Here is a 142,462-nt window from a genome sequence, read left to right on the forward strand (position 1 = left end):
TTGCCGTTTGTGGGAGGTGTGAAGAAAGGGTCGTCTGACAGGAGAACAAAGCAGGCATATTCTGGGTTCGAGCGCCATTTTGTGGCGAGCTCTTTAGCTGTTCCTCCGTTCTCAGGGCCGATCACTCTGATTCACTGGACGAACACTGCATGCGAATTGTATCTACCTATGTTTACACAAATATTTAAACACACATATATTTGACTAACTGGTGGATAACTCAAACTTCTTACCGATGTTATTCCCTGAAATAACACCGCCAACATTCACATCAACCAGAGGCATGCTGGGAGAAAGTTTGGGATGACGTCATCATGTGATTTTCTTGGAATGGAATTTTCTGCGGCAGACGACTTTGTAAGACCTGTAAGTACATTCTATTTATATGCTTTACAATTTGTGTTTCTATAATTAAACAAACATGGGTTTGGGTGTGGTTTCCGTGTTCCTTCAGCTTGTTTTCTCTTATCTCCAGCAGGAAAGAAGGATGTCTTTTGGCTGCTGTCTTCCTTCTGTTATTACCTTTGCCGTTCGTACATTCCCCTGTGTGCGTGCGTGTGGTTCATGGGCACATTATGCATGTCCCCACCAACAGCACCTGAGTCATAGAGACACAAAGACAGAAACAGAGAGAAAAAGAAAGGGAGGGAGAAGCAAAGAAAATTTAAATTGTGAAAAATTATCCGTCTCATCATAATCCTCCCAAACACACCGGCGCGCGCATCTACCCCCACACAACAACGACAGATGCAATTTATTTTCAGGAAGAGAACAGGTGGGGTCTGGTGGCTGTTTTAAACATGGAGAGAGAGAAGGGTGAGTACGGGGCAGTCTGCTCTAAATCACGGTCCTTCTGTAAACAAACACCGGCTGACCATGCTCGCTTGTTTTGGCGGTACATACACAAACAGATCGCTTATCCCAGGACGAGAACGAGGCGAAGCGTGGCTTTGGGAAAGGTCAGAAGGTCAGCTTGGACACATGCGTCTCAAGTATCCTTTGACAGAGAGCTTGCAGTCCACCAGACCATCCTTCTTTGTGGAATGGACGATCAATGTGTTGTGGGTTGGTGAGCACTGTGACTACAAATTATTTCTATGTGATTTCTGTTACATTTGCCTAACTGAACCAATACACCTATAAAATAAATATTCAAGCAAAAAAGACGCTCAGAAAAAATAATAAGAGAATAGAAAATAAAATGACCAATATCCCCCTCTCCCCAGTTTGTAAACATTTCCTTCGTTGTTGTCAGAAAGGTCACATTTTATTTATAAAATATTCTTTATGTAAGATTTTAGAAGTTTAAAGCTTGGTAACTAGAACTGATTTATATTTAGCAGTATGATGTCATCGTTGCAAAGAGAGGACTTTAGAGGAGAAAGAAACAATGGCAGAAAGAAAGAGAGAGAAAGAACGTTTGTCAAGTGATATGTGCTTAGGAAGAGATAAACACTAGCTTATTTTCTTCACTTCTGGCCTGACAAGTCGATCACCAGTGCTGTATCAGATCCTGACTAAAGTTCGGTGCTTCTGCTTCACTTGGTTATTTCGCTCGGCTGTCAGATTGTGTTGCGCCTTCTGCGCGGTTTTGTGCTGCGTGCACTTGGCGCTCCACTGAGGGAAGGCAGATTAGAGGTCCGGAGGTAGACACCACGCACCCCATCAACTTTGAATCTCAGTTTAGAGAACTTCCTCCGGCTTCCGGTCGTTTCTTGCAAAATGACATGATATGATTACATCGACACGGGCGACTTTGTACAAATAGTGGCCAGATTATTGTCATTCTTCTCGCCAGGAATCGTCAGCGTCATCGTGGACACGTCAGGCGGAGAAAATACGAGAGGTTTTGTTTTCTGTGAGCTGTAGGTGGCATGTGCAATAAATGGCAAACAGCATGCTTCACTGCGAGGTGAACAACTCCGACACTCACCGCGCAACGTTGCCAGCAAACAAAGCGACCACACAGACGCCACCTTGTTATTCTAACAGTTTTACTTCCACTTTTCAGATTTATTGCGCAAGATTTCAAGGCAGACAGTCATTCGAGCTGGAAGAAACAAGAAGCCTAATGAAAACCCTGAACTGACGGAACTTGTGTTCAACAAAAAAAACAAAGCAACAAACAAACCTCAAATTTTTTTAAGCTAACAAATAATAAAAAAAAATATTCCAATGAAACTGGTGCAATTGTTGCAGAGAGCATGGCCGCAGGCTAATCTGATGCAGGCCATGTTCTAATTCTCTATCCGGGGTGGCGAGGCAACTCCATGCGGCACGCGTCGCCAACCCTTGACGCCAGGAGTGACTCCGACATCCGGTTGGGTCCTGGCATGCGCGTGGAACAGTTCCGGCCACACGATACCCACCCTTCCCACGCTGCCTTTGCCCTATCTCACCCACCAACACATGAATAACAAGAGTATGGTAAGCTGTAACACACATACACACATATATAACTTATGTATGTCCTCGTGTGTGTGTGTCTGCTAGTGCTTCTCTCTTACATACACCCGCGCGTGCGTGTGTGCATGCGTCCTTAGAATATCGCCTATGGCCATAAAAATCATACACCATGAGCATGTCAGGGTTAGATTCTAGAGGTTTCTAAATCATGAAAGATTTTCTCTTCACTGTACCGCTCGTATAAAATGTCTGCTATTCTTCCGGTAATTTATGTTTCACGGATTCGGAAAAAACAAAACAAATAAAAATGCACGAACCTGACGACTCCCTGTCATTTCCATTGACGACTGATAAATATACGAATTTCATCATGAAACCCACCCAACTCTGTATTTTGAAATGAAAAAAAAAAAATTAAAAGCGATGAATTTCATTTGTTTGAAAGGAAATTACATGGTGGAGCAAGAAAGTCACGGTGAAATTTTAGAGCACCTCTTTCAAACTCCACCATTTTGTCTCCTCCATTGGTTCACAACATCAAAAACAAGCGGAGCAAGGCGATGGCGTAAGTGGTAGAGTTTAACAATGTGAATATTTCAGATAAAAAAAAAAATCATACATAACCAGCCATCAATGAGTGGGAAAAATTGGGGAAAGGGTTTGGGAATACGAAATCATTTCGACTACTGCTAACAAATCGTTATAGACAAGAGTCAAGAAGGAAAGAATACTTAGAAACAAACCCACTTAGGTGTTCGAGTATATTATTGTTTGTTTGTTTAATTTGCACACTTGTTGGTCGGCAAAATTCCTCATTTTTTTTCGTTTTCGTTCGACATATCTTGCCTTTCTTACATACTTCGTGTAAATGCAACGAAGGATGATGTCTTTGGCGCTTTACGGAAATATAAAACACAAGAAAATATTACAGTAGTAAAAAAACCTCTTATAATGATATTATAAGCTGAGATCACTTCATAAACAACAATAAACTTTTGCTTAACTATTTTTTTTTTTTTGGACTGGTTGTTTTGCCTATAAACACACCAACTCGTAGAAGTAAACAAAGGTGGGATTTTTTCGGAATGTGTTGTTTTGTTTTTTAGCGAATATGAATTTCGTCAGGTGCCCCGACAGCCTTCAGCTGCCCTCCTCGGGGCAGGTACTTGCAAAACAATTGTCTTGTATCCTGATTTAACCTTGCCACTGTCAACGGTGAATTTAAAGCGCGAGTTCTCACTTTGATGTTCTGGAAATCGGTCTGAAAGTAAATCTTGTCCTTTGTTCTCGAGAGCGCGTAGCCTTTTAACGGAAACAATTTCTGATGAAGTTCTTGTATCAAGGGGAAGCAATCGCACTTGAAGATACACAGTGGCGCAAAGGCCCACTAGAGGGCGTTAGCAACTGTTTATTATTTCAAAGGCGAGAAGCCCGGGGCTGATTTTCTAACAGATCTGCTGCCCAGCGAATGTACAACAAGAACTTAACCAAAAAAAAAAAAAAAAAAAAGACAGGAGGAAAAAAAATTGAACCAGGGAGATAAAAAAAAAAAAATGTTTCGTCTGGAAGACATGTAGCAGGATTATTACCGACAACATTATTTCGTTGTTATAATAGGTTTCGACGTGAATGTGTGTTAACCTCAACAACTTAACAAATCCATAACCACACACACAAACCTTTCAACGAATTATGACAGAATAAAATGAAAAAAAAAATACAACAAATAATTTTATAGTAATGAAAAATTTCTTAACTTCTTTTAAAGCAGTAACATCACGTAGGTCAGGGGTCAAGCACATGTATCAACAACAATGCCTAAGAGTACTTCTCCGCTTGTGTAATATGTATGTATGTGTATGCATGTGTCTGTGTGTTTGCATGTGTGTGTGTGCGCTCGCCTGCGCGGGTCCAATCGCAGCCGTTGATGTGTCGGGTGCCTTGACGTAGAATTTTACGTTCACGTGCATACAGTAGGGGGCACGTGCAAGAAATGTGAGTGCCGGTTTCAGGCTCGCACCCCAAGCTTTCCCATCAGATAGGCCGGGCACTTTTCCCCTTCCCCTCCCAAAGTCTCTCTGGTTCGAGCCGTCCCCCACATCCCAACCCTCCTCCCTTCTCTCTCTCCTTCCCCGCTGCCTACAGCCTAGGCATTCTTAGCTTAATTGAAAACTATTTCAGACGCGGTCGTCCCAGCAGGGAAATGACAACTAATTATTTACTGTGAAACCTATGCCGCTGCACGGTCTTCTAGTTGTCTCCCTTACTTTTCCTCCTGCCCCATTCCCTCCCCTCCCACCCTGTCTCTCCTGTGTGAAGAGCGGAGACTTGCAAGTGTACACTTTCTCTTCATTTTCTCTGTAATCTACACCTAAACAGCAAAGCGCGTGCAATATTTGCCGCCCGTTACAGGCAAAGCCAGCCGCAGTTTTTCTTCTCTTTTTTTTGAATATATGAGGTTGTGGTACGCCCTTATCTGTAGATTGGCGCCAAGCCTTCATTTCGTTGTCAATCACCTCGCACATCAGTCCCAGCCCAGACGTCAGGAAATCCTCCTGTACAAATTGAACGCATACCTGGGGTAGGCTATGACTCCCCCAGACGCCAGGCTTCGCTGACACCCGTCTCGTAAGAGCTGATGATTGGTCCAAGTCCCGACTGACAAAAATAGAAGTCAAGATTACATCATTCTTGTAAACAAACTCGTCAGCCCGACGAAATGTATGGATGCAAGACAAGGGTATGGGGGAGGGAAGGTTGGAAGGAGGGTGAAAGGATGACTATAGTTTGCACAGAATGTTTAACGGGACTACATGACCCCAGTAACGGGATAACACTAATATGTGCTTGTTGAAATTTGTATTACTGAGGTATTGGGTGCTGTTGGCGGGAAGACGTGGACCAGGCCAGAGGAGGACATTTTGGAAGTGGGAATGAGTCTTGTTGTTACCATTGTCAGATTATTATCTCGTTATTATTATGTGTATCTGTAAAAGAAACTATACATGATGTCATATTTATTATAAATATATTTGATGTGAATAAAAGCTGAAAGATATTTTCTCTCTATTCTCGATTACCTCAGTATATACATGTTTGCGTGCGCCTGTATTGGGTTAGCTCCTGTTTTATTATAAAGTCTGTATTTGTTTATCCATGCACGCGCGCTAAGAGAAAAAAACAAAACAAAACATAAAATAAGCTGGGTAAGGCTGACTGTTTTCGTGACATATTTTCGTTGAATCCTCACCAAAGATCCACATCCTGTCAGATTGCGCATGTTCGCTAATGGGACACCGACATTGACTAACGCTGTTTGTGAGATTGCGCGCAGCCTAACTGACGAACTCCAGAGACATTCTCACCGCCGAGCCAACTGATTGGTACATACTGACATGGACAGCTCATCACCACGATCCTCCACTGGTGGTGCATGTCTGCCTCACGCGCACCTCCATCCTCCCGTGCCCGACTGGGTGTTGGGTGGCACACATGCTTTTTGTATAAACGTCCCACTGGCCCCACCATCCCACCCTACCCCATCCCACCCCGCGTGCACCAGACTCGTCGGATAATGACGATTGTGACGAGTTGATGGACTGCTCCTGTTGCGACTACGAATGGTCATATAATGGTAATGAGTGAAAGTCACTGGTTCGTGTAGCGCCGCCTGCCGTCGTGTCGGGTGGCTGTTGTTTTATTCATACCCGTGCCCCCGAGTTGCTGAATTTCCAGAAGCCCGCGCCAGTGATGTCCCGAAAAGCATAATCTGCGAATTACTACACACGAAGTTGTTATTATTATCGCAGCTTGCATCGGAACGTGGCAGGTTTATATGGAAGAGGTCACGCATGCTCACAACACGAGGCCGGGGTATACTGGCTTCCGGTGGCAGGCATTACGTCACACATTCCTGTCTTGTAGCGCCGTGCGCATCCCTGCCGCCAGATGGCGACTAGCAAACAACATTGGAACACAACACTGATATTGAAACATGGCGCAGGCCCTGTTTATCAAAGACTTACTTATATATATAAAATCCACATGACAAACAGGTCAAGACAGTATGGCGCTGGACAAGAACTAAATCCCGATCAGACACAGGATAGACAGAAGGTAGGAAGAAAGTCTTGAAGGATAACTCTCTGGAGTCACAACTGAGAACACTAGAGTTGTTGTTCTTGTTCGAGGCGTCTTTAATGGAATGATGGACGACATGGCACCCACCACACCAACACTACAACAATGTCAAGGACGAGCCGGGGTCAGCTTTGACACGACACAGGTTGCACTGAATGTACAATTATGGAATAGGTGATGTTTGAAAATTTTAATATTTTTATTTGAGTGTATGTTTGAATGTGTGTGAGTGCACCCGTGAGCACGAATAAATCATGTGTGTGTTAGTGTTAGGATGAATAGAAGAGAGAGAAAGAACAAGACAATATTTCAGTTATCACTACTTCTGTAAAGAAATTGCTCTCACAAATGAAAGAACTCTGAGCACAGTCAGATTACTACAACATCAGCCGGCAGTGTATTGAGGCAAAAAGAAAAAAAAAAGTCATGCTTTTAATAATGATTGCTGTCATAAGTCATCCCCCAGTTCTCGTCTGGCTCCAGCGGGAGGCGGGTGTCACAGGTCGGGAATAAAAAAAAAAATCAGCGATCAGTTCGTAAATTCTGTAGTCATCAGATTCCTTTCAGAAGTCACCTTTGAAGACAGATACAATGTGCAACACAATATCGTTTTCTTGCTGAACACATTTCCCCTTTGCTGTGCTCAAAATATTAAAAACACTTTTTGTGTCGCCGTAAAAAATCTTAACCTTCAGCAGCCTCGTCCTACCTGCCGGGGTCACGAGTTCATGACCTTTTTTTCTCACGTCCTCGGAACTTAAAGTAGGGACTTTTTGTCTCAAACAACTGTTTCTCTCTCCAACGATGCCATTCTGCTATTATTTTTTATAACTAGTATTTTTCTTCTTTCGTCGAATTTTTTCTTTCAAGCATAGAAACTCAAACAATATTCAGACGATGACTTTCTGTAGAATATCGTCTGTCGGGGAAAAAGTTAGAAGACACTTAGGATTTCCTTTTATCATAATAAATTTTCGGCAGTAAGTGATTTTCTTAACACTCACAATAGTTTTTTTTCTGACAGTTAATTTGTCTTCTGTCGTTTCACGTGCAAGGTCTGTAGAGAGGGAAAGTCAATCCCTGGTTTTTAATTTTTCTTTCCAAACCACCTTCATGTGTTCTAAGCGCCTTTAATTCCTCGACAAAACTTTTTCTACAGTAAATTTCTATAAATGGATAATGAATTATCGATGCCTTTATTACACATAATATCCAGTAAGAGTTTCTATTAATTTTTTCAATGTTTCGTTTTTCTTCTATAATCATTTTAATAATTTAATTTTTTCCATGAAATTCAACTTTTTTTTTCTCTCTCTCTCTGTTTTTGTTTTGTTTTCCTTTGTTTCATTTTGCGCGCTCTAATTTTGTACCACCTAGAAGTTGTAATATCAAACCATGTGGACCACCTAGAGGTTGTAATTTTGAACTACCTGCATATTTTATCACCTGGTCGTTGTTTTTAAATAAACCTCTTTCAATTCTGATAAAGGTACTGAAGTTTGCACATGCGCGAAAACACATTTTGATGGCTTTGTTATCAAGTATGGTGGTAATCAAGATAATGATGATTAAAGGATGACATAATAACTGGTATCATGGTCATTATTATTGTCATAATGAGATTTGCTGTTGAATGTCCATTGTAATACTTTGTTGTAAACGCAAATGAATATACCCGACATTGCTCCGGACGCCGTGGGAAGACAATGAGAAGAATATTCCTGATGCCGAAGACCAAGAAATCGATATTTATTCTGTCGGTGGGTTTTATGGCAAAGAGAGAAGGAGAGAAAGAGGGAAAAAAAGCTCTTAAAAGTGCGCTTTGAGTGCGGCAGCAAATCGTCCTACAATAGTCGATTGTGACTGAACTTTATTGCTGAAGTACAGCCACCCATTAAAGTATCGCCTGTCACTCTAACACGAGTTGTGGTGCTGGGAGGTGATGGAGCCACAGGATGGGGGACAAGGCATCCCTTCCCTTCCTTCTCCCGCCCTCTGCTTGCCGCCCAGCACCGCCCGTAATCCACAGACTTGCAGCGCGGGGCCTGATGGGAGGTCAAGTGAGTGTCTACCCGACTCTGTAGTGGGTCTCGGCATTAGGCTTGGATTTAGAACAAGTTAGTTTTTTCTTTCAATTATATCCATACCCCCCTTCCCATAATAACAGCGATTACAGAGGGAATTATGTTATTTTTAATTAATTTTTTAAAGGGGTGAGTGGGAGAGATGTTGTCTCATGTTGCAAGGTGCACCCGGGAACGTTCAATGTTGTTTAGAAAGGTTCTTTGTTACAACAGGTATTTGTATATATAATGTTACATACGTAGATTGGAATGATCAGCGACAGAGGCATGACAGCCTGAAATAGAGAAAGGTTGCAATACTAAAACACTGAAAAAATAATTTGACACTATCCACTTTGTGATATACGTTTGTATTTAGGAATATAATATGTTGTCTCAGTAACATTTTTGTTTAAACAATTCAGTAATTTACTCTCCAATCAAGGTATAAGAAATATAAAATCAGAAACGGATGCTTTTTTATTTTACATTTACTGCAGTTACATCTTCAGAGCGAAGAAGAGATGAGAGAGAGAGGATACTAAAAAATCAGAAAGTGAAAGAAAGTTGGACGGACAAAAATACAATTTAAATTAGACATATCTAGCTTTATTTTTTTTAATTAACGATGTTGATTTTTCCCTTTTAAGCATAGTTTATCCACAATACAAGCAACACATATGTGCACGCACGAAAACACACTCACATAACGTATTCACGTGCAAAATGCAAGCTCGTGCACACACAACAGTAAGTGACACATAACAAGCCAACATAATGCACATACACCCAGCAACCAGCACCTTTGTCCTGACATATAATGTTTTCAGCAAAATGAAAACTCTATGACAAGAAACGAAATTAATATTTCTCATAATCCGAGAAAATGCAAAACTGTGATGAATAATGAAATGGCAGTAGCACATCAAAATAAATACGCGGACTACAAGTGAAGGAAGGAAGGAGCAGGAGGACCGTGTGGTGGGCCGTGTGGTGGGCCTGCACTGAGGTTTAGTGAATTAGTCCTCATTACATATGCTTAGCGCCAACAGCAGCTGTTGCCGACTGCAGAGAAAATTAAACGAGGAGACGACAGCACATACATCAGCGACGTGCACCACATATCACTGCAACCCTCGGAGTGGCTCGACAGCAACAGTTGTGATGGTCATTACCGTCAACTTTAAAAATAGCTACCTCCTGCTTCTGTGTTTGCTTGTCCGACTGCTGCTGCTGTTGCAGGGCATTCCTACACCACGACCACCCCACAACCACCCCACTGCCCTCTCTCAGTGTCATTCATCCTGAGAAAAACTCTCCCTCGTGTGATATGTCACAATCCATTCTGACCTCCCCAACCTGGGTTTTCAACTGGCAATAATCACCCCTTGGATAAACCTCGGTAACAGAAAACAACACACTTCTTAGTTTTGTTTGTGCGTGAAGTTAAGCACACACACATATAATAAATAAATAAAATTGTGTATTATTACTCTTTATTTTGTTTATAATATGTTTCTGAAATGCACAAACACGCCCAGACACTAAAGTCTGCAATAAACGAATTTAAAACAAATAATTAGGAAATAAAACAAATAACGACAATAAAGCATAAAAATGTATTTGGCTAATTAAAATACTACTAAAAATAAATAGATTTGATATACAATAGTTATCAAAATGTTATATGGAAAAAAAACAAGCGAACTATTTTTTTTACTACTTCTCAAATGTGCTTCTAAAAGTGTGCTCGTGCGTTTCGACCTTTTTTGTTGATAAATATAATCGCATATACTTTTCTTTATTTACCATATATCTACACATACACTTCAGTACCTTACTCCAGTGTTTTTCATAATGTCATCTAAAAGTTTATACAATTATTGATATCTGCATCTTAAAGAATATATATATATTAGTGTAGATGTCCATAACTTTTTATTTTGCAGACACTTCAGTGTTAGTTTACATCTACACTAACAATATCTAGAGTGATTTATGGTTTTTCTTTTTCTTTGAGATATATATATAATCTTACATGTGTTTTTTGAGTACTGATCATATATTTTCATACATTCTTCAGTCCGCTCACCCAGTGTTACTCTCTACCTATGTCCATTAATATAATGTGTTGTATAACATAGACATCGTATACATCTTCTAATTCTTTATAACCTAGAATTTTTTTTTCTTGAGAAGAAACAGCGTTGAGAAAATATTACAGTTTGAAATATTTTTTGAAAGTATTTCTCTTCTCTACCACTGTTGTTTCTAAACTATTTTCTGTCAGTGTCCATTTGCAAACAACAAAAATACTCCGCAGCTCGGAGGAGCATTCAGCCTTCAGACAGACAAAATATTTTATGTGGCAAACATATTTCCCAGCAGGATAGATATTCGTTTAGCGGGATGGACAAGTTCTTTGGTCTGGCGTAAAATGATCTGTTGTGCTAAGAAATGTGTTTTATTTGATTTACTAAAGGTGATGGGACCACATGTAAAAAGTCTTACTTATTTTTTTTTTACTAAATGCATTGTATCTATATTTAGAAGTATTAGCGGGATTGGTAAAAAAATGTCACGTGACTAGATAAAGAGGACACTAATTTTAGAGGGAATGTTTAGGGAGAAAAAAGAAGGGTTCTTCGACAGTGAAGTAGAAGGGATAGAGAGACAGATGAAGGATGGATGAGCTGGGCTAAACGATCCGTTTATAGCCACTAAGTTTTGGAGTGGATCCCCGACCTTTGCCGAGGCCTGGCGCGGTCCTCGAGTGCTTACAAGTTGAGATGCACAAATCCATTTAATTATAAATTTTGTTTTTGTGAAAGCTGTCTCCCACACGCCCACGGATCAGCAGGAAATAGGCCCAGCAAGTGGTGGGGCGGTAGACAAGGGTGGACATGATTCCGTCAGTCTGGTCACACAATCGGCAAACGCCACGTCATCGACCAGAAATAGTATGGAACACCCTCAGTGCCATGAATACCCATGGAATGCCAGGTGTGAGCAGCAACAGGAATTACAAATTGTAGCCAATGACAGCGGAAGGATCACATCACGTGGACATTCAAATACTCTAGAAGCAGCATCGTAATCAGTAACAAGCAGGCAGATAAAAAATGTTTGTGTCTGGAAAAAAAAACTTTTGTTGAAGGAAGTCCATCTCTTTTCACTTGCTGCTATGCATTTCTTTACTAAGCAGTTAGGTACCCAGATACCCATTGACCCAAAGGAATCATGTAAAATTACGAAGCGCCTCCCTGGTTTCGAACAGATGGTCTCAGACTCCGATTCTCTATGTCCATGGCTATCCCTTACATGATCTGACATGAAAGTTTCTGTGAAATCTCCATTTCTAACCGTCGTCTGCCACCGTACGTGCGGCCGCAGGACCACCATGGCGAATCACTGAGGCGCAGCGGCGAGACCGTTACTGACGTCACCCTAGAGAGCTGAAACTAAATTCCTTGATTGCAGGTGTGAATGTTAAACTGTTTTCGTTTAGCGGCTGGAGGACGGATGCGCCAGAGGCTGGTATGGTATGTGAACAGGAGTTTTGTTTCAAGCAAGCTTTTCAACTTACGGTGTGAAACATTTGGTCGCGGGACGTGTGATCACACCTTTAGTGCAGACCAACACTTTCGACACTGGATACGAATGAGATTCTATTGCAAGTCATCTGTCGTCTCAGCTCAAACATCATCACAGGTGATTGTCACCTTGTCACTCTGTGTGTGATGAGTATGTGCAGCGTTTAATATCACGTGTTGGTGGGAATGGAAATCATCAGATGACTCCCGTTGCAGTAAAATGGCCGACCAACCACCCATCCATCCGCAAACTAACACAAAAAAAGTCACAAAGACACAACCTTCATATATATTGGAAACTTACAGTAAATAATTCCACACACTCATTCTCTCTAAATTCTCCCCCCTCATCGGACTGAATTTTCTTCTTTCTTCAGTTCCACCCCACCTTAGTCCTCACTCAACCCCACCCTTCTTCCCGTCAGCCCCACATCAAGAAAACTCTCTCTTTCTCTCCCTTCAAAACTCCGTCTTCGATAACGGCAATCATCGGGACATTGGCAGATGACCTAGCTGGCGATATTAAAACCCTCGGAGCACGACACCCGCGAGCCGACCTTGCCGGCACCCGCTTCTTGATTGCCTGCCACTACTTTGGCGGCGTCGTTACGACGTCTCCGACTTCCCATCGCTCCCGCCGAGCTGCCGTCCCCTCCAGACGCGGGGAATCGCGAGACCCTCGGGTCCCGATGAGGTCTCGGCCACGGCGAGAGTCGCCGAGATTCCGGCTCAAAGGTGAGGAGAGTCAGTGTTAGCAAATAGTCATGCCGCCCATCGCTCCCTCCTCGCTCCAGCCAATATCTGCGACTGATTTTTCAATCACGTTTCCAGCGCCGGACCTGGGGGATAGGGGTGGGTCAGGACTGGGGCGAGGGGTGAACGCCAGGGTCTGTCTGAACATTTCGCTACAGCCAGCTCGGCCCAGAATGCTGTCTGCAAAGCACATATATTATCGGCATTAAAAGCCTCTCTTGAAGTCTGTGTTTGCTCACATTAAACACTTTCGTTATAATTGTCTTGTTCCCTTGCTGGACAAGTGCAGCTGGCAATATAGTCTCCACACCAAACGATGGACTATGCTACCCCACTGCATATTATACAATAACAAGAGTTCCTCTATAATGTTTCACAATAATCTGTTTCATTCAACAGTTTCGTTGTGAGAGAGAAAGAAAAAAAAAAAGGAAGAGATGGTATTCAAATATTTCTCGCCGCGTGACAGAAATTTAGTGTTAATATACTTTTCCTTTGTTATCAAACGGGTGTTCACTCGTGTACTAAATGTAAAATGTAAATGCATAACATGGACTGATAATAATATTCGATGTTTCACTTTGGTGCAGACAAATGTTGTTAAGGTTAAATTTGCTTGTAAACTCTAGAAATAGTTATTGTAAACTGTTTTTATCTTCTTCTCCCCCTATGTTGAAATCCCCAAAAGACAATACCGGATGTTGATGTCATGTGCACCAGGAGGACAATGGTGCTGCAACATCCGACTATAGAAGTCGGTGAGCCGAACATTTGGCGAAGGTTTCGCGAGTGGGTAAAGACGATGCATGCAGAATGAGGGAGAGAACAGGGTGGGGAGGGGTTGGGTGGAGTAACATGAGGGAGAGGGTGTGAAGAAAGGTCAGGGTAGCAGGGCTGGCGAGTATAAATGGCACTTCAATATTTGTCCAGGCAGTGCGAGGGGGCGCTGGTCCCGCTGGAAATGACGTAGTGAAATTGCCGCCGAGGCGAGGCCGAGCGCACTGCTGGCGCGCCGCTGCTTTCATTTGAGTATTCCTCGAGACGATCGCAGAAACAAATATTGTCCTGTCATTAATCTCCATCGCTTGCCATCAAGCAGCGTGTGCGTGAGCGCGCGCGTGTGTCTGTCCGTGTGCGAGTGTGTGTGTATATTCATCGGCAATGTGTGTCACAACTTTTTACATCTCTCTTCGCCATTTGTCTTCCTTCCTGTATATCTTACTCTTGATGCATGTTCCTTTCTGCGTTCATGTGCTTGTCTGTTAGTCCATTTATCCAACATTTGTATTTTTTTTTTCTTTTTTTCCTTCCATCCAACCCATCTTCCGTTTTTCCATCTTGAAATCGAAGAAGTGGCCACTAAGATGAGCTTTACTACAGAAGAGCGAGTATTTTAATTAGAAAGTATAAAACAAGGGTTAATGCGTTCATGGACAACAAATGCCACCAAAACAGGATACAGTGGAGGAGAGGTGTAATCAGCTTAGCAACACACGGCAACACAAAGCCAGTTGCACGAGAGTTACGCGACATGGGCAGACAATAAACATGGCCAAGGAAGGGGAACACACTCTTGGACAAATGAGCAGAAGTCGTACAAAGAACACTTCCGTAAATCAGTATCTCTGTTGATGTGTCTCTCTGTCCTCTGCAGCCGCTATTCCTCTCTCAGCTATCGCTTGTTCTCTCTTTCTCTCTCCTCTCAGTGTGTGTGCACGTGCGTTCATTATTGAGTAAAAAGTTCCTCAAACTTTCTGTTCAAGATTAAGTTATCATCCAACTCGAATGAAAGGTTTAAAATTTTAAATTTTGTGCCTGTGCGTTATCTAGCTTTTCAAATCTTTAAAAAAAATCGCAGATTATTATCTTTAACATCAAAGGTCGTGTCTGTCTTCACTTATCTTGCCGAGTTATTTTTTTCTCTCTTTCCTTTCGTGAAATGAAGGCTAGAATTAAAACATCAAAGAGACAAGTTTAGCGCCCTCTGATGTGCTGGCGCTTACCTTCTGTGTCTCAAGAAAAGAGAACTCCAATGAAGAGTGACAAATGTAGTTCATGACCGTCGGAGTATGTCTAACCAGCGAGCGCATGCTCGTTACTGACAAATGCCGAATGTTACATGATCTGCTGACAAATGGCGGACACGTGTGACATAATCAGTTGACAAATGTTCAGTGTTGCCACGTGATCAACTGACAAATGCGCGGTGTTGTGAGGTGCTGAGCTGACAAATGCCAAACATTTTATACGCGATCAGCGAACAAATAAAGATTGTCATCGGTGACCTGTTGACAGATGAGAACTGTGATCACACGATCTGACGACAAATGCGGAATGTTGTTACATGATCTGACAAATGTGGAATATCGTTACCTGATGCAGTCTCAGACTCACCATGCTCTCTCTCTCTCTGTCTCTCTCCCAAACATTCTTGTTGACAAAGCCGCAGTCCTTCTAACCTGCTGCACACAGTTCTCTGCGGAATACTGACCCTCAGGCTGAAATAGTTTTGACTAGTCAGTCTGCCATGTAACGGTGTAAGCATTGTGTTGACTAAGTCTGACCCTCGAGCTAATCACGTGGGTCAAGAAACAGTGTACAACTTGGTCAATGACTACTACTTCTCTATGTGGTAATGGAGGACAAGAAAACAGATAAGTAAAGAATGATGCAGACACAAAGACAGAAGTTTATACAGACAGAAAAACATGGGTATGTTAGAAAGGAGTTAATAGCAGAATAACAGGCTGGCTCCAGACCAGGCAAGATCGTCACCAGTCACATCCTGATAGAAAAACCACTACAACTACGAGATTTTCCACAACTTCATCGACTTTAAAAAGGCATTTGACAGAGTCTGGTCGGAGAGGCTATCACTCAAGTTGAATAAGCGTAGTAATACTGAATAGCCAAATGGAGTGCTCTGTCACACGACAGTGGATGTCAGTCAAGTGCGACCCGTATCGTCTGTCCTGTTTAACATCTTCCTGGAGAACATCATGAAAGAAACCTTTCACCATCACGTCTCCATTTCCATTAGTGACAGGCCTCATACACACCTTACTATTTCGGTCTGATGTTATGCACCAACAGCAAACTGCAAGAGCTACCAGCAGACAGAGAGATAACCCTGATTTATATAAGGAACATGCGGCTGCACGCCAGACATCCGCATCAGGATCGCAACAGTGACAGCAGCAGTGGACAGGATTTGGGGAGAGGCAGCATCTTGTTTGCTGGCAAGTACAGATTGTACAAATCTCTCGTTGTTCCCTTCTTATATACAGGTGTGAGACATGGACAGGACAGGAGATATGGACCTTGCTTGGCAGTACGGAAAGGAGAATCAAGGCATTCGAGACCAAGTGCATGAGGACTGCTCCGGATCTCTCACTTAAAACCAAAGACCGGGAGAACGTATGACAATTTCATATGACACCGAGAACCTTCTTCACATCTCTGACCGGTTTCGCCCACGTGACCCGTTTAAATCCACCATTCAGGAGACATTGGAGGAGGTCAACGCCAAGAAGAACATAAGAGGAACTGGTTGGGAAACGTGAAGAATGACTGGAACTGGTTTCCTTACTCCTGCTGACAGGCTTCAGTGTCGAGTCTTGTCAGTCGGTGCGTCCGTATTCAGTTGTTGTCCCCGACTACTAGCGCCACCACAATGTGTTCGTCAGTCGGTATCAGTAAAGGTCGTATGTGGGTGTGTACACACAGCCGCACAGACAGACGCAGGAAACTTTTACAGATAAACTCGGGTGCAAGAACCATTCACACGCTGAGAAAGAACGACTTCCCTCTGGTGGACAAATACAACGTTCCCGGGGGCAGATAACTGTGTTTGAGTTCTCTGCCCCTGCACAGCCTGATACGGCCCTAACCTGCAGGCCCTCTTCGTGGCACCCGGATACCAGCCGGTGGTGCGATAAGCCAAAGCTACCCGGCGATTATTGCCAATGTTTTGTTGGGGTCCAAAGGGCCGGCGATCGTTGGGAACCCCGCGCGCCTGGCCAGCAACGACTGAAGGCTTGTCTCCAGGTTAAACCTACCTGCGGGACAACTGCCGAGAGACAGGGATAACGAACTAACCAATGGCGCTCGATGTCCCGAGTGAAGGAGGGAAGGAGAAAATGTTAAAAGAGGGGTCAAAGAAATGTTGTCTGGTAGGCACAGGATGTTTGGTGATGTGGTTGCGAATGTACAGATGTGAGCAGTCGTCAAGGTGCCTCCATTTACTGCCAGGAATTCGCGATATTATAGATATCGTGCAATAACATGGAGTGGGGAGAGAGCGGGAGGATATTGCAGGACTGTGTACCCGAGTGATCATCGTCCCAGGCACACACAAGTAAATACACTTTTCATGTCTAGAGTGGGATTCGCAACAGAATCGCTCAAGGAATTGCACAATACACAGACAAAAAAAAAAAAAAAAACATACATAAAAATGTTGTTCTTTATTGAAGACACCGCAAAACAAATTCATACGCAAAAGAACAGACACCCTAATTAAGAAATCCTCGCTTCATGTGAGAAAAGAACTCTCACTCTTCCTGTCTTTCTTGTTTCCCCCATCCTTTCCTCCAGCCTCCTGCCCACCATCAGCTGTTGAAAGGTTGAAGCCAAAGTCGAGCTTTCACTTTGCTTAACGAGTCCAGGGGGACGAGCTGTGGCGAGAGTATGTTGGGGCTCCTCTGATGGATCCGAGGCGGTTGTTGCCGTCACTGCTGATGGTCAGAGTGTGGGATCCTCCCAAAGTTTTCTTCTCCCTCGTTAGCGCTCGTCATTACCGACACTCCGGGATGCGAACGAGCTCTTTTCTTTTTGAGGACTCAACAATCCTCAGCCTCAGAAGTCGAGGGGATCATGGTAGATGAAGGGGGAGCGCCAAGAATGAGACTAACATCTTGTGTGTGTTTGTCTGTATTATTATTTGTCTTTCTGCTCGCTTGTGCGTTTTTTCTGTAACTTTACTTGTCTTTCTGATTGTTTGCGCGTTTGTCTCTCTGACCATTTGTCATCTTGTTTGCTTATGTGTTTGCTGTCTGACTCTTTGTCTTCCTCAACGACTAACAAAATGTGCCTGTCTTAGAGAAAACTGATAATTAACGACAGTTGTTGTATTTCACCAAGTTCATGATTAAGATACAGGACTGTACATCCTGAACAAGTCTTCAAAGGAACAATAATTGTTTTGTTTGTTTTCCTTCTTCTATTTTCCCAAAGAAAAGCCCAGGTTTGCCGGTTTTCTTTTCTTCAAGTCCTGCATTTACTGCCTTTGTTGGCAAGAGTGATACGGGTCTTGATCCTCTCTGGTTACTAACCCCGGGCTAAGGCGATGAGGTGTTGTGCTCGGGGTAGAGGCTGTAGACTAACGAGGGAATTGAGTTCTGTGCTCATAAAGTTGGCGATGAGTTGAGCACTCAGGCTCTTTAATCCCCGGCGTCAGCAGTAACGACCTCCACACAACGGACAGACCTGGGGCCGGGTGCACGGAGGGTGAGGTAGATGCTACCCTCACTTGTCAACTAAAATCATTATAAAATATTACAGCTTTACCTTGTCTAAGGTTCTGCTTACTCGCTTTCTGGTCTTTAGTATTGTTAAAGATCTTGTTACTGATGTTTTCCCTTATCTGTGTTATCGGGAAATGCGACTTGCTGGCAGTGATGGCGATGGTGGACTGAATGTGATGACGACGCTAGCAGCACCAGCAGCAATTGTTGTAATTGTTGTCAAAAGTCCAGCAGTGAGCTGGAAGAAATTAATAAAGAAATATGTGTAAATTCGCGTGGATCATCGACGTTTACAGTTTCCGAGGGCGGTTGACAACTGTCCAGCTATCTCCACTGTCCTTGACCTCTTCCAACGTCCTTGACCTTCACAAAAAGTAGGCAGGAGTTTGATTCTAAGGTCATGTTTCAGCCGATAACGGCGCTAAGCTTAAAGCAAAGAATAATTATGGTCTGGGGAAGCTCTGGTGTTAGGCTTCTGCTAACATTGCGTTTCATTTAATGACCAAGCATAGAAAGGGAAGCGATAGTTAGACCCCACAAAAGAGAAAATACTTTTCACAAACTAAAAAAAAATGTATTCATAAAAATATCTTAGCTCTACTAACAGAAAGTATTTGAAATGAGAGCATATCATTTTGGCGCTCTGTGTGAAAAAAAAGCGAAAACTGTTAACAACTGGTAGTGACCATAAGAACCTTTCATTTTTGTAAAGTCAATCAGATGTGTGCTAAGACTCCATGGCAGTTCCTACCTCCGCAGAAAAATAGAGCTGAATGGACGCAATAATTTTTGTCTTCGTCCCCTGTTGTCTGTTATTTTTGGTCACTGTCCCCGATGGTCTGTAACCACAGCTATCGCTAATGTTTCTACTGGCAACCATTTTGAACTCGCAGCAATAAAGCACATTATTCTATCACGGGCAGGCCAGATAATTACAGCTTCGTAAGAAGATAATTTTCCTCCTCAGAAGGTGTTCGGACACTTGGTGGAGGCTCCGCTGCCATGGAAACATGAGTTGCGCCCGCCAGGAGACGCGTCCGTGCAATCAGCTGATGGCGCCATTATCTTGTCACACCACTGCATCCCTCCGCGTGTCCAGCCTATACAATTTAGCTGCCTGTGCGCATGCGCAAATTTTGTAGACACGTGATCTTGCACGTGCGGTGACAAGAGTCTTCCTGACCCTTGACAAGCTAGTTGACACTTTCGGCTCTTTGTTTCCATGTGATTCACCCAAGTGAACAACGGGCCGACACAGGGAGCAGGCCACAAACGGCACAGGAAGTGGACAAGGACACCTTTAAGGTCTCTGTTGAAATATTAAACAGGGGACTAACACTAACAACTTGCTCTTAACTTGATAAGACCTATAAAAGAATAGGGATGTGAAAGAACAATTATTCTTACTTTTCACAGCTTTCCTCGTTCCAGCTTTATTTATTATTATTTCTCGATTTATTTAAAAGAAGCGAAACAGATATCTAGTTTTTCTTGAAGAATGCCATTGGAATCAGATCTTCACTGCATATCTTTAGTGTTTGATCGCCGTTAAAAATTACTGAGTAAAGTAAATATTCAACGAAGAGAACCCAATTCATAAGAAAATTGAAAACTTTGAGGGTGAACTGATTAGTATAAAGTTTCAGTCCTGGTTTGAAAGAAGTACTGAAACTCCATGACTGTAGGTGTAGCATTCAGGATAAAATATGGTTTAGGCATATTTTGGTGAATAAATGTGGCATTCATGATAAAATACATATCCTACCTCTAAAACGTATTTCTCTGAGTAAATTATTACTGGACAGGTGTTGAGAGTTTTCATGGTAAGTAACTTAAAATCGTTTACCACCTCCAGCGTCAGGACAGATCCTTCTTGGGAGTTTCAAGTTTATAGTAAACACGAGTCCTTATCAAAACACTGACCTGCAGGCTATGATGTCCCATACATCATCACAGAGGACAGACGGTACTGTATATGTTTATCTACATTTTATTTCAACAGAACAGCTGAAAAAGAGAAACAAATGCGTTGATAAGATCTGTCAGCGACGCCAATAAGTGTCGTGCAATGCACAAAATGTGACAAAGGGAAACGAACGCTTAGCCTGGAGCTGCAGTTATTTTGATTTTGCATGGAGCTGCTTCTACTCGACAACTTGTTCACCAATGAGCCTGACAAACAAGTTGTTTATAGGAGTGAAGTGACCAAAGGGACATTTGTTATATCTCGACTTGGGATCATGGGGCGGGTGTAGCTGGATGCTTGAGCGCCTAGCCTCCATCTAAGCTGCTAGTATTTTATAATCAGTTACTGTTAAATAAGAACAAGTTATGAAGGAAGTAAAATATAAAGTAAAGCAGTGTTGGCATATGAGATGAAAGAGAGACTGGGAAAATACAGGGCGCTGATGTGTTGTTGTACTGGGTGCAGTACTATGTTTGTTATTTTTCTTGAAAGCCGATGGGGGCAACTGTGTTTGTAACATTCTCCAATAACAGTCAGCCTGGAAGATCACATGGGTTCAAAGGTTTGAAAGTTCAAATCGATTGGGGAAGGGTTCTTGACAAGACAATCTGACGAAACTTGACTTACGGTGCACGCTTGTCACAACAACGTCAGACATGGCCGCCGGTCTCGTGACTGCGATAAACCGATCACTTTGAAGGCGCTCTCCAGGGAAACAATTACCATATCCCGATATGCAAATTTGTCTTGTATCGGCATATCGCCCGACATCAGCAACGGAACACACATCTCTTCACTGAAATCGGGCAGAACATCAATGCTTTCCTTGCGCAATCCATCAGGTCTGAAAAGTAAATATTTGAAACCGTTACATCCGGTAGTTTCTTTTAGTTCTTCCTCGTTTGACTGGTACAAAATTGTTTCCCTTTAGTTCTCATCTGACAGTTTTTGCTGTTTGTTTGTTTTTGTACGGTTATTTCTGTTTATAATTGTTTTCTTTCAAAGGTGTCTTCAGAGAATGTTATTTTGGGTTCTTTTTTCAGTGCTGTATCGTGTTTTGGGGAATTGTCAACTGGCGTTGTTGATGTCCGTTAGCCTCTCAGCTTGCACATCCGAGTGTTGTTCCTGTTGTTCAGTTTGCACAGTCTTGAGTTTTATTTGTCCCGTCAATCTTATCGCATCCGCCTCTCGATTTCACTTGCCTAAACTGTCTGTCAGCTATATATCGATACTCGCTCCAGTATAAACGCAAATTAGTTTTCAGGGCCTGCCCCTCCCACGTGTGGCCAAACTTATTCTGACTTCATTGCGTGCGATTTCGTTAAATTGTGAGCCTTGCGGGAACAGCTTATCTCTTGTCCAGCTCCTTCTTATCCAGCAATCATATAGGGCTAGTGCATTGTGAAACATCTCCAACTGCAACAATTATTTAAAGGCGAGTTTGGCAATACTGTATGCTGTGATCAAATCTCTATATAATAATGTTTTCAGACAGTTCATGCTGAATTTTTTCGTGTATGGGTTTAGTTGAGAGATCAAATTAACATTTATATTTTGATGCAAAGAACAGGATATATAGCAAAAGACACAACAAAAATGTTCGGGTTCTGTAAAAGACTGAATTTGCTCACTGTTTCTCTTGTTTGTGGCCATCGGTCAGAACCAGGCCGGCAACAGCCTGTTGGCTCCCTAGACCTCAACGATTCTTCAATGCTGGCATGAGCTTGTTAAAATCAGCTTGTTTACATATAAACAAGATTATTTATATATAAGCTGTTTAGTTTACCGAGTGGCTGGGCGCAGACTTATTTGCTGGCCTCGTCTGTTTGTGCCAAACATATCTGTTGTTGTCAAGGTCCACTTGGTTTAGAGTTTCCATCTTGGGTTGGAGTGTGGGTGAGGGGAATGATTGAGGGTAATATGCTTTATGTTTCATTCTTTAATTTTTTTTCTTTTTTCATCTCTCTCATCATTCACTCTTCTTTTTTTACTTTCCTTATCTTCCATGCACCTACACTGTGTCTGATAAATGAAGAATCTGATGGGGCATTAATGGGACTGCCCCAACATCTACCTGCTGCTCTCATCTTACACATTTAGACAACCAGAACATACATCTTGCGCACGTCCGCTTCGAGTATCTTAACTCGTTCGAGCAAGAGGGCGCAGATCTTGAAACGAAAGCCAAATTTACGACGATCAAGAACAACAATCACGTGACCATCATAAACCCGAACACTTTACCACCACGGTTACCGTTTCCTGGTCAAGACATTAATGGAAACACGGCGAAGGTGAAGAAGAACAGAGAAGTTCTCACCAAGCAAAAAGCGTTCTTTAGTTCAGGTTGAAGACCCGGCCATTAATCTACACGGCCTAACCTCGCATCTGACAATATTGTGATTATCACGACGCTCCAGGAACCGCAACTCATTACAAGGGGACGTTATGCAGGCTGTGTTTCATGTCCAGATTTCAGATACTGTGTCTGAGAGTGAGGGGAACCCGTGTGATAGATTCTTTCTTCTTTAGAAAAAAACAGCGGAAAAGGAGGGACGGGCGCTGGGGTGGCTGGAGTGGAAGGAGGTGTAAACGGTGGGTAGGGGTGGGATGGGATGGGGAGGAGAGCTGCGTGGCCTGCGCCTTGTCGGTGACCATGGGGTCGCGTGACTGACTTACGATGGAGGTCGTGTCGTCTGCTGCAACTTTCGCTTTATTATTGTTTCTCGTGTTGTTGTCGGTGATGGTGTGAGTGCTGCAGCCATGACTGCTCTGCTGCTCCATCTGTATTCGGATGTTAAGAGTCTGAAAGGCGTGGGCGATAATGTTGACAAGGAAGACTGTGACGAAAATGATGATGGAGGTGTCTGTGCGCGCGCATGCGAGCCTGTGAATGAGTGGTAGCCACTGGTTCTGTCTTTGGATAAAGTAGTGCTGCCAAAAACTAGTCGGTAGTGTGTGTGAGGGGGTAGGTGGGAGGAGGGGGAACAGATATTTTTTAACAGCGACCTTTCACGCATTAGATAAAATTTATTTACATTGTGAATAATTAAAGTAAAACTTTATTGTCCATTAAAATATCATAGCAAAGCAAATGTTTATTTTGCTGAAAATTTCAGTTTATGGAGAAGATAAAACAAAATAAAAATGAATAAAACATGCAAAAAATAATAATCAAGGATCATAAACTATTTTCATCGTACTTCACCGATTAGGACAAACCTCGGTGTTAAACTCCATTTAAAGAAAAAAATTAAAGAAATAAACTTTTATCGAACTGAACTGTCATTGTTCTCAGTTTCTATCAGTCGATCAATAAATCTCTTTTGGAAGTATTTGATTAATATTTAAATACAATATATTTCAAATTACAGGCTGATACCGTCTTTGTTAATGGCGAACGATAGCAAGATCGTCTTTTCTACTTTAAAGTTTATAAAACATCAGCATCAGATTTTTGTGACACAATTTTTTCTGAAGTCAAGTTGTCTGCCAGATTAAAAAGTGCCAAAGTATGTTAAACACGACTGAAAATGTCTAAATCTTGGTGGTGAAGGTATTCTCTTAGCAACTCCTGTATTCAGGGCAGGTATATAAACGGATTCATAAACTTACTCTTCGCAGAAGTCGGATGGAGAGCACTCTAAACGAGAAGAAAATACGAGCGCAAGCGAGTGAACTGGTGTCATTGTGTTTGGAGACAGTCCCCTCCCCTGAGTGATGACCTGCACGGCGTTTGGCAAATCGAGTTCTAACAGTTCAGTTAGAAGCTAAATTCAAGGCTCTGAACAAAAAAACACTGAGCTACATTTCGAATTCCGACAGGGTATTCGTCGGACCACATGCTAAAGTACCCCAAGGCGACTGTTAGAAATGTTTATTGCATCAGTCTCAAAGATGGTGGAAGAAAAGACTGGGTTTCGAAGAAGAGTTAAGTCAGTTCCACTCACTAGACTTGAAAAGTAATGTAGTGTTAGATGTTATCCGTGAGATGATGACGATGATGCAAATGACCAACTGGATAACGATTTCAACTCTTAGTTTTTGTGTTATTGTGGATCGCACTTGGACTAAAGCCTCGGAGCTAGCTAGATGTTACCTTCCACTGGCATCAAGCACGACAGAGAGAGAGAGGATGCGTTGTGTGGTGGGAGGAAGAGGGAGGATTTTTCCAGTGCCTTTCCACTTCTGTCCTAGCAGCCTTCTAGCAACAGAAAGGAGATTCAAAGCTTAAAAACAAAATCTTCTCCCGTTAGGAAAACATCTCCCTGGGGACCAGAGACCGCGGAGCGATCTGCACTACAAACAAGCAGGCGACAGGCCATCCGGTTCCGTTCTGGCCAAACTTACACTGATGGTGCATGGAGAGAGAGAGGGGGAGAGAGAGAGAGAAAGCTGACCTGAACTAATATAGTAGGTTAAGTAGGCTACTACAGTGGCTTTTAAAAAAAAATATGGAGGTTTAATTGCAAGTGATAGGTAAGATGGATGATGAGAACAAAAACAACTTCATCACCATCATGAAACGATGTTTCTGTAGTCGCGTGTATATCGTTCAGACTTACAAAAGCTATTTTAATGTTCTTGCAACTGTACCACATATGCTTGAATACTTACACTGTCCATCCCTCACACATACAAGTAATATTCCCATCCGTGCAAAGGTGAAAGTTTTAAAGCTTCTGACACTCCTTCAGTCAGGCTTATGGCCTGTGCTCTTATTTGAATCTCACATTGAAGTCAGCACCTGATGGTCGTGTGGCTTCTGGGTACGACATGCAGGGGGCGCTTCCCTCCATCAGCTGTATTTACCCACAGTCTTGGGTGCTATTACAGAAAGCCGACTCAACTTTATTGAAGTGGCGGTTGGCGTCATTTGCAGCTCACCTTTCCCCAGAATAAACGCCGCCTACCTGAAGTGTTCAAGCCGAGAAGAAAATGGCGCAGACCCTCCTCACGTCTCGGCCAACGAGATTCCGCGTGTCGTCACAAGTGTGGTTACGGTTTCCACCTAATATCACGACAAACACAAGAAAAACAGGAATGCGGTGCGGACGAGGGTCGAGGCGGCACTAGGAGGGAACGATATGGGGTATGGATATGGGTATGGCTGGCTTCTCGCCTTGTATACAGTCTATACCACGATGGCCGTCTGTCGGCAGATGTTAGCTTTGGGAAATATGAGCAGCAGTTATGGCAGCCATGATATTCCGTGAACTTGTCGGAAGGCTGTAGTTGTCCGGTTTTCAAGTGATCGAGAGAAAGAGAGACTTAAAGACTGAAGACTTTCACAGAGTCGACCCATGAGAACTGGATTAAGGTCTGTAAACTTTCTGCATCGCGCTCCCTCTCTGTTTCATTCTACTGTTATTTTTTCATTATTATGTGTATATTAGTATTACAGAGCCTAATGTGAATAATAATAATGAGTGTATTGTGACATAAAAACGCGAGCGCGCGTGCATTCAAACTTTGTCTTGTTATTCGCACGGAAGGACCTTCCACCTAGACATACTTAAACCAAACTAGACAGACTTTATACACATTTTTTTTTCTGTTTTGTGAGTCGTGCGATTCGTTGGTGAGTGAGTGAACGAATGAAGAAAAGAGCGAGAGACTCATTGGAGGTAAAGTAGGGACAGATAAGCGAGACTTTAGGAGGAAAAAAATCCTTTCCTCTCCACGCCCATCTTATCCCCCCGGCCTGCTCTTTATCTCCTGCCGTTTCAGTTGGAGGCCCTAATGCCTAGCCATCAATCACCTAAAATGGCCGCGCGTCAGCACGCTGGGTAGCGCCCTCTCGCGGCCAGCCCCACACGCCATCTCGCCCAAAGACCCCCTAGTCTCAAGTCCGACAACTCCCGCGTCCGTTACCAATCGCGCGCGCATACTTTTTTTTCCTCCCTCTCTCTTTCAAACCTCTTCACGCAGCATGGCGTATAAGTAAGAAATATTGAAGAGCCAGTGTCTGCCACCAACGCCGTCTGGTGTCCACGCGCCTTCTTCTTCTCTCTTTCCACATCACCACCCTGCTTCTTCCAGATCCCACTTTCCCCCCACTTTCCCTCCCTCGTCGTCCATAACGCGGAGCCTTTTTAAGTCATTCACTGCGACAACCACCACAGTTCCTATCTTTGCCCGGCGCGTTGGGCAAGCATAATGACGAAGGGATTCCGTGCACTTAGGCAAAATTTGTTGTAATTGAGCGCTTTTGTCGAGGGTGACACCAGAAACGCACGTGCGGACCGCGCCGGCATTCTTGCACAAAGTTTTATGCCTGGCCCCGCCAGACGATGGCGGCGGCAGCCTCCGCGCGCACAAAACCTGCCTCCGCCAGGGTCCCGATCCGGAGGGCACCCGAAGCCAGCTTTTTATTTCGCCAAACAGGGCTAACGTTACATTGGAATCTTGGCGAAAATGGCTTCTTTGGGCCTGAAGTCGTCCTGGCGTCTTGAGTGCGCTACGGCTGCTGGCGGAGCGAGTTAGAAGATGAGTCGGAGTTGATGGAAGAGAGCAAATGTCGCATAGTTCGCGGAGAACGCAGGCGCCATTTTTAAATGAAAGAGAAAGAAAGAGAGAGATGCTATCGTTAACAAAATTAAAAGATACTGCAAGAGACTCCCGGCGTCCTCTTGCTTTCCTTCTGCAGCTGGTAATTGCGGGGTCTGAAAGTGGTATGTTTTGCCATGCGGCATTTTACAGGAAACCGAGGGATAAAAGCGATAACGACTTGGCTGTAATAGATCTCAGCAACAGCATTGTAAATTCTTCAGGGTACGCTGACGTCTGCAGACCTCACATTCTGCTCAGCCCATCAAAGGTGCTTACTGCGGATTCCCAGACAGTCCAACCGTCTACCCGAGTCCGAGAGGGTGGTGTAGGCCGAAACATAACGGCAGCCGCGATATGCGGCGTTCAGAAAGATTACTACCTCCTCCTCCTCCCCCGACAACCTCTGGAAAAGTCCGTTGCACACCAGAAGGCGGAACGTCGTCACGTGGAGACCTTCTGCTCGCATAAAGCATTCGCTCCATACTGGCTGTCGGCGTGGCGACAGAATGGCGGCCCCCTTTCCCCGCTTTTGTTTTCTTCTAATTTTCATTCAGCCTACCATCGCTTTCGCTCTCTTCCGGAGAAGACAAGACACCCAGCGAACCCAACGGTCTGTGGGAGAGAGAGTGAGGACGGGAAAAAAAAAATTAGTGTGTTTCGAATGGCTAGAATTTCGTACTGAACACGATCAACCTGAGCTAATCTCAGATTTCTTGTCGAGATGTTACTCACCTCCCACCCGCCCCCCAAAACCCTTTCCATCACTCCTCCATCCACCCCTCAACCAGGAATCTCACACCCTCTCCGTCTTTCGTTGTAGTTCTCCCTTCCAAAAATCTTTTCAGCCACGCAACCAACCAGTGATATTGAAGGAGGCGCTGGTTCCATGCTGAAAATTATCCGCGCTTCCTTAGAGAGGAAAATCCTTAATTTAGCGATCATGTCCTTCGCGTGGAAGGTCTCTCGATCCCTTTGTTGGCGGCGAGAGGTCTTGTTTTGAAAAGAAATTACGGACCAAGACGAGTGGCAGAAGCCCGACGGGATAAGTGTGGTCCGTTGTACAGGGTTTCAGGCCACGGGAAGTGCACGTCTGTAGCGAATCGTCCGGGGCCCCCAAGCCGATTTTCCTCAGACACTTTGTTCATCTTTTTTTTTTTCAGTTACACCATTATGACCATGGCGCGACCGGAAGTGTTGTGGAAGAGCCTTCTATTAGAGTCCATAAGGGACTTTTTTCGGTGGGAAAAGTGAGATGGTTTGGTGGACGGCGCTGTTTCACAAAGCTAATCATCGTTTTTCGTGTTAAGCGACATCTGCACTAAGTACACCACATGTTTCCAAGATTTTTGTCTTGTTAATACTAAACGCGGTTTGCAATACAGACTTTAGTGTAGACTTCTGCTCGAATTTCAACTTATTAAAGGATAGATGTTCATAAAATCAGGATACAAGACTGTCTTCAGTCAACCAGATGGGAAATGTTTTCAAAAATTATCTTGCGTTGTCATTTGAGGCTTTTGTATCCCCGAATTAAAGTAATCTGAATCGTAAAGTTTACGAACAGAATAAGGGTGTAGTAAAAGGAAGACAAGAATGAATGTAAGAAAGAAAAATGAAGAAAAGGGCAGACAGCAAGAAAGAAAAAAATATCTGACAGATATCGTCTTAGATGCAAAAATGTCATATGTCTTCTGTGAGGAGCAGTTCGGAAAGGCAAGTAATGAGTAAGAATGTGATCTCTCAGCTGGAAATCCTCTACTACACGGTGTGTGTGAGGACTGTGTCAAAATGACACAACAGCTTGTCACTTGGGGTCAGTGAGGGTGTCATTGACCTCGCCTGACTCACACACTTTATTTTATTCACAATTAACCATCTCCTACCATGGCCGATAACTGCAAAGCTAACCAATCAAACTGTTCGTGCCTATTTTTTTTTTTTGCCAAGTCCCCCCATTCATCAAGTCTCGCAACTTTCTCCGAAGAAAAGAGTGCCGAAGCACTAGAATAAGTCCGCCCGTTGCTAAACAGTATTTGTCCTTCTCATCCTCTTGAATACAAATAATTATGTGTCGGATTGTGAAAGGATTCCATTGTTGCAGTGTGTGCAGGTTTGTTTGCCCATTTGTCCGCGATTCTAATTGCCTGAAAGTGAGAACCAAGCAACATTTTCTAAATACTAACACAGACAGATGGGAGCCTGAAAGGTTGTTTTCCCATTGCTCACCACTGAAGGGCTTGGTAGCAGCCTCGAACAATCAGCACCGGGAGGGCCACAGTGTTGAGAAAAACGGGGGGAGGGAATGTCGACCAATCAGATAGTTCCTAACGTGGAAGGTCGTGATCTCGCAGGTGATCAAAGGCACCTTCCGATTAGACTGTTTACGGTTTGTATGAACAGTCAAATACAAGCTTCTGGGCTCGAGGAACTTGTAGTAAACAACAGCTTCACAGATTTACATATTGCTTCCAGCTTTTTGAACCGACGTTAGGAGTTGAAAAAAGCTTCGTTGTAAATGGCAAAAAGGAGAGAGGGAGAGAAGAAAGAATAAACCCGAAAATTAGTCTAAATAACCACAAGAAAATTATCTCAAATGAGTAATTTATTCAAAAGAACTACATTAATAACAACCACACAGATATAAAAACAGTTATTTTATCATAAAAGTGAATGTGTGAGTGAGGGAGAAAGCGAGTGGAGAAGGAGGAAAACTGACCACCACAACGGCACCACCCGAGAAGAAGAGAGAATTCTCACCTTGGATGAAAACTGAGGATATGAAATGTCGGCCATGTTTGTGTACCCAGTGGGTTTTTATGACGAACTATCGGGTGGCCCTCCGCGCGGTGTTTGCTCCGACTGCCCCTCTGCATTCTGGTCCAGGAGAGGGCCAGTCCTGACTTGGCGACGTGGGCAAATATTTGCAACACTAGGTGCTGATATCCACACGAGTAGATAGACTGAACCCCTCCCACTGCCAGCACTAGGAGGAGCAGCCCCTGGCTCCTGATTCCAAACCCTTCCTGGCCATACATCTCTGTACAGTGCGTCCATCACCTTTTCTTTTCTTCTTTGTCTCAAGTGAAAACGTCCGACATTTATTTTGTCTTTAGTGCTTATTTTCCTTATATTTCGTTATGTTGAAGAAAATTTATGTTAATTTTCATAATATATTTGGTAGGAGATTTTAAACACCTTAGAAGACGAGAACAAAGAAAGAAGGGGGAGAAAGGAAATAGATGACCAGAGAAAAAAACAAAGCAGACAGCCATTTCTAACTTCTGAGATGACTGATACAATGTTTTTATTTTATTTTATCTCTTGACCTTGTACGGCAGCTCTTTATTTGTCTGTGTCTTGCTGTCTGTTTTGTCTTTTTCTCTCTCTCTATGTTCACGCGCATGTGTAAATATGGGTTCTGTACGAATATGTTTGTGTGTATGAGTTTACTTTTTATTTGCTTAATGTTAGGTGTATTTTACACGTATTAACACATAACATTTATAGGAGGATGTGTCTATAACTGATTATTACTGTTATTATTATTTATTATTAAGTTCTAAAACTATTACAATGTACATAGTACAAAAAAAAGTTAATAGGTAAATTTGTTTCAACTTAAAAACCAGTTAAATATATATGACAATGATTTTTATTGTATTCCGATCACAGATTTAAATTTCAAAGTCGGCAAAATTGGGAGGGAACATGATCTTGAAAAGTAAACGTACCCCCATTAGGGTGTAATAAACTTCCACACACCCTAGAAAACAAACAAAACAACAAAAAGGACCAAGACTAAATTTCATTGGTCTAACACAAAATCACAATCCTTGTGTCCTTCATGTAGTGGGATGTCTTATTACTTTTGTAAACAATCGTTAAAGACTGTGAAGAATGAGCTGTTGACTAAGATACTGGAATTTGCAAAGATGATTCAGCTTCCTGACCTGTCGAGTGCAAAGGTCAAGCACATAAATGTCATGACCCTGACGGAGTTGCAATGGCGCAACGTGGCACACTAGCTGAAGTTAGGTTCTCTCTGTAAAGTTTGTGATTGTGGGACACCTTTTATATGTTCATTCTTTAAAAGTCTTTACCGTGGGACATCCTTTACATATGGCAACGAGTGTAAACGTCTTGTAGTCAGAAATCAGAGAAAGACGTATGGACAAGTAAAAGTCAAACAGGCTGACATGCACGTGGACGAAAATCAAACAGGTAACTAAATGATGAACAGTTGAATGAACGAATTTATGTTCTGTAAAACAGATTAAGAATAAACGCACGTGAGAATAAAAATAATCTGTCCGCATATGTGCGCAGTTAGTGTGTGTCTGTGTGTGTGTTAGTGAGTACATATATAGTCTAGGACTGTTTATATTTTATACTTTACCAGCTGAACTTGTTGTTACTGTGGGTTTTTTTTTCTTTTTTTTTTTTTTTTTTTGTCTGCTTCATTCTGTTTGCTTGCTTGCAGATTATTTATTTTGTAATTTGTGTAGACAAGAATACAGTGTAGTTTACTTGCAGCAATCTGTTCCCACTATTCTTCCTCCCTTCCCTCTCTCTATCTAGCGCGCGCACACACGCACACTCTCCTCTCAAGTTTTTGTCTTTCAATCCTTCCGTATGACAATCACAGGATTTTACCCCTACTCCCTCCTCCAGCTGGATGTGAACCCTGGCCAGGAGACATGAAGATCAGTAAAGACAGGGTAGAGTCCTGCACCGCCCCTCACCCTGTAGTCTCCTGGACATGTCCTCTCTGCAGGGGCTTCTCGTCCTTCCCTCCTCCATGAATATGTTTAACCACTGCCAGCACTTGACAGAGGTGACAAAGTCTGAACTCCACAACTGCTCTCATTTTCTACTCATTTCTTTATTTTCTATGTTATCATCATTGCCTCCATCTCTCTTTCCTTTAATGTAATTTATAAAAAAAAGAGACTGGACTGTAGATTCTCTGTTGGAAAGAACAATCAAAAAGGAGAAAAGAAAGAAAAACAGCCATCTCCCTCTCTCAACAGCTCTCTCGCTCTCTTCCTGTCTTCTCGACGCTTTTCCACCACCCAACCGACTCCCACCCCACCCCTTCTTCTCTTCCCTCCACCAGCTCATACCCGTGTAAGTGGTCTGTCACCTTACCCACTTCTCTTGTCTAAAATTCGGTGCGTCGTTTTTTTTCTCCTTTCTTTTTTCTTAAAGGTGTGTGTTGTTTGGTGTGTCTCCCCCTCTCTAGCTCACAGAAGGCCTCGCCGTCAACTCGGACAAGAGAGATAATTAGTCAAACCTGGTTTGAACAGCATGGGCTGGCAATGGAGTGAGGAGTTCTCAGGGCGGCGCTAGTCTCAAGCAGCGAGGGGAGGGGTGAGAGGGAGGGTTGGGGGGAAAAAGAAAGAGAACGAGATTGCAGTATGTAGTATGTTCACAGAGAACCGCCCTGACAACACCTGGATGACCGGAGTTCACAGACGACCGCCCTGGATGACCACCCTGAATCATGGTTGCCCAAACCTGGATGACCATAGTCACAGTGAACCACTTTTCCAAACCCTGGACCATCCTGTCTTCGCCCACTTTGAGTAAAGACAACATCCAGGAGATTCTTGTCAGGGATGAATTCTCTCCACGCATTCTCGAGAGACCAGGTGTTCTGTTTCTTGGTAATGGCGCGCCAAAGGACCTTTGTTAAAAACAAAGAAAAAAGGAAGGAGACAGAGACAGGAGACAGGAGACCTTCCACGACTTTCCTCGTTAGAAGGTAAAAACTGTGAGGGCAAACAGAGGATTCGATACCCGAATATAGCCGCCAAGTGACTTCTTTATTGCAGCGAGTTTAATTAAGCTGGTAGTTTGATATGGACTTTCATTGTGATACCAGTAAAATGAGATTGTTTAATCTTGGACGGAAAGGTGTGGGGATATTTATAGCTTTCACGTCATCCCTTGTGAGGTAAGCTAAGTAAACTACTTAACATTATTACACAGACAAATAGTAGATAAAGGTATGAAAGACAAAACAGAGAAGTCGAGCAAGAAATAGCTGTCGAGGGCAAGGAACAGTTGTTGAGAGATAGACACATAGATAATAGATAAGTACTAGTCGACATTAATCTGAAAATTTCCGTTATTTGGCCGTTAAGCGAACAAGTTGGAGTGTTTAACAAAAGTGTGGCAAAGAATTTACTTAAAGGGTTAAACAAAAACTTTATCAGACTCGATTAAATTTTCCTCCATGTTTGTCGCTCGGAATGACCTTTAAAGAAACATCAAGTGATTGCGTAGAAGACCAGTCTGGAGGTCAAAGGGCGAGCTGGATGTTGCTGGAAGGTGGGTGTGCATCGAGTGATGATGTGTAGGTAGACGTTGCACTGTCCTACCGTTGGAGTCCAGGTGTCAAGACGTCTTTGATGTTGACGGCGCCGATGTAAATCAGGTAGGCAAGTGTCTGATCCTTTCCGCTTCTCTCCAAGGTGACTTTTTGCGTCGCACGGCGAGCGCACGGGAGGGAGAGATGGATGGCAGGACGAGGGTTTAGCAGCTGATTCCCAAATGAGGCTGGTGACAGCATATGTGGAATAACTGGATAATGTTAGGGGCGGATAAAAATTGTTTTCCAGATCAGATTTAAGTCGGAATAATATTTTGCTCATTTGTCTTTTCCCTTCTCTCATCCTGTCTCTCTCTCTCTTTCTTACTCTAAATCATTTTTCTTCTCTTTCACGCACCCTTCTCCTGTCTCTCTCTCACACATAGGTTTGGGTGAATATTCACGCAGGAAAAAAATGAGAAGGGTTTAAATTTATTTATTTTTATACATATGAGTGTCTTCTATGTAACATTTTCAAAATGGTGCTCATTCCTTTTATGTACCGTTGCAATTATAAAAATATTTTTATGTTATATTTGCCAGAAATTTATGCATTAAAATGTTGTTAATCAAAACCTGATAAATTATGATATGAAGCATGGAGAATGATATGAACAATCCAAGATTTATTTGTTAAAAATATTACTCTTACACACCTGGTAATCGCTTTATTAAAACTTTCATCTACCTTCGTCATTGCTGATGAGAGGAGGAGCGAGTGTCCTGTGTGTGCACGCACCTGACTACAGAAAGCTGCTTGTCATTGAGAGCAGTGATTTTATTTATTTTCATTCCATCTATGTCAAGTTTAGTGAAAATACTTTTTGCCTCTTCCCGAAAAGGTTATTTATATAATAAAAATTACAGTTTTCTAGAACGATTGGAAGTCGGAAAAAAAATTAATGTTTTTTTTATTATTTTAATAAAAACAGTTTAAGCGAAATGCAGAGCAGATCAGGAGAAAATTGGAAAATCAAAACAATTTTTTTATCGGAACTATCTCGTTACTTGACTGTAAACAACATTTAAAAAAGTACTTTAATTTCAGCACAGGTAAAAACAGGTAAATTAGTAAGCTGAAATAGAAAAATACTCATTTCAGAAATGTTCTGATATTTGTAATTATATCACCCTGCACAAACTTTGTACTTCTCATTGCGTGGACTACACTAGCGTAGACACAGTCGACATTTTACATCAGGTGTCGAAGATAACCTGTAAATAACATGTTTGTGTTAACAATGGGGGTGTGGCTCGCTCCTCCCGTGCATTTTAAATGACAGTTTGTGTTTGCGGCTATAAACGGATGAAACGTGGTGCATGGACCCTAGTTGTAACATGCTTTGTAGCACCTTGCTCTTTCTATGGTGATGAATAGTGTTCTGATCTTTATCGGATGATAGAAAAGTATTAGAATGTAGGAGCAACATCAATGCGCACAAAATGCAAGAGAAAAAAAAATTAGAAAATTAAAGTAAAAACTTTTATTGCGCGTTAACAAATATTTACAATTATTGCATAAAAAAATGCATAACTTTTTTAAATGAATTAACTCAGACCCAGAATCGTGGTCAGGACTCACCTGCAGAAAAAAAAAAATCAGTACCTGACAGGCGAAAATTTTATAATTAAAAATGACCTTAACGAGAAGTATGACGAGGCGATGGACAAGCACTGGTGCTGGCCTCTTGACCCCAGCAAGTTGAGGTTAAAGGACGAAGGATGCACTTTATGTAGAAGACACCTACCTTCCGTGAGCGTGACAAGCAGAGCGTGACAGGGTCACTTGCTCAAGGTGCAGTCCCCTCGTGTCCAGCTGCACGCACGCACGCGCCAAGAGAGACCTCTGACCTGCTCGTTTACACGTGGTAATTCGTCACGTGTCGTTGTTCTCTCGCCCTTTCCAATCCTTGCTTTCTCGTCTCCCCCACAACCTCACTCCCCCACCAAAAAGAAATATTTGCCCCGCTGTGTCACGCGCACCATCGCCGTAGAAGGGAGGATGATGATGAACGAAATCACGCGTGACGCCTGGAAAAAAGTGAGAACTGTCAGGATTGTCTGCCAGTCCTCCAACAGCTTTTCGCGGGGTGTTCATGCTTCGTGGCGAGGCCCGGGTGGGTTTGTAACCGATACAAACATCGGCAGTTGAAACAAAAAAGAAAATAGAAAGTAAGCTAGTGTGAGTCTGGTTGGCGCACCGTGTGACACCCTGTGATACTTGGCATCACTTCGCTGCACAGCGGGAAATAAGTTATTTATGGAGAAAAGTCTGGGTGTAGAACTAAATGTAAAACATAATAAACATTAATGAAGTACACGCATCTAGCCAGCCATCAGCCTCCCATCCTAAAATGCCAAATTGCGCAAACAGAATTAAAAAAAACATAGTCGCACACAATATATAATTATATAAAATATATTTAATGAAAATTATTTTCATTTTTAAAACATATCCGCAAACAGATTTGGTTTTCTCTGCATCCTTTTTTTTTTTTTGGTTTGGTTTTATTTTGATTGAAAGAAATAGGACAGTTCAAGATAAATAAATGTTTGTAAGAGAATTAAAAAATAAAATCCAGACAAAATTCAGCGCTGGACTATTTTTCAGACATATTTTGCCACAACCTTGTTCTACCCGCCTTGTGTTGTTTTTCTATTTTTCTATTTTTCTTTCTTCACTGTCAAATAAGCAGACGTATTGTAGATTTCCACATCGCATCACATCCCAGCATGCACTTGATGTGCGGAGAAGATTGGATAAAAACACAGACGAAAAAGAAAAACATTGTGTGAGAGAGAAAGAGCTAGGGGGGAGGGAAAGAGAAAGTACAGAGCAAGAGTGGGAAGGGTCGCGGAGGAGGAAGAAGGGGTGTTGGCGGAAAAGATGAGAAAGTGTTGGCTGCTGCGCGGCTCCAGGCGGAATGTCTTTCATGACCGCGAATGAAATCACTACATCAAAATGTCGTCAGGGCCTTACCTGTGTCTTATTTCCTCCTGCCGCCTTCTCCCCTGACAAGATGAGGCTCCGTGGACCGAGCAGATAACATGGGCTGTGTCAATCTTCTGTGAGAAGTAGAAAACCCACGTGCGTCAGTGCTTTATGTTTGTGTGTGTGTGTGTTTGTGAGCGCGCGCGTGCTGATAGACTAACGTGTACACTGCGATTGGGTCGGACATGTCAGGTCCACCTTCACGGTGGAATGTCTTATTTTATGCTTAATTTTGCTAAGGTTTCATCAATGGTAGCCCTGACAACTACAGAATGGCTTGGACTAGCCACGACTAGCCACTCACTAGCCATGCAGTTAACAACCCTTGTATTGTCCTCGGCCTGCTTCTCCCAGTAAGATCGGTCACACGCGCGAACGCACACCACGCACACAATTTCTGTCTCTCTTTCTCGCTTTTCTTGTTGTTCCCTCTCTTAAATAATGCTCCACAAAATCTGAGATGAAGTTTTTCCATGTCAGCATGTTTGACATTGAAACCGGAGCTTGTAGTTGAGCTCCGGAATATCCCGGATAGAAGTTACTGAATTATACATGGACTTTGGAGCCGATGCTTCCTTACAAAGTTTCACCAACATTCACCTGACATTAAAAGAAATAATTCCTAATATTTCCCAATACCAAAATAAAATCACCACCTGCAAAAACAACAACACCTGCAAGGCAAAAGCTCGTCAAACTGTTGAGAGAATTGGATGTAGTTGAGATTTGGATCAGGAACATGCGGTGTTCAGGAAAACAATAGTTGATGGTTGAAGGCTGGAACGCAGAAATGCTGATATAAAATATGAAAATTCCACAAATCAGAGAGAGGGGCAGAGAAGGAATAGGGAAAGGGAGGGAGATGGAGGGAGTGGATGGGCGGAGGCAGGGCTGAAGGCTGAGGGGTACATTTAATAATGTGTCCTCTCATCGCAGCGACCTTTCCTGTAAACGACCCCAGTTGTCGTCAGATGGCGTTTGTGGGAAAGCTGTTTGAACAAAGAATTTTGTGTTTTCTTGTGTTTTGTCCACTCCCACCTTGTTATAACAACGAATCCACGGACGTTGTCCGACGAGCCGAGTTCTTGGTGGGGAGAGTTCAAACCTGATTATCAAGTATTTATCATCCACATCCCCAAAATGTAAGTTTAGACAATGGAAGCAGGCATTGATTGTGAGTATTCCCTAAAGGTATGATTACAGAAAGCTTTATTATCTGTGTTGCATTGTGGGAGTGGGCACATAACTCTAGACAGGAGCCCAACGGCTCACATGAAGACGATGGACAACATCTTCCTCTGAACACAACGTCCCTTCAGGCCATGCTCTTCTTATCTGAAGCAATGTTTTAAGAAACTGTCTTGCAAATGTAGTTTTGGAATTCTGCTAGATGCAGTGAAAGGTACCCGAAATAGAAACGGGTAAAAATGTCAAAGCTCGAAATGCTTCCTGCGTCTGCAGCTCCAGGGTTTCTTGTGTACACCTCAGTGGAAATGTGGCCTTGGACAAGAGCCTTCAACAAAAGAAATGATTTTCTAGCAAGCAGGTGCGACTAAAATTGTGTAATCTTCGAAACAGTGAGTTTGCTTTGATAGACAGGCTTCCCTGCAGGCAATTTCGGTGCCGGAGAAAGAAAGCTTGTTTCTCTTTCTTTTTTCTTGAATGGTTATTCCGCTCGGTCGTATTTTTGTGGAATGTATGAAGGAAGAAAAAAGAAAAGAGTATTTATTAACATATTAACGAACAATAAACGGTTAAAAGGCCAGATGTCTTTGCAGATAGAAACAAAGGAATGTGTGAGAGAGAGAGAGAAAGAGAAAAAAGGGGGTCACGAAAGATAATGCAACAAAAAGAGCAACAGCAACCAGCAAGCACATGCTTTTACAAATTATTTTTAAGATTATTGTAAAAAGATTATTTTTGCATTTAAAATTTTTGGTTCCATATTTCTTTCCATTTTTGAAACCCCAATTAAATGTTAGTGTATATAAAGGAAATGGTGTATAAAGTGTAGCATGTCAGAAATAATAATAAAAAAATATATAACCGTAGGATTTGTGTCACTAACACGTCTTCTCAGTTTTATTGAGAAAACTGGAGAGCTTTTAGTGAGGTGGAATCATAATTTACTGAATTTCTCTTTGTGTAAGAAGACTATCACATTGCTTGGAGAAGTGTTATATAGTTTACAGACCGCAGAGATGTAGGCATGGTACAGACAGTGGTGTGAGGGTGGGTCGGGTGGTGTGTGTGTGGGGGGGGAAGAAAGAGTGTGTGTGGGGGGAAGAGAGATAGAGTGGTGTGGGGGAAGAGAGAGAGTGTTGGGGGGAGGGAAGGAGAGAGAGAGCGGACGCCATACTTCAGTTAGCGACAGAAGTCTCGCCGGCTGGCACTGACTGAGTGGGCAGCGAAAAGATCGATATAGCCGCCTCTAATCACTGGCCCACGCTGATAGGAGGATCCACCAGTCCCCCTCCCCTCTTCCCTCCCTCCCTCTCCATCCCTCCCTCTCTCCTGGCCGGGCCGCGATGGGCAGCAGACTACATACAGCGCGTGCTATCTGCACGTGGCACGGAGCCACCCTGCGTGATGTCGCATGGCAATAACGGGCTTCAGGCTTTTTTTCTGATTTGATTTCACAAGACTCAGGGACGGTGTTTACGGACCACACAAAAGTCTCCCCCTCAGATGTCTAGAGCGAGGGCTAGAAATTTCAGATGAGGAAACTTCTTGAAATGGCTGGAGTTTCAAGTTAGTTGAAATGATTTTGTACTCGTTTGAAAGATGAAACTATGGATAAATAGTTTGACTTTGTGGAAGACAGGTAAAGTAACATGCACGAGGGGTCAGCGACTGAAGACACGGAATCAATTAGAAAATACACCAGGTAACTAAAAGACATGAAAGTATATTGAATGGGGAGTCTGTAAACATCGGACACATTCTTTAGAAACTGTATAGTTGAGAAATTATTTTAGGGCAAAGACAGAAGGACAAAAGGATTTTTTAGATGCTATCAATCCCCTCACCTCATTTTTCTCTCTATTTCTTTTTTCCTTTCTCTTAACATAAATGAATGACTTGAAGAATGTCAGATTATTTCACTAAAATGGATGCACATCGTGATTTCTGGAGAGAGAACTCGGTCTGAAGTAAGAAGACAGAAACCTTCTCATATCAGAACTAACAATTGTTTACACTCACAACTTGTTGTCAGACACCTGACTACCAAACACTCGTCTGCATCCCACATCTCAGAGAATGCTAAAACACTTTGTACAATTGTATGATTTAATTAATCGTAGTTAGTTTAAGTCTCAAACTGTTAATTGAGAGATCGCAAGGAGACTAAGAGAGACTGGAGACAGAAGCAGAAGGAGGGGTGAAGGAGCAATAGAAAGGAGGGAGAGTAGATAGTGGAGGGGAAGAGAGAAATGAAGGAGAGTAGACAGTGGAGGGGGAGATAGAAAGGGAAACATCTGCACTATACTCATCAACGCATCACAACGGATGTCTCGGCAAATGACGCCAAGGACATAGCTTACCTGTGGACGTACCTGACAAGGGCGTGGAAACACGCTGGGCCAGCCTGACAGACGACAGTACGTCACAGTACGTCACCCTCCGCACCACAGAGAGAGACAGAGAGAAAAAAAGGACGTACTTACAACCTTGCGTCGCTCGAGAGGGTGCAGAGGGGTCAGATGGCCGTCCATCGATCCCTGACTGCTCCCGATTGATTGCACCTTGCTCACTCCCTCCAAAGATATGTCCTCCTGCTGCCCTGTCGTCGTATTTCATCTTTACAGTCGTCTGTCGGCGGCGTTCGATGCCTTACCTCATCGACCAGACCCTGGCTGTGCACTGTGTGGGTGGGAGACGAGGACAACTCGATGGTGGAGTGGTTGTGACAGTAGAAACTCCGGCAAGTTACAGGGTCGCTTTCTCGTTTGACAGTTTGATGTATAATGTTTGTTTGTATGTTTGTGTTGGTGACTTGTTTTCTTTGGTCCTCTCTTCTCTCTCTTTTTATTTGTCTTGCTCAGTGTTTATTTATTGTCTTTATTTTTAAGAGGTTGTCTCAAGATATATATATGTGTGTGTGTGAGTACTTTTTTTTTTTCCCTTTCTTTTCATCTTTTACTTTTAGTGCCTTTTGGTTTTTTAATATCTATTTTTTTTTTTACCAGTTCTTTCTTGGGCTCCCTTAATTTATTACGAGCTTTGACTTCGAAGGAGAAACAGCCGAAGAATGGATATTCTTTATTAGGTTTATGCTTACTGGCTTGTATGAATTTACAGTGGAAGAACATACTTCATAGCCAGCCAACATCTCTCTGTCTTCGATGTGAGGGGAGTGAACTTTGCCACATGTTTGTGAAGTGGTTTGTTAGACAAGGGAGGGGGATATGGAAACAAGGGACAACATGGCGGTTGAAGTAGAATTCAGGCTCAGGCGAAAGCCAACCTAGGAGACAGGTTGGAGCTGATCTTAGTAAAATAAAAAAAAATGTGAGCAAAACAAACAACGAAAAGGAGGGAATGGTGATGGGTGGGGTTGTGGTGGTAAAAAATCTCCCAATACAAAGCAGGCGCCGCCATCCTGACACGATGCCCGCAGTGGAGGATGGAACCTTAGACGACGGACAACTCCCCAAACGACATCTTGACACCACCATACAGCAGCTTGCTGCAGAGCCGACTGCTGTGCGACAACGACAGACCTCTCGCGAGACTCTTCAACATTCGTTTTGATAAAACCCTCCACCCCGCCTTCAAACCAGCTTAAAGTCAGCTTTGATACAACTTACCCTGAGCTTTGATACAACTTACCCTCAGGTTGGATGCAGGCTTCTACCTATCGTCAGGTTGGATGCGACTTACAGGGGAGACTGATACAACCAACCACTCAGTAATTCATTGTTAGTTAAATGACGAGGACATGTATTTTAAGTGGAAGAACTCTTATTTTGTTTACTACGATCAAGCGCAACATTGACCTTCCTTCCCACAATTCATCGCGGGGTCATGGCCTCAGCACCTTTTGTTGCTGCCCTTTGGACATCTGCTGATCCCGGGGTTGACACTCGGTGCAAAAGCTTGAGAGCATCGTATATTTTTCGGTTAATTACGCCCTTGGATTGCTGTTGCCTAATGAAGCCTTGACGAGCTGTTGTAGCCTTATAAGTTGCTGCTCTCTGGCGCCGGCCACAAATCTGACATTGTAGCAGGCCAGCGTGGAGTCAGATGTTGCAACACTTCTTGTGTTAAGTACGGTTCGAGTTTCATGTTGGATCGATTGAAAGTCAGCAGTCACTCTATCACAAACAAAGAACACAAACTGCCTCATCCATCTTTAATAATTGCCTTTTATCCTACACGTGCATCCAGCGTGTTTCTTATTCTATCTCAGTGACAGTTCAACGAAGAGACTTCTTTTCACAATAATAAAACTGTAAGCTGTGGAAATATTTTGTAATGGCATGAAGAAGAATTAATCAACTCTTTGGATTCTAGAGAACAATGTTCACGGACGCACACGCGCGTGCGAACACAATGGAGTACAACTTTGAATATTTTGTATTATCGCTTCGATCAGTCTTAATAGAGAACAAAAGTTGAATGTCTCATGGACAAAATACATGTACATGTCAAAGTCTTGAAAAGAACAGCAGCAGCAAAGTTTAAAGGTGACACGGCAGGTCAAGTCCGGTTTGTTTATCCATAAAACATTCTCTCTTTGTTTTTTATTTTGCAGGTTGTACAGGGTTGACCCCACACGTGCTGCTGCTGACCTTCCAGCTGGTAAAGACGTCAGCAGGATTTCAAAAGATGAAAACACACACACACTCTTTCTTTCTCTGTCACACACACACCTGCACACACACATGCATATATATAAAGACACATTAATAAATAAATCCCATGTAATTTCGCGGATTTGTGAATGTGGATGTGTGGGCGTGTTAATTAAGAAGACACACACATGCATCCACACAAACATACGAGTACATATAAGAAAATAAATTATATTGTTTTACTATGTAAATATTTTCTGCGTTATTCATGTAAATAAAATAAATAAAACTTTGTAATGGTTATCTTGTGTTTGTCTGTGTTGATGCGGACCTTTTTTGAGTATGTGTATGTGGGGATGTGTGGACATTGGTACAGTGTGTGTCTGTTTGGGGTGTGTGTCTGTGCTTGCATGCGTGTGTGTACTTGTGTACCATGTCCATGCGATGGAGTGTGAGCGCGTGCTCGGTGTGTTTGCTCGCCCCTCACATGTAGGCGCGGAGGTCTGTGGCGATGACACTTCCACACACACTGGAGTCGTCGTCGGCGTCCTTCGCATCGCTTCAACGTGATGAGCCTTGTAATAAACCCGTCTAAACCCTTCTGACTATTCGTGTTGAGACCTACAGCAACCTAATTTATTGGTTTATCGCAACGATCCAGCAAACAAAAGAAGCAACAAACAAAGGGTCTCATTCAAACAAAAAAAAAAAAAAAAAAAAAGGATGCTTCACAATGCGCGATAAATCAAACTTTCAGCCAGTCGATGGTGTGGAGATGTAGGTATGCTCTTTGCCGATGGCGCCTTGGCAGTGAAGGTGCCATCCTGCGACAGGTAAAGACTTCTGGCAGCTAGAAATGGATGGAGAGAGGAAAACCGTCCTCTGTTGCAAGATAAATTAACGAGAAATTCTACGCAATCAGTAGAAAAAAGATGACAGCGAACAGGAACTCTGGTAGCAGGCTGATGTAACCTCTGTTCCACCAAGACTGAGCGTCGTTGCTCAAGAGGGAGTAATACATTTGTGACTGAAAACAATGCAGAAAAACAAAAGTGAAAACAAAACAGCAGGTACAGTCACTGGAGGAAGATTAGCCAATCAGGAAATATGAGAACACGACGAAACCACATTGTGATGACAATGGATGGCCGGGGCGCCATTGCCGCCATGTTTACCTCCCGGCAAATGAGTCTTTAATTCCCGCTTCTTCTCTTGGAGAAAGGTGAATGATAGTGGGGTGGGGTTAGAGTATACGAGCTTAATAAAAAAATAAGAAACTTACACTTTTAACAGGAGGAATACTGAAAAAAATGTATGAGTCTGCTCAAAGGCAGTCTAATTCCGTTCTCGCCTCGTTTTAACTAGATGTAGGAGAAATTTTCAATGTTTATTTGTAAATAAAGTCAAGCAACTGATTGTTTTAAAATTTCGTTTTTGTTGATGGCTGGACTTCTTAGGTTTCTTCATGTGGAGAAAGCTTTTCATAGATAGGTTCACTTTAATGACTTTTTTTGTGGGCCTGAATGTTTTCTCCTTTGAGATATTTTCCGAAGACATTTTTTGTAAGCAGCCATTCCTGTCTTGGCTGGCTTGTATCAACTCAAATTGCAAGTGAGAATTCTCCAACAAAATGAAGCACCGCTGTGGGGAGGGGGAGGTCAGGGTCTGCATCACCTCCACCAGTCATATCTCCCCAGGTCGAGCAACTGCAGACGAATTCATCCACTCCAGAATTTCGATTCGGGGATTCGATAAAAAGAGCAGTATTTAGATAGTGAAACGCCTTTGAAGAGTATTATGGTTACTGGTTTTAACAGTGTTTGCATACGCAGGTTTGACTTAATGGTGCAATTTGATCTTCTCTGGTTTGATTTCATTGCTGGGTATAGCATGGCTTCTTCTTCTGGTGAAACGCATCCAATAGCCATCATGCCATCGAGTCGCATGTTACATGAAATAGTCTAAGTGCGCCCAAGAAAAGTGACTAAAACTGAGAATTTTATGGCAAGGACGGATAATTTAAAATTGTGATTCTCTCCTGAAACAGAAGTACGATTATTCACAGCGATCATAGTGTCATCATAAGACTAGTGAGTGGTTTGGCGGAGAAGGAATGATGGGTGAGAGGTTAAGGGTTGGAGGTCTGGGACTACTTTTCCAGCGTAAAAATCTCCTTTTCAGAAGCCTTCTCAGGGACAGTTAATGCATCTGAGTTTTTAACTTTTGAGGCGAAGGGTTGCCGTGACAAGTGATGTCAACTCACCTACCGTTAAAGGTCTTTGTCGACATTATTACCTGGTTTTTCTGGCGAACCTCGTGTGGGTCAAACTCGCCTCTGATGTCTCTTCCTTCTCCCTACTCCCATCTCCCCCTCCCCTACAGCGAAAATTATCACCTGCTGTCATAGGAACACCTCACGGCTTCTACCCGAGTTAGATCTTTGTACCTTGATTTACGGCGCTTTTCAAGTGCCGGCCACCAAGCGTTTGTCTCCTCTTGTTGCGCGTGTGTCTCGGGGCCCGTGTGTCTTATCAGTCCTTTCTACTGTGTGCTCGCTAGTCCAGTTAATCTTGTAGCCTTTCTCCAGGCCACCCGAGGCCACCCGAGGCCAGTGTTCTAGTCGCCACGACTGCAGGTCAGGTTAGTAGTGACGTCAGCAGGACACGTGTGCTATCACGGGGTCAAGCAGCTCTGTGCTGACCTTAGATGAACACTGTTCATCCACCATCACGGGTTTCAAGTCATCTGCCATGGTTCCAACTGATCTGCTTGACACAACGTGTAACCAACCAACTGAACACAAACAAGTGAACAAACAAATAACATTTCAAACAAAATAACAAACACAATAACAAGCTAACAAACGAACTAATAAATAAACCAACAAAAAAAAAGTAACAAATAAACGAACAAACGAATTAATAAATAAACCAACAAACGAACTAACAAATAAACTAACAAACGAACTAATAAATAAACTAACAAACGAACTAACAAATAAATTAACAAACGAACTAATAAATGAACGAACAAGTTTCACGTTCAGAGGAAAAAAAAAGCAGCAAGGGAAATTAGGCTCATGGCCTTTTTTCTTATTTTTGTTCTGAAGGAAACACCGGGCTTCGCACATTTCTCGCGCAGTTACGAGCATTATCTCGGCGTATGAGATAGCAAACACATGAGACCTAAAAAAAAGGAGAGTGTTAAATAACAGGAAACGGGAGATTGCATTGTAAAAAGAGACAGTTCCAGCCATTGCAATATTTACAAGCAGTGTGAGGAAAGGAAAAAACAGCTCTTGAATGGTTTTCATTTCTTTATAAGACACTTGAACCTTTTGTTCTACTGGTAAACTAGCCAAAGAAAAATAAAATGCAGAAAAGTAATCAAAGTTGTAGTAGTAATAATAAAATAATAATAAATGAAGGAGAAATAAACTAAAAAAAATTCTTTAGTTCTGTTTTTAGCCCCCTTGGCTAGTATCTTGTGATTATTTTGTGTTCGCTCACTTCAGTGGCTAAAATCATGTTGATTACCAATGCAATCGAGAGAATGACTGAAGAAGACAGCGATAACTGCTACAAAGATACTTAACTTCTACCTCTCCTCATTCCACACAATCGTCGCTAATATTGTCGTTACCTATGGAACGACATCTCCAAAAAAAAAGCTGGGTTGAGAAAATTTTGGAGGTGATAAAGGGAAAGAACGGAGACAAGGCCAATTACTCCTGTCGCCAAGGGAAGGTAACTCGGGCTGCCCACGAGTACCCTGACCAGCTCCTTAGCCTCCGCTCACCTGACAGACGAGCTCCTTTCACCTGTTTGGTGGGCGCCCACCCCGAAGGTCGCGGGGAGCCTCGCCTCCTTTTACCCGCCGCACTTCAAACGGGTGGGGTGTGACGTCGCTAGATAATTTATTAATATTTCAATATCGTAACGAGCTCTGAGCGAGAGCAGCGCATGCTTTGAGTAGAGAACCTTCCTCTAATTCCGGCAACTCTTGTACGCGATAAATCAACCAAAAACAGGCTTTTGGAGAGACCGTGTGTAGCTTGGAGTTCAAGGGTTGAGCTGGTTAGAGGACTGGACAAGCGGAGAGGAAGGGGTGTGGAGGAGCGGGGTGGATGGTGGCAGATAGACTAAGCGCAAGAGGCAGGGGAGGGGTGAGATGGGAAGGAGGTGTTGGGGGCACATCGTGAACGAAGCTTGAGTGGGGTGCAATTGAGATTTATGAGAGAAATAATTAGTTCGGAAACTCCACGTTCGGACCGCCGTGGCGCGCGAAGGACTGATATTGCACTTTGCACGCTAGAGAGCACCCGGGCAGCGGGAGGTAATTACGCTTTGCCGTCTTCTCTTCTGCTAATCTTGGACGCAACTTACTCTCTGCAACAAGTGCTTCTGGTTTTTTTTTCTTTTCTTGATATTTTTTAAAAGTTTTGCTTGAATGTGGATGTCGGTGAGAGTTCAGTTTTAAGGAAACCAATGGCATTGTGCGCACCAGGAAGATCAGCAGCGTCACCAACCAAGATATTGACGTCACATCCGCTAGTTTTATGAATGGAGTCTAAAATGGAGGCCATACTTGAGAAATGATATAAACTACGTGACTGGAGCAAATTGCAGTTTATTGTTCTGATTTTCTTGAGATCTGCCTTTTTGTTGTCAGAGATTCTGGAATAAGTTACGATTTGGAAAATTTATGTAATGTTGGTGGAGGTTTCAATAACGAGATGATCGTGAAAGACACAAATGTGTTTTATTCGGTTTGGGATAAGGTTAAGCAAAAAGATCTAAGGTTGGAACACACATAAATGTATGTAAGGTGGATAAGAAGATATTCAACAAACAAGTTTGTTGGTTTTATAGTTGTATTATTTACTTACTGTTGAAGTATGGAGTTACATGAATGCTAACTACCCTCCTTCCTTCTTTTCATTCTTATTGTTTCACGTGTCATCTACCTATGGACAAACGATTTAAAAAAATTAAAGATAATTCAAAAGCAAAAAGGTGGGAAGCTGAACTGCGTGCTTGTTGTACTCCAGTCTACCTTCTCTCAGCAGCACACGTGGAGTGGGAGACCACGACAAGCCATCTGCAACACCCAATTCTTAATTAAAGACAGGAGATGACTGCAGAGGACGATTACACAGATGCACACTGCGCTCATCAATTCCAAGAAGAGGCTCATAAATAACAGGGGAGACCACTACGATAATTGTGTCTGCTATGATTATCTGTATTACGTCGAACAACTTTAGATTGGGAGACGTTTGGTACCAGCTGTAAGGAGAGCTAGTTAGGGGAGAGTATATCTACTCAGACCAGATAACAACCCTGTTTTCTCGGCGACGGTAGGAAATTCCCGTCTGACTCACGCCATTCGACGATAACAACTCGGAGGGCGCGGATTTTAATGGCGGTTCAAATCAGACTAAATTTAGATGGCACGCGGTCTGGAAGTCCCCGGGCCCGAGTAGGGTAGCCGCCCCTTGACTCATCGGAACAAAATTATTTTGAAAATAAACCGGCGTGCAGGTAGTCCGCGCAGCGAAAAAATATTTATGCCAGGACTGAATTTCTGTTTCTTCGTTTTGAGGTCTCGGCTATCTTTCTTGCGTGCCGACCGTGCCATGCTGTGTGTAAGTTTAAACTTATCTTCTTGGCCGCCTTTATCGGGCACATAACTCTTTTCCCGTAGTCTTTATCCGCCTCTTGAGCTTGAAGAGTTCCCCATCGTTCATCGGGGCGACTGGAAAGTCCTGCGAGGCTTCCTTCTGTCTCGACCACCCATAACATTGCGTGAGTGCCAGCGCGTGTGTGTGTGTGCATGTGCCTCTGTGCTTCATTCATTTGCTTCGTGAGCATATGAGAAATCGTGCTTCAGCAACTTCGGAAATTGAACGAATAGACAAAACTTTGAGTACCCTATTGTAGAACTCACAGTTTATATCAACCTCCCTTCAATAAGACAAAACAAAATTTTAGAAAGAACAAAACATACTTTTTAAGTGGTTAATTAATTTTCTTTGACGTTATGACACCATTGTTTAAAATCGATGATGAACCAAATATTAATCCTCACATTTAGATAAACAAACAGATTAGGGGAAAAGGTTCAAGTAAGCCATATTGAGATGTGATGGCCAGAGTGGATGCAACTCCCAGCAGTGCTGAGACTTCAGTTGCGGAGGGCGACACCATCGCCGTGTGTGGAAAAGCTTTGGTAGGAGTGGACTGGTAGACAGCTCGGTACATAATGGCTTGTCATAGGATTTGTGGATTGGGAGTCCCCTCGCACCCTAACCCTGGTCGCCGGTACGTGGAGATCAGAGGCCAACAGGGCAGCGCGCAACGGAAGTGACGTCAGAGCTCCTGAGGTTACAACCTCGTGCTCCATTGGCAGGTTTCGTTCCTTGTTCTTGCTAACGCCGCACTTTTGAGCTCTCCTAGTAAAGAACTCGACAGTCTAATACTAGATGTTTGTAAGATAAACGGGTGCTTACTTATGATATACTGACTATTACTGTTGTGTTTTAAAAACTTATGTATGATGTACGTGTTTTTATGTTTGATAAAAGTGCATAATAAACATGTTTACCTGTGATAAAGGTGAGTGCTTGCATTTTCAATCTCTCGAGTGATTGTTGAGAGAATGGTGAGGTATTAGGGGAGGGAGAATATTCACCGTGAGATCCGAGAACACTGGAACATTCCAAGTGAAGAAAGGCAGAAAATAAAACTGAGAAGAAACAATCCCACAAAACTATATTTTGTTATTTTTAAATTTGTAAAATCGGGGTCAAGGCAGTGTACTCCTGCGCTAAACCAGTAATTAAAAAAAAACAACGTTCCTTTTGCGTATTTTATTATTATTTTTTTTGGATTCTTCCAGGAAGGTTTTTTGATAATTAAATTTTTTGCTTTGTAAAGTTTTATTTGAAGTAAACATTTTCCATGTTTGATTATCATTCACGAAATTGACTTGAAGGCAAGAAAGGACACAGAGCCTCTAGCTTCGTCGACAAGGATGTAGTTGTCACTTTATTTTGTCGTGTTTTTCTAACCTGATTCTTTCCCAAACAGTATGCGTGCGTTGTAAAATCCAAAGAAAGAGAAAAATCCACCGAAAACATCTACGAACAAATCACACAAACAAACTGTTAAAGCTAATCCATCATTGCAGCTGCTGTTGACACCAGCGATAGTGAGTGTGCGTCTGTGCGGAACTAGAGAAGCAAGTGAACAAACCACAGGTAAATAGGTGGGTAGGCACGTGTCGATACCCAGTGATGGAAAGCCACCCCTTCACAGCACTGCCTCCACCATTGTCACCACCACCACTACAACTACCACCGCCACCACAACCACCACCACCACCACCACCACCACCACCCACCCCACGAAAAGAACATCCCTAGACTTAAATGCTGTGGATGCTGGGTGATGTAAAGAAGAGAAAAGAAATGAGAATTAGTAGATGTTGTAAACAAAATATTACAACCTGAAGAAACGGCAACATGAAATCCGAACACGTTCGAGTTTTTATTTATTTATTTTTGTGAATCTTTATTATTCATTTTTCAATCACCATTTTCCCAAGTAATGTCTGTTTAAGAGCACTGTATATTTTTTCCAGCATATGCGAGACTTAAAAACATAACAAAAGAGACACTTTGAGTACCGGCCGCTGCCTGTTATTTTGTTTGTTCAATGCCAGATGATCAATGTCTCTTGTCAGTTGAAGGATATCGCAAATGTTCCTAGTTTTTGGAGTAATTTGATTCAGTATGTCTGTGTATATTTTTTGTATGTTTTTGCGGATGTATATGAAATCGTGCATTGCTAGAGTTGCAAATTGAAAATTCTAAAACATTCCATAACAAACTGCGTTCATGCGCCGCTCCTCTTTAGAAATATTTAAAGAGACAAGTACATGGCTTATCGAAATACCTATGTCCTCAAAAATACGGTTTTTGTTGTAAACAAATTCTTCGTAATACAGTATTAAGAAAATAAGCTAATTTCATCCTCCTTGCGTGAAAAATTTCTTGTGATATATGATATATGGTGTTTCCCAGAATCTCGCACGCATGCGCAGTGGCTGATGACAAAAGCTTCAGGTTAATTAGTCAAGCTGAACTAATGATCGAGGAGACTGGCTGTTGCAAAACATGTTGTGCTTACATGCTAGTCAGAAATATTATTGGTTCACCTATAATGCACAGCACCACATACTCCTCCAAAGTTTCCGAACTTTTTTCAATAGACTTCTGTGAATGTTGGCGAAGTGAATATAAACAAAGATGTGAACAGGTGAAAGATGAGAGAGAAAAACGTCGTTATGGACTCTTTGCTCTTATGATGATTTACTTAAAAGATTTTACATAAATATTTCTGCAAAAAATTCGAAATTGATTTTTCTGTGTATATTTCATTATAACACGGGTCTATCTTAAAATTTCTAAACGTTTTGCTTGATTTTTCCAGTTATCAATATCTATGAGGTAGTCTACATTACCACAAAGAAAGTATATCTATAAATTTCTGATTTCCTTTAGCAAGTAGTATTTTGTGTTCATAATTTACACGATTATTTAAATCTAGTATTCTTTGTGCTCGAATATCAATTTCTGTTTCTCAACGTTAATATAAAATATTTTATTGTTATTGAACTAAACACTGAGGCACCGAAATTGATATTAGAGTACAAAGAATACTAGATTTAAATATCATGTTATTATTATGTTTTAAAAAAATAATAAATTTACACTTTTGGTTTTAAAAAATGCATGAAGCATATGGTCATCACATGTTCGAAATAAAATCCTTTACATGGAGTAAGCTGATATTTGAGCTGCATCTGTAAAATCATTGAAATATATTGTAAGCATAAAGTTAAAACAGCATTTATCTGAGATTATCTTTCTGTATACTGTCGTTTGCTATTTGTGATGTATTTTTGCTATCAACCTTCTCCCAAAATCGAAACACAACGAATCGTTTGTTTAGGTAGGGAGGTTACCTGGCGCTTTATGATGTTTCTCGTGAAGAATCAACGTGTCAGGTGAGCGAGAAGCCAAAGGCTGCAATAAACAAAAATCAAAAACAAATGTTTCGTTCATGTGAAGGCAGATGTCACATGTACAATCATCGAATGTTGTAGAAGATTATTCTACTTGCCATTCACAGCAAAGACAAAAACTTTGTATAGCTAAACACATAAACGAACGCACTGGCGTCCACACAATAAAATATTCGCAAACAATTATTAACACGTGCGCGCGCACACAAATACAAACACGAGCACACGCTCACTTACTCACGCCTCACAAAAAGAACACCAGGGGCCACAAGCGGTGCCTGCGGCAGCAGATTACGTCCCCTAGAAGAGCGTTACGACGTTACGGTTCTGGAACTGTTTCGAATTAAAGACAAGCAGCGTTTTGGCAGCAGATGCACAGGAGAGAAGCTGCCTGCCCTACGTGTGATTTCTGCTCCTCCTTATCGCTTGTGACCTGCATGCGAGGCAGGTGACTCGCACTCACCCCCCCCGTGGGGAGGATGGAATGAGTGTTCCTGGAAGCAATGTTAACGGAAAAGTGACACTTGGGTCTGGTTCGACTAAGTAATTAATGTGTCCATGCCTGAAAGAATAACACCTCCCACCTTCTTACAAAAACGATACGGTGTTTAAAGGGCTAAAGACATTTTAAAGACATTTAGTCTAGAGGTTGAATTCATTGAAAGTTCGTTTCGATATCTTTGGTCCTTTTAAAATTGTTTTGTAAGTAATTACAAAAAATATGAAGATATGGTAGAAAAAAAGCAAACAGAGAAACAAATATTAAGAGAGAAAACAAATGTTATAGGACACGTATTTCGAGAAGGTGGCCCGTGCTCTCCCAAGACAAATAGCGAGCTCCCCTTCACCCTGTGCATCGTTTCATGGAGGATGAAAACAGACCTGCCAGTTTGTTATGACGACTACCTGCTGTTAAAGATATTTACCGCTGTTAATTCTGACAACTGTTAGTGTGTGTCAGGGCTGGCCCGAGCTGGTGCGAAAGTTTCCTCCCTTTTCCTCTGTTCCTTCGACGTAACTGTCTCCCCTTGTCAGCCACGCGTGTCAAATGGAGCGTGAAGCGTGGCAGTCCAGTGAAGCCACCAATCAACCACAAGGACATGCGCCGCTCCCCACAATCCATTGGTTTGTCTTTTTTTTTTCACCTACCGCACAGATTGAGTACAGAAGGGTGGACAGCTGAATTAAATTTTCTTGATAAAAATATTTTGCAAAACAACAAGTGTATTAAATTTCCAGTACTTCCAAAAATAAAATTGTTTAGATGGTGAAGCCGTTGAAAACTTTTTTTTTTCTCTATTTCTCTTTAAAACGGTGTACCACAGTTGGTTGTCTTTATTATAGATTAAAATGTCGAAAAAATGCTTTTTGTTGTTTTGCTCATATTTCGAAGAGAAAGGGTCCAAAGAGAAAGAGAAAAGAAAGAGAAAGGTCCAAAATAATAAAGACATAAGTGTTTTTCATATTTATCTATTGCCGTCCTTTAACAATAATATTTAACCATTTTTTAACACTCCAAATTATAATTTATAATAATCGGATTATACTACCATCAATGTTCTTATAATTGTAAACAACTAGTGAAGCGAATAGTAAAAAAACTTTCCCAGTTTGTATTCATTTTGTCTTGCCTTCATATTTTACCTTTTATCCATGAGTCTCTCTCTCTCTGTGAGTGTGTGCCTGAGAGAAGGAGTGAGAAAATATCTTGTTATACATTATTTACTGAGAACTACGCGCGGAACTGTTCTTCGCTCCCTTGGATTCCCTTTGCATGTTGCACGTGAGTGGTGCGAGGGTAGTCAAACACAAACCAGATGAGAGAGGAACCTGACTGGGACAGGATGAGGGGAGGAGGAGGAGGGAGGATGGAGAGAGGGGGGTACTCTAAGGGGAAGAACTGTGGGTGTCTGCCTCTCAGCTGGCAAGCTAATGATAAAGTATACCGGCTTATTTTTATAATCAGCTCCCATGCAGAGCTATCACTTTTTGAGCATGCTCGCAAAACTTCGTTAGGGATCCGGTTCTCGAAGGGAGGTAAATTGTAAAGATTTATCCTGAAGACTGTGTGCGACAGCAGCAACTGTAACCACTAGCGACACTGTCAAGGGAAATAATTACACTATAAATAATGGAAAAATTTGTTACACACACTTTACACAAAATTGCGGCTTGGCCATAGCATACCCGCAAACAAAGATACAGATGATCAGGTAGTTGCCTAAACTAGAGAGCAAAGAATTATATATATATAAACTCATATGAGTAAAGAACGAGATGTATAGCTACAACAACAGGGCGAAAGATGCGATGCACAAAGCTCAGAGGCATTAAACAGGCATGACTATTAAACATTTTGAGAGAAAGCCTTCAAGTATTTAAATTATTTGTTGTCAAATGCACGTGATCTTGGAGACCCGACAATGAACCCAGCAGAAATCTCCAGGGATTAGTACATCCAGTCGCCATTAAAGTTGCTTTTGCGCACTGAGCAGTGACCGGGTGCTTCGTTCATGACCCCAGTGAAACACTCGGTGACCTGTACCCGTGAGAACAACACGAAGCATAGTTTGTTGATTAATTTGTACATTCTCTAAACTTTCCTGCTTCTTTTTATTATTTATTCGCCGATACATCATGTCTCGAGGGCTGATACAGGGGTGTGTACTACGTACTATGCACTTAAATTATAGCATGCCTTCATTCTGGGGTGGGTCTGTATGTTTGAGTGTACGTACATGTGTGCGTGCGTGGGTTTACCGCATGCTTGTATAGAGACTATCGGGTGTGTGTGTGTATGTGTGCGTGTATGTGTGTGTGAAAACCTCCAAACACTAAAAAGACGATTTTGGAGCGATGTCCTTCAGGACACCTGCGACCCTTTCTCAAGTCTCGCTACGTCCCCCGGCGACCTTCGAACCGGCAGCAAAGGACGTAATTGAGCGCCGAGCGCGTGCATAATTAGGATCGTTTAACGAACATTCACGAGCAAGTGCTTGATGCGCAGGAGCTCTAACGTTCTTCTGGTACCTCCTGTCGTGCACGACTGCCATCTCAGACATGCACGGGTGTCCTTTTATGCTTTCTGTCGTATACCGATTCTGTGTAGAACAGTGAAACATGCAAACTAGGTTTAAACAATTTCTTCTTCTTTCTCTCCTCTTTTTCCACTCCTTTTTATTTTCTCAAATGTAAATTCTTTCTAACAGTTTCAACGATATTCGTGATCCGTCATTGTAGTAATTTCTACGACTTCTAGGGACATTTAAAATAGTTGCAGAGGGATCTTCACTTTTTATCTGACGTATTGCGATAACAGTGTCGATGACATGACTGTATTGTTGTCGTGTTATTGCTGTTGTTGTGTATTGTGTATTTGTGACACACACCATGTTTGTATGTCAGACGGGATGTTGCCTAAAGTTGTTAAACAGACAGCGCATTGCTTTACACTTGGCAACAAATTACCCCACGGCGCTGTGGACGGGTGTTCACTAACGGTTCGGGGTACGTTTCACTCATTTTTCATCGAGGGAGGGACACGAAGGGGGTAGCACACTAAGCTCATGTCGGCTACAAGTCAAATTGCAGGTAATGAGGCTGTCAGTGAATTGTCAGGTTTGTCCCGACTCGTCCTTCTCGGGTATCCACCAGGGTGGCACACTAGTCCCGCAGTCTCAAGCCAAGATCCCTACCCGGATGGTGATGTATGGGTTTGAACCACTTAAACTTCTGATTGCATTGTCTTTGTTCGGAAATGGGCCAGTGATCCCTATCCAGACTTAACCTACTAGACCCTATTCGTCGATTAGCTTACCGCCGCTTTAAAAATATTTAAAAAAACAAAACAAAAAAAAAAGGTTTAGAAAATGTAAAGTGTCTGCAGCATCTGTAGACCCTTACTGGATGCCAGTCCCCAGCGACCAGACACCGAGAGGTAAATGGCGGTTGTAGTTTCAAGGAGAAAGCAATATGATCACTGTAGCAGGCTGTGGGCTCCTAGCCGTTATATCACTAACTTCGGGTGGGAATCCTACCCCAGACTCTGTGATGTGGCAGCCGAACGTGTTAAAATCCTATCCTCCAGGAGGTGACCCCAAGGTGGCCGAAGGGTAAGCCCTGCAAAATCCGACAGGTAATGAAGCTATTCAAGGACCGCAGATCGGTGACTTGTCGGTGAGGAGGCAGAGGTGAGACAACCCATGCCCTCCGTGTGGCGTCGCTGGTGGTGTCAAGGTGTCACCGTGGAGGACTCGAGGAATGCCAGGTCAGGGAGGGAGGTGAGGAGGGTCTTTGGCGGGCGGAGGGGGGAAGATGACTACTCAGGTGTGACAGACAAGAGGTAGAAATGTTTCCTGTACAGTACAACAAAGTAGGATGCTGAAGACACCAGACAGACCAACAAGTGTCCAGATGGCTCATACTGGTGGACGTGGAAACATACTTGGGATGTCATTAAACAGAAAAAGCAGGAAATTAGAGTCAGAGGGAGATAAGAGAAACACAAAAGGATCGAACAGTTCGAGTAAATGCAAGAATTAAACTCATGAAACAGTTAGACACACACGTGTACAATGGTGACAGAGTTCAGACAGAAGTGCAAGGACACTCGTCTGTCCATGTGCATCACTACATACATCCGGGTTGCTCTCATAGTCATTACATTTTTAGACAGACACAAACATTAACACTTTAATCACCAACTAAAATCACTATTTTTTTCTCTGTCTCCGACAATCCTCACACAAATGCGCGCACGCACAAGGATGTATACAACTTACATCACAAATGCTTTTCCTTTTAAGGACACTTTCTCAGAAGTTTCCAAACTTTATTGTATTTTAGATTTTCCTTGTACTTTTGGAAAAAAATTTCATGTAGGTTCGTAACCCATTTAATCTTGCCAGATGATATCTCTTTTTTGCTGATCAGTTTCACGATCAAAATTAAGACTAAAGAAATGCAAAATGGCTTTGCCAGGTGTGCGCAGGGATCGAGTTTCAACAAGCTCTTGGCTTTCCAAACTTGTTTTGTGAAATAAAACAGTTTTCATTGAGATATGAAATTCTCCTGATTATCCACCAACTTCGTCACGTGATGGCTGTCACCTTCACGCACCCACTCCCGGCACCTCACCACACTACTTCCTCCTTGTAAATATCGTTTGTGTTTTTTGTCTCTGTCGTCGTCAGTGTTGTCGTCAGGTAAGTTCTCGGCTTGAAATCGTCCGACTGCTGTTACCTCCAGCGAGAGACTTGTTTCTATCACCTTCGTTTCTCTCACCATCCCCCTTCCCTCTGGTTTATCAGCTGGCCCCGCCACCCTTCCACCCAGTGTCACTGGAAAGGCCATCCGATGCGGAGGGTAGGCACCCAGGAGGACACCCCTCTCCCACCCAAGATGCTTGCTACCACCTCGGTTAGCTCCACCACCAGAAACGGTAACGGCGAGCGCTTTTTCTCGTTCGTCGAGCGATTGAGGGACTGAGAAGGGGGTGGGGGAGAAGTGTGTATGGGGGAATCATGAGGGGAGGAGAAGGGGGGACACGGAGGAAGCCAGCGACTCTTGCTTTGCGTCTGTGGCATTTATGACACTGCTTCCTTCCCTGGCTGATACGTGTAAGCCGCCTCCACTCGCCCGCACGGTGACACCCCGAAGTGAGGCGTCCATCCGAGATTGATGTTTTGCACCGACTGAGTGAGGGTATGGGTGTGGATGAGGGTATGGGTGTGGATGTGGGTATGTCTGAGGAAGGGAAAAGTGTCTTGCTGAAGAGCGATCATGCTTTCGGAACAAAAATCCTCTCAAAGACCGCTTTCCGGAAACCCGGTGATGAACCACTCTCCCAAAAGCCTAGAAGGTTCCTTGTCCAGGACTGATTCTCCTTTTTTTTCTCTGTTCACTGTATGCACTGCATACTACTACAGCTAATATGGTAGCACTAGCTGTAATTGCAAAGTCCACTCTGAGCGGTTTTGTCTGACACTAAATGTTGGTGTTTGTTGACTCTGAGCTGCACATTCGTTATCAGACATGTCCTGCTGGTCAGACCGTTGCCCATGATTTCTGAGAGTGGAAATGTCTATCATTGTCCAAGGCAGACTGCTGGCTGCTAAAACTACATGACTGAGGGGAGCAGTAGAAGTGTTCACAGTTCACATCAAACACATGCATGTATTAGTGCACCCATTCTAGCAAGCGTTGGCAGACTTAGCTTTGCATATGCCGGGGTAAAGGATGTGCAATTATAATTAATTAATTAATACGCTTCTTACTCGCTGATGAACATTTTGAAAAACATTAGCATGTGTTGTTTCAGAGGGTCACCACCTTGAATACAAACAGATACGCGTCTGAGACACACCAAAGGTGGATTTAAAGAGACTTTTGTAGGTGGATGGGGTAGGTACAAAATGTTCTTTCTCTTTTCTGCCACTACCATCATTATGACTCCTTAGATGGCTGCGAATGTTATTTGAGGAGATATAAGATGCATCGAGTGCATACAAACACTGTGTGATATAGGAAGGCAGGCGATAGACAGGCTGGAGGAGGATTGAAATAGGGGGGAGATGCAAACATACAGGTAAATATAGGTAAACTTGACAAAAGACGAAACTGGAGGACGAAGAAGACGATTAGGTTTTTGGAGACCATGAAGGCGCCACAATGACATTTAGCTTAGTTCAGTTTCTTGTTCGGGTTAGGGTTAGGTCACGGGGTGAAGAGGTCATGGGGGGCTTGGGGTGTAGAAAACGAAGCAACTGATATGTCCATCGTGATTTGTCCTCTGCTCAGGTCAGCAAGTGATGAAATATTATCATTTCACTGAAAAATGTAGCAGTATTAACTAGAAAAAATATCAGTCTAGCTTCCCACGCTTTGCTTAGATGTATTTCACAAATAAATATAAATTTACAACTAAAGTAAGCAACCCTATCTCGATACCAAGGAAGACCCTCAGGGTACAAAAGAGAACTCAAGCACGACCGCAATCTGCACGGGACTGGGAGGCCATGGTGCCATGATCTGCTCCCCCATCACAGGTCCCTCCTCGCTCTGGCATCTCGCCGCCGAAACACGAGTCCCATCGACGAAAGAGCTCATTAAAAATTCTATTAGCAAGGATCCTTGCGCGGGGCTTCTTTGTTGGCCTCGCTGCTCGCTTTTTTGGCGAGGGTGTTAGATTCGTTTTACGAGGTGCACGCTAGGCAGGTACTGTCGTTGTCTTGACTGCCTCGCCTTTTGTTTATGGCCAGGCGAGAAGTGGGCGTCGTACAAAGGTGCCATTGTTTGCAGGCCTCTCTTGTTCTCTCAGGATATGTCTATTGAATGCTGATCTGTCTGTACACTGCCAGCGTTTGACTGCATGTCACAAAAAACAAGCTGCAATTTCTTGTGTTCTTATATTGTTCTCTATCATTTTTTTTTTAGATGATCTCAACAAAAATTAGGATAGTCCCTTCCCCCCACTTTTTGTTTTTTCCTGTTATTTTTTTGTTGGGAGGGGAGGTAAGATAACAAAGCATAAACAACGCACATTGTAAAAAAAAAAAAACTTAAGTTGATTGTTACTTATTTCAATCATGACTGTATACATAAATAAATGTATACAAAAATAATTTCATCATTATAGTCCCACGAACTGACTTATTCAGATGTTCACGGAGGCAGACAGAATCACGATGAAATAATTAGGAAAGAGAAAGGGGGATACAAAGTGGCAGACAAAAGACACAGGAGAGAGGGAGACATGAAGTGAAAAGAGAGACAATCCTGAAGAGAGTGAGGACATCAAATGAAACTCATGCTGATTAGATAAATGTGCCAAAGAACCATTTTGAAACATATCAACACGAGTTTCCAAAAATAGATATAACCTTTCAACTTTGGAGGACAAGATTATCGCACAGCGGCAACTGCCAAATCATCCCATTTTTCTTTTAAAAAAATCTTCTTGCATTTACTTCTGTTTTTACTGCCTGCCTTAAAAGTGTTGTCACATAAAGAAACAATTAACTGCAGCCATCTTGTCACGAAACATAACTCTTCTCACACAACAGAATGATGAGGGGGAGTAGAGGGGAGGGATTCTCTCTCAGACTCCCAGAGGCTGCAGGAACAGTGTCAGTGATATACAAAGAGATCCTGGCATTTATGACAAGGAGAAACACCCGGGTATGATGTTGGGGGAAATCCCGCCTGTCGTGCATACTGTTGCTGACCCGGATGACAGATTGTCAAAACTTCCGCTTTTATCGTCTTCTCATCGGCAATGATGACGAGGACAAGCAAAAAATCTGTCCAGGTCTTTGTATTACATCACATTCCGTCTTCTCTATGCCAGTTCACTTTGTTATTATTATTGTTTTACAGATTTATTTGTGTCGAATGCGATAGTAAGTTTCCAGAGCATACAGTCAGTCTAATGAATGGAAATGAAAAATGCACTAGAGGGTTTTATAGGGGATACGATCTGCTATGAAATGATGTGGGAAAGTTTTATATTCACACAATGAGTTTTCTCTATGACTGACAATAAACATCACTGGGAAAAGTCTGATGGCCAGTGAAACAGAAAAATCTGTATTTCTGACAGAACAAGACTCACAATTAAGAAAATCATTTATAAGATAAAAACAAAAATAAACCGTAGTAAATGTATGCAACACTATCTCTATATGCAGCCATTCCATACCAGCGAAGTCGTAACATCATGAACGTATATCCCATGCGAAGACCTTCGCCAAGGAATCTTGGAACTCAGCTACTGACTCACAGAATAAACACAATCACTAGTACTAGCCCCTCTAAAACAAAAACAACAACAAACAGAAAGCAGTGTCAGAACTACAGAACCATGAGCCTAGTCATCTATATCAGCAAAGTGATGCTAAAGGTCATCCACAATTATCTCAACTCTGTCTACCGCAGAGGAGATGCTGGCAGGGTCACATCTGAACAGCATTTTTTCCAGCTATGCATCAACAAAAGTTTCTCTAAAGTTGGGCTTCTTCTGACACTACTCCAGACGATGACCAAACCAAATGAGGGAAGAAAAAGGAAAATGAACTGCAACAAAAAGAAAGTCAAAGTGAGATAAACTTTTTCTTTAAAAAAAGTAGAAAACGATTGACTGTTTGTGTCTGAGAAGATGTAAGTAGTGTGAGTGCCAATCCCACCAGAGCCCAGTTGCTGCGACGATGAAGACGATTCAGTTCTGTATCCGCATCCTCCTCCTGCCAGTGCAAATGGCCCCGGCACCCAGACCTAGACATCACCCACTCCATTAGTCTGTCTACAATCTGCACTACACAATAGGTGTTGGCGTCTGCTTCTCTCTCCTCCCATCAGTCATGTCGATGTCTTCACCGGAGTTCAAACCCCTTCGAGCTGCCGCGACAGCTGGTGTAAGTTTGCTTGTGCAAAACATCCAGAAAACTGGGAGGAGGGACAGGGAATACGACGGAGGGAAATGGTTTGACCCAGTAATAAAAGACTGAAGAGCAGTAAAACAAAGAAAACTAGTGTTTGTTTTTTTTTCACAAGTGTGAACAGCGACATTTTAAAACATCTGCCAACTAATTATTAATCTCTTGGCTAGTTTGGTCGTGTTTTAGAATTTAGAATATTGCTTGGCTCAGTTGGGTCACCATTCCTGGTATTTAACCTAGACTGCAACAAGTAAAAGTTGGAAACAATATTTCAGCAATAATCACACACATGCAACTCTGTATAGTGACTACATCATATTCCAATGTAACAGATAACATAAAGACCTGACGCTAGGACCTCCTCGGTTCATAACTCCGTGCTTCTTCTAAAACTGTCCTACATGCGAAATTCTCATAAAACTTATGATATCAAAATTAAAATTAACAGAGTTAAAGGTATTAATACAGGTTTATAAACGCAGATACCCTGGAAACTACCTTTCTTTGTCTCTGTCCTTATTTCTCCGGGGTATGAAGCCACCCTCATGTCATCTACTGTCAAACATTTTCTCAACGTCTCGTCGCCGTCAAGTCCTCTGCAGCCACTCAAATCTTCTTTAACAGTCAGTCATGTCTTCAGGAGCACTCAGCAGCAGCTTCACCTCTCTCATTTTCCGTCTTACTTCCATGGAAATTATCCATGTTATCAACGACCGCCTGATGCCGGTGTTATCGCCGATAGCATCTTCCCCGTGCAACTACAGGTTGAGAGGTGTACGCCGCTGACCTGCGTGGATTAACTTCCTTTGATGTTCAAAAGACCCGCGAAAATTGTAAAAAGTCGGGAGAGGAGGAGGGTGTTGAAGAAAACATTTGGCTTGCAGGTAAAAGTTTTAAAAGCAGCGTGGAGCTAAGAAGCGCGAGGGCTTTACGACCGTAATACGTGTCGGACGCGACGACAAAACAGGTCAGATTTACAGCTCAGAACTTCCCACTTCCATCATGTTCAGCGTCTGTGGCGCCACCTTGTATCAGCCTCGGTTGCACCTCGCGCCAGTTAGCGGAGGGCTTAAGCGCCCCCCTTGTCATCAGGTAGAAACGTATCGCTTCCTGCCAAGATTACGGCGTCGCTCGTTTGGAGGCGACTCGGAGGATGCTGGAGGATGCCGGGGGCCATTCTGCGCCCGGTTTGAAATTTTTACTACCAGCCAACAACTGCACAGAACGGAAGTGTTTATTACTGCCTGCGAGGCTGATGAGCCTAGGAAAAATGAGACTGGAAGATTATTTTCTATAGATTTCTGGGGTCGGGGTGGAATGGGGAGGGGTGAGTGAGTGGGTGGGTGGACTGGGTACGGAGGGAGGTGGTAGACTCAAGATGTTGGGTGAACGGGTGGGTGGGAGGTTGTAAGGTTCAAGTTCCAGTCGTCTGTGGCATTGAGTCAAGCGTCTGAGAGTCGAGACCACGCGATGGTGAAGAGTTCGATGAAATTTCTTTGCTCTCGAGCACTCTCATGTCGAGGACAGACAACGATGGGAGGGTTGATTATGACACCCACTTGCACAAACAGTCTTTTTTCTTTTTCAATCTATTGGGATGCATGCGTGGAGTTGGGTATTCCGTCCGTTCGAACTTCTGTGACCACACCTACCATATATATTATTGGGGCTGTTTTCAAGTATTCTCTTTCTCAAAAAAAAAAAAAGTCATGAACGTGAGGATGCTGTTTTATTTCTCTCATTCCTCTACAGTATACAGCAGGTAGAATCAGTTTTCATACCAAAGCATAAATTTCGTGACATAGTTTCGTAACTGATAATAATGAGTGTTTGATCCTCAATACCTGTTCTCTTTGCTGTTATCCAGTGACACTTTTGTTGTAAGACTAGTAGAAAAAGAATACATGGATTTATGCCAAAGATTTCTTGTCTAACTCGTAAACCATTAAAATTCTAATATGTTCGGCTGTCGGCTTTTGTTGGGGTCTGGTGAAAGTCATAAATATTTACTGAGCTGGCAGGGGAAAATTATCCCGTGGGAGAAGATCGAACATGGAAGAGAAAGAGATGAGGGAGGACATGGAAGTTCCGAGCACAGTGAGATGAAATTGCATAAACTGATACTGATCTGTGTTTGTGTGTGTGTGTGTGAGAGAGAGTGTGTGTACCTGTCTGTTTTCTGTAGGAAAATGTTTATATCTTTTGATCATGTGATTAAGTGAAGGAACAATGCTGTGCGGAATTGACTTTTCTGCCGTGAAGACTACAAACTTTGTCGTTTGGGGCTTGATGATCCATTAGGAGTAGTTAACAAAGAGAGAAAGACGAGAGAGGGAGAGAAGGAGCATGCGAAGACAGAGTAGAGAGGGAGGATGGAGATGAGTGAGCGAGAGAGAGAGACACACACACAGAAAGATCACTAACGACGATGAAGATTAATGAGGGACGATCACTGAAGGCGCTTTATCAGATATTGAATTTATTGTCTTAAAACAAATTAATTTTCAATAAATTAAAGAATAAATTAGATTTCTGTCTTAAAGACAGTTTTAACAAGACATAATTCAATCGACGGTTTAGTCATCGACAGTGGGATGAAGAAGATAGAGAACAGAACGATGGACGAGATGGAAAGAACAAAGCAGCGAGCCAAGGGAGTGAGTAAGCTGGGGGAGAAAAAGTGGAGGTAAGCTGGAGCAATAAGGAAGACGACATGGCGATTACCCGGCGAACAGCACGCAGCAAGTCGCGACAAGACGAGATAATCATTTGAAGTCCCGTAAGGACGCGATTACACGGCCAGCCTGGCGGCGCCATCACTCCAATAACGCTCAATTGGCGTCCGGTCCTGCCGCCTGCCCGATCGCGTTTCATGGGCGATTGATAGCTCCTGTCTCTCTGGCAGCCACCGTCAGGCGTGGCCAACGACCTCTCAGGCAGTGGAGGACCGACGACTCTTCTGGCGCCACACATTTACTCCTGTATATGTGAGTGTAGTTAGTACCCGTCGGCTACGACATGTAAGCCAAAGTCCATTCACGCTTGTCTTACCTGTGTGTGTGGATTTGGATAATTTACCTGTGTGAGTGTGCAGGTGTATACAAATCCAAAAATTTCGAAAGCTGTAAGCAAAGATCCTACAGGTATATCACGAACTTGTATTACTGGACTGCTGGCAGACGATTTTTTTTTCCAGTTAACTACTAAAACGAGGCAGGAGACGACAAAGCTTCCGGTTTAGTCACATTCATTGTTTAGGCTCGCCGAGACTAAAAGTGGAGAGCTTCGCAAGAGGCTAAGCGTTGGTCTTGGCAGACAGACAGCAATCCACGGATACACGTCCATGGGTATATCTTTTCTTCAGCCAGATGCACCTTCAAACTGACCTGTCCACCATCATTTAGGGAACATCGGAATCTGCCCATTTTATGGCAGTGACTGGACTTCCGGCGTGATGCAGTAGTGGAAACAAGAAAAAAGCAAGTTCAGAAATTTCATCTCAATGCTGGAAATCCATCCTGTGAGAGAACTTCATAGCTAGTGATGATACTCGGTTTAGAGTTCTGTTACCAATGTTGCATTGAGTGCCGTCTGCATCTTTGTGTATTGTCTCTGCTGCATCTACTGTGTAATTTAATACAGATTTAAAAATAAAACATTCAAGGGGACATCACTCTGATCACTTTTAGTCACCCTTCATGACAAAAACAGTCTATGGCTGCTGCATTTGAGATCTCTCTCTTTCTCTCTCTCTCTAAAATTCTCTGGGAGAGGAAGCGGAATGGCTTAACATCTTAATTCGTTTTACTGCAGTTGTAGCGTTTCCGAAGCTCGAGGAAACAAGAGCAGGCGTGAGGGATGGGACGTAACTTGTCGTCTCTGTTTTTTATCCGCCAGCAGAATGTAAATTATTCTGGACGGCTTAAAATCCTTTCAGTTCAAGAAGGGTTGCCAGGGCACAAAGCGATGACACACGTGACAAGCTGTGTCAAGGGTTATCCATGGTGCTGGCCCGCAAGATCGCCGGGTATGTGTACATCATCATCATCGTCATCGTCATTGTCGTGGTGGTGGTGACACTGTAAACCTTATATCTCGATCAGTACAACTTTGCCATTATTTTTGAATGTTTATTTTGCATGAATTCAACCTTTTTCATCTTGATCAGCCCTCAGCTATTACTTGGTCATTTATTATATGCAAATGAGTTTGTGCTCTTTGTGTGTGTGGAGGGGTTGTGGGTAGGTTCTAATTTATATTTATTCCCAATCCTGTAGGAAATCATTGTCACTTATTAATGTTTGCTACAAGCAGGTGAATGATCAGATTTCTACATTTTGCCGAAATTTCCTACAAAGAGGCTTTGTCAATAACCCTGCAAAAATAGAAAATCAGATATTGAAATAAAAAGTGACCTACTCACGAGAAGCAGTTTATTGATGATGATATGGATGATATGGATGATGATGATATCCTTTTAGGTCCTCTAATATCAAACTTTGTGTTCAACAAAATGTAGCCCTGACATTAAATCTGATCAACCAATGGCACTTGGCGGAGACACGGTGCCCTCAATGCTGCCCGAGAAAACAAACGTCAATCTCAGCCGCCATTATTCCATCCGGGTCCTTCTCTCTGGCTTCACTTGTCACCTTGATGAAGCTTCAACTAATTTTTGCGGCGGCAAATTGAACAAAAAAGAGGGGTAACCGAGCTTGGACTCTTCCCGGACACTGACAGACCATCAGCGAGATGCTAGCGGAGACGGTAGGTAGCAACCTCAGAAGTGTCAAGGAGCGAGGAAGAAGCGGAAGATGGAAGAAAGAAAAACTAGGGGAGAAAAAATATAAGTTTTCTCCAGAACTTTCGACTTACTTTTTTTGGCTTTTTAGCGCTGCTGTTTAAGTCACGATTAGTACTTTGCCTCCGAGATTAAACCCAAGTGTATCTTTCGAGACTTGGGATCATTTTGACCAAATAAATACCTTGAAAATATTTCCTATAAAACTCAAGAATGTACTCGTCTCCTTGGTTCAGTACCTGGAAAATTATTTGGAGGAATATTCCCCAACTTTTTAGTGTATAAAAAATTATTTTTGCAGTGGTTTTAATTTTTTGCGAGAGTTGTTTTCAGCTTTGAATTTAACACGAAGTAGGCTATAAATATATATAATAAATAATATTGTGTAATTTACACAGAATTAAAAATTAATTACTGATATTTGAGTTCCACAGTAATCGCCAGTCAACTCCGTGTCAGAGGTTCTTCTCTACTCGAGCATTTTTATTATAGCATTAAAATGAATGTTTTTAAATGACCTGGATGTGGCGATCAAAGTTCACTGCGTGTTCTTCAGTCGTGAAACTATGTATACAAGTGTTCCCTATATCATGTAATCTCACAATGGGCTTTAAATCACTTTTTTCCTCTGATCTTTAATTTATTGGCTCATAATACTGTGATGAGCGTATCAGAGTGATAAACATTCTCCATGTTAGGGTATTCTCGTACCAGATAAGAATATAATGCCATCAGGAGAATGTACAAGGGCCCTCCTCCATCTCTCTCATCTCTGTACAAACACTGCGTTCTCTCCAGAATTTATTGGTGGCTGGCAAAGGACATTTTTCTTTTTGCGAAGACAGAGAGGATAGACTGACCGAAACAATGTTTGTTTCTTGAATAACCCCGTACTTTCATTTTCATATTATTTTACAAAGATTTCGTTTTTGCTCGATGGTCGTCAGAAACAGTTTCATCTTCATTGTTGTCATCTTCTCGATGCATTGTCTTCTCGTCCAACTTTATTGACTTCTGCTCTGTAATTATCTCATTGCCAAGCTTTTTGATAGCTTTTTGTCTTGGAAAGAGATTTTTATCTCATATTCACGAGAAAGGCGATACAATGAATAACAAAACGTCTTCATTAGCACACTCCACCCTATATACTGGATAATGATGACCACGTGTCCGTCAATCTAAGTGGTCAAAGGTCACATGACCCTCTTGCCGATTGCTGAACAACAGTCTACAGCATGACAATGGTAAGAAAAACGAGACCTACTTCTCTCAACATTCCCTCCCCTCTTTCTCTCTCTTTCGGCACGTTATTATCTCCCCCATCCCACCGCTATCATCTTCCTTCCCATTATTCAAAGCTCTTTCCTCTGCTTTCAGCCTGGCTCTCTGGTCTCTGGCAGCCTGTTGGCCCACTTCAAAACCTTGACTCCCATGCCTGATCACGAAGAGTATTCCTGGCGGCACGACTTATGTCCCCTTCCCCTCCTTCGCGTCCCGACTTATGTCCCCTACTCGTCTTGTGTTCGCAACGATAAATCTTCCGCAAAGACAATAGGGAGGGAGCGAATCGCGACTGCTGGGACTTCTCCTGTGGATGGCGACCTATCGGCCCACACCAGGTGGAGGGGTGATAACTCGGTCCCCTGTCTAGGTGGTCTCTACCTCCAGTCCAGCAGTGTCGGGTGGAGGTACATGGGTGGGGTAGAACTTGGGGGACGGAGGGCGCTGACCGCAAAAGCTGGAGGAGAAGATTGTTGCAGGTTCAAGACACGTGTAGGTAAGCTGGCTTTGGAGAAAGTATTTTATTTTTTTTGGTTGTTCCCCTTCAAAAACGATATGATTTGGTAGAAACACATGCTAGATTCTCCGACGACAAAGACGGCGCTGATGATGATGACGATGAAGATGATATTAATGGTGGTGAGGGTGATGATGATAATGAGAATAATGCACAAAACATGTCCAAAGTCTCGTAGAAATTTCTAAACAGAAACAGAAGGAGTTAGACAGACTAAGTGCACGGCTTTCTAGGAAAAAAAAGTGTTTTATGTTGTTCGTTTGCCGCGAGGTAAAGGTGTACAGTCCGGATAAACACCTTCAGGCTTCGATTATCGAGTCGCACAAACCTCATCCTCCGGTGTTCCAAGCTGCTGCAGTACCCAGCTTTCATGGAATGTGTGTGCTGACATCAACTGAGGAACCCGACTGGCGAGTGCACGAAAACAAGCACATGTTTACATGCGATGAAGAGAGAAAGAGTCTGTGTGAGAGAGAGGGAAGCAGAAAGTGGTTTGATGTCAAGAACGCATATTCTCTGACATCGCTGTGTAACCAAGTTTTTCTCTCCATCGCTCACAAAACGGAAGTCATTTTTCCCCTCCATGCGAAGAGATCATCTAGTACCTTTTCCGCGGTTTTCTTTCTTTCTCCGGCTTTGAAGTGGTGAAGACGCTTTTTTTAGCAAGAAATTCTGAAATTTATTTTCTGGTTAAATGAACTGAAATGCTTCTGTCGTCTGCCGAGTTGGTGGAGAACGGTGGAAGAAAAATGTAAACCGTATTCCCTGTTTTGCTCTGTGTTTACCTGCAGGTAAACAGCCGTGAACTCGGGTTGCCATGCCAGGTGCTGCCTCACCTTCCTCGAGACTTGCAAACATTAAGGACGGTTTATGTCTACTTTCCTCTCTACCTTTTCAGCTTTCGTATTTGCAGCTATGATACATCAAGGCAAGAGTTTGGAAGATCCAAACGACTGTGTATGAGACAAGATAGGCAAACATCATTTTTTGAACAGTTTTATCAGAACTGCAGATTTGTTCTGCACTCGGTAACTTCAGAATGGAATCGCGAGAGACAGAAAGTATCAGCAGCTTGCAGAGGGATTGCTGCGCTCCCTTGTCTTTGAGACACTCCATCATTCCAGGAAAATTGTGTCCTTGGAACACAAACTTGAGTGGCCTTCGAGTTTATTATGAGGAATCTGGTTTACTCCATGATACTTATTTGTAAAAGTCTTTGTCCCCTTCTTCGTCTGTTCTCGTCGTCATGGAAACGGCTTTTGTTGGAAACTAAGAAAACATGGTTTCACCTTTATTGACGCCATTATTATAATTTTGCGACAAGGCAAAAAGTTCAAAGTTTGCGACTTGTGTTTTTGTTTTTCGCGATGCACGTGCTCAGTGGTTTGAATTAACTGACAAAGTGAATGAAAGGCTAGCAACATCCACTAGCTCCATTTTCTCTTTTTTCTAGACTTAAAGCATACACTGGACATATTTTCAAGTTTTCATTTTCTTTCTTCCAATTTTTTAACAATTAAAATTTATATTTAGCATAAGATATCCTTGCGATGTGAGGAGAATGGCAGCTACAGACAGAATCCCATCCCCGTCTTTGTGTCGTGTGCCGGAGGCGAGGACCTGGCAGATGTTTTGCTGTCAGCCTCAACTTGTCTGTCTGGTGGCAATTTATTTTACGTCTGCTCATTTGGTTGTGCTCTTAGTTTTTAGCTTCTGGAACAGAACGATGGTGTCTCTTGTTACTAATACTCGGCTTTTTTTGTTAGGCAGAAATTAAACTTTTTCTTCTATTGCTTGGTGCGATGTGATCATTCCTTGTCCTCGGTCTCTCTCGGCCTTTTACATCTGAACAGCGACAGTTAAACAGTGTCTACAAGTGAACACTATGTTGTAATCAGACTATGAGTTGGTGTCAGAGAGAAAGGCAACAAAAGTATCATCTGGTAAGATAATTAACTGGAGCTCATAAGATGATTGCATGATCGAAACATACTGAATCACACACACACACACACAAAAAACAAATATTGAGAACTGGTTTGCAAACACCTCGTAAAATGCAGGAGGAATAAGATGTTTTATTGTTTGAATCTTCTGCACTCAATTCACTTTGTTACTCTGGCATCTTATATAATTGTCGGTGTTGAGTGTTTATTTTTCTCTCTCTCTCTCACCTGCATGTGCACACCTCTCCTGTGAGCGCCGTGTGCAAGCAGGCACGTACACCTAACGAGGCCCAGAATAAACTGCAAGATGGGCGTAGAAGCGGTTAAATGCCAAATCTAATCAAGAGAAATGTAACAGGACCCCGTAGCCCTGGCCATCCACACCTCTCCATTGCACCCTGATAGAGGGCTGACGGGCAGGCGTTGTCTTGTGATACCCAAATAGAGACACACCACTCGCCAATCAAGGAATGCAGCAGCCACAGATAATCACAGCCACGTAGTTCGGCGAACCTCCGAGATTCATCTGCAGGTATTTCATAGCTTCCCTCCCAGCACAGAGACTCCTTTACACATCTGACCTTTGCTCTCACCCATCCTTCCCACCCCACCCACCCAACTCCCGCCTTCGCAGTATGATTTTACAGAATATATGTGCATGTTTATACCAAAATATAAGTGCATGCACCCTGCTTTTTCGTTTGAAAATTCTAATCCTCCTGCACCACCACAGTCCAGGTTTTCTTCTAAACGCTTGACCAGCCCTGTGTACCCCGGGTAGCGCATACGCGTGCATGTGAGCTCAAGCTCACCACGCCAATATTTATGATGTGCTGTGTCCTAAGAACAGTCCATACAATGCTCGTCCATTTTCACACCCTTCCCCCCTTCATTGCTACCTCCCTTCTTCCTTTGCAAAATAGGATACTCTCATTCCTTGTTATTACTTTTATTTTGTCTTTTATTCGCATTATCAGTATTATTGTTTATCCTCCTGTCGTTCACGTGTTGTTTGTTTGTTCGTCCATCGTAACAGTCTTGGTGTGTCGTCATAGGGACCGCGGTGACTCACTGGAAAGGCCTTGCAAGACCTGGCGAGCGGGTGAGGCCTGTGTTTGGCAGTTAGACGTCAACGACTGCTTTGGGGGACCATAATGGTCACTATTATCATCCCCATGTTGATGTCTAGGGTTCCTAAAATCGCTATATGCTCGTACATACCTTCTTCATTTGCGCGAGTTATTATTGGTGAAAGCTACCCGGAGCTTTAAGAACTTGAGTGATTTGCAATGTTTTTCTTCGTGACATGTCAGCATTATCTTGCTGTCGTGTATTCTACTTGAGCCAGACTGTATACAAGGAGAAAACTGTGCCCACCCGGAGAGTGACACCCGGCCAGCCCTGTTTGCTTATTTTCCTTCATGTGCCTGCGTAGAGACTAAATTTTGTTTGCAGGATTACATGTTGTTGTGTGTTTGCTGCGTGTGGGAGAAACCAAGACAAATCTTCCCGGGTTTTCTTCTTTTTTGCCCATGTCAGGGAGGGACAGCCCGCCTGTGTTCCTGTGGGTGGGTGTGACAGAATATGGTATAGAATAAAAACTTGCATAGACAAAAAAAAAAACTGTAACCTTGTTACCTTATAATTGAGCCTCTGGCAAAGTTTATTTCCCTATCTTCATGTCATGAAGTTTGCACTTTAATTGACTTCTCTTGAAAGGAAAGAATAAATAGTATGAGGAGATTTCCTTTAGCAAATAGGTTGATGGCCGTATAGTTATGGTCTAGTTTCCGAAAACGAGGGCATCGTTGATAAGTCAGGTACAGTCACGTGTCTCACAGTCAACCTACCTGTCGGAAATGAGTACCTGACTCCAGAGAGACTCGACAAAGGTAAAGAAGAGCAAAGGAAAGATGGGCACAGCCCTCACAATAAATCTGGGCCCGCGAAAAGTGTTTTTTTTTCTAACACCTCATTTACCATACACCAATAGGTTAGAGGAATGCAATTACCCGGCATCCTCCTTTCAATGGAAGATAAAACGAAATTATTCAGTAAAAAAAAAAAAATTAGAGAAAAGAAACTTTAAAACAAGACCGCTAGAAGAGAAAAGTGGGAGAAATCTATGAGACATTAGTGAATGTTGGCAACAGCACAGAAGAGAAATAATTGCAAGTAGTAAGACAAACAAACAAAACGGGGGAACAAAACTGTTCAAATTTTTTGCCAAGTATAGACAATGTATGAAAACAGTTTAATAGTTCCAAAAGATAGGTATTGCAAGACAATTTGCTCGGAAGGCAGACAGGACAATCACAATACAGCAAAAACTGAACCTGATACAAAGCCAACATTATTACTCCCAATACATATAAAAATAAAAAGAAACTTAATTCAAAGGGTGGAAATGAGGTCACCAACTGCCATTGTTCAAGTCAGGAGCAGAAGATGAAGCGGTCTGAAGTCTGCTTGCTCAGTATCTTGCTCATCATCTGGACTGCCTGAGATAAACAACCAGGGCCAAGAGGCAGTGGACAGCTGAGCACGAGGACTGTACCATCCATATATGTCGTGGCTTCCACTTCTTGCCGTCTGCTTCCGGGGTTAAGCTGAGGTCAGGGTCATTAATCACGGTTCTGCAGAGGTCTGGAATGTAGCGACAAGCAACAGATAAGCGCCGGCCTCTGCCAATTCCACTTCAATCTCGCAGATGTTTCTTCACTGAAATGATTATCTGTTTATTCTTTTTATTTATTTTACACCAGAAGTGGCAGAGTGGACATTGATAAAAGCGCAGTAAATAAAATAACTTCAACCACATACTTTTAAATATTATTTTGTTCCAATATCACATATTAATACAATAAAGTTGAGATATATATTTTGTTTATATGCCGTTAACAGTATATAAGCCACCATCGTAACTTATGTCATAAGTTGTTCAAAAATATTTCAAAGCGGTAAAAATGTTGTGCAGACTAAAATTTAATTTTCACAGAAATTTGTGAAGCAGTGGAGATCAGACTGTCCGTGAAAAACGATGAGCACTCACACGCCATGCAAAGGTAGTCTTCTACAAGTACTGTTCAGATACACAGAAAAAAAGATAAAGTAAAAAAATTTTAATCGTTTCTTTTGTGTAAAATGAGTTCTTTGCCCTAGTAAACAGTTTTCACAGAATTGTAAACTATCATCGGGGGAAAAAAAATCACGAAAATATTTGTTCATAAAAATCTTGCGGCAAGATTAACACACAGCATGTCATGTGAGTTGTTTTCATTCATTGTCACTGTCCTTCACCTCTTTTCTTAACCGTTTCCTCCTCAGTCTTAAGACCCTCGGTGCTGAACCCCTTGGTGTGTAGTCGCTACAACACCAGTAACATCCTGACCACTGAAGACCTCAGCCTCGTGTTCCTGCTCTCTAGAACTTCTGGACCAGCGGCCGGGCATCTTCAACACTTTCTTTCAGTACAGATGCTTAAAAAAAAAACCCAACAACAACAAGAAGAACAAAACGGTATTTGCGTGTAGTTTAGAAGCATCACCAGCTGCGCAATACACTCTTCATGATGGGATTCGATGTTGTTTTTCCTCCGCTCGCAATGTCTGTCTGCCAGTCCCTCTTTTTTTTTTAATTTTCGTATGCCGAGCCACCCCTCCTACCCCTCGTATACAGTTTTCTCTTGCGTTTGTGCCTGGCGGTTCGTTGTCCGTATGTGTGTTTTAGAACTTTTGAGATTATATTTCTTTGTGTGCCTTTCTTTTATAAGGCAGTCCTCTGCTAGGTAGGGAAACGCTCTACATAAATTCCCTTGATGATGATGATGATGATGATGAACAAAATGGCAAAAAAAAAAAATATTACCACACCAAATGATACATCTTTCACACCAAGTAACTAACCAACAAATCGACTGCCCGACAATATCCAAAGTAATAAAGAAACGGTAAAATTATGTATTTTATGTTTTATAAATGTGGCTTTGCTTAGATTAAAGTTCTTGTTGGACCAAACTTGCACGCACGCATGCACGCACGCTCACACCTACAGCGAGAGAGGGAAGAGAGAAAGAGAGAAAGGAGGAGGAGAGCCTGCGTGTTGCAGTGCGCACCGCTACCCGGCGTCGCTGGCGGGGTTACGGCGGGTGCGCGAGTGGCCTTGTAACGGGGCGATAAACCGGTTTCTGGTCTCCGGTTTTCCCCACACAGCCGTGGAGGGTTCCAGAGATACGGATCAGCCAAGGTTGACAGGGCATCCCTCGGTTTTGCGATAGAAAGATGTATGTTGCGGAAAATTGTCTGCAAGTTTTCTCAGCACCAGCAACCGCGCGGAGAAAGCGAGAGAGAAAGAGAGAAGGAGAGCCGTTTCCTCAGTTGGGAAAACAAATAATAGAGGGCACAAAAAGAATACCTCGGCATGATGGCTTTGTACCCAGAAGCAGTCTGTTGTTTTCTTTTTATATCTTGTTTGTATTTTTAGCTGTGATGTCCTACTTCACCAGGACGTTTTGTGTCACAACATTTGCTAACAGACCGTTTGTGAATTAAATATTTTCGGACTGCAGATAACTTGACGGTGCTGTTTCCCCCCCTCCCCCCACCTTATTCTACCTGCTTCTACTCCTCCTGCTTTTAATTCCTGTTTTCATTGATGCTAATTCGAGTGGTCCATTACTTCAAACATAACATAACGTCTTAGGATGTCTGAATAACAGAGATGGGAAGCGTTTCATAAGACCAAAAACACCTTTTTGCAGTGAACAGAATTTATGTGATATTACTGCAAGAATGGAGAGAAAGAGGAAGTTTTAAGTGGGTAAGTCGTGCACTGAGCTGCAGACGATTTTTCTTCGAGGAGTTTTGTGCCATGCACAGTCTCTAGGATTCCTAAATTAAAAGCAGATGACTTGCGATGATAAGATATTCTGAAGCCTAGACCAGAAAGAGTTATTGCCTGACATCTCAACAAATAAAGAAGACTGTAGCTCTGAGACTCTGTGTAAAGGAAAACCGGAAAAGGCGAGGAGAAAGTTCAGTCCAGCGCATGCGCGTCGCAAGAATCTGTTTCCGCGCGAGAGACAGTGGTCCTGTGATCTGAAGTCCTTACATCAACAAGGTTTTACATGCATTCCTGAAGGAACGGTCATCGTGTCCATTGTGTGACCCGTCAAAAGGTGAGACATTTTCCCTCCATTTCTCCCCTTTTCTTCTTCCTCCGCCGTGGCAGGTCAAGATTTGCTGTCTCCTCTCCCCCAGTCACCCAACTCCATCAGACACGCCTAATTTCCACCCGTTTTGTCACAGCTATGTGGTGTTGGTCTTCGCCTGCTGTGACTCAGTCAGCCGTGACCACCACTGCAGTGCCAACAAGCCACGAGTCCGTGTGACGATGAAAACAGACACACTCGGCCCCACTGTGGCTCCTCCGGCACGCTTGGTCCACTGAGCCACTCTCGCCACCCTCAGGTCTGCGAGCGAGCAAGCGAGAGAGAGATCATTTCTCGATCTCTTGTTATTCTTCCTTCTTCCAGATTTTTTTATTTTCATTTAGTCACGATGAACCACACTACTAGTCTATCCTTATGGCCATTAGGATGTGTGATACATCAAAATTTAATCTTTGTTATCATCTTTAGGTAATCTGGTTTATCCAGCAAACTCTAAAGAATGATTTTTTGTCTGATTAACAAATTTTCACCCAGTGAGTAAACGGAGGGGTTAAATAAAGAACGAAACATGTGTTCAGCTGTAAAGAAGTTCAGAAAGTTGCTAAAGAAGCTGTAAACTCCAAATGTGTTTAGAGGACTGACCTTTAAGTTAAGGAAGGAAAAATCCAGACATGGGACAGAAGCAATAAAGGATTATTTTGTGTTTTCCCAGAATTTATAGCCCCTCAACAACAAATGCAGACGCAGCTGAGACAAGCTAGTGCCTGGAATACCCTCTGAACTAAAACTCACAGAATCACTTGAAAAGTGCAAACCACACAGAGTTTACAGGAACCTATAAACTTTGACCCTGGTGTCGTCATTGACACAATCATCCACGTCAGCCACGCCAGACGGGAAAGGTGTTGGTCAGGTGTAGACTATATCCTACCTCCCGCCTTCCTCCATTTTCACCTGAGTCCTCCTTTGCCCGCCAGTCCCTTTGATCTATGAACTTTAAATTGACCACCACCACCACCACTACACCACCTTCCCTGATTCACACCCCGGCATCTTCACGGGGCGTTGCGGTCCAGGACTTGACGGAGACATGCAGGGTGGAGACTTAATCCTGACACCTGACACACCACCCGGTGGTTGAAACCCGAGCTGCAGACACCCGTAGGTCCGTTAGTGGGATGAGCAGTGTTCACTTTGTAGCCGAGGACCGCCGGCGTCTGACCTATTGGCTGATGGGAAGGCCAGGGATTCCTGGCGAAAATTGCGGACAGGTGAGAAACCCGGGGTCTCTTGCGCCATAGAGTGAAAGACAGTAGAAGTGGACAAGCAGCAGGTGTTGGGACAATAAACTCTTTCCCAGACCGCACGTCCGTCAGCCCGTCTCCTTGGATGTTGAGTTGGTTTTCTATCTCCTTCTTTCTCTCACTCCTCTCTTTCTCTTTTCCTATTTTCCTTTGCTTCACTTTTCCCAACAATTTTACGCCCGAGACAGAAAGTGTATGGAAGATTCTTGCAGTCGACGAAGAATGTGAGAAACGATCTTATCAGTCCCCTCGGTAATGCATGTAATGTAGTCCTTTAACTCCCTCCATCTCTCCCTGCAGCCCACGCCTCGCCACCAAGACCATCACCACCACCACCACCACCACCACCAGATAGCGTATACATCAAGACCGCGACAACGACAAGCTGTAGCGGAAGAAATCTGCCTGAGAATCGGCGTTAAGAGTGATGGATGGCCTCTCCTCAAAGACAGCAGACTGGCAGTTACTGAGAACTGATTTAAAGACTACCTGCAGAAAACACTTTATAGAAAGAGTGTTTGCAGTCTGACACAAACTTCACAGTTCACAGACGAACAATTCGGAAAAAATAAAGACACGAGTGGAAGAACAACTTCGACATGAGTGATTGTCTTGGAACTCTAGTGTCAAGCAGTTGGCAAGAAAAAAAAAAGAATTATTTCGACTTTAATATGAAAAGTGCCACATCATCATCGTCTCGTTGTCATATGCCCTTCCTCTCATAACTCTCTTGTATCCCAGAAGGTATGGGGTTTTCCTCGCCTTTATATTTTTCTTGTCCCAACGATTTACAGGTGACTTTCTCCTTCTATTCCCTCCCACAGTTCACTTCTTCCTAGTTTTCTCTCGTTTCATCCAATTCTCGCTACGAGCTCAAAGTTCTCAGCCACCCCAATTTCTCCTATACCTCCAGGTGTGTGTGAGGTGCTACCCGAGGACGAGGCTGGTTAATTAAGGTCTAGGATGGCGGCGGTTAGTAGAAGAATGTGTTAACCGTCCCCAGCTGATCAATATCGGAGCCAAAGCACTGGGTGGCAGGGACTCGGGTGGCGAGATTCAATAGTCACGGGGGGTGAGTGAAACGGGTAGATGACGGCCCTCTTTTGTGATAGAACGGGAACAATGACAGGAGAGGAAGAAAGAAACACGGGTAGAGGATCTTTAAGGATGACAATGCTTTCATGACACTATCCCGGGTGTATGTAAATATACCCTGACGCTTTTGGTGACTGGTTCTCGTTCTCCTCCTACCCATCTCTGTTGTTTTCACAGGAATTCTTGTTTTTTTCCTAGGTAGACGGGATATTAGTGGGAACAGTAGTGTAACTTAGAAGATACTCAACAAACTGAAAAACTGACTAATTTTATTGCCACCCACCCAAGTCTGCATCGCTCTCACCTGAAGACACGTAACTCCACATCACATGGTACAGAGTTTTTATGACAAATGACAATGCCATGTCAAGACTACTCCGTGTGGAATTTTTGATGACACTGGCGAGGATGATCACTGCTCGTCTGTTAATAGACTTACAGTCAGTTGCAGGACGATAAAGCGATTGACAGGTCATCCAGTCGGGCTGTGTTCTCGTTACAAGTATCAGGTCGCGTGGGGTGGGACCGTCACGGTTTAATTTCACACTAATTCAGGTTTAATGCGGTCACCGGCGTGTCCCCTCGGCTGACACTCGCAGATGGATGGGCATTTGATGTCTGTGATTTTCCAAACACCAACCTTTGCTCTAACGTGACATCCCCCGGCCTTCCCCCTGCACCCTCCCTCTTCCCCACGGATGAGGAGGGGGGAGGGTTAAGGAGGAAAGTGAGAGGGTGAAAGAGAAGGGAAGGTCGGATGAGTCAGTTGAAGACAGATTGTTATAAGGCTAAGCCTGCTATTTTCGGGGTTTTGGTTAAGGCTTGAAAAATGAAGGTCGTGAGTGAAAATCAAGGGTGTGCTTCGGGTAACATGCAATTAGAGGACAGAAGGGTGAACAGCGCTAACCACTTTCATGGCTTCTGGGGGTGGGCCCTGGACATTGCTGGTCGCCATTTCTTGAGGCGCCTTTAGTGGGAGGGAAGACAGGACCGCAGTTGTTGCCCTCTCTCGATCCTATTTGGTCTTTTCTTCCACGAGCCTCCTCTGCAGAATTTTAGATGAATCAATAAAATAATTAAATAAATATTTAAATAGTTACATAACTTCTTAAATAAATTAAAGAAATATTTTTAAAATAAACATTCATGTAAACAAATCTCAACATCAATAAAATGACATTTAAAGAGGCTATATATATATACACACAAATACATCTTTCTTAATGTTTTTTAGGAAATTATTGTCCCTGACGAGAGTAACATCGGAACAGCAGTTTAAATAAAAAGGCTATAAAAGAACACACAATGTCTAAATCCAATTCTTATTCTCCAGATGTAATCATTAGGTAAGTATTACAAATGTGGAGGCGTTTATAATGCCGCTCAAAATAGAACAAAGTGATGAGTTGGACATGAATTACAAAGGTAGACATCAATGGACTCTCCGAGATGGCAGCAAGTGTGGCCATCTGAGTGTGTCTCCTGAGTTGATTGTCCATCTGGATTGTGTGGTCTCCGCTCACTTGATTGAACATCTACATTGTGGCGGAGAAATAAGAGCAGGTTGTAGAAACTAGGAACTCTAAATGCGTCTGATGTCAAATTCCTGTCAGAGTCCGGTTGAGTCGTCGGCGAAAATTGCAGTTTGTCCATCCGAAGTTTGTCATTCATTGTCTCTATATCATTCTGTCCCCTCCTACCTTCTTCAATTTGTGGCTGTCTGTTGTGGACCGTTCCTCTCCCAGCTTACTACACTGACTATTATGGTGCTGCACATAACTGAAAAATAAAAATATATATTTGTAAACGTTCTTAGCGCCCATTAAAACATTTCAGTTTTCTCACTGTAATCGGCTATACTCGGCTGCCAACAAGCAGAGACTTCGGATGGGAGAGAAACAAAGATTGGAGAAAAAAATCGGTATAGTAAATCAAAAGCGCGGAGGAAGAAGAAATAGAAGGATGGACAAGTCAATGAACAAACACGATCTTTGAAAAGTAAAAAAAAAAATAAAAAAAACCCCAAAACATGGACTTGAACATAAAACAAAATTGAAATCGAAGAAGGAAGGAAGGCGGAGATAAAGAAGAGAACCGGCCAGACATTGTCGTTAAACGTGTGACGAAGCTTCCATCATCCTCGTTGCGCTCAGACGTGTACAACAGCAAACAGCCAGCCCTACTCCACCCTCCTACCCTGATAAAACCAATTCTGACTCTAAATCTGACACCGGAAGAGCGAATGATCGGCGTTAAAACAGCAACCGCCGCGAGTTCTTGTCCTCCTCCCCATTCCCCCCCTTACCCCGATGTCTTGTCGGAACGACATTGTGTATGTCGTGTTATGAGAAAATTCATATACCCGTCGTCTGTAAGAGGCAGGTACGGTCGTCTGCGATTAAACTATCCCTCAAGTGTTTGGCACAGCGCCGCAATTACGGGTAAGAGCTCCTCCTTTTTTTTTTTTTTTTTTTTTTTGAGTGATGTAGATTTTAAAAAGAACCTGACACGGGTGCTTCTAACCGCCGTGTAGCGTCCATTAAACTAGACGTTATGATTATGCCCTCGGCGGTGGGCAAGGATATCGCAACACATATCCTCTGTCAGGTTAGGGTGATAAAAGGTTGGCGAGGACCGCCAAGGTACCGTATCCCCAGTTTTTACTTTGGGGAGACGAAGCTTTGTGGCTGACAAACTGCCTTCTTGTGTCCTGTGACAGAGATTGAAGACTGGGTAGAAAGAAGGAAACCCGTCTGTTATTAAAGCTGAAGGCAAAACTACCCGTACTTTTGTTGACTGCGGCCACAAAGACTGGCAGGACCGTATCACTTCACAGACAAACACACACACGGTTCCTTCCTTTGGAAGAGTGAAAAGAAAGCACCTGCTCTATGGTCAGTCATTATCTCCATGCAATGCCACTGTAAGAAAGAAAAGGTATTTAAAAAAATAAAATAAAGGATGAAGAAAATTAACAAGCGAACACGTGTATGCAAATGAATGCAGATGTGTGTGTGTGTGAAAGGTAGTTTGTATATGTTGGTGCATTTCAAGAGACAAGTATCAGGCAGGTAGACAAAGAATTCAATGACACAAAGTCGGTCAGGTAAATTCGAATTATTTTAAATGTTTAATTACTATCAACAAACATTTTGTTTACGAATGATCATGATGATGATCGTATGAGCAACGAGAACATACGCATTCATTCATTCGAACCACATGCTAATAATGCACAGTCACACTGCTGCAATTAAAAGAAAAAAAAATTGTTATGAAAGTGCGACATTGTGCGAGCAAGATTCCTGAGCAACATTGAGAGAAGGTATAACGATCTGTTCTCTGACATACGCTTGATGACAGGCTTTGATTGACGAGCAGGTAAAGGACTCAGAACTCTAATAAGGGCGTGGTTGCCAGGGCGCTGCTCTTTGTGGCTCCAACCCAGGGTTCACCCGTGTGTGCACACAGTTCAATTTATTTCTCAGAGGATTTTTTTTTTCTTTTACTCTATTTATTTTTGTCTTTCTTTCGTTTAACTGTATTGTACCGTACAGCAGTCGTAACTCACTCGCTGACAAATAAATTTATGGCTTTGGGAATGTGAAGCTGTAGGTCTGAAAACAAAGGCAAACGGTTCCAGAAGCGTGTGCACGTTTTTCGTTACGCATTTGTCACACAGAAGCCAAGATATGTCGTTAGGCAGATGAATAAATTGTTGGAGGACTGAACCTGACAGACAGACAGACAGACAGACAGACAGACAGACAGACAGACAGACAGACAGACAGACAGACAGACGCGTGGATGAATGGACTGACAAACAAACTCAGGGATGGGTGGACGGCTGGATGGTCAGCCAAAGGAAACAAGAAAGGACTGGCGGTTCTCAGACGCAGCTTAGCGTGAAGATGAAGCCGAAAGAGAAGAGCGACGAAGCCTGCACATTAGCTCCTCGTCTCCTGGGACTCTTTGACGCGGGACCATCACCAAGATCCCACCGCCTGCCTGGTGTCGCAGCCCTCACCCACGGGCGTGAGGAGACCACCGCGGCACTTCCCCACGACCGAGCGAAGTGATGGAGGGCGGTAAAGGCAGGGAGGGGCAGGCAGAGGTCCGTGCGGGCGTTTATGGCAGGTATTAAAAATTTATGTCGTATCCTTTCGCTGTTGGGTGACTGGAAAATTTAATACCTAAATAAAAAAATTGGCTGTCTCACATGTTCCAAAAAAATTCTAGAAAATGGTTTCGGCATTTTGATTATTGGACTAATCAGGAAGAGGTGTGCGTGGACAGCTGGGTAGAAGGATGAAGGGTAGGAAAAGAAGTAAGGAAGGAAATGACTTTGACGAGAGTCGAGAAAAGGATGCACTAAAAGGAGAGAGAAATGCTTACTTGCTTGATTGATGGACTGACTCGGCGCCTTCGGTTATTTTTTCTGTCTGTGAGGCTAAGTGTCAGTATTTGTCCTGCAGGAGAGAGCGTTGTCACAAAGCCGTCGGTGAACACTACTCTCCACATATTTCAGCCACCGCCGCTTCCACTGACGCACAAGCCACTTATATGACATAGACATAGTGAGAGTAAGAACCTCTTCACAGCATCAGTGTAAATGCTGCCAGCACTCTTTCTGCCGACATTCATTCCCTGCAAACTCTCCAACTCACTCCTGTGATTGGCTGTGAGCACGTGCATGTGTGTGTGGATGAGTGTATGTGTTGATAAAATGTAAGTGGTTTGGTATATGAGTGAGAATTATGTACCTAAAGAAGAAAGTCCTCCAGACATGGAATAATCAGATGAGTATGAAAGAAAATCATAGGAAAGGTCAAGACAATCGAAAGTGGGCAGACAGACAGACAACAAACACCTGGAGTAATTTTCGGACAGAATTCTTAACAATAATATTCATTTCCCCCCTTTTCGGTGCTCTGTCTTTTGAAAGCCTTGATCACTCTTTTTGATACTTGAGCCAGAACTCTAAACCTTGCAGCATGGTGGTTACAGCATCCATGACAAGCAAGAATCTGCTGGATCGTCTGCTTCTGGCCTGTCCACACAATTATCTGTGAGGTGGGTGCGGCTACAAAAGGTAGTACACTACTAACGCCAAGACTGAAGATGATGACGAGGAGCGAACTACTTTCTTCTGTAGCTTTCTTACATCCAACATCGATGTCTGGCGGAGGCTGGCGGCTGCAGTCGCAGTCTGGAACCTGAGAGGCCGGGCACACAGCGCCATCGATCACCTCGCCACAGCCGCACAGCGCGCGCTCGCACACGACCCCACCCCTCCCAGCCTCCCCATCCCCATCCTCCGCACGTGCGGCACGAAGCAAGGGCCACGCGGAGGCGGGGTGGACGAAAGGGGAGGGGGTTTCTGATTGGTTTAGCTCCAGCCTCCCTGGCGTCAGCCGCTCGCAGCACCCCCTACCCTCCGGCCACGCCCATCCGGATCGCATGTCATTCAATTAATCGAACGCCCAGCTCCGTGATCTTCGGGATCTGCCCAGCCCCGCGTCTGGCTCTCCTCAGCAGTCGGGGGGATGTTGGGAGAGGGATGTGGAGGGTAAGGGGGGACACTGCACACAACAGCTCGGGCCCTGAGGTCTCCAACATTTTGAGAGGCGCTCCTCGTGATCAAAGTTTGAACCTCTTGTAAAGCTGACAGCGGTTAGACAAAACTTTATCTGAAAAGCAATGTCGGCGACTGGGGTAAGCCCGCTGGCACAACGCTGACACCAGCCCCTGGACACCCGAGATGTGCAATCCCTCGGTATTAAAATGGTTGCTTCTGTTTCCAGTGTTGTAGTTGGCATTAGCGCACATCTCTGTTGTCGGGTATGTTCTGGCATTGCATACAGGAGCTTTCTTCTTACCATTCTTTGTTTTCGCATTACAAAGCGAGTTTCTATGATTAACAGTCCGAGCTTTTGTGAGTATAGGTAGCATTTCAACAAGAGTTGTACATTCTTTATTTTATCTGACTGATGAACGCCTTCCCATCACCGACCAGACCTGGGAAACAACCTGCATGATAAGGAACGTGAGTTAAGGGTAAATAACAGTTACTGACCTTTGTTTTATTACAAAGGTGACCTGACTATTGTTCACTGTAGTTTACATGAAATAAGATTAAAGGTCATTTAAAAAAAGCCCGACCCTCTCGCTAACTGGTTGTTAAAATAATAATAAGAACAGATGAAAGTAATTCTTTCTCCACTCTGCAAACAAATGAAGGCTGCAGTGAAGAAACAGGTGGGAAGCAACTAAAGTACACAATGGTCAACCTGTTAATAAGTCCTGATCTCTTGAAGCCAGTCAATACTATATTTGCAAGGTAGTCAATGGTAGGTACTTAATGGTAAATGGACCCTCCTCCCTTCTAACGAATACAACATGAATTATCGAAGTAGACAGAGTCGTCCTGTTAGTAAGGAATACAAGGCAATTCATAAAGTATACAATAGCTGGCCTGTTAGTAAGCCAATGCCGCTCTTCAAAGGAATACAAAATGTTTCGGGGCACAAATCAGCTTATCGCCGAGTCTTCATTCACGGCAACGTCTTGGTGATGGTCGCGCTCCTGGTGGAGACATCTGATGGTGGTGGTTGCAGAGAAAGAGGAACATTGACGTCCCCAAAGGAGGGTCCGGATAATTGGCTTGCATTATTCACAGGGCGGTCCCCTGTCTGTCTGGCATCCCATCAGGTCCCTGGTCTTAGGACCCTGTTCCAGTCCATGTTTTGGAAGAGGCTAGCGACAGGGCGTTGTAATGAGATTGTCGGGCTAAAGAATCGTCGTCTTCTCCATTGCTTGCGTGTCTTCTCGAGCGGTTATGTGATTGTGTTTGTTAGTGAGTCAATGGACGAGCCTTTGTCTGTCTGTCTTCCTCGCTCACGTGCCCACAGGTTTAAATGGAAGTCATATTGTACTCACAATGTTTGTGCTCTTCTGTCTATTCTAGCTTATCTGCAAACATTCTATTGTTCTTATTTGTTTTCCACGAAAGGATATTGGAGTTTAGTAGACAAATTTGACAATGTGGTGTTGTGGACCGGCTGCTTGAATCTTGGTTCGGTAATTCTGATCTGATGCATCCACAAAATAATTTCGTGCACTGTGTTCTTCTATGTGCTTATTATACCGAGAACAGGGGTCTAGCTGGCAAAGATTGAATTGCAGCTACGAATATAAACTGTTCAGCCCTGACTGTATTTTAGTGCTTTCTTTCAGTCTGTCCTTCTCTCCTGCATGTCGGTCACTTCTGTGTCCAGACCTGAACCCTACCGACACAAGGTAATGACTCCGATATTTGCTCATAACTCTGTCCGACCACCTTTCACAGCTCCACCGGCCTCGAAATAATATTTTCCTAACTCAAGAAGCCGACACAATGTTCATAAATCTAGCAATTCACAACAATACTTTCAATAAATCTACCAGCCCGGTGCAATATTCTTCACAAGGCCTCCAGCATGTTACGAAGGCAATTCACGCCTGTGGCGATACAACGCGAGATTTATCTTTCTTCTATCATTCCACGTTTTCCCTGACGGCATCCGCCCCAAAAATAACTGTAGAACTTCACCGAAATCATAAAACATCCATAGTTTGCCATGTCTGAAAGTGTAATGTAGCACCTTCCTTTGTCAGACCTGTTGGCTGTGTTTCTGCGATATTCGCACTGGAGCTGAATAGTCGGGTATCGAGTCACCCGAGTGAAAGCGCGTGTGTGTGCGTGCAGTCTGCCTTGCGTGCGCCTTGCATGCGATGTAGAGAGGTGTCACATTACCGTTGCGTTGGTCACTATATTTTCACAGCTGTCTCTGTCTCTCAGTGACGATTTATTATTTAAAATCTGTCTCAACCGCCAGACGTCAAGGAGATGCAGACGAGTGCATGTTGTCGAGTGTCCACGTTGCCTTGCTGCTTCTCCTTTTTTTTTTTAATTCGCAAGAGGTGGTTGCAATGACAACCACGATGAGAACATGCTTCCACAACTATCTATCTTGTCTCCGGTTTCTAACTTTGACTGCATCATAAAGTAGAAGACCTTAGTCTATAGTCTTACTGTCAAAGTGCTTTTAAGGAAGGAGTTTTCTGTTGCTGGCTCGGCACACTTTAGTTGCAATGATATTACTATGCGTTTTTTTCTGTTCTTGTTTATTGGTTGCTGGATTTGTTTATTTATTTTGTTTTTTGTTTTTTTTTCGGTCAGTTTAGTGTGAAGTGTCTTACAAAAGAAGTCAAACATTCTCGAATTTTTTCGCTTAGCCCAAAACCCTTCACCGGAAAACAAGGTCTCTTTAAATCAGTCAGAATGTTTCAAGCTCACTTGTTTCGTGTTCTTGTACTACATCAGATGAGACAACAAAGACACGAATTCTCATTTATTATAAATAAATCATGGTTCTGTAAAGGTATCTCTAGTCTTGCTTTTACTGAGTTTTTCTTTCCATCCTGCCACACGCTAAACCATCGGTTGAGCTTTCATGGCAGTAAGAGACCAGACTGGAAACATGAGGAACAAGCGTAAAGAAACAGGCGACAATCGACAGGAGGTAGGAGTTGGGCGACAGGGCAAAGGTTATTCTACCTGATGGACTGTACGTACACCGGGCACCAAGAAGGAACATGACGAGAATGTCACGTGATCACATTGTTCTTTCGCTGTTCCAGTTGTCATCGTCCTAATCATATCAGAGGAAGCACTGCAGCTTCTCGATATCAAGTGATAACACATGAGGTCTTTCTGTCTCTTTCTTTCAGGACAGTCACTGTTCTCAAGGGGGACAAATCTGTTCTTCTGTCAGCGCATCAAAGTACCTCGCCTATCCCCAAACGCTTCCTATCAATGAATCATAATCATAATAATCACAATAATCATCATAATAATATAGCTTGTGTAGAGCAATATCCGACCAACAGGCAAGCTTTTTGAACTGAACAATCTACACAGCATCCACGAAACAGTCGCAATGATTCCAGAAAATGGTGATCACTGCGGGTTTATCGGTGAACATTCTTTCAAAAAAGGTTTACTCAGTCCTCTGATTTCTTTTATTTTTTCCTCCATGAAGTATCAATAGACACGAGTAAAAGAGAGAAGCGTGTCATTCAGCTGCAACAGGAAATCTGTTTGCTGCTGAAGTTGCGTTGGTCTCTGAAATTGTTGTTAGGCTACAAAACCAATGGAATATAGTTAAATAAAAACTTGATCACATCATTTGAACAGAGATATCGAATATTTTCGTAGATTGGGCCGAAAATGTTTTCTTGTGCGTTGATTTGTATATTCTACTTTAGTTTAATATTATGTTTGAGTCCTCTCATGTGGAAAGTCTGTGACATTAAAGATGTCACGTGCTACCTAACTGACAATTTTTAATTTTAGCAATCATTAAATAATTCAAACTAATGAAAATTTATTCTCCATTGCACGTAAAGCTTGCGCTCTTTTTCTTACCAGTCAGTAGAATAAATACAAGTTACTTTATTGAATATTTTAATATTTCTATGTAATTGTTTTGTTAGAGAACCCAACGAGGTAAATATTGTAGATGTTGCATGTGAGGTTTTGGTCGTAAAAATGTTTTTATTAGACGGCAATTTATTACTGTGAAAGAGTGATTTTCTCATTATCGTTAGATTGCCCTTTGCCTACACAGTTGTCTCAGAATCCTCTTTTCATAACACCGAGACTTTTGATTAACTGTTTTTTAAGCATCTGTGTTGCGGCCTTTGGCAGAAAGATTTCTGTTGCACTCACCACCGACCATTTAAATCTCCATCAATAGGAAAGCAGACCATCAACAACAAGGACTGACTTCTCAATAGCCCTTTCCAAGCAGACATCTATCTTGTGTGACACTTCTCTGCTAATGAAGCAAGGACTAAGGACCATCTGAAATGGGACAAATATTTACTTAATTTTCGCAGGAAATTGTCGACGCATGCGTGGACCGACGACAAAGAAAAAGACGGAGCCATGGACGGTCTCCGTGAGGAAGGACTAACAGCTGATGGTGAGAGATCACCCGGGATGGACATGGGCGTAAGATTTTTATATTTTTCTTTGCAACAATGTTCTTAAAGCTGTAGTAAAGTGCATTTTTTCCAAATGACATGATTGAGCTCTGTATCAAACACTATTTCCTGAAACAGGAGTCAGTATGACTTCTCTGTCCTCAAGGCACATGCCTACAAACATCACAATTCATAGAGGAAATAAACAGATACAACTCAAATATACATGTAGACGTGTATTCTCTCAAGGCAACAGCCAACTGGCATTAAATAGTAAAGAGGTTTATCAGTGAACAATGTTCACTGGATATTTGAGATGTCGTACATTCGACTTTATTCTGATACATTTGACTGATGATGTAGGATTTAATTTTGAGAATTGTGAAGTGTTATTCATATTTTGAAAAACAGTATTTAATACTGAGCATAACAAATGTCATTTAGCAAAATACACCCCTATATCTTTCAGTGAGGGGCAAGCACCATGGTGGTGACAGATGCAGGTTAGTGGATTGGACTGGACTGTGCTGGGTGTTAGCGTGGAATGAAAATAAATTTTACACTTTGCAGCCAGAAAATGTAAAGTGGGAAAAAAGAAGAAACTAAGGGAAGAGATGGAGACAGAGGAGGAGAAACTAGAGTAGATTGCTTTTATGCATAGAAGCTTCATCAAGAAGGGCTGTAATACTGACAGCATGGCTCCTATAATGGCCATAAGATAAACAGCTTTGACATCTTGGTAATGTCGACATCCCTTGGTCATCGTCGGGTCGCTGTAAATGTCGTTTGGTTTGTTGTTATCGTCTACATCAAAATTAACAGAAGGCAAACGCAGCTCTGCGAGCTAGCTCCAAACATAGCTGCTAAATACAATATGACCCTACGACTAGATGGAAGGTAACTTTGTCTACAAGTCCACAAGATTAGTGGAGGAGACTTTGTCCAAGAGTTAGGTAGAAGGAACATCAAGGCCTGGGAGCCTGACCCAGACCATCTGAGGTCTGAAAGGTGGCGCCGGCTGTTATTGCCCAGCAAACCCATTGCCCAGCTACTCTTGCTTTCTGTATCCAGAGAGCTGTAGTGGATACCCTCTCCCCCAAAATATCAAAATAGAATAATAAGAGGAGGGTGGGACTTCTTTAACATTACACAGATATCCTATTATTCTTCATGTTGGTTTTTTGAATTCAGATATTTTCTATCATGGCGCCAGAGACTGTTGCCAAATAGTCCATGTTACACGTTTAACAGATGACTTAATGTCGGTCTGGAATGTGTCACTCTTATTTTAAATTTCAAACATCCTGGTTGATTTTTCCATCTGGAAAACATTGGGATACCAGTGCAAAACTATCGCAAAGTTCATGAATAAGTCAATATAGTAAAAGGATTTAATTGAAAAGAAATGAAAACTAAGTAGCTTGGTTCCAGACGATGCATACGAGATAATTATAGCGAGACTGGTTCTGTTAGAGGAGAGTTGGTAGTGGTGGCAATGGTGACATACGGTCCTGTGTTTTGGGGAACCACACGACTCTACTTCTGTGAGCTTAGCCAAGTAGTTTTTTTCAAGAAAACAGAGAGATTAGTAAGAAGTCGTATGTACTATTGCTTTTATTTCTGGAAGAATGGATAATTCAAAATAATTAGTTTGTTTGTTGTCCTGTGGTAATGGGAAATCTGCCAAGAAGTGAGATTATTCTTCAAACCTCCTGTTACATTGGCACAAAGTGGATCGCCAGAAAGGTTAGTCTGAAGTATATATCATAAAAATATGAATACATACAATTGATGATAGCTATGTTAAAAATTGCAAAATTTGAAAAATAAGCGTTGGAGACATTCTTTGTAGTCCAGTGGATATGGTGACCTTTCCCTTCCATCTGACAAACCTTCAAGAAGCACTTTCTCGAGTTACTAACGCCGCTCAAAGTCATTTAAAGTCTTTTAACAAATCTTCCCAGACAAAACAAAACTTGTAATCATAACAATATTCATCTCACAAAGAAATAAAAGTAAAAAGGACAAATTGTGGTGATTGTGATTGTCCATGGGCATGCAAGACCCCCTGTAGGATTCGAGTCACCAGTACTAGAGATTCTGGCAAAATGTCCAATGGCTACGCAAGACCTCAAGCAGAGATCATCAGGCCACCAGTCATGTGATCGTCTTGTTCAGGACACGTCTTGCCCCTCGCCAGCGACCTCTTCCATTGGTGGGACCACGTTTGGTTTGACAAGACCAAGGGATTAACTCTTCGAGCTCCCTTATAATGTATTCACAGATGCGTCTGATTTGCTTCAAATGTCACAGTTACAGGTACATTTCCATCACACTTTGTAATTTTGTAGAGCGCCGCTTCACTTCTGAACTGGTTTTGTTTGGGTGCGCCATCATTAGGATCAGAAAGAGAGATTCCCCATGGCAACCCATGTCTAAGGTCTCAGGAAGCCCTAGCAACAACATTTCAGTGACATGCACTTAACTGTTGTGTTACCGTGCACGTCACGTGATTTTTAACAATGTTTTGTACACTGGTAATAAAAACTACAACTTTCAGTATAAAATCTAGCGAAACTGCTGGTTATACTTTTTGAAACGTCCCCAGAACGGAATTTCTTCTAGAATTGTTTAACAATCTGCTGAAAATAACGAAAACTGTCATACCCTTAATTAAAATTTATATTTTGTTTATAGATTTATAATAAACAGCTTCTAGAATATCATAAATTGATGTTATGAATATTTACTTGATGCTGTTTCCATAGGGGGAAATTTCACTGGTACATTTTAGTTCTTTTTGTCCAACACTGATTATATCCTGGAAAATATTATTGGAAACAAGTTTTAGGTATTTTATGTATTCTTTCGTATTGTGAGTGGAACTTTGGAGAAATACTACCGGCAATAGTGTTAACAAAAGACAAAAAGTTTTTGCCTCAGACAAAATTACAGCCGGTTATGAACCCGTTCAACTAAAAGGAAAATTGTTATTAGAAAATATTTATGTGACAAACGATTACATGCTTTTTCAGCAGAAACATGTGTAAAATTCAGTTTGCAAGCTTTTGTCTCATAAACGAACCAGAATCACTCCCCTACCTTACTGAACTACAACCACTAGAAGGTTTGATGTGAAGTATGGAAAACCCTCCTTCACGAATCAAAGGAGGGTGATCACATCAGATCCAAAGTGCAAAGAAGGACCTGCTGGTGACTTTGCCAGACTAAGGTCTCCGATGTCCTCAATGGCAGTTAGCTGGTTGGTCCTTTGCAGTTGAACTCCGCCCTCGGAACAGCGACCTCTGGCGTCACAGTAACTGCGAGCAGGAACTTTGCAAGATAAAATAACCTTAATTGGACTGCTTCAACAGTTCAATTTCCTGAAAGACGAATATCAATTTCCGCCTCCACGAGAAACTATACAGAAGTTGGGTCCAAATCTTTGACATCTACATCCTGTTGTTTTACACTTCATTTCATTAGGACCCGATCTCACGAAGTCTGGCTCTCAATTGTCGGCCAAATTTAGTCCGCCGGATCCTATCATAAACAAAACTTTAATTTTAAAACAGATATTCATTTTGCATATCTTCACTACAGCATGTCCTCTTTTGTTTGTGATGGGTCTTCTTCCATTTTATTTTAAAATGTGTTTCGTGAAATATTTGTGCTTGCGTGCATATATTCCAAAGTTAATGTGTTAATGCTTGCGTTTTTATGTATTTATTTATGTATCTATTTAAAAGGCACAAAAATTTGTAGGTAATAGTATATAACCAGAGAAAGAGGGGCGAATATGAGGGCAACTTGTAATGTAGTGTACGCACTCTTACTCTCTGTCTCACCTCTCTCTGTCTCACTCGCTCGCTCTCTTACACGCAGAAAATTGGCTGGCTTTATTTCTACTTTTTCCCCTAAATTTCGGCTCCCAAACTTTATCTGATTTCGTCAGTATCGACGAACCTGCTTGGAAGGTCGAGCTTAAAAGAAGCCGTGTCGGATAAAATCTCGTTTCGTTCCCCTGAACGCTTCGCGAATTCACCCCAGTGCAACGCCATCTCGCGGCTGTCAAGGGCAATAATCCTCACCGTTTTTATTCTCCCCTCCCCCGTCCTACCACTGTTCCTTCCTTCACCCAGCAGCTCGGTGCATTCATTGAAAACCGCAACCTACAGGATCAACATGGCCGCCTCAGTTTAGAGATGTATGCCCCATTCTCCTTGTCTTACCTACCTGCACTTTTTTCGGCTCAAGTTTTTTTTCTTTCTTTTCTTTCTTTTTTTTTAAGCAGACACCATAACTTTTCTCTAAAGAGATAAGAACCAACAGGTTCATTGACATGAAACGTCAGCAGCGAACTGTATTCTTTCCCCACAACATGCACAAACATGCGCGCGCACACACATACAAAAGCTTACTCATTCATACTCTCCGTCTCTTTCACACAGACACTCTTCTTTCTCAAAAGCTCACCGTAATGACTGTTGGCTATTTTGATGAACACAACAAATTATTATATAGATATGAGTAAAGGACACTGACTTGGAGATGTAACAAAATTGTTTAAGATTTATTGCTTATACATACTGAACAGTGAATACCATGTAAAATATTCTGAATGACATTTTAATATTCAGTAATAGAAGGTCAATGAAAAAAAAAGTGAGAGATTCTGGAACTCGATATACCATTCCAAAATTCCAGACATTGTCTGCCTGCTTGGACTAGTTGATTATTGTTTTCCTCCCTATCTGTCGACACGACTGTAGTTAGAATTTTCCTCCTCTTCTGTTTTTTGTACGTTGTCTTCTTTGTGGATGTTTGTCTTCCTGTCCACCTGTACACCTTATAGATATTCCTTTTCTGTTTCTCTCACTCACATGTACATCACATGTAAATCAAAGATTTAGTCAAGATAAGGTGATAGTATTTAGTCTTTGTATCTCGTGTTTCTTTGGTCTTCTTTCTGTATCGCTTTGTTACTAAATTAATCTGAGTCTTTCTTGCTGAAAGCATCGGCCTATCATCCAGTATCACAGCCATCGCAAGGTCGGGAAAGTTCATCCAGTACCTGCAGATTCATGTGCATCAGAAAGTTCATCTAGTACCTGCAGATTTACACGCATCGTGATTTCCTGATGAATGTCACCGCAGTTTTAAAAAAGATAAAAAAGTGTAAGATGGTGCTGGAGGTGATCAAGCGGCAAAGAACTTTCGTGAAGCGAATCGTCATGGGAACAATTAACCTTCAGCACTGCACTCTGTCCCAATGTCTGTTGCGGCACCGATCGCTTTGAACTGCACTCATCCATCATCTATCAGTATGAACTTCTCAACAGATGGGTGAGGACGATTTTCACGACGGGAGCAATGATAAACCTCGTGACTTTTATGATAAGAAACTGTCATTATCATTATTGCAACCATCCTCATCACTATTTTCATTGTTATCATCATTCTCGAGTTGTCGTAAGTGGAAACTTGTTTCGTGGTCCTCGCTACTTGTTGCTGTCAAATCATCTCCCTTTGTTTCACTTTGTTTTGCTTTGTTTTGCTTTGTTTTGATTTGTTTTGCTTTGTTTTGGTTTGTTCTTTCTCGCTCTGTTTTGCTTTGCTTTGTTTCGCTTTGTTTCGCTTTGTTTTGCTTGTTTTGTTTAGCTTTGTTTTGCTTTTTTTTTCTACAGAACAACGTACGCATGAATTACTTGTTACTGTAGGATGAAAAATAATCTCCAGTCCCGTGCACCGTCTTGTTAGAGACAAGGGGAGGCAACTGGCAACTGTAGCAGCTAGGGGAAGCCACTGCCGACAGCTCACTGACTACAAGACCCCTTTGATGCGAGTAGTAAGAACAACACTCATCTTTAACGCCTTAACCGCCAGTCCCAAGATACACAACATCTTTAACCTCTTAACCACCAACACCATGTACACGCATGCGCGGAATGTGCCAGGGCGCTCAAGCCTCTGTCTCAGCGACTGGAACCCAGGGGTTCTGCTTCGGCAGCTCCTGCCAGACGATTCTGTGTCATAAGTGGAATTATGCCGGCAATATTTTCTCATTATCAGCGGCACGTAGATGCATTCTCTCCCCTTTGCTCGCCAGCCTTTATTCTTTTTGTAAGCGCAGTAAGCAGTGCTTAGTATGTATGTAAACAAGAGATAAAAATATTTTTGACTTTTTGATTGATCTACCAATAAACGTAGTGACATATGTCTTGTTCTAGTTGGGAGAGAAAGAAAAGTTTTTGTTTATACCTTTCTTCTCTCCACTTCATTTTCGATGCAACTGGTCTAACCCTTTTCGTCGTTCAACTGCCTGACCGTTTCTGAGGTTTATCTAATCACATTGCCCTATTCGAAAAGACTAATAGAAAACCCGACTTAGCGCCCAGCATTTTTGAAGGATTGGCGCATAAAATGGTGCCACACAAACAGCCGATCACTTCCAGCAAATTTAAGCCCTCACGCCTGCACGGATCCTCCAATCACAAATCTTCCATTTTGTGAGCTTCCTCCGGTATGCGTTCCCTCTGTTCTTCCCCTCGAGGCGGTGCCCTTCCTTTGTGCGGGAGAAGAAAATGATCACTTTCATGCCAACCCTCACTCCTGAAAGATCAGGTATTTCCTGCCACCTCAGCGGACGAACAAAATGATGCGATTTTTCGCTTGACCATCTCAGGTACCTCGTTACCTGCGCGACTGAGTTACCTGTCCTTGATTAAGGTTATTAGCGGCGGTGGCGGAGTGCCTGCAGGTTAAAGGAGCAAGGGCGATAATTGGATGGAGTCCGATTTTCCTGCTGAGTACGTTGCTCATTTGGAAGGCCGGAGGAGGAAATGTTAAATGCACGTCTTTTACTTCCGGTTCAACGATCGACGCTGACGCTCATTAAGCGATTGAAAGGAGAGGTTTATATCTGCCAGCGAGAAGTCAGGAATCTATTTTGTGGGCGCGCGGCGCAGGCAGCTAACTATGATGAATTTGTTTCTGTCGGAGCGCCGCTTAGCGGCACGGGAAGAGGTTGGGGTACGTCAAATCATCTTCAAGACAAACCGTCCAGGGTCTCTTTCTCCCCCTTCCTTCCATCCCTCCCTTCTTCACCCAGATCTTCTTCGCGCCCATTATGTCCTGAACCTTCCAGTCTGCATCCAGCTGCAGCGGCATCTGCGGAGTTTTTTGAGCTGAGAAGCTGGCAGGCTATCGTGCTTTCGTCATCAATTAAAGCGTGGATAACTGATTCTGTTTACACATGGTGTGGTGGTGAAATTACAGAGAGAACCTCGCTTGATAGAAGATCCGAGTTATGGGCCCTAATTCGTTAGCAGCCCATAATGGAAGACTTCAAAATCAAAACATCGTTCCTTCACTTTTTCTTTTCTTCTTTTCTTGCTTCATTTCTTACGTCAGTCATTCTTTCAATCAGTCTGTCTTAAGGAAGTAATCAACTAATGAACTAAGACCAAATTATACAGCACACAGATGTACAGCATCAGTCTGTCAGAGTTACCTGTCGTGCTACAAAGTGATGATTTATTATTATTTCATCGATGTCATGAAACACGAATTTTCTCGAAATTGCACGCAGAAAATAACTATGCTGTGTTAAAATGTCGGACAGGAAAGCGTGTATTTCTTATACAGACAAATAATGATGTTCATTAACATACTCATCGCCGACGAGAAAAGCCAAAGCGTGCAAATTATAAAGCACGAAACAAATACACTCTGTGATTCTCTCTCCTTAACGCCAGAGACAGTCAAACAGACAGACACAGACAGGCCCCAGGAGAATGTAGGAGAATGCAGGAGAACGCAGGAGCGGAAATGAAAGCCTGGGCGGAAGCAGAGCAATTATCGGGAGGCAGGAGGCATGACGCAAGCAACATGCTTGGCGTGCACTGCATCTTGGGACAGAGGAGAGGCGGAAGAGATTCACATGATGGAACCGCTGCCCTTGTGTGTGAAAGCGACAGCAGGAACTCTGGGATCACACACGTGTGTGAGAGAGAGAGAAAGAAAGAGCAAAGAGGAAAAACATTTCTCTCCCTTCTCTCTCTCTCCTAATGCGCAGTGCGATTAGCTGGACGAAATGGTGTTTATGCACAATTGTAAGGCCTTGGTTATCAGTCATGCAAGAAGGCATCAGAAGGAATGCTAGAAAAATAAGCTGGTGTAGAAGAAGACGAGGACAAACACCCAGGCGTCAGGCACAGACGACTAGACGAGGGCTTTTTATGGCGCTGACAATGGCACCAACAGACAGACGGTGTTTACCGTGGTCAGTCTGTCTTCTTACCTGCAAGAAGATCTGAGTCAGACAAGGAACAAATCAGAAAATTATCTCGATCCTGGTCAGAGCCACGCTCCTGTCGCTGACATACCTGCACAGTGGGTGATGCCATTAAATCTCACCTGCCGGGCGTTACGCCACGTGTGACAACGTCACCACGTGTGACATCACGTCACAGAACGTCCCACGCCTGCCACTTGTCCTCGTCTGTACTTGCTTCCCACTTTCAATGGAAGTATTGTGTGTGGCTGGCAAAGAATCTTCCCTCCTGCTTGGATGGACAATATGAAGTGTCTGACCACAGGTGAATGTGATCGTTTGCCACGTCAAGCTAAGGTCAAACCCAGTGACCCCGACATATTCACCAACACCATTTCTTTGTACGATGAAATAACGGAATGTTTGAAGAAGTGTTATGGCTGAATTGTATCGTTTTTAATGGAGGTTATTTTCATTTTTTGTTTACTTCAAGTCTGTAGATGCGCTGATCACGTTATTTACCAATAATACAAAGAAGACAGCGCTTTCACAACAGTATTTTTAAAAATAAGATAGAGATAAAGGTAAATCCATAAACGTTTGATGGATGTAGGTAAGAAAGTAAGGTGGTAAACACCGCGATTATCTCGAAGCCAGATTTTCTTCTGAAGACGATGCTCATGTCCTTTTTCTGTCTTTCCTAACCCTCCCTGTAAGGGACCAACCATCCATTCAATAGCTGTGCCACCTAGTGGCAAGTTCACTGTGCAACGAGGGCATCGAACCATCGACTGACCACACCAGACGCTGGTAGTCTACTCACTTTCTGTTTGAATTTTCATAAAAGAATGAAATAAGTTGCAATATATAAAAGGGACACAATGTAAAGTCCAAGAAATGTTCAATTTACAATGAAAATTTTTGACTTACTGTGTACATGTGTCTGTTCTGTACCGGCAGTGCGATTGTATAGACTGTTCTCAAATGAAATATGGCTCTTTCTTTTTTTTTTTTTTGCCTGTCCCTCTCCTTCATTATCGAGGGATATTTCCCCTATTTGCGCGGCACCGATGGTGATGTCCCGGGGCATGTGTCGGCAAAACCGTCGGCCATTAGGGACTTCCGGTATCAAGCGGCCAACAGTGAGCGCATCTTCACTCTCTTATCCTTTGGTGTGAACTTCTCTTCACAGGAATACGCCCACGCGACTCATTAAAAGATGGGGAAGAAACCGCCACACAGCTCCCTGGCAGTTTTTACAACTAGTGAATCGTGGACTGGAACTGCTCGCCAGAAGACTAAAGCAGTCAACAAGTTCCTCCCTCCCATTACTGCTGAGGAACATTCGAGATGCTTTGCCGCCGTGGTCTAGAGTTCAAAGCACGTTTCCTGTTGCTATCAGTGGCCGCCATCTTGGGGAGGTGGCGGACGTCTGCAATCTTTATAAACTTCTTTCCTTCGTCGTATAAGAGCGTGAAGTCAGAACAACCCAAAGTAATTTTCCCAAGAATCTTTTCAGTTTAATGACAATGTCGGCGACTTCGTTTCAGCCGTTTCTCACCGGAAGTTGAATCAACCGATACACGCGTACTCACGGCTTGTAAAAGAAGTGTAATTTTGATAAGGAGACCCGCTGAAGTAGCATTTCTACACTGTGATGGAGATTAAAAGAAAAATGAAATAGTTTTTATGGGTTTTCTCGCTGGTATTTAGTGTTTAGGCACTGAGGTGCGGTATGTTCGGACCAACAACCTCACCTCAGAAACTATCACTCTAGAACAAGTACTGCCAAAGTATTCTACAATCATTGGTTTATATTTTGTTTAATGTACTTAATGAATTTTATTCTACAATTTTGTTTCTGAGCTGGTTAGTTTTTCTTTATCGTACTCAATGAAACTGCGATTTTTGTTTCGCATTGGTTTTATTTTTTTTATAGTACTTCTTAAGTACTTATTTCCTGATTGATTGCTATATTGTTTATGCTATTCAATGAATCAAAAATTAATTTACTAGTCGTACTATGTTAATTATGAGGTAGTCCTGCTTCCAGTTCATATACAACCTGTCTAGCAGGACTCACTAACCCTACAGCAAACAGACTCTGTTGACATCTCGCGATACGTGTGTTCATCCCCATTTTGCAAACCGAGGCCAGGACGGTGCAAATCCTGATGAATCCTGCACAAGATGTCCAAGCAATGTTTTCACAAGCAAACAAACTGGCCATTTGTGTGCAGCCAAGTTAACATATCCTCCTTCTGTAACAAAGATCGTTCCCCACGTAGGAGAACGGTGGGTTCTAAAAAGCTAAGGAAACCCAGGGAAGAAAAGAAAAGAAGACACACAACACGAATAGAACTAATTTAACTTGTTCACAACCGTCCACCTCCATTCCAGTTTCTCGCTGATTTAGACCAAATTTCCTTCTAGCTTCCTTGGCCACAACTTCCTGTCGTTGCATGCGACCCCTTGCTCGCCATCGGTATAATCCCGCCAAGAACCTTGCATGTTTCTATTTTCCTTAACGAGCGGTTGTCTCGTCGAATAACAGACCGGGGTGCGGTGTGCGAAGAAGGAAAGACTCCAGCACACGCAAACCGCTATTGTTTCACTGGAGTTATGTGCCCTTTGACCTTTCTTTGGAAGGACTGGGGAGAGGAGAGTGTGGGCAGGATGTTGCCTCAGAAGTTGGAGGAGAAATGTTTAGGCTTGGTGATGGGCGTGTTGTTGCCCTCTTCTGCATCTCGCCTGCACACCTTACGGTCCAGCAAGGAAATAAATAAAATGAAGGGAGAGCATCGAAGAGAACTTGTCCGTGGCTTTCTCCATCATGTCTGGGAGCAGTCTGTACTTTTGAATCATCGCTAGTGTGACCATTCGTCAGAAGGATTAGCTTTATTCTTTCTACAATTTTCGGTAATTATCCAAGAATCATTAACCCAACATACTCACCTACATGTTGGTGTGCGTGCAGGTGTGTCTGTCTCTGTGAGCGCACCCATATGTGTGATTTTAGGAAATTTTATTTTATCATTAACCAATCTTTCTCAGACGCATAGGCAGGTGTGTCTTGAAAAAAAGACCATGCAGAAGAAACTAAAGATATTTCTAGAGCAGGCGCTGAGGTAGATATAAACACACATTAAGTATTTAGGTTACATTCAGCTCTTCTTTTGAAATTTCTTCCCCTCCAGTGAGGTCCTCTTGAACCTTATCTCCTGGAAAATTCTACCTGGGACAGTCTATGGTGCGTGTGGAGTGTTGTTTTGTGTGGAACATACTGTGTTCTGTGTGGGGCATTGATATTTGGGAGAACCAATGAAGATTCCTGATGAACTGTGGAACATTATTCTGTGTTTAATGTAAGGAGAAAAAAATTATGGTCGTTCGCAAATTATGACTCCCTTCAACTAAGGAAGGTCGGGACATCTCGCCAAATGTAAGGGACCCTGGGGACCAGCTTTTTAAGCGAGGTGTCAACCATGACCATATATGGACACGGGACTCGCTCGGCGGACTTGACACCAAGTGCATGGGCAGAACCCTCCCAGTCATCTGCTTCAAGGCGATCACTGTCTTTAGTCGCGACACCGAGCCCCTGGTCGAAACCAGTCGCCGGCCTTCCAAGTTCTAAGGTTCCCCCTGATCCCCGACAGTCGATCCGTGCGGACACCTCCCCAATGAGTCGGACATGGCGCCGGCCTCATCATTCACCTCGCCTTGGACGTCTGAACATCACCAGCGTCGTCTGGTAGTGGCCGATGCCAGCGCCTGCAACTGCGAGAGCGGGTGCTTTACAATGCAGTAAACTCTGCTCCCATTTCCCGTCTGCAAGAACCCGGGGCCCATAACGGGGCGGCCATCGTAATCGGGTTACAAGAATTTATTATTCGCCGCTTGGAGTCTCGCGTGCCAGGGGTCACTTGCAGCTGAAGGTGTCGATGTTTTGATCCTTTGTCTGCAGTTCTTTTACAGAGACTTGCCTAGATAGATAGACATCACAATCATTTACATCATCTTCATCATCCTTGTAGTCATTGTGCTGTGTGAGTTGTGTGGGAGGGATTTAACGGGGTAGTGTAAGTGGTTTGTTTGTTTTTTTTGAGGTTTGTACGAGGGCGTCAGGCGGAGAGAGCCAGAAGAGGCTCTGGTAGTCACGTCAACGTCAAAATGGCCTCCACAGTGTTTCCGGGAGAAGTTAGCAAGGCGTTGTAACAGCCACCACAATGTTTCCGTTACAAGCGCGACTTGGTAATGGACACCATAATGTTTCCAGGGCAAATTAGCAAAACCTTGTAATGGCCACCATGCTGTTTCCGGACACTCGTTACAGCCGCCTTGATACTGCAAGAGAAAGTTAGCAAGAAGTTACAATGACCGCCGTGATGTTTCCGTTACAAGTCTGGCGTCGTAATAGCGACCATAATGCTTCCAGAGTTCCAAACCAAGTTAACAGGACCTTGTGATTGCCATCACAATGTTTCCGGACATGTTAGCGAGACCTTGCGATGATACTTCAAAAGAAAGCTAAAGGTTCCAATAACCGTATGAATGTTTCCGCGAGCAGTTATCCAATTAGTACAACTTTGTAGTGTCCACCAGTGTGTTTCTGGAGCAAGTGAACAGGACCTGGTAACGGCTTCCACGGTGTTTCCGTGACCCAAGCTGGCGGAGCTTCAGACAAAACCTCTAGCAACGAGGCCACGGGCACTACCATCAATTCCGCTGCCTGACTTCTCTTCGAAACCATTTCTCCGACCCTCATTTTTTCTGGAAGGCGCCAGAGAGGCCTCTGAGAGTAGACAGTAGATCGTGAAGCTAAGTTTTTTTTTTTTATCTGTGGGCTCAGTTTTCTGTCCGTCCACAAAATCGAGACAAGTTTTAACCTCCCGACTCCGCCACTTCCGCTATATCATGTTTTCCTCCTGTCTCCACCCCAAATGAACTATCCATCCCGCTCCCACATATGTATTAAAAAAGCAACAAATCTGATTGGTACAGAGCTCTAATCCCTCTCATTTTTTAGTGATTCTTGTAATGTTGCTCTTAATAGACGACAAGCGATGAAAGTCAAGAGAGATCGTAAACACTGACCTGTATAATATTTTGGTATACTTTCTCCTTATACCCACGAGACTCAAAACAAACAAACAAACAAACAAACAAACAAACAAACAAACAAACAAACAAACAAACAAACAAACAAGCGTGTATGCATGTTCATGCTGAGATTTCACTTCGTCCAGTCACCCACCACCACCTCTACCACCACCATCACCACCACCACCACACCACCACCACCACCAGCGCGCGCCGTCACAACAACATCCACATGCAAGGCGAGGAAATGTATGTGACCAATAAAGCCACAGCTTCATGTCGAGAGGCTGACTTCACACAAGTTAAAGTCAGTGTCAGTAATGATGCCAGCGTGCAAACCGCCTTTATAAACCCTCATGAAACAAACATGTCAACTGGGCATGCGTACCCGGGACACACAAAAATCCCTGCTAATGGTTTCGCATGTCTTTAACAGACCCGCAAGCGGACCCGTTGCGATAACAGACGGGACGGGTAGTCTCCCCATTGACTAAGAACACGCACAGAACTAAGGTCACAAAGGGAGTTAAGCCCAGAAGTCGTGGAAAATCAACGCCGGCATATTCTTTTTACATAAGAAATAAAAACCTTGAAAGTGAGCCTGCAAAAAACTTTTCCGAAGACCGAGACGATTAAAAAATAAAAGAAGAGAAGGATTCGGCTCCACGATGTCTCAGTGGAAACATGTAAGTGTCAGCACCGTTCCTCGTTAGCGGGCTCAGACATTGCAGTAAAAGCCGTCGGAGCTCAAACAGGTTTTTACCTCCTTTTTTTTTCTTTAATTCCAGCGCCATTTATATGTGACTGCTCCGTGCATGAAGTTTCCAAACTTTCCCGAACATTCGACAAACTGTGAAATCTCTACGCCCTTGGATTGCCCATCGTTAGTGGTGCATGCCGGGAGCTGGGATGCAGGCACGAGAGTGAAGCGCTCGCGCTCTCTGGTCCCGTGATCAGAGGAGTGATAGATGGAAGAAGGAGATGCTGCACCATCTTCACGGGCGCCCGGTTCTCACTGAACTCGCCTCATCCTCGCTCGCGTCAATGAGCTTATTCCTCGGTGCGAACCGCTAAACGCCATCTGGCGGGTCCTTTAAATGTTTTACTGCCACAGTCTGGACGAATAAGTAAAACAACAGAGGTCGTTTTTACTCAGGCGCCTCCCCTTGTAACATAGTCGGGAAACCCCAAGATGAAAACACACGTACACACACATCTAAACCTCAACGGAAACCATCTCCACCGACCCCACGACATTTTCTGGAGTAGGGACTTGGTGGTGGCTGTTGTTGAGGTGGTGGTGGAGTGGAGGGGAAGTAGAAGGCTGGAAAGTCGAGCTTTCAGACAGGGCATGTAATGCACACTTAAGTCTCACTTTAATTGACACGAGTGACGCCGAGTTCCGCTAACGGAGCCTCGATCTGGACGTGGCGCAATAATACATGACCCCGAAATCGGAAGTAGTTTGACGAGTCTGCCCTTTTTACTCCTTGTGTCATTCCGAAAGTCAAGAGTAGAGATAATTATGAAGCGAGGTCCTGGAAGCCTGAAGGAGCGGGCGAAGATCGGGTGTTGATTGACCGTCCGGCGACTTGCAGCCGTCGACAGGTTGTCCGGGCCGTGGTGCCGAGGTGGAGAATGGCAACGACGTTATCAGATGGAACAAGAAAATTAATTTCGAGAAAGTTTTTGTGCATCTTCACTTTTTTTTTTTTTTGTCCTGAGCAGGGTTCTTGCCAGAGATGTTGGAGAAGAATCGACAAGGAATAAAAGAAGGGAGATGATGATGATGATGATGATGATGATGATGATGATGATGATGATGATGATGATGATGATGATGATGATGATGATGGGAGAAGCGTCTAGACATCTCCCCCTTCTCCTCCGAATCTGTTTCTTTTCCAGACTTACAGGAGATGGTTTGAGACAAAGTATCATGGCGGCTGTGAGGACGGCGCCTCTAACCTACAATTACTCTTCGCTGTGGTCTTGACAGTCTTTGATGAGCACACCCTGCGCCGATGCGGTCCCCGGGTCCGGTATCTCCTCCTCCCAGTCGCGTATCACCATCATCCACGTCAACAACGACGAGGAAGTCTGATGATGGGAGGATGGGAGGACGTCACTGGCACGCGGCAGACACCCCTCCCCTCGCTGTTTCTAGTCCCTCCGTTCACGTCACCGAGCCGAGGCGATCCGCTGCGCTGTGAGCGATGAAGCGTGAACCACCAATTTGCCTTGTCTTGTCAAGGCCTCGCCACCCCGCTTGTGCTTCCACCGTCACGCATGATTAGTCGCCGCCGGCCCTGGTTCGGTCACGCGTCATTGGTCGACCCTCATCAGCGCCTCATCAGCCGTGACACGGTCACGCTTGGTTGAGGATGCAGCCTTAGGCTTCTCGCCCGGTGCAAAGAAGACAGCCCCCGGACTGTGCATCCCTGGGTATCTGTTTATTTTTGTTTTGTTTTTCTTCCTTGCCGTGCTGGCGGCTGAGGAGAAGGGGAGGGTGTCTGTGTAGATGGCGCTATGATGAGAAGAACAGCGAACAGTGGTGGGTGGCGTGGATATGAGAGATCCATTCACATGAAAAAATACGTGCCTAGCCTATTATACAGCACTTTCCCTCGCTTCTTTCCTCCATTTTGATGTAGTTTTAATAGCAGCCTGTGGCATAACGGGGTCTTTTTAAAGGGGTACACTTCTTTTTCGTCATGCTCCAGATCACCATTGCGTGCGCTTACTTATCCAGACATCTTATTGTGCTGTGTTTAGCGGAGGGGGGTGAAAATCTGTTTAATCTATCTGCTGTATTGTTAAATTTTGGTGAAAAGATATTTATCAGACTCAGTGGCCTCACATGTAGAAGATGTGATTGAACTATGAGTCGAGCGAGAAACTCTATATCACAGCAAAACATCCGGGCCTTCAAACAGATGCAGAAAAAGAACAGCATGCGAGAACCTAGGACATCTGCACCTAGTTGTGGTGACAAGCAACAAAACTGTGTACCAGTCAGTTAATGACAAGGCTCACACCATAAACTGGCCATCACAACCACAAGGACCCATTGTTACTAAAACCCACCCATGCCGCCGGGAGGGATACCTCACTTTGAGAGGGGATACATTCCAGTAAGGTAGCAAAGCAGCAGCACTCTCTGTGGAGACTTGATTTTATTATTAAATAATTTAATAATAATTACAAAAATTATTAAAAAAGGATGTTACTTTTTTCGGAGGTAGTAGATGCTCAGATATCTTGAAGGAAGGTGAAGACGAGAAGGAGTACGAGACGGATGATGATGAAGATATTTTTTACTTTCTTCACAGACGTTAATTAATAGATACCATATCTAGTTTAAATCGAATCTCCAATTCAATATTTGGCAGATTTTCCTTTAGATGATTTTTCCTGCTGAACAAGTCATCTGAGAATATTCAGGTGAACTAAACAAGCGACCCAACATATGTTATTAACATTAAAACTAGATAATTACTCCTATTAAAAAAGAAAGAAAGACATGTTGTTGCTCCAAGACAAAAAGGATGTCCAAATAACTTATTTAAAAAAATCAAAAACAAACGAGCAAACCAACGAAAGAAAGGAAGAAAGAAAACGAAGAGTTTTTGCATGCAGTCCAGAGGGACCAAAAGGCTGAAAAGAACAGAATGCATTATAAGATAAACGCCGAAGGTTCTCCCACAGCGCAGGGAAAATCCGTCTGTGGATGTAACCTGTCATTAGACACGCGACGAGAGAGTGAAGAGTACAGCAGGAAAAACTGCGACAATAAGGACATCAAGGACCAGCCACGACTGGCGAGGGCAGGGAGGAGTGACAGGCGGCGCCAAGGTGTGCAAGGGTCTCCTCCAAGTCACAGAGTTCGAAGCTCAGAGAAGTCAAGAGGCCTGGCGACAGGTCGTCGTCGTTGTTGTTGTCCTGCAAATGGCGGCGACAGGTCGTCGTTGTTGTTGTTGTCCTGCAAATGGCGGCGACAGGTCGTTGTTTTTGTTGTTGTCCCGTAAATGGCGGTCAGTGATGAAGACGTCTACAGTCACGTGGACAAATTCAGAGTAGAGAGAGAAACACCGCCATGACAGTTCCAGGTTGACTACTGCATTCCTTTAACTGTCTCATCTCTCAACATTCTTAACTAAAACATGACTTAGATAGGTCAGGCGGGAGTACGTGACATATTTTCTTATTGAAGCTGCAAATCTCAAATTCTAAAGACAAAATAATAAAAAAAAGACCTACAGAGAGAAGGAAGAGAAAGAAAAAAAAAAGCGCTGGGAATTTCAATATTCGACGTGTTTGTTTGTTTGTTTGTTTGTTTGGTTTTTTATTTTTTGAATACTAGTATCTCCAATTATAAAGATCAAAAAGAAAAACAAATTGTTGAGTAAAAAGACAAACTGGCGACTTAAAGATGCCCGCATTGTCGAGCTCATTGATAAACCGACATTTCCATGAATAAATACATAAAATGATGTAATTAAAACAAAACAACAATTAAGTGAATGCAAAAACCATGCTGGGAACATAATGATGGACGCACAGTCGAATAACAAAATGAACAGTAACATTTTAATGAATAAATCCATGAAAACAATGAAATAAATACATTGTAAAAAATGATATTAACTAAATAAATAAGTAAAAGAAATAACTAAAATTTATATATAACTATGCAATATTAAATACAAGAACAGTTACACCTGTCCTAGTTCGATAAAAGTAGTTGCTACTTATTGCATCAAACGCACTTCGGATAAAATAGTTTTGAAGTAGGTGTTTGGTATGTGTTCATTTGATGTAGGCTGTAACTGTTTCGTTATTTTTTGCGACTGAACTTTGAACTATGTTAGTTAACCTGATTGAGTTGCTGGTTGCATTTTGTGATCTCCCAACAAACACCTTTTTGATTTGTTTTCCCGGCGTGCAGTTGGTGTCGGCCTGGCTGAGGTCTGAAGCTTGATAGGTGGCTGTCGTGCGAAAATCACTTTCTGGATGTCTGACATTTAAGGCGAAGAGAACACGAGGGGCGAAGTGAAGACTTAACTTGCAGAAACTGGATCCTGCATTTTTCTGGGCGACACACAAACCTGCGCAAGACACATGGCCATCAATAAGAAATCTGATCACTGAATAATATTTTTCTTCGATTTCCCCAGGAACAGGTCTGAAAGAGAAATGGACAAGGCGTCCTTACGTGTAATATATAATATATTAGACTGAGTATTATGTATTGTATAATGTATTGCGCATGCGTGCTGTGTGAGCATTGTCTCACTTTCATGAAAACTGTTTTTATTTGGATCCTCGCTTCCTTTGGCAGTTCTCGTGCCCCAGGCGGGTGTTCTCTTTTACCAACTGCTCATTCGGGGGCAACTGGCGCCAGTTGAAGGTGTGGGTGCGCCTGTGTTGAGAGTGCGTGGGTGGGGTGCAGTCCTCATGCTCAGTGGAGATTCTTGGCGAGGGATGGGAGGCGAGCGGGCCATTAGCCAATACAAGTTGCTGCGGGCATCGAAGCTTGACGAGCCAGGAGCTGACAGGCAAACTTTATGTTTTAATTTTCGCCCCCTGTCACTGGCGGCGTCTAGTCGCCAGAGTTCAAAATGGCGGCGTCCACCGGCCGGGACGGCACAATGTCCTCACGCTGGATTTAGCCGCCAGGAAAGACAACTTGTGACACGCAGACAAGGGGCGTAATCCGCACCTTCCATCTTATCGGGTTCGGAAATCTTCGGCTGGTTGAAGAGCCCGGGCCAGCCACCGAGAGAGAGATGGCTCACCCCGATCGGAAAGCGCTCACCCGGCTTCGCTCCTGTCGTCGGGTCCTCAAGCCTGATTAGCAACATGCTGTTCACTGGAGCGTGACGCTGAGCGATGCAGTCCCTTCCCCTCCCGGCCCCTGTCCGCCATTATGATCACCGCCAGGAGAGATGCAGCATTAATGCACGTTTGTACGCACACCCGGATTTCCGTCGTGGGTAGTTGTGACTAGTGTGGAGTAGAGTGGAGATGACAGGTAGTTCCACCCAACCAACTACACCCGCCTAACCTCATGTATGGCTGTCCAGACTGTTTTGTGCACCCGTGCTAGAAATACAAAAGGAGAAACGAAGTGAGGGTTTTTAAGGGAAAAAAGCTGGGATGAAGGCACTACCCCTATTGGGGTTTTTGGTGTGTGTATATTTAAAAAGTGTTTCTGCGTTGTCTTTTCTGGTCAGAAAGATGCAGTTAGCACGACTTGCCTAATTGTTTTAGACGAACATAGTTCACCCGAGACAGTAATCTGTTGACCTTTAACATACTGTAGCAGACAGGTATTCTTTAGTTTAGTTTAGTCCTCGTTACTCCTCGAGGAGCATAGGGCCCCACAACACCTCACCAGCGGACCTAAAGTTTCGACCCATGTGGTTCCGTCGTTTTCCTGGCTTTTTATGCTTTCTTTTAGAAAGATAGATAAATGTGTGAGTTCATCTTACAAACAGACAAAGAACCACTTTGATAACACATAACAAAATTACAATCAATTTTAACCAGTTATGTCCTAGCGAACAAAATCAAAAGCTGATGTATGAGAATAAAACACACGCGCACGCTCGCCAGATACACAAATTTCATACAAGGACAGTTAACTCCTTTTTTCATTTTGATGCACCCGAAAATCAGCTAGTGATTTCCTCCGCCTATCAGCCAATCGGTAGATTATTTTCAGAACAACAGTTTCGGAGCTTTAAAAAAAAAAACCACAAAAAAACCAAAAACAAATAAAGCTCTCTCGAAGATCAAGTCTCTATCTCCTTCTCTCCTTCCAGAAGAATAGTTTTATTTCTTTTCTGTATTTCAATAAATCAAATTGCGAATTAATCGAACAGAGCTAGTTGTCAGGGTATTGCTATTTTGGTTATGAGAACTCTCTCCCAGCCCCCCAACCCCTTGAAATAGTTTCAGACTAGAAGAAAATTACACTCCAAGAAAATATACTAGCCATAAACCACCGACATCATTTACTAAACAACTCTCGCTAGTCTTTTCGTGCCGGCGACCAACTTCACTGTCGCCGTCGCCAACTTACTTTGATCTACCCAAAATACACACCCGGCAGTCGCCGTGCCTTATAAAGCCGTCAAAAAATAGCTAACAACAAACATGGTGAAATACAAGAATTATCAGGGAATTAATCTATCGAAATAAAATATTGGTGTTTGGTCGTAAATCTCGACGAAAGTTCTTGTGGAGGACAAGAGCAAATACTAATTGCTCTTTGGCAGAGTCTGACCTGGCGCAACTGGGTTACTCAAATAGCCATTCCTTTTGTTGCTCGTGGGACGAGGGAAGTGTTCAAGTCTGGCAGAGGAGCTGGAGGCCACAGATTAAATTTCGCTACTTTACTGTTCCCTGGATGTTTCCCCGCGCCCCCATGATCATTCGAGAGGTTAAGTGACGTGTCTGTGAAATAGTAGGCAGCTTGCTTTCTTCCTTTCTCTCTACCTGTGTTAGAAATAACTGTCACAACGGCCTGCTCCTGCAGCGAAATGGGTGTAGTCGTGAGAAGAATGTTCGTTAATATTGATAACAATGATCGGCTGGTTTGCTGTGTCAGAATAAATAAGAAGGAGAGAAAGTTCTGGTATTGGATGACTTCAGGGAGGTTGATATTGTGGTGACACGTCCACGACTACCGTTCAGTCATACACTGGTGGTACACTCACAAATACTCATTCTCCTTCTCACTCACACACGCAAGAAATAATAAAGGAGAATAATAAAGTAGATTTATAAAGTGCATATTTTTCAATGTCCAACTTTGTTTAGCTATAAAACAGAAAGCTTAAACTTATGGTACTTGGTGACCCCCAAAGAAACAATGTTTCACATCACAATTTTTGAAAAATAAAAAGCAAATAACAGCAGCACATTATCAGAAGTAGCAGAACTAATTGGAGGTAAATGTCCGGTGGTGAAGTCCATGACTGGGGTCAGAATCTGAACCAAACTTCATTGATGCTTGATCATACAGGTAGAAAAATCTGAATAACGTGGAACCACGTATAAGCAGGTGATCATGCGATGGACAAAATTATGAATGATAAGAAAAGAAAAACGAAAAATGGTAAGACTACGAAGAAAGAAATTCGAGAAAGCACTTTGATATTGTAAAGTGTAACTTCACAAATGTCAACATTTTAGTAAAAAGTGTATATGACTCACCTGAGGGACTTTATACATGAGAGGTTATTTGTTGTGTCTGTTGATTGATCTCAGTTTGTTACTCATTCCAGTATGCAGTTTAAAATGCAAAATGTGGTTGGTGTAGTAGAATTCAGGAACATAAAAAAGGAAGAACGATCTTTAACGAAACACAACAACACAGTGACACAAATCGTTCCATCAAAAAGGTTAATGGAAACTTAGCATTATTCAGCCAGATATCATCTTTTCACAGACTAAGAAGTATTCCAGTTCAGATTAAAAGCTATAGGTCAGCTTATCAAACAGAAAATATCAGTGACCTGCGGTTTCTCATTTCTATATATGAACCCACAATAGTATTTTTCACTAATTTCTTTCTCCCTCGTCTAATATTCCTCCACCCCTCATCACATGCCACATGTCATGTGATTTTTCCAACTCATCAGAACAAAATGAGTATTGTAATTCCCACATTTTCTTTCACGAAAGCAATCGTTTCCTCTATCCTGACCCCCATTCATCCTTACAGAGAGTCACGTGTACTGCTCTGGCATGACAGCAACCTTTGACCTCCACCAACGCGATTGTAACAATCTTCTGCAGTTGATCAGATGATGGCAAGGGGCGGCCAATGATGTCTGGTGTGTTCTTTGTTGGCTTATCTTCCAGAAACCAGGCACGTGCCTGCTCTGCTCATTTGTCATGTTATCATACAAAGAGCTCGCGTGCGCGCATTAGTGAACGCTCACGCAATGTTTATGCTCAGTAATTACCGCAAAACTGTGGCGAGGGCTCCAGTCTCCAGGCCTTTCAACACCATAATTTCCCTCACCCACAGGTATTGCAGGCGAGGAGGTAGACTGGGGTTCCGCAACAAATTTGGCGTCTGCGTCTTGGTCTAAGTCGGGTACAGGCCGGGGCCAAGTCGCAGCATGTGACCTAGGGGTGGATAGAATGGACCCGAAAATACCCTAGTAGTTATCGAAAACAGATACCTTTTTCGCGCGGTGACACGTCATTAGGTCGCGGAGGGAAGCGGGTATTTGGAACGGGTGTCGTGTGGGGTGGCCGCTGATAAGCATCTGCCATGTCGCCAGTCGCCTGTATTACTGGTGACATTGGAGAGAAAGTTGGTTAAAGGGTTTTTTTCATGGGTACCCCAGGTTCGGTATTTGGCTAGATTCATTCTACTTGTACCCTTACTCTCATTTGTCTACTCTGGGAGTATACTGCCTGTCCATATTCCCATTTTTGTCACCATGGTAACACATTTTATTCTTTGTTGTTTGTAGTGAGTTTTGTCCGTTTTCTACCACTTGGGTATTAAATATTACTTGAACCACTGTTGATTCGGTTTTGAGTCCTTTTGCATCCTGTTTGCTAATGATTGTATAATGTAAATTTATTTATTTTCTTGTTTCTTTTATATTCGTTGCTATCGGAGTTTATCCTGGTAAATTATTATGATTATATGTAGTTTCAGTACCATAAATAAAAAAAAAGTTTTCAAACGGAAACAGTAAAGTTAGTATCGCACATCTTTATTATCTAATCGGAAAATATGTTTCTATTGTCTTCGTCAAAGTCGCCGTTGTTACTTCTCGTCGCCCAAGATGATCTCGTCTGATGGATCTGATGGATCCTCGTCTGATGACCCCCACCCGGCTGTCAGATGGGAGTCGCAGACGACAGCAGCCGCAGCAGCAGTGAGCCGTCTGCGTGTGGGTGGTGAGAAGGAAATTAGATTTGCACCTGGGGGCTCGGGTGGCACGCGAGATAGGGTGCGGGTGACAGGGCAACGGGGAGGTGTCTCGTAACTGACAAGGGGGCGTGCAGTCGGGACAGCGTGCAATCAGTGACAAACTTTTTGACGCCAAACGCCACGCCCCCTTCTGGGCTTCCTACCCCTCCCCCTCCAGCATCCACCCAGCCACCTCACCCCTATCTGGCGGGTGGCGGTGGGGTAGGATAAGAAGCGGAATGTAATACAGCCACGCTTGGCTTCCCGCCCTCGTCCCCTGCACCCGCGGAGATGCGGAGCTGCTGCTGTTGTTGCTCTTTCTGTCGGGGCTGTGGAGGCAGCCTTTATGTGAAATGTGCCCCGTGATTACGGCCGGAGGAGGTTTTCCCGGGTTGGGCCCAAATCACGGAGACGGCGAGGAACTGCACTTCTTCGGGGGCAAAAAAACTATCTGCCTTGTAATTCAGAGAAGTCTTGTAATCATAGGCAGGGAAAGACTGACGGAGCTACCTCGCACCTCCAGGGCTTGATACTCTCGCTAGTTCCTTAACAAGAGAAACAAAGACTGTCTGACGAGAGGGTTGTTGGTCGCTCAGACATCGCCGCCAATATTCGATACTTGCAGAGACTGGAGAAGAAAAGGTTGAGGGTTTGGGGGGTGTGATGGTCTGGATCGAGAGCAGGATGAGTGGTGGGGGGGGGATGGGGACACAAAAATAGATGATTACTGAATAGATAGGAAGACTGGGAACAGAGTGGAACTTGCTCTAAGGAGCAGTGTGAAAAACATGGTCCTGATACAGTTAATGAAATATGGTTTATCGACATCACATGTTTGTTCGCACCTTTTCTTCCTTTTGTTTCATTTTTTTTCTTTTTTGTGGTCTGTCTCTCTGAACGCGTATAACAAGGTGTCTATGATCTTTGGAACATCAGTTATTGAGGGGCAATAACTCTTTTATACAAGGGATTTTTTACAACTGAGACCCTGTTACCGCTATCCCCCTCCCCCAACGTCTTTCTCTGTGACGACCACCACCACCGCCCCTCTTTCTTATCCCCCTCTACTCCATCCCCTTTCCCTCTTACTTAACGTAGATACGTGTTTCGGGGCACACAAGGGAGGCCATTAGCATCTACAGGTCCAGCGGGGACTAGAGTGACGGCCCCGCACAGGTCGGCCTGTCGGTGGCGCTGTAAGCTATCGTCATGATGAAGGCGGGGACAAGCAGGCAGGAGGGACGATGCTGATGGCCCACCCCAAGGTGTGAGGCACCGCTGGCGTCGAGTTGACGGGTGTTTGCGCTCCAGGGTCTGCACAGCGGGTAGGCGACGTACCCAGGGTCAGCACCTTCTCCTCGGAGGTCACGTGACGTCACTGTCTCCTAACCCACCGGCACGCAGTCGCCACAACAGTCAGGTGAGACGGACATGGGAGAACACTATTGACAATGTGGTATGAGGTCACGATATCTCGGGGTCATCTGCAGCAGCCATACTGAAAGACAATAGGGGTAAGGAGGGCGATGGGGGAGACATGAGGAAAAATTTGTGTAAAAAATGCGATTTACACGTATTTTAGTTTACTATATATATACACACACATCACATCACTACTGGGACTGTGAGAAATGCGTCGTTAGGCAATTTCATCGTTGTGCGAACGTAATAAAGACTTTTTATCTTATAATTATATACCATATTAGCTAATAATTATATAACACATTAACTAAATTTTGAAACTAGATTCTGTCATTCCGTTCAACTGACAGTGTGTTTGTGCGTGCGTTGCGCGTGCTTGTTAAAGCCTGACTGTGCGTGTCGGTGGGTTTTGCTGAGTACCCAAAGACAGATGATAACATGTGCGAATATGGTGGATGTCAAGTTTACATGTAAGACTGGGAACAGGTTTCTGTCATCGGAAGGCGAACTTTCAAAGTGTTGAGGACAGTTACTTGTCAACGAGTCTGAAGACAATGTTCGTCTCGTTACTCTCGCGAGACATGGTGGTGTTTGGGAGATGTCCTCCATCTCGCTTCAGACCCTTGTTGTTGTTACTGCTTATTGATAAGCTTTCCAGCATCATTATTGTTACTATTCATTGATAAGCTTTCCCCATGCGTCTCCCATCTTCTTGACATGCGATCGAAGGACTTCATCAATATTACACTTGACGATTTGATGTACAGAATGTTTCGTGGTTTTCATCATTACTTGTCGTGTCAAGTTTTGTCTTATTGTTAACGGGGAGGATGCTTTCTGAAAAAGAAAACAAACCCGGTTTTACTGAATAAACTGAAACATTAATCCTCCAATAAATTTACGTACATTAACAGAGTTGATAGTTGAATGACGAAAATTCAGCTGGTGAAACTTGAAGATGTTGCACAAATTTTCCTGCAAACAATCTTTATGACTGGACCTTAACACTGATTACAACAAGTAATAATATTTAATCTTCAACCTTTTCGTTTGCACACTAAAGAAATCGTCTTCGCTGTCCTGTAACATCGACGTACCCAGCAAATTAAATATTAACAGATTTACCGGTAATTTAAAATATTCGTTTTCATACAAACATTATTTACATCTCTGTTCTATTCCAAGTTTCAATAGAGAGATCATTCATATGTAGCTTACGCTGGATTATGATAATATTTACAATATTAATTTAAATGAAGAAAACGAGAGGTCAGTGTACAATAAGTCAACAAACTCAGAATGAGAATAAACGGAGGGAACTTCTGTTCAAGATATGTTCTAATGAAGCGGCAAGTCAGGCAATTTGTGAGCAAAAAATTAGAAACATGATAGTCACCCATTTTAGTCAAAGACAAAAGAGTCAAACTACTTCCCAACGATTCTGTGAGTATCAACAGTCGCAGTCTCTCTCTCACATATACACGGGGTAGACATCTACAGGTGGTGGGCAACATTCAAGTTCTAAATATGAAGATGCATCGAAACAGTAAAAAACATTGTAGTTATATGTAGTATAAGGTTTAAAAAAAATCGTGCACCGAGTGTTGAAAAATAAATTGTTTGGTTCGATGTTATCTTTACCAAGGAGGCGTTACAGAAAGGAAAGCCGTGAAGGATATAGAAAGAGAGGAAGGCTTTGTGGAGGTATAAATCAAAGTGTCTGTCATGTGTCCGGGTGTTGGGAGGTGTAAAGAGTAAGGACTTCGCATGTTTGAGGCGGTCGGCAAGTAGAAGAGAAAACGATTGGACGCATGTTTGCGGGGTCCCCCACCTTGTCACAGGTGAGGTCAGGTGAGGGGGGAGCTGATTGTTGACGGCGAGGGAGGGGAGGGAGGAGGAGACGGGTAGGCGTAGAAATTAAACTCGTCAATCCCAACATCTCGCGGAAGGTACACACACACTACTTCACAATCCCCCGATGTCTGTCTGCCTGTCGTCCGTCTGTTCGTCCGTCTAGTTGATTTTTTCCCCTTGTGTTAGAATATTCTTTATTCTTGTAGCCTGTCTGAAAGCTATTCCATTATCTGATCAATGTACAATCTAAATTCTATAGAATATCGAATATAAATACAGACACAAGAGAATTTTGTATCTCAAAATATAAACAATATGTTGATATATTCACACACGATAATGGTGTATGACGAAGATGAAAAAAGCTAGCCGAAGAATATAGTTATTTGAAGAATTGACTGGTCAAATGAGGAACTCTCGTATTAATGATAACAACGATTACAATCACGATTTGTAAACTCTCTAGAAAGTATTGCAAGAGATGTATTTTTGCATATTAATTAGAATCCTTGATCAAACAGCCATTTATTTCCAATTAATTTTACTCTCTCTCTCACGTCCTCCTCTTCTGTCGGTGGTTGGGTGCGAAGGAGGATGTGTTATGTCATGTCGATTAGCTGATGAACTCGTGCACATCAATAATATTTTCTGAAGAAATATACTTAATCCAATTAAAAAAAAATTGTGGTGTTATCCTCCCACCTGCTGGTAACGAGGAATTAATTTTAGAACTTTTTAGAAAAAACGCAAGTAGCACCTGCAAGTCACTTACACTATCTAATTATTTATTTCCCAGAAATACTAACAACACAGACACTGAACTTAACTGAATTTAGCAAGCAGAAAATATATTTTGAACAGTTTGTAGCCGCATATTAAAGTACTGTTGTTCGTGGACTCTTATAATAGTTTGTTAGGCGAGAAAAGCTTTTCTATATTTGTGCTAAAAGTAATTAATCAGGAAAACCAAGACACCGAACATCCTGCCTTTCAAAATTTGCATAATGTTTGAGAAGTGGAAAACACAAGAAATATGCGTGTTTATTTTTGTGTGTGCATTTGAGTAGAAGAATAATATTTATTTATACCGATTTATCGAAAGTATGCATAAAAATTTATGAACATTATAAAAGTATGTTCTGACTGTCGGCAAGAGAGAGAGAGATATCCAGGTAGGGAAGAAGTATAATAAGAAAATATGAACGAAGGAAATATCTTCGACACATTTTAAAATTAACAGAAACAAAATCTGTAGCAGAGGTAAGTCTTCTTTATTACAGACGTCAGTAGGAAGCATAAAATAGTAGTTAAATATGTCAAACGTTTAACATCTTATTGATTTTTTTTATTTATTTATTTTTCGGAAGAAATTGATCTGGCATGACTACAGAGCTCTGTAACTCATTCTTGCTAAAATCGGAGCGGGGAAGAGTTCATTGTCTGTCTCACCTATGTAGTTAGCTCCAGAAATCTGTTGTATGACAGATGGGACACTCGATACATACCCATGTTTTTCATTTTTAAAAAAGTTGTTAAATTTTGTGAAACGAAAGTATCTAACAGACAAGTATTCTTCTTCAGTTGGAATCGTTATTTTGTCGCGCAGAAGCGATGTGCAAAAAAAAAAAAAAAAAAAGAAAGAAAAAGAAAAAAAAGTTTGATTTCGAAGCCCTTTAATTCACCTCAAACTTCGACACAGAACTCCTAGAACAATATATGATGAACAGATAATAATGTGTTTGATAATATTTTTAATGTGTGTGTCGGTGTTATTTTTTTTTCTTTTGCGTCAGAAAGTTTTCCTCGATCAAATTAAGACTTCCCTACATATCAGCGAGAAATATGTGTGTGGGTTTGCGCCTACATGGTAAGTGCGACTATAGAAAAGAACTGATGCCGGTATCAATCTGCGCTGGTCATGAAAGACTTGAACATACAGTTCGCTCACAACGAGGCTTCCTGAAGACTACTAGCTCGACCACCGACAGTACAGACCAAACAAATATTTGAATATGCGGGAGTATGTATCTAATCTGTTAACAGACAAGATATATAAATTCAGGTATAGACATCGTTGGGAAACACGGCTTCCAAATCTTCAGGTGTTCAGAAAATATGACACCGATCACTACGAGAGCGAGTACGACCAATACATGGTCTTCTTTTTTATGGGTTGAACAAATGGATTCTCCAAGACAGGACCTCAGTAATGGCGTTGATGCACGTGTAAGTACACTACCCGTAACTCCTGAGCCCCTCCGAGTGGAGTACTTTAGTGGCTGAGCCTGGTCTGGTTCCTTTAACACTACCGGCGTCGAGCTGGCGTTGGCGAGATCTCGAAAATAAAATGAAGGCATCGAAGCAAGAAGGCTTTATGGTGATGGCTGGCGTTGCACATGAATTTTATGACCCCCTATGGCCACGGGCGGCAAAGATAACTGTCTGATAATCCCCGACAACCGTTTTGCACGTGTGCACATGTCACGCCGGTGACAAACCAAGATGTGACGTCACTCGTGGCCAAGTCTCGCGCGGCCGGGCCATAACTTCCCTTCAACTGATTACACAACCGTCATGAAATTATAATTGTTTCTCTCTTCCCCCGCTTTTTTTTCATCCTTTCTTCTGCTTTCTTGGCGTCTTAAGGGAGATGCTTCCTGCAGATTAAGACAGCGCTAAGCGTGTTCGTCGTCCTCCTCGGAGAGTTCCCAGGTTACGAGAATCGTGCGAGACAACGCGTGAAGGAACGAGAAAAGAAATGCATTATTGACACCGTACGTGCAGGGCGGATGCGCCGAGATGTGCGGGCAGGCTGGATGGCAGGACACCGGGCTGGCCACTTGCCGTGGAGACACAATAAATGATGGATGAGTTTGGGTCCGCAAAACAAAGCTGCCATCAGGACTACACCCAGCCCTCCTCCGCTTACTACCCGGGCTACAAAACGAACACTTCGCAAAGTCACGTGAGTGTCACGTGAGGAAAGTAGAGATGTGCGGTTTCGGAAGACTCGAGAAGCTATTGTTAACACGATTCAAGTGGCGTTGATTGAAAAATTATTTAAAACATTATTTCTGAACGTATGCCAGATATAGTGTTTACTGGTCTGTCAGTGTTGCATACAATTATAAAATTTAAGTAAAATAACATAGGGAATGATGTAAAACTTATGTTTTCCAATGAGAAATTTAAAATCAGTTTCAATAAATTAAAATAGAGAGAAAATGATTTTTAAAATATCCAGGGAGCAACAGCAAGAACACAGAGAAATGCAGAGATATGCAGATGGTCTCTGTCTTTCTGTCTATCATTTCTCTGCAAATTTCTCCCTTCCTTGAGATCAGTGTTGTCACGTGGGCATCGCTGGACAAAACTGTGTCTGTGGCTATCCAGACGACAGACACTAAACCTTCTGTAAACTGCAATTGTCACCGTCCAGAGACCTTCTGTAAATCAAAGACTTCAGGGTACACCCCAAACATCCATGTACTGTGTTGTATTTCCCCTCTGTACCCTACACCCGACTTGTCACTGCTGTGAGGTTAACGTGTCACAGGGTACCCACACAGCTGGACTCAAGGGTGACAGTCAAATTAATGATCCTCTGTCAACAAAGAAAAGCAGCATTTCAAGAAACGGCTAAGAACATATCGATATGTGTGTGTGTGTTTTTTTTTTCCTCACTATTTTGTGAGTTTTAAGTAACAGAGGGGCGTCTGTGTTTTCTCAAAGTATCAGGAGCGATAAACATGTGATATTTAATTTTTGTAGTGAGCAGCATTTTTACGAATGAACCTTTGCAACAGGGCACATCTCCCAAACTTGCTCGATTTTTTTTCCCGGTTAGTATATCGCGAATAAAGTTGAAGAACGATTACCTTTTTTCCAGGGTGATTTTTGTCTGAAAATGTTTAGTGTTATCTTGAGAAATGTTTACACATTCCCGACAACCGTCTTACTGATTTAGTGTACACGTTTTAAAAAGTGGTTCTTGCCTTCATACCTTAGTTCGGGAAAGAATGGAGTATTTGTCTAGCTTTCATTTTCGATTTCTGTCCCTGCAAAAAACCCCTAAAAGTATGATTTAACGGCAATTTATCAATGTGTTAAAACCAAAACTAAGCAAAATAAAAAAGCAAAAAAAAAAAAAAAAAAAATCACTCGTGCACTTATGACACTGGTTAAATGGCAGGAAAATAAGAAAGGACGAAGACAAATATGTAGAAGTCAAGTTGTTTAGTCAAACAGCAGCTGCTGCATTTTACACTCACGGACACGTGTTCCACCTTTTAATTTCTGTCGAACATCCTTTGTGAGCTTGTATGGGGAGACACCTGTGTCATACTGTCTGCACACTTCACATCAGTGAAAGGAGAAGTTCGCAAATTACAACAAATAAAAAGAAGTAAGCCGATATGAAGAGAACAAAATGACAGAAAATTGTGTTGGCTGACAGAGAAGTGCTGTTGTTGTTGTTGCTGCTGCTGTTGTTGTTGTGCCTTGAAGTTCCACCTCTCGCTCTATCAGCAGGTACCCGACGATAGAATAATGTTAATTTTGAGATTCTGATGGTCTTCCTGCAAGAGATACTAGGAGTCCTTATGACTGACACCCGTTTTGTACATACGGGTAGGCAGGTGGGATTAGTATCTCGCTTATTAACTGAAAAGATTTAAGATTTATGTTAGTGTTTTAAAGAAGTAATTTTAGTAGTTTATAAAGTACGAGGAACTTTTCATGAAAAGCCTCATAAATATTTGTTTTCCACATTGCCTTATGCACTTTTAACAATTTTAAAGACTTCCTGCTGTTTGCGATAAACTAACAAATAATAATAATAAAGAAACTCCGGGCATATCTCCATACATCATTATTCCTGTAGACACACTAAATCTCCATTGTGTCTCACAGTTCTGCATCTCTCTGGACTTGCTTGACACATTTTCAAACATTCAGCACTTTCAATAAGGCGCGCGAACACAACGGCTCCAAATTATCTCCAACCGTCTGAGACAACGACAACTGCGAGGTGAGGTGGCATGCCACAGCGAGGGGCGATGAAAAGTTCGCAGCGATGTTTACACAGCGCCAAGACCACAGGACAAGATGGCGGAGTATCTTGTACATCCGGGGCGTGCGGGCTTTGTTTATTCTACTATTATCTCCCCCGAGAAAGGGCACGGGCCGAGAGGAGAGTAAAGGCGAAGCTCGCTTTCAGAAGAAATAATCAAGACTGTTTACTTTCCATAATTGCTTCGTAGAGAGAAAATTAGAGGCGCTCTACTGTATATTTTCACGAGCTCTCTCGGTTCTTAGCGAAGGACGAGGGGCGCTAAGCGAGTGTATACAGTGCCCGTGGTTAATCGTACATGTCGGCTCTCATCTACTTCACTTATAGTGGCTTTAACATGTTTGTCTTTAAAATGTTTGTCTTTAACATGTTTGGTGTGGAGACTTGCGACTTCAGACTAATGTCTTCCATTAAGTCGTCAGGGGCGTGATGCATGGGGACCGAGTGCTCGATTAACTGATGAGCTGATGAACAGGTTGGACATTTTCCGCACTGTCAAAGTAGAGAAGATGGAGTATTTTTGAGTCTAACACAATACTTCCACTAATTTATATGTGTAATTAATTACCATACTTAATTATTATGAGTTAATCCCTCATTCCATGGTAAGATCGCGATTGAGCTCGATTTATCGTTTATTGTTTAGAAGTTATTATTATGCATATTGTCCTTTAGTTTGACACGAATGTTGTTGGTGATGTTGTCACTTGAAGTTGTGCTTAATTATCGACAACAATATAGTTCATACACTTTAATGAATGAACCGAAGGAACTACACGATTCACTGGCCTAACCTGAAACAGTAACCCTCTATTTCAGATCCTTTCTACAACACCACCAGGGTTCGTGTGGGTCAAGACCAAAACGTGAATGTAACTCATACTGGGAAGGAGGTTGGAGGTCGTAACTGCCTGCAATACACATTCATTGCTCATGATACTTTGTTTTATTTTGTAATGTCTGCGGTGAACGATCTCCCGGTCCAGATGGGACGTTTTACGACAAATTATTTCAACTGTTACTAGCTTTATCTTTTCTTTCTTCTTTATTCCTTGTCTCCGATTGTTTATTCATTCTTTTGTTTATCCCCGTCAGTTCCCAAGTCCATTCGTTTGTCAGTTCCTATTTTCGTTCATCTTGTCATCCATTTTGTTTTACACGAAGAAATATATTTAGCAAAGCAAAAAGACCGGTGAATGAATCAAACGTGTTCTACTCACCCCGAAGCACTTAATCAGCTGCTTGCATGCAGTGGAGACCCTCACTTCAGGCATAAATGTTTCTGGCCATGTCCTGACTTTCATCGGCCTGTCGGTCACGAATTTCAATCCAGCTAGCTTCTCAGGGTTTGCTTACAGCACATTTCATCTGGCTGCGGTGTGGTGAATGGCTGCAAGATCCTCTTCTCTATTCCTTCCGATGAAACATTAATTCCCGAACGATAATAACTTAGCGTATTAGCAAGGGTTTATTTGTTTATTTCTTTAGCTTGTACTATTAAGGCTCCGATATTTTAAGGAACTGGGAAAACATACTTGCTTTTTCAACCAGCAGGTAAACACACCCGCTTATCATCCTCCGCCCTTCTCCGATTAAATTATTACAAACGTCTAACCGATTTCCTGTCGGGTATCTAAGTTCGGACGGGACATTCTGTGCACGTAAAAATTCGCAAACCATTCCCTAAAAGGATTCCCTACCCTCCTGTACAGACGAGCCAGCAGTCCGGGAGGACAAGGAGAGAGGAGGGTGGGGGTAGGGGGAAAGGGAGGCAAAGCCGAAGGGCGGATGACACGAGGGCGATCACTAGGACTGCATGAACATCTTTGGATGCTGTGGCATGTTGGAGGCGGGGTGGGTTAATGATAATATATGTTTTTTGATTAAGATTGCTGTTTGTTCCTACAGTGGCCAGGCAACTATGCTGGAGATGCTCCGCGTCGCAGGTGGTTTTGTCATGCGGTCGCGCCTCCGCTCGCTGAAGTGTCCAGAACAGAGATTGGATTCTGGGCGTCGCGATCCACTGCGAGGATGGACCTGCTCGCAGATCAAAACCATGTAGACAGGAGGACCTTTTCTCATCGCCCCCGTCCTCTACTCTTTCTGTCAGCTCAAAATTTAGACAGTATTACGACTTGCATGTTTTCGGCAGGAGGTCACAACAGCACCACTGCACAACTTTCATTCAAATTTTTATTTTTATCTGTGAAGAGATTTCACTGGAATATGCGAGAACAATAAATCATGGCGTGTCCCGCTTTACGCGGTCAAAAAGAGTTAAATCGAAGCAATGAACAGGAAGTCATAAACACTGGCATTAGAGACATCCGTTCCTGTGACGTCACATCAAAAAACCTCTTACGTGGAGTATAAGATTCGACCCGGCAGCCTGCTTCCTCAGAGCTACGTATTCTATTGTCCGCTCATCACGAACGATGCTTCCAACAATATAAACAATCTCTCGATATGCCCGTTGTTCCTGAAGCAGTCGATGGGATTTAGTCTGGAACGTCCTCAAAGGTCGTGCCTCATGTCTACATCGAGGTTTAGTCCGGTGTGTACCTCACAACAGGTCCTGTTTGGTGTCCACGTCATCAAATGTCTCACTCATGAGTTCTGAGTTAGACAGCTCGCCATCAAACAGCCTTACCTGCTGACACCAAACTGCATAGCAGACACCAAAAGAAAGAAACCCTGGACAAGCAATAAATTTTCCACCTATAAGTATGAACAGTGTACATATGTACAGATACAGTAACAGCGGTAGAGTTCAGGAGTTTCGGACACGTGAAATTTTTAAACCCTCATCTCATGGACATGCTGAGCTCTGAAGTTAGAGATGAAATTTATCTCAAGCGCTTATCACTTTCACCGAGCATGCAAGCGGGTGTGAGACAAACCTTTCTTCCCCGCGTCCCCCTTCAGTGAAAACAACCATGTGTGTGTGTGCGTGAATGTATGTATATTTATATATGTGCGTGTGTGTGTAATTATGTGCCCACACACACTCTTGTAACACGAGAGTTTTATCGTCTGTCGCCCTGACACTTTATTTGTAATCTTGGTTGTTTTTAAAAGGTTTTAAGATTGTTTAGAAGACGCCAAAGACAAGTTGATATTTCTTCTCAGCATGTGGGTTCTAAAAATTCGAATGCGCCACACGCAAAAATATAATGCTTTTACAAAATTGTTATCTGTTTACCTTTTAACCTCTTTCTCATTCAAGCAGTCTTGATATCGTGGAAAAAAGTTCTATTTTCATCTTTCAACTTACTACAGAACTGCCGCCGTTGAAATATGATCTGATCATGACTGGTCTTCAAGCTTCTTCTCCAAGTGGCTCATCACCATCCGGATAGAAAAGTTGATATATTACCACTGATACATACACAAGTAAAATAAAAGTTCAACAAAAGTAATGCTGTTGTAAGAAGATGTATTTTCTTTTAATCATTAGATTTCCCTCTCCTCCCTCTTAACGCCCTCGCCAAACACAAGGAAACTTCAGGAGAAACAGACTTCAGAGTGCCTCTTACATTTTTTTTCTAGAAAAATGTATTTAAATGCAAGGCATTGACATAAACCGTAACAAAACAAGAATGTAAATGAAATAGGTTTTGCGAAAGGAGAGAGAGGGATAGTGTGTGTATGTAAAAAGAGGGCAAGAGAGCAAAGAGGTAGAGGAGAGAGAGAAGAGAGGAAAGAGCCTTATCCTTCAGCGCTAAGCCACTTCCCTTCCTGAAGTCAAGCAGTGAAAAGTGGGTGGACGTGTGGAGGCGCCGATATGGGAGAACCCTGGAGGTGGGGGAGGGTGTGTGGGGAGGCAGAGAGAGAGAAGAGGGGGGAAGCCGGTGGAGGCTGGCAAAGTGGCCGACTAGAAGAAGCAGGGAGCGAATGTTTTGGATAAAACTGGCAAGATGGATGGCACAATATGGAATAAATAGCCTGAGACATTGGCAGCTCTGTTGATAAGTCTAACTAAGGCCAGGTGGCACCACTGGCGTTTTCCGTTACTCTGACTCAGTTTGCGCCTCAAGTACACCCCCCCACCCACCCACCCCCCGCTTCCTACCCTTCGGTTTTTGCTACTTAGACCTACCATGTCTTTCCCCCCTTTTTCTTACTTTCCCGTTTTTCATTTTGTATAAATAAAAACTTGTGCTGTCTTCCCACCACCGCTTCGTGTTTGTTCTCTTTTCATAAGAATATTTATTTATATCACAGTAAAGATCACCTTCTTTTCTTTTGGAAGCTTCCTATATATCTATTTCCTGCAATAAAATATTCAACTACTTACATCTTACCCCTACTTCGTTTTCGTTGATTTTGAAGCACACAGAAACAGATATTCAGGCAGACAAACATACATACACACCTACACGAAACACAAGAATGCACACTGTCAACAAAACATTAACTCTCAAATTGTTTTTCAAGCAAAGTGCTGCCAAAGACTAAATGTACTTAATTTACTTCATGTATTTTTTAAAACTCATCATAAGTATGGGTTTTAACTGAGTTTTAGACAAATATAATTTTATTGCAATTATTTTAATTAATTTTAAGCATGCTTAATTAATAATTTATTCTCTTCTTACACTTTACATTTTTTAGACCTTCATTAAATTTGCATTTTCTGTAGCAGTTGCTAAGCAATCTTCTTCTGGCAGTTTTCTTTAAATAAATTAATTTGTCGGTATTTTTTCTTTTTTTTAAATCTTTTTGTCAATCTGTTCTTTCGTATAATCCTCCAATTTCCTTTTATTTCCACCGTGAAGTAAATGTTTGTCAATTTGTTTTAACATTTGTAGCAAAAACTTTTAATATTCTCGTAATCATTTCCAAGACGTATTTGAATTCATTGATGTTTCTGTTGTGTGACTATGTGAAGTAAACTGAAAATACAGAAAACAGAACAAACATAATACATAACATAACATAAAGAATAATTGAGTCAACCCGCCTGACCTTCTGATATATAAAATCATTACTACCATTATATTTTTACATATGTATGTTTTCAATTACGTTGTAGAGTCTCTGACTAGACTGTAAAACAAACAAACAAACAAACAAACAAACCAACAACAAACAAACAAACAAACAAACAAACAAACAAGCAAACCGAGGTATTTACTCGACTAGCAGACGAACATATCAAGACGTATAACACAAACCGACAAGAATATTCCTTGGACTTTTAAGAAAAGTGATTTGACTGAGAGACAGTTTCAAGAATGAGACTTTGCAGAAAATAAAATAAAATTAAAAAAAAGTCACGAGTGCTAGTAACAATGCGGACAGAACCAACACAAACTTAGTCGAGCGTCCACACGACAGAAAACTGCTTTTAAAGTTTTGTTTGTGTAAAGCCCTCGACAAGCAAGCTACATCAACGGCGGTTTTTTAAAGTCGTTTAATTACGATTGCGTGGCACTAAGAGGGAACCTGAACTCAGGTAGATTGGACAGTAAAGCAGGCAGCGCCCCCAGCCGCTTGCCTCTAATGGCAAGAAAAGGATCTTGCTTTATCGGACAAGTGTCAGAGATCAAGGCGGCTTTGCTTCACCCCTTCCCCCACTTGCCCCCATCTCACCTTCTTCTTCTTCAACAGAGAGGAGCCCAGGGCTGCCATCATCCTCGTGTAGGGGTCTTGGGTTGCGGTTTGCTTTTCAGTCTCTCAGCTAACCTATTGGAACTGTTCCTCCCTCGGATTTGTTCTTCTTGTTCTCATTGTTCATCTCTTTCTTCTTTTTTCTTCTTCATGTCGTCGTCTCTACTGTCAGGCTGTTATGTGGGTGAGCATACTATCAAAGTGCTAATAACAAAGACTCATGGTCATCGGATTACAATGAATAGACAGTGAGGAAAAATTTCTCTTGATTTGAGACAAATTGAGTGTCGTGTCTTCAAGAAAAACTATTCTGAGAAGACACTTTTTGTACAGATGGCTGACATATAGTATAATGTTGTTCTATAAGCAGAGAGAGAGAAGGACAAATATAAAGAGCATTTACAGAATAGCAGTGTTTCACCATTGAAATCCCCTAATATCTCTCACTGGCAACAAAACTGACGACTTTTGAGAACTTTTATAACATTTTAACGGAAAAATATTACTATCACCGGACTTCGCGAATCCTCTACTAGCCACGTACTCTTTCCATGCAGAAACAAAATTCAAAGATCCAAACCAGTCTCATCACATTTTCATATAATAGCAGTTTCAAACTCTTAATCTCGTGCTTCCAAAAAAATAAATCCCAATCCGAAACCACCGCTGAAAAAAAGAGAGAAGAAAAAAAAAAGAAGCTAAAGAACAGGCGAAGATTCATTTGATGGTGTGGAAGTTTGTATTAACTTTGCGCGGTTCTGATTTCCGAATCCATTAGACAGGAATTCGAAAGAAGTGGCTTGGTGAAATGTTACGTGAGATAAAGATGGGGGACAATCTGACGTTTCTCCGCCGCTGCCGGGTGCACCTTGGTCCCCCGGGTGTGGACCGCAGTGAAGATTTCAATAAAATCGCACGCAGACGCAACTACTCGCAGGCTGGCCTGACAGTCGCGAGAAGTCCAGTGGGAAATGTCCAGGTCTTTCTTCGGCTAAATCTCAGAAGGTCTGCGAGGCTCAGAAGGCCAGGGCGGAAGCCGAGTGAGGGATTGTGGGAGTTTAACCGCTGATAGACCGTGTTGAGAAGGCTGACATGGAGCGACAGGCTAGACAAGCAAATCCTGAAACCACGACAAGAGGGAAAGAGGTGTTATCTCTCCTTCGACGACACAAGGGAGAAAACGAAGCAAGAGGAAAAAGTAATGGAATTTACAGGAGATTTTTTAACAGAGAGACTTTTTTCTTTCTTTCTTTCTTTCTCGCTTTCATACTTGTACAAGTGTGCAAACCAAGTTTATCTGGACGGACACGCGTTCATGCAGTAAAAATTTGTGTGGAACGAAATTTCAGAACAAAACAAGAACTTAGTTTGCCTTCCTTTGGAACCAAAGTGACCCTTCTTCAAATTCTTGAAAGAAAGAAAAACAAACGAACAAAGAATCGGCGTATTATGTGTCATAGGAATCTGCCTCATTTCTCCAGCAAAAATTCTTAAAACCTGAAATTATAAACGGGAAAGGATAGCCGATACCTTCTCCTGTTTGAAATTCATTATTTATTTTAAAAAAAAAAAGAATCCAATATGCATTTTGGGTTACGTTTATTAAAACCGAAATCGCTTGAAATACTTATTCAATGAAAAACATGAAATTTGATGAGGTAATGAAGCCATTGCTTGCTTCATATTTTTAAATAGAATTAAACATCGAAATAGCATTGTGGATACGAGTTGCAGAGATGTGGCACAATAAGGGTGGAGGATGGACATCGGGGTGTTACACCGAGCCGGCACCTGAGGTTATTTTACAAGAAAACAGTCTGCCCTGTAAACAGATATTACAGTCAGGCTGCATTTTCATACCATTTACGACTAAAAGTGGTGTATTCGCTGGTTTACTGACTGACAAAGAAGCAATTCTAGTTCTTTGCATTGCCATCTTAGCAGGGAAAGAGAAAGGAAGTTACTTGTATTGTTGGACACTGTCGGATGTTGCTGTACATTGCTAGACATTGTTGGACATCAACAAGACTGCCGAGAGGATATTAGAGAAAATGTGAGAAAAAAAAATCGGAGTGTAGGTGGTGAGAGGAGGCCGAAGACCATAACAGTCAGTGAAACCTGTTGACCTGCTGACCTCAGTGAGTTTCTTTGTCAACCGTCAACTGTTCCCCCCCCCCCTTCATCGCTAAAATAGGGAATAGATGGGAATAGCGGGGAATAGCTCACATGTTAGGTGGACTCCATCATCAGCTGCACTACCTTCTTATCATGTCTACCGACAGTCAGATTAAGCCCTTCTCTCACGGATACACTGTGCATCTAACATTTAAGAAACATATCCTCTTTCGCCAGAATCTCTTCCGAAATGGGATATTCCACGAAAATATCTGTCAGACATTGAAGCTTTATCTGAGAAGTTTAAGGACATTGCGATGACACACCTTGGACACATCCTGTTTTTTTTTTTTTTTTTTTTTGACATATTTCAAAGACAGGTCATGAGGTCAGTCAAATCAAAAGTTATAATGAGGCACTATTTAAAATAATTTTTGAACATATAATCACACTGCAGTTGTTTGTAATCTTAATAAACCAGAAGTGTTGCTTTTAACAAGATCATTGATGTGAATATGTCTGGTTTTAAAACATCCTAAATATTTTTAAAAGTAAAAATTAAAGACTAGTAATGTTTTTGAGTTTTCTCATGCTATCTCCGTTTTGACTGCTCTGCCCCTGGCCAGTAGAAAATGTATTTGCTTGTTTCCTTGGTGTGTGTGTCGGGACTGTCAACAGTTGAGGACAGATAAAACGTATCACCACTTCTGCTGCTTGTCTATCAGCAAATCTCTCTCGGGTGGCAGAAACAGCCTCTGCAGGCAGCTTATTAAGGTCAGACAGGTCTTGCCATATTTTATGTCTGATTAAATTCACACATAATTAAACCCACGCACACTTTCTGTTATTAAGTTAAGGTAATAGGCAAGATTATCTTTGAGAGAAACGGTGAATATAGTATACATATCCTTTGCTTAAAACCTCTTTCAATATTTGTTTCTTCTCGTCCATTTTTTTACAAGAGCTTTGCACTGCTCTCCTGTACTGAAATGCTTTGAGTTGATGTATTTCCCTCCGCTAACGAAACTGTGTTATTGCCTTTCTCTGGTGTTGACAAAGTTGTGCCACTCCGCTAGACCTTCCTGACAAGTGTTTACTTTCTCCACCGGTATTGGTCAACCCTGTGCTGTTGTACTCCAGACAAATCAGACTCATTCTCGATGAACGAGGTCAATATGTCAGCTTTTATCTTCCGTCCACAAGGGGCATCGATATGAAGGAACCAACAACAGAGAAAAACGAAGTTTGCCTTCGTAAAAGGAAACACCCACAGACACTCTTACAATCCGCCAATAAATCCATCCTCCATGTAAGTGAGCACGCGCAATCATCAAATAAATCTTTGTCCTCCCATAAACGTGTAAATTGTGAACGCAGCTATATGAAAGCGCTTATCTAGGAAGTTCTATGGTTGAATACAAACAAAATGCTGTCGAATAAATCACCCATAATGAAACAAGACCAAAGCGATGTCGATACATGTACATGAAAACATGTTGGAGGAAATATTGTCACCATAAAATTCACGAGGGTGCTATCTTACATATTATAAGGACCTTACAACTAGTTCATCGAACACAGTTATCATTTCAGTGCTAAAGTTACATTAATCGCAGGCACAAATTTTGAAAAAAAAATTCCTGGAGAAGTTTCTAGAAGCCAAGTTTTGTTTTGTTTGTTCTCATTCTAATCTACTCTTGCGTTTTGTTTTGTCATTTTTCTGTTTGTACTTGTGTGGTCTACTTATGGTCTGGGTCATATTAGCTTTGCCATATCCACTACTCCCAGCTTAAGTCGACAAGATGTATGCGGTTGATATCTTCATGTTGTGTGCATATGCGTGTTACCAAGCAGTCCTGTCAAAATCCACACCAGAAATGTTGAACTCAGTGACTCTGTCGTCGTCGCCATCTCGATGAAGACAACAAACAACAGCGATCAGAATTTCTTACCAGCCCCGTGCTAAATAAATAAAAATAAATAAATGCTATCGTTAACTTGAGGTCTCTGTGTGTGCTTTTCTCAAATGACATAATCATGGTTGGCGTGCCATGAAATAAGCTCACACTAAAAGTAGCCAAGATGACTGTATCGGAAAGTCATTCGAGTTCTGGGCAATATTGTTTATAAATACTATTCTTTTGATAAGCCTGATACAGGCGACACGACGGGAACAAAACTCTAGCTTGTATTTGGGTATGACAGATCTCACCAAAGCCTTTGACACTGTCAGTCAAGATGGTCTGCAGAAGATTTTCTTCCCGAGATGCAGGAGGGTCAGAAGGTACAGAAGCAGCACAAGGCTCTTACACAGATGTACTCCCTATCTCCACCATCGTCCGAACTCGTGTCTGTAATTGTACGCCTTCCACGCTGGAGGCGAGAAAAATCTCGTGGAAGAGAAGCTGTCTCCATCTGAGTCACGGCAGGTGGCACTGCGATCAAACTTGTGTCGACTTATCACCAAAACCAAGACAGGAGTGGAAGAGGTGGCTTATGAAGTTGGTGCTGCTGTAACCACATCAACCTCTCAGACATAAAGACAGCAACGGTTTCCGTACGATGGAAAGTTACTTCCCTTTCTGATGAGTATCAGCATTTGCGTAAGAATAGAGATCAGAAGTGGATATTCCTCTCTACGTCGCTTGTATAAATTAATGAAAGATATACTAACCATTCGGTTGACTGACTGACTGGATTTCATTGCTTTTGCATGCAGTGCGGCGAATCTCGAACCTTAAGCGATTAAGAAGCAATTTACTTTGCCTACACATTGAACTGGTATTTGTGGAAGAAAAGGTTTTCTGACCAGCTTTCTGCCTCCCCCAGTTCCTGCCAGGTCATTAGTGAGAATGCACCGGACGCCATCCCATGCGAAGTGGGGGTGTGATGCGAGAAGAAAAGAAGGGGAAAAAAGGGTTCCGTGGAATTTGTCAGATTAAGATGAAAAATGGCGAAAAACGCCGAGACTTGTCAGATGCGCTGAGGCGATTAGCTCCCCTTCTCGGGCGTTCTTATCGCCCCTGAGAAGGGGAATGAATTCTGGCCGGCACCTCTCGCTCGTTATCACGTGGGCTGGAAGGAGACGATGTCTTGAGAAAAGCAGACGAGCGTTTTGGTCCGTGCCGATACCATCGTGCCTTTTATTCTTCAGCCCTGGGAGAGTCGCACAGCCATTTCCTTCGGTTCCTCCAGCCCCTCCACACCAGTTTTTCCACGCCGACTGCTGCAGTTTGCAGTCTGTGGAACGAGATTCAGATAGATGATGAATCGTTGAGACACGTTTTAATTCCATTCTGTTTAACATAAGCTACTGCTCTCACAAAGTCAGCCTTCGTGTCTGCATACAACCCTTGTGCTAAGAAAGACAACAAAGTATGTAAACAACCCCCTCCCACAAAAAGTACACACCGACTACCCCACTAGAGAAAGGTAACTTGAAAAAGCACACACGTCTCCATTTATATCAAGAACAACTAGAATAAACAAATAAGCAGAATCAATAAAGTTCATATTGAATAATGTCATTAAATATATGTTACAGAATTTAAATAAGATTAACTTATTATAAACTTAATAGTTTACATTATGAGTGAATATAAATTTAGAAACTGAGCAGTATAGTGTAGTAACATCTGCATAATTATTTTAAATTTATCCATGATATTTTTAGCATATCATTTTTATAAAGTTTGTTGATTTGTCGGGATTTTTGTGAAGGGACCAGCCGAATATTTATACTTACAAGTAGTCAATTTTCCAGATAAACTTTTTTTTTTTGCAGTTCTGTCTTTGTAGACTCTTTCTCTCTCACACATACACATTGTCATTGGAAGCAGTTTACGGCCTGCACTAAGAAAATATATTTCATGTGATGTTTAGTTTTAGAAGAGACCAACGTTTGACATTTTAAACCGTGAGAAGACATTGCATATAAAAGAAAATGTGCAAATAGCTGAAGGACGCAGTAGATGTATACGGGTTTAAATGGTAATAAGAAAAGTTTATTTAAAACAAAAAATAAAGTAAGAGAAAATCTAGTGAGGAGCTAGTTTGGCTTAATGTATGTCACTAGCCCACAGACATTAAGATGTCTCATCACTTGAATACCCAAACACTCAGTGTTCATATCTTGCTAGTATCATTTACATTTTCCACTGACGGTTGCTTTTTTCCTGCAGGCTCTCAGACCTTTGAAAACTACCTCAAAGTTTACCTTTCTTCCAAAAGTACTTAACGGTACTTAACTTTAATTTGTTTAACAATTACAGTTTATCTTGTGACATATCTCGCAGCATTCCCTTTTTTATTTCTGATGAAATCTTTTTTTAACTTATTAATAAAAATTATTGTGAATGAGGACCGGTTCGTGTAGTCCACTGCATTTAGCTTTTTGTCTGCTGGTAATTTTTTTATGTTTGAGCGTTGGTGTTTGTTAACATTTTGTTGCGTATTTTATAATTTTATTCGCCAAGTCTTAAATGATTATTTTTATTGTCAGGCCTAAAAGCTCACATTTTTCTTTAATCGCGTGCTTTAATAATCACAACAGGGCCAATTCATCTGAAAGCAATTAAAGTCGGACCATCTTTTTAAGTGACTCAATGAAAACATGAAAGATCAGCGCGAGAGGTCGCCAGTCACAAAGACCTGAAGAAGAAGGAGGGCAGGAGATGAGGTGAGGTTGCCTTCAGTCAGAAGCTCGTTATGAACGCCATTTGAATGTGAGAACCAGGATCATCAGGCTCCTCGCCTCATCCAATCTTCAGTTGCAGATAAATCACGTGGTGTCCTGGCTTTTAAAAAAAATCGCATCTCTCGCACATGATGAAACAGGGGAAACTGTGGGGGAGGGGTGGCTCAAGACGAACCTCCGTGCAAAGAGATAGGAAACAGAGAGGAAGAGAGATGGAAGCGGGCAGAGAGGCAGAACAAGAAAGTAGAAATAAGGAAGGAAGGTGAAGGTATAGAGAAGAGAATTATACTGTCTCTCTCTCACGCACGCACACGTCCACCCTCACACAGGCACACAAACACACGTGTGTGGACACAGTAAAGATGAAGGAGGAGAAAGAGAGGGACTATTTCATAAAAGTAAACGTGAAAGCAGGACAGGAAAGACAGGATGGATACAGAGGAACACACTCAATGCTCTCTCTCTGTGATGTATTCCTCAGTCCAATTCTGGACTCTAGACTCGCCGAGAATGTTACTCTGTGATGTATTCATCCAAACATCGACTCTTGGCTCGGGAGAACTTTACCAGACAGACCCTCCCTGTGAAAAGTTCCTCTTGGGCTGCAAGGAGAGGGCCCGTGATGCTACCGAAAAAAAAACTACCGGAAATGCAAATGGCTGACAAGTGGGTGGTGCAAATTAACGAAGAAAGACAGGAAGCTAGGCTAGATGCTAGAAAATATGATCTTAGTGTCAGGAAACATCTCTTGCCAAAAGGAAAAAAAATGTCGATTCTGAGTTGGGAAGAAAGGAAAGTTGTCCAGTGAGGTGATAATGTTGCAAACACTACGACGACCACGGATAACACTTCAAAAGGACATCTTAGCTGATTGATAATCCTAGTACAGAAAACTCTAAGTCGATTTTATAAACCTTTTAAACTACGTCGACCACGTGCCTGAAACTACAGGTAAACAAACTAACATGCAGGACAGGGCAGAACACGCCGAGACATACTTGAAACAACGGACAAAAGATTAAAATAAACAATCAAAACTTGTCCTCCTTGGTTCTGTCAGACAGAATCCCACACGAAACACTCACAGATGTCGTGCAGGAGGATGAATACGTGGAGTTCGTGTATCCGCCAGGCTCTGCGCCTTTTCTTCTGGAAGCTTCGCTATTTTCGTTCTTCTCGCCTCATCCCCACCCACCACCACCCCAGCCCCTGGTCTCCAAATCTTAATCATGTGCAGAAGTCTGCTAAAGCACACACAGGCCTGCCTACAGATGATTTATTTGATATTTTCAGTGAGCGCTGCTTTACAAGTGCTTATAAAATAATCTTAGCAGCAGGCGCCAGGCCGTAAGTTGAGGCAATAATAAACAATATTGTCATCCGCTGTTTCTTGGGCGGAAGAAAGACCGCTATGACTGACAGAATGAATCTCCCTCTCTCTTTCTCTCCGCTCCCCCAAGTTTGTCAGTTCCAACCTACCTGTTACTAAATTTCCCAGGCAGGGAGAAAGGAAGGAGAAGCAAAAGGAAGACGAGGCAGCGAACGAGGGCAACACACGTTCATGCGAGAGGAGTTACGTCACTGTTCACAGCGGGGCATCGTGACGTCACAGTGACAGCAATGGTGTGGATGATAAAGAGGTAAACTGTTTGTCATCATCATCTCCGTCATCATCATAATCATCATCATCATCATCGTGCTGTTCTTCTGCGCGTCCTTTTCATGAATCCAACTGCGCATGCGCATAATCATTTACACCACACCACGCACTCTCACTCATTTTCATGCACACACACACACGCACACAAAGAAGGAGGGAGGGAGCTGCCAAGCCTTCATCAGCAAGAGATTTTCCCGTAAGTGCTGCGCCTTGACGGAGCTAGACAAATAGGACATCGTCAGCTGAAAGGACTTGCAGAGGAAGGAGCCTCCAGACAGCGGTTGTCGAGCATGGAGAGCCCCCCTCTCTCATTGATTTCGTGTTGGCAGACAGAAGATAAATGACTTCATCGTCGGACGAACGCCGGATCAAAATCTGCAAGCAGGTGTGTATACATGTCTGGCGAGTCCGGACTGGAGGCTATGGCAGTCGAGGGCAAAGCCTTCTTGCAAACACTGCCGAGTTTATCTAATGTTCATAGTCTGACAGCCAACAGATGTAGGAGCTGAAGTGAGAATGCAGATGACGCTAAAGATATTGTTAAGTTGTGGAGCTCCGCACCCATCGTCTGCAGACCTTGGGAGAGATGGTAGAGAGGGACATGATCACCTGACAAGAGTTGCCTGCAAGAGTTACTGCAAGAGAGACTTAGGGAGTGGGAAACAACCCAGCATGCTGTGCAAATATTTGAGGCAGTTGGTAGATAATATGGAACGGAGTTTTGATAGAACACAAAACACGTTTTCTGCCTATACCGGAGGTTACTATTTCAAGATTTATCCAGTTTAAGAAAAATCTTTAAAATTCAGCCAATCAAATGCAAGGATATAACTCTGATCAAAATGCAGCCAATCAAGAGCGAAGACAAAGGGATGAAGACACACTGTTCTAGGAAGCTGACAGACACACCTCTCTGTGTATGGTATCAACCGGTTCCCTTTGTAAGGAACAGAATCATTCCACCAATGTTTGTGTTTGTTTTTAATTTTCTGTCTTTTTTTCGGTCGAAATTCGTTCTGCTGATGCTGATAGCGCAGATTAGCGGGTCTGACGCCAGCTTCCACCTCTGATAACGCTCACAGAAAATAGGAAGTGACGTGATCCTCGTCAAGGGAGACCACTGCATCACTTGCAATTGTTGGAGGTGATGTTTCAGCATTACTCACAGACCTACCTACAGGTTGCACAGGCGTGCACAATAGAAAGATAATCATCATGGCTTACATGAGTGGTGACGTTTGTCAATTGTTCCCCCCTGACAATGATTATCAGAAAGACAAAGTGGAAGAGAAGGGAGAGTGAGTCAAAAGAACCAATTATAATAGCAAAGGTGTGTGTGGATTTTGTTTGTTTACTTAGTTTTTGGCGAAGGAGTAGGGGAAGGTAAACTTACGACCGTGCCATAGGAATGTACACTTTTGTCCAAATATTCCAGTCTGACCAGTCTAGCTGGCCATTCATTTTCTTCTTTATCACTTTGCATAGACTTTAAATTAAGAGTAAAAGAAATTTTCAATGACCTGTCAAATACAATTTTGTTTGCACGGACTGCTCGTTCCAAGACAGTTATCGCAAAAGACATCATCCATCCCTGCCAGCGAGGACACTGATGACAGCTTGTCTGAAGACAGTGTGTCGTCTGGATGCTTGTCAAACACAGTATCCTTCACTTTGTCTCTCCATCAGACTGTGGATATACAGATCGGATGCGAATCTCAGAATCCTCCTGATGCAAACTGGGAAGGAAGTTCGAGTACTCGACAATTTTTCCTGGGTCATACCTTACCTATAACTTTTCCCTGCTAGAGACTTGCATCTGTGGGGTCAGATTTTCTAAGGAAAGGTATATGTGCAGATTTTTTATAGTAAGTATGGAGATACATTACAATAGTATGTGCAGATTTTAATAAATAAATAAAGAAGTAAATAACTAAAAAATAAAGCCAATTTCATCGCCCATGAGATGAGATCCGTGTGCTTTTCAGGAAGTTTGAGATACAATCCAGCAAAAGATTAAAGCCAAACACGAAGACGGAGATGTCAGACACAGAAGGCCATGCTGCGAGGCGCTGAAGAAATAACCTGATGTTATCAGGAAGAATACAGTGTAAAGACCAAGAGAGATGAAAAAATATGCAACAGAAAGTCATCAACAGCCAGTTAGAACAGAGAGCAATCCCCTTAATCACAGACAACAGATTGCTAACAATAACTGTTGTTTGTCACCGAGACATCCAAAGCTGAACTAATCATGTCATGCACTACATCACTGAAGCAAGCGTTTCGCAGACTTGAACCGACACATAGCAATTATTGTAACAAACAAATCACAGACCGCAAATAAATTAGTAAAGGGTGTAGACCATTAGAAAAGTCCAGTTGAGGATTTACAGACTAAACGTATTTATGTACAATCCTGTGTTGCCTTTTTGTGCATGGTGATGTTTGTTAAAAAAATTATACTTCCCATTGAATATTAATAACGATTATGAATGTCCAATAATGGGCTGAAAGGTGTGCCACAAAGAAGTAACACACCAGAAAACATATATAAACAAAAATATAAACAAAAAATACAACACTACACTCACACGTACACACACACGGACACGCAGGCAAAACATCCACACGCATGCGCACACACACACCACTTGCGAACACCGGAATGGCGAAGTTCATTGACAGTAATAAAGGCGCAGGCGGGAGATGGGGAGCTGTCTACGGACAATATTCCAGTCCTGTGGACTGCCAGACCGCCTCTGTTATCAACACGGCAGACGCGAAGATGGCGGTCGACTGAGTTAACTCCCCGTGGCACAGAGTTTTGACGGGACTGTGGGGCGGGGGAGACTACCCACAGGATATTTTAAACCACAACTCGGCAGGTGCGTAGTGTTTAACCCTGTTCCTGACCAAAATTGCCAGGGAGCTGAGAAAAGTGGGATCGCTAGAAGGGGGTCTGTTTATGTACCCTGACATTTATCTACTTCTGTTTAACCCCCTCGCTTCCACGGCAGGGGGACTGCAGACTCTTAAGAGCAGTCTTCATGCTACACCGCATCTCTTCATTTCATTCCTTCGCATACCCCCCTTCCTCTCGTTCCTCCCTCATCCGGCATCCACTCAACCGTCCGTCCAGAACCTTTCTGCCTATCACAGCCTCTTGCCAGCCCTGGATCGGCCCTGTAAGACTAAAAGGTTTTAAGAGGACGATAGCGAAAAAATTGCGAAGAGGGAATTTCCTGGCGCAAACTGCGACTAAAGTTTTTGTTTGTTGTTTTTTTTTTCTTTTCAGGTGGGGGTGGGGTGGGGTTGGTGTGTGCGGAAGCTGGCTAACTCGGTTGGCACATAAATAAGTGTCTTCAGTTTAAAAACATTTTCTTATCCATCAGTTCGTGGTGTACTGTTAATCCTTTACACTCAGTCACATTTTTGTATTATTTTCTCCCACTCGACAACGATTTGTAAACATGTTTAAATCTTTAGTGCTGGGAATGGTGGTGTTTGCGATGGTTCGTGTTGTGTCCGTCTATTTAAAGCTCCTGGGTTTGTAAATTTAGGGACAGATAAAGCCCCTCAGGCAGTTGAAGTATTTCTTGGGTACACTCAATCGTTTTCAGTACAATTAGAAGTTTATAGACGACATCAAAAACTGGTTTGTTTGCCTGGTGGTTTGTCTGTTTGTTTGTTGTTTGCCTGCTTTCTTGTTGTTTGTATGCTTGTTTGTATATTTTGTACTGCTTGTTGTGTGATTGGTTTTATGTTTTTTTTACATTTTCGTAGTCTTTTCTGCTTATTTTTGTTTGTTTGTTAAAATATATGCTTATCGTTGTTTTGTGAGGAAAAGAGAACAAGAAAGTAGATTGCAGTTGTGTGTTGGTGTTAATACTATTCCGGATTACTTTCAACCTTACTTGCTTGGGTGGATGATTACAGGTTTCGATACTTTCTAGTATTTCCTTTCTTTGGAAATGGTCTCAGTACCGACTATTTAGGATATTCTTTGCCTTCTCACAGCGCAGTAAGGGTCTTTGTTCCTTCTGAAAAGGAGTTTACCTGGCCAGGTGATTCCTCCACTCTCAGACTGCTTACCACTCTCGCGAGGTTTACCTGTAGGACTAATAGGTCCTCCATTTCACATGTCCTATTAATAATTATATAATAATATGTGGATTTGTATATGTTGAAAGGTAGCTTCAGGCAGTAACAAAATTCCCTTACGAACCAAATCCTGTATTGTGAGGCTTTTATTCCTCACGATCTGTTCATTTTTATCAGATTTCTCTTAATACCTTTTATCTTTTTTTTATATTGAGTAAAGAAAGGTATTCACACCATTCCTTTACAAACTTATCCTGTATTGTGAGGCTTTTATTCCTCCTGATCTATTCGTTTTTGTGAGCTCTCTCTTAATGACTTTTATCTCGAGGAAAGAAGGGACCTGGTCACAAATCTCTCAGTCCGGTATTCTTCCACTCATACCTGTATTTTCCACCTTCCACTCGTGTCTAACAGTGGTCTAGGTTTTACCTCATCAAGAGAAATGTGACCCAACGACGTTAACACCAAACGTCCATTAACAAGCCGTTAATTGTTTGGAGGGTGGGTAGGTGGGGATTACATTCACTGATACTGAGTGTCACGTGTACCTGAATAATTCGTTGAATCACAAGTCCTTAGGCGGCGGCAGGGGTAAAAATTGAATGGATCAGTCTTTGAAGGACTGTCTCCTATTCTACCTGGTTATAGGTGCCCTCTGTCGAGAAACTTTTGGTTTTGGTGTGAGTGAGCAGAATGGACCCACTTGTTTGCTTGTGTGTGTGAGAGCGCGTACAAGCATGAACACATGTGTATGTGTGACTCTGATATACAAGATCGAAATCGTTTATTTAATCCACTTAATTTTCTTTAGCGATATGGTTTGTTTATATTGTGTAAATTTATCTTTCATTCTGCCTCCTCTCTATTTCCCTGTGTGGGTGGGTGGGTGGAGTGGGTTTGTGTGCGTGCACTCACGTGCAAGATTGAAACCGACATAATTTATTTCACTTTGCATGTAATTTGTGTAAGTTTTGTGTGGATTTATCTTTAATTCTCCTCCCACATCTGTATCAGTGTGCGTGCGTGTGTGCGCGCGTGTGAAAGGAGGAGGAAGCCGACAAAAAGCGAGGAAGAAGACAAAGGGAAGCAACTCCTGTAACGCGCCCTCTAATCGATGCAGAAGCGTCTGGTTAAAAAAAAGAAGGGATCTTGATTAACACCAAAACTTCTTGATATACCAGTGAATTTACAAAGAGAAGTCACAGTCTATATTTCTCTTTTTTGTCTCAAAAGTTTACTGAAAAATAAATTTTGACAATTTTTTTAAACTATAGCTTTTCAGTCTTCGCGGACTTTGTAGATTCTTGGTTAAAAAAATTAAATTATTATAAAAATAATGACCACTGCCAATGTGAGGCCTCATTTTGCGGCAAAGAGACTGCTTGGAATGCTTGAAACTGAATTCGACAGATGGGTGAACAAACAACATACTTCCATACATGACGACGCATTTACATAATTGTTCGATGGTTTTGTCTGATTGGGTTTTATTTCACATTGAACTTTCATGTTGAATTTTTGTCAACATGAGTATAGCAGTTCTCTACATTCATTAAGCCTTTATTATATAAATTTTTTCTATTTTAATGCAGTCGCTTTCAGAACAACAGATGATTCATACGCCCTCACTCCTTAAATTTTCTGTTTAGCACAAAGAAGAGAAGCTGGTATGTTTCTAAACATTTCTAAAACATGCATTTCATATTTTATCTTGAACACAAACGCCAGACAGCACTTTCATTATTTTATTATTTTTGTTTCGTTGTTCTTAATTTTTTTTTAAGTTTTGAGAAATTCCGTTATTTGCGGTCTTAAACTAGAATAAAGAATTTCAGGATGTCCAGCAGTGGTCAAAGCAGGCATCTTCGACAAGTCGCCTTGCTTCAGTAGAAAAATCAGCTTTGACGAGACCAGATGATTTGGTCTCTTTGTCATATTAGTAATATAAAACGTTATCTTATGCAAAACTTAACATCATGTTTCTAGGATTAAAGAAAAATGTTTGAAAGAAATTTCAGTTCAGCTGGCAAAAGGTCTGTGAAAATTGAGGATTTAATTGAATTTCATTTCAGTCTCGATTTTTTCCTCCATTATAGTGTATCTCTCCTTGTTGTGCACAGCGTCCGGATTATAAAAAGTAATTAAATAAATAAAATAACTTTGCTTAGTCCTTTGCTATAAGCCGCTTAAGTATCTAATTCTGTTTTTTTCACTTGCTCTTGTGGTTTATTCATTTATTCTTTTTTAATCTTTCACTCATTTTTCATTCCATTTTTCTTTTATTTTTCATTTTAATTCTTTTTTTTTTTTTTTTTTGTAATGAAGGACTTCATCGACAGTTCTATTACCATGCAGTCCATTTCCAACCTGTCATATTTTATGTCTTCTTTCATTTTAAAATCTCTTTCTTTTTTAATCGTTAGTTCCTAACTGCATATTTTTGAAAACGGTCAATTCAATAAAATGCTATTTTTGAACTGCCGATTTCTAAACTGCTAATTTCCAAATCTGTCAGTTTGAAAACGGGCAATTTCCAAACTGTCGATTCGAAGAAGAAAAAAGATTCACGACTTTCGGGTTGAGTTTCCTACATATTGACGTTACAACCGTCAATTTTCAGAGGATTTTTTTTTTTAAGTTGAAATTTGCGAAGTCCTTCAGTTTGTCTGCATGCAAAATGCACACAGGTCGGTAGCATGCTTTCCTGTTTTATGAAATGAGCATTAGAGGCGGTGTTTGTCAGCAGTGCATGCACGACGACAGTGGTGCTAACACTTCCTCCAACGGGATCTGAAGGCAAACTCCTGGCCTCGGAAATTGTCTCTTTTCTCTGATCCCCGCCATTTTCTGTGAGTAACGAGCAGATGCTGTCATGCATGGAATCTTGCGACATGTCCGTCATGCTGTCTTGATTCTGACTTTTTCTGTTAAATGTTTAAAACAAAATTTCATCATCCAGCATGATGGTCTGTATAGTGTAGGATGTCTAACTCTTCATTTGTGAACTCTTCCTTGATGTCTTGTCTAACACACATTCACACTTAAAACTTACTGAACAACTTTGTAATAATTGGAAATCCAGTCGTAAACATGGTTTTAATGGTGGGAGCTGTTTCTACATGCAGAAATATTATCATTATGAATCAAGACAAATAACATGTTAACAGCTCTGGCCGGGTGTTTGACGATGCCATGCATTCTGATGCCAATCTTTGCTGTGAGAAGTGTAAGACTCATCTAGTTGCATTTGTGTCTAGTTCACTTCTTGACAGACTAATTACAGAGAAGCTATTGTAGGAGGCTGGCACACCATAGCCCACTCCTTCCGCCGGCACAACGTACCACGGAGAACACAAACTGCAGCCCACAGGAGGAAGGGAAGGAAACACAGTGTTTATTTGACTGACAGATTGAGACAACAAACTGCCTGAAAGAACCGCTTCAGCGGGTTTCATTTTGCTGCACAAAAAAACGGGATTGCCGCACAAATATTTGGAGACACAAATTATATTACCCTGCGAGCGCGATCCACCGGGCCCGAGAATATTATTTAGTGCTAATATTTATTCACAAAGGCAAGAAAAGATTACCTCCCTTGATCACACTGAGCTGCCGTCCTTCAAGAGTGCTCCTTCTTGATTCCTGAATATACGACTTTGGCTTTCAGGCTGGCATTAGCGAGTGAGGCTGATAAATGCACACAGAGCCTTGTTTTCAATGAAAAGTTCGTTTCTTATTTTTACATCGCAACAACGGTAAGTGAGGAGGACAATAAGAAAGGAAACAAAGCGAATGTTTTTGAGGTGTTCGGGGTGGAACACGCGAGTTGAGAAGCATTATTTTATTGTGTACATCCTCCTCCTTGTTCATCTTTTTACCTCTTCAGTTTTCTTGTTCTTACGATGTTTCTGCTCTTGGATTATGCCTTTCCTTCTTCTTCCGATGCTTAGATATTCTAGCACATCACGATTATTTCAAGAGGTTAAAAAAAAAAAAGATATCTTCGTTGTTAGCTCCTCTTAGTTACTTTACAGATTTAACATCTCACCTCTTCCATATCTGTATTTTTACTTGTCGACTGCGTTTCGTTAAGAATATTTCCAAATGATTTTTCTTGACGAGGACGATGACTATCAGTCTGAATAGTTTCAGCCTACATGTCGCAGATTTCTCTACTTTTAAATTAGAATTTACTGTCTTTTCTGAGAGCTGTTAACACGAAGAATACATGTGCGCGCCGAGAGGATTCCTTTTAATAAATAAATAGATATTGAATGAATAAATAAAACCAGAAAGGAAGATATAGAACGGAAGAGGGAAAAATATCATGAAATATAAAGAAGGAAGTTGTGAAAGAGAATGAAAAATGGTGAGAGAAGGAATAAATGAAGGCGACAAAGAGCAGGAAGAAAAACGGAAATAAAGAATAAGAAATGAAGAGAGAAATGAGAGAAAGTGAAGATAGGAAAGAAGAACAAAGAGAAGCTACGGTGCAAGAAGAAAAATAGAAAAAAAGAAATATAAGCGATGAAAAACTCTACTGTGCTCACTGTCAGCAGCTTCGCTCTGGGTTGTTGGCCATCTTCGGGAGACAGTCCAAAGATCCTCAAAGCATGTCCTTTCTGTTTTGACCTTTAACATCCGGAGACAGGCACACCTGTTGCTCCATTGTATTACCAATCCACAAAGCGGAATTATTTTTCCCACTTTCAATGAGGACAGGAAAAAAACTTTGCCAATCACAAGGTACGAAAACTGTTTTCCTAAAAATGTCGATGTCTTTCGAAAAATGACTGATTCTGTTCTGAAAACTAATATTATTACATCTGTTTTGTAAAAAAAATATCGCAATATGGAATATCTCAGTATACTTTTATATACAAATTAAATATATGTGCAACAATCTCTTCACATCTTCCGTTATACTTCCGTTAGATGTACGCTCGGAATAAATGGAAAATTGTGGCATGTGTGGAGAAAACGATAGATTAACATATAAGGTGCTTGTTTAGCTGATTTTGAATCAAGATGTTTGCAACAATTTGATGTTGGCTAATGGCAGGGTCTCGACCGTAGTATTCTCCATTTTGATATTTGTAAGTTTTGAGAAACTATCAAGTGGGAAGAGCTGTTCCCCTCCCGTAACTCACCATCTTAGTAGAACAGAATCAGAGAACCAGAAGTCGTTCACAAGAACCTCTTGTCTGCTTATATATGTGTCTAGTTTGAAAGTTCATTCGCCTTTGTTAGAATACTTTTTCACCCCAGAAATGTGAAAGCAATAAAAATATCTGCTCAGACCTCAATTCGTGCATTAAATCATCCGTACAGAAGAACAGCACAAACGCAGATAGTGTCGAAGGTTTTAGTCTCGTCTTGAACTAAAGTCCAGCAAACAACCTTGGGTAGTGTTCTGGATGGTGCTCCACCCGTATAAACACACTGTGTCAACAGACTAGTCCCCCCGCCTGTCATACACTGATTGATAGTTCCAACTGCTCGTAAAGTTATGGGTTTGTTTTCTCCTCCTGTTTACAGAATCATCAGCCGATTTTTAATCTCAGTACCAATCAAGGACGGAGGGGCTATTGGTGTGGGGGAGTATTAGAATTTGTTCAAGTTAGTCTCTCTTTTGGGAAATCGTTTCTAGAGTGTCTAGAGTCAGAAACGAAAATGAAAAGTAATTTAAAAATCTACTTTTGTTTTGGTTTATGTTTTATTTAAGAATTAGCAATGTTAACAACAACGAATAAGATGGAGCTCGTTCAGGTAAACTTT

General features: G+C 42.5%; 1 long non-coding RNA gene across 2 annotated transcripts; it reads left to right on the plus strand.

Annotated features, from left to right (window-relative positions):
- Nucleotides 1–245: 245 nt before the first annotated feature.
- LOC112570666 lies at nucleotides 246–87,621 on the plus strand. 2 transcript variants are annotated; one of them, XR_003100678.1, is made up of 3 exons: nucleotides 246–366; nucleotides 86,742–86,856; nucleotides 87,298–87,621. It is a non-coding gene; the product is annotated as an uncharacterized LOC112570666 (long non-coding RNA). The 2 variants fall into 2 exon arrangements; XR_003100677.1 differs by lacking the exon at nucleotides 246–366 and adding an exon at nucleotides 80,135–80,936.
- Nucleotides 87,622–142,462: the final 54,841 nt, after the last annotated feature.

This window comes from Pomacea canaliculata, linkage group LG8 (assembly GCF_003073045.1).
Source record: "Pomacea canaliculata isolate SZHN2017 linkage group LG8, ASM307304v1, whole genome shotgun sequence".
NCBI classification, from domain to species: domain Eukaryota; kingdom Metazoa; phylum Mollusca; class Gastropoda; order Architaenioglossa; family Ampullariidae; genus Pomacea; species Pomacea canaliculata.